Raw genomic sequence first — 144179 nt, 5'->3', positions numbered from 1 at the left:
GATGTTGTTGCATTGTCTGGAGCACCAAAGCCCGGATCAGCCCAACTGGGAGCTTCTACTCATTAGCTATTGTCTCTGTGTGTCTGACTAGGCCTTTGATGAATGCAGCAGTTAGCTGAAGATCAGACACCAGACAGAGAGAACAGAAAACAAACCATCTATCCCTCTGAAAGATGCAGTTCAAAAGATGATACCCCACTATGTGCGACATCTTCAAATGACCATCTCAGGTTTATTTCACATCCAAATTCTAGTTTTCCAACAAATTCAAACCATAGTTGAGGTGGATCTTCTTTTTGATGGTACAGTTTGCTTTTTCTACACTCAGCAAACATACTGTATCATCTTAAGCTTCGTGTTTACTATAAAGAGCATGGTCTCTAAGCTCCGGAAAATAAAAGGGCACTGTGTCTGCCACTTGGAAACTCTGCTTCCCTCTTTGCTTACTCACCCAGAGAAAGGCCATGCTATTATTTATTTAATTCCCCCTCCTTTTCTTCTACTCTTTTTCCCTCCATGCATGCACCCACCCAGTCAGCCAGCCAGCCAGCCAGCCAGCCGGGCTATGAACACATTGCGGGGCCTGAGGGCAGTACTGTGGACAACCTGCGCTGTGTTCACATGGCTGAGCAGAGAGCGAGTGAGGAAGACTGGCACGCTGAAACCAAACAGGTGTATGATTCAGAGGCGTGAGCTGTGAAGGGTGAATTTTTTATACAAGTCAATGTTGCTTTTGGAGCAAACAGCGGCTTGGAGCTGTCCCAGGAAACATTTACACGCACTGTGACTTTTTCCTCTCGTAAGCCAGAGTGCGCCTCTATTGTTTCATGGCGAGCTTATCAAAGGCTGTGAGGAATTTTGCATCCCCCGTCTTATTTTGTTATCGCACGAGGGTTAAGAGTAAATATTGACTGAAATCCCATTCATCAACATGACAAGTAAAATACAAGTACTGAGATGCTACCTAAAATGTGCATGATGCTAATAAGTGGTCAGTGCTGTGCTGTTTTAAAACGTTTTTAAATGTCTGTGGATTTACTGAATGAGTTCTCACTTTGTGTAGGTGGGCCTCTTTATTCAGTCACAGATATATCACTGCTCTTGTCACAGTTCCATTTATTTATTTCATGCTGACATAAAGTCATCACTTCCTGTATATTGGCGTATTGTTTTTTGGAAATATCTAGTCAGCACTGGATTCTGGGGAATTTCAATTTCAGAATGTCACGGATTATAAGCATAAATTGCATTATTTTTAACCTGCATATTTGTTTTTACAGTTTCGTCAAATGCTGCCAGTTGATTCTACAGAAGTTTTCGGGGGCCCTCCGCAACAACACTGTCCCTCATTTCACCCTGTAACGCAGCTTGATCCGAACATCAGGCAAACAACTTATGACACTCGATCATGGATGTATTAAGAGATCTGGATAAAGCTTTGGAGCTGAGGCCTTGTTCATTCCTATGGAAGTTGGACTTCCAGGGTTGCAGTTACCCAGATTATGTGCATCCATGGGTCCACAGAACAAGCTCACTAATGTTTCCTTTAACCCTGCCCCCCAGCTGCTCAGTCTCGGTCTGGTTTATGTGAATGACAGCAGGAAAACAACTGGATTTGGCTGTTAGTGGATTTCATAACCTTTAGGACGTGGACTGTTTGTAGTGAAAAAAAAATGCTGCTGACTAACAGACATTTCTTTCATATTGTCAAAAAAAAAAAAACAATAGAAAAAAAGTAATTTTGGGCCCAATAGCTATGACTATGTGACTACTCTGACTTTTTTTCTGTTGACAAACCATTCCATGACATTTTTCTCAACATGCAAAACTATGACTTTTTTTTCCCGACATGCTGTATGATGACTTTTTGTCAGGTTTTTTTTTGGATATACTATAGTCTGATAACAGACAGTAATAGTGAGTTAAAAGTAGGTAACAATTTGACCCAAGTTCTTGCTCTTCCAAATTGATTCCAGATTGTTAATAACCATAAAAACTAAGAAAATAAGAACCAGGTTGCATTACACTGCAGTTTTTGTTTCATGATAACTTCAGCATAATGAAGTAAGCAATACTGAAGTCCTATGTCGAGAGCAGCTGAACTGATTGTTATTGTGTTAAACATTTGTGTTTGAGTCTTTGAGTTTTTAGAAGAACTGGAGCTACATAATTGGAGTTATGGTTTTGAAAAGCAATAAAGTCATACACTTTTAATGCAGCTTTTTACCAACTTATAATCCATGGCAATCAAGGAAAGTTAGAGAGCTGTTTCATACCCTTATTCATTTATTTCCACTGCACTTCTACAAAAAGATTTGACCTGCAAACTGGGAAAGCACAGTGTTTAATAATGTGGTTTAACAAGAAATCAACAGACCTCTCCACACTTTGGAATACAGAAATGACACAATGCCCCAGAGGAGTCACTAAAGGAAGCGAACATAAATCTCGGCACAGTCAGTCCTTGAAGGCTAGACCTTGGGGTTAAGATAAGAGACCATGTTAGTGGTTATTAAGTGAAAGTTTCCAATCGATAGCCAGAGAGACGTAATCAGGGAGGGTTTAATTGCAGAGGGGAAGACATCTATTCACGTTATTGCAGCAGCTGTCCAGAAAAGCTTAATTTTTTGCCCCAGAGTCTCCCTCCCACCATCTGACTCCAGCTGACCTCCTGAAAGGCTACCGCTCGCACCGCGTAGAGGTGTCAGACATTCAGTGATATCACTCCAGTTTTGTCACATTTTTATGACTCATTTCTCTACAGTACAGCAGCATATTACTGCCATCAGTGTGTCGTGAACAAAAGAAAAAAAAGACCGTTTTTTCAGTCAAAATCATCACCCTTAACTACATACATAAATATTTATTTTAAACATGATGTATGCCATTAAACTTATACTGCATTTTCTTTATTATTATTTTTTTTCACTGACATAAAAATCAAGTGAGCATGAGGTAAAAGTTTATCAGCTTTCCAGAAGGAAAACTTATAAATGCAACTCCCTTTTTTATGACTCTGAATTCTCTAAAGCATTAACCTTTAAAAATTAGATTTACATCTGCATTTGTCAGCCTCCACCGGGTAAACCTGGCAATAAACACCTTCGAGACTCCAAACATCTCCCATGACCTCAGAAAATATTTGACTGTAGTTATATATCAACCATCAATTACCACTCACGCAAAATGAATCACCGGATACAACAGTTATGCCTCTGCTACATACTGTCCAGTACATCAGCAAAAGGAAATAAAGTATAGCACAAACTGAAATGATTTTTTAAAAACAATTTTATAACATTAATCACCTGGATATCCCTTGTATTTTTTGCTAATAGGGCTCCACTCAATAAGGTGCTTAAATATAGGGATTCAGCATAACAGACAAATTGGATTCTCACAGAGAAAATGAGGCGCATTATTCAGTGCAGTGGTTGTCTCCTTTCTTATTTAAAGAGACTCTGCTACATTATGTTGCATGATCATAATAAGCATGGAGAGCCCATTCATTTCTACACCAGTCCCATTCATTCATTTCTGGCTCCATGTGCTGCTTGATCACCAAAATCCAAAGGCGACTTATTGCGGGGAATTTCATGCCATGAAATGATGATGATGATGTGAATGGATGGCTGATGCCGCGTCAAATCCAGTAGATGTCAGTAAATTGGAACATATGTTACTTAAACTATAACATCATGATGATTCTCCTCCAAGATGGCTCATAAAAGTGGAATTTATTAGGCTAAATCTAGGGTGATGATAACATAGATAATTTTTAATGGAAGGTTAATGCGAGAATCAAAAGATAAAAATGGACCCTTTGGCCTTGTATCAGCTGGATCCTACAGTGCCGTGCTAAAATCTGAACACTTTTTTATGCACCGTGGGGTGTTCCCCTTTCATTACATTTTATAGCTCAAAGCATAAAAATATACGGAACATTTTCATGGCTAATAAAATCCCAGATCTTTACATGATAAGCACAATGGAGACACAGTGTAAAGGAAATCTAGCTTCTGCAAAATATTCCCTCTGCTATTTGTCCCAGTGCTGTCCCACCAGAATGAGGAGTGTGTTCAGCTGCTCATGAGCCATACCTCCTCCCAGCGGGGACCCGGAGAGCCTGCTCTGACACAAGCACGGAGCGCTTCCTCTATTCCCACAGACGCACTTTTAAAATAGGCCACATTGGAGAAAACATGACTTTTCACTATTCTAATAAATGGGAGCCTGCCTGTTTATTATTAATGACATCCCAGCACACTTTTCAGATTTGGTTGGTGTTACGCTGTGTGAGTAATTTATATTCATGCCAGCGTGAGAGCCTGCGTGTGTATGCTTACTGTCTTTTTACTGTCAGCTATGTGTAGTAGTTCCATGAAATTTTAATGTTTACCAGGTCAGTCCTGACCTTCTTAATCCTCCTGGTTATTAATATGGTAAAGCCAACACAGAGGAACAATTAATCAAAAACACCTCTTTTCTTCCCTTTTTCACCTTTCATACATATTAATTATATTCAGCTGCCTTGGGCTGAGGAGTGCATTAACATGTATGTACCAGCGTGGAGAAATAAGTCAAAAAGCAGAGCGACTCTGCCCCTTAAGCGCGAGGTAGTTCCCCAGGATTAGCCTTATGAGGCTGAGTGGCAGGAACTTGAACATGACAGAGCACTGATACACTTTCTTGTCCAGACAATTATCTGTGCCCTACTTTTAAAGCTAATTCTACACGGGCCCCCCAGGTTGTGTGTGAAGCATCCTGGTGGGGGGGCAGCAGTGGAGGGTGTCAGTCACAGGAGGACCAGACTGCCCCGGAGCAAAGCTGCGGGTCCCTTCTCAGAGGGAGGGATGGGGGGGGGGGGGTGGGATGATTGAAATAGAAGTTGAGATGTAGGACACATAAATAAAGCGATTTTTTTTTTCCTGGAATACACTTCCCTCTCCACCCATTTACATAATACTCTACCATGCACACCATCACTTCTATCAGCCCCCAAGGTTTATGGAGTCATGTGATGATGCATGTAGCTGCAGGATTGGCCAGGAATTCACATCAGGTTCCTAAATATTAGCAGTGCAATTCAAAACATGTTTATTGCATTGTTTTTTTTCATATATTGTACATATGTGTTGGTTTTTGTTTTTTTTTTGCTGCAGTACCTGCTCCTAATTTCTGCTGGATCTAATCATATTCAGAGGATATCAGCCTGGTTTCACTCTTGCTGCTAAGGCCATTGTACTTGCACACCGCATGACCTCCAAGGAGAGATGGAAGACAATGCAGGCGTGCTGGATGAAAGGGCATCGGAGAGCGGCCGCGTCCATGGGTGGGGGAACGGGGAGGATGGGAAGCAGATGGCAGTGGCTCCGTCCCATCAGCACAACAGAAGGGGGACTCAAGATGGCCACAGGCCCCCCTCACATTAACAGCATTCAGGGAGACGCCTTATCATCCCGCCAGCGTGATACGTTTTTAACAACATCCAAATCCCCCCTCACCCCAGCCCCCTCATCACACTACGCTGGAGATGCTGAATCAATCATCTGGGTACTTACAGTATTACATTAAAGTCAAGGGTAGAGCCTATCGCATAGAGCCTAAAAATGGGATCTAGGTGAGGAAATATATTCTTTAAAATGAGACAGAATAAAATCAGGTTTAAGATGACGGGGCACGACCTGCCTGACGTGCCTCGTGGTCGACTATGAATGAGGCTGCAGCGTCTCCGAGCAGCTTGTCTGGGAGATAACCTTCAGCAGCCTCCCATCCCTCGCCTTTCCTTGCAGTGTGAAGCGCATGTACTGAATAGGTGCTAATTAAGCTTTGTGAATATAAAGAAGATGCCATACTTTTGTGGCCACAGCAATGCACACTATCTGCATTCAAGACATCAAAGTTATCTCAGAGCATCCAGCAGCACTGGCCCCATTTATTTCAGTGCATTTCCCTAAGTTGAAAGAGAAAATTTGTTCTTGAGAAATATATATATGTATATAGCCACAGTAAATCAGAGGTTGAATCTAAATTGTTCATCTGATGACTTTTCCCCACGCAGCACAGTTCATCATACAGGCCAGCGACAGAGCAGCAAAAAACCCAAAGAATCATGCATCTTTGCGAGTAGAAATTAATAAAAACACTATGTCAAGGAGCCAGAAAAAATGGTTTCCCCTAATGGATTCTCCACAGAAAACAGCTTTTAGACAATCAATCTTTTCTTTGAAAGCCCAATTATTTAAGTAATTGTTCCTTACAATTGCCACAGGAATTTGTCCTCTGGATGCTGTAAAAGTAAGCATCTTTTGTCACTCGTAAAATGGCTCATACCATTTTTATTGTACTCATTTAATTTCTTTGGCACAGTTCTACTTAACACCCTTTGTCTACATTTATAAAACTGTTCATTCTCTATTTGTCAAAGGACACACATACACACAAGCACACACACATACACACAAGCACACACACACACCGATGCTCAGGGCTTGTGGTATTATGGGATAATCAAAGTCATACAGAGTGCAGTGTCAATCAGAGGTGGAGCTTTGTTTACAGTCTGCTATAAACACCTGTTGACTGACATGCTGTCATTTCTATAGTATATGGTAATGACTACATAGCATGACATCTTATTGGTAAACTGACAATGTTTGATTTAACTGTGCCACCATTCATTCATCCTTGATAACAGAACAAAGCATGGATACAAATTGAAATAAAAAGACCATTCACAATAAACAGAACCCCCTCCCCCCATATAATTAAATTAAAAATATAAATTAAATATAAAATTTAAATTTAAGTATAAATATAAATATAAATATAAATATATAATGTATGAATAGGGATACAGACTGCAATGCTTTATTTTGGCATTTAAGCATTAAAGCAGGGTTTCCCAAATCTCTCCTCCAGTACCGCTTGTCCTGCATGTTAGATCTCTCCCTGCTGCAACATAGCTGAATTAAATGATCAGCTCGTTATCAAGCAGCTTCAGGGGTTCATAACGAGTTGATCATTTGAATCAGCTGTTGTTGGAGCAGGGAGAGGTCGAAAACATGCAGGACTTGAGGAGAGGTTTGGGAAACACCACATTAAATCATTGCAAAGCACTTATTACCAACTGCACCGCTAAAATGTAGTGATCAACTAAAGTCTATACTGATATTCTGTTGCTGTGTATAAAATTATGTTTGAAAACTGAATTGTTTTAATTATGTTTTGCTAAAATTACCACAACCTGTTTTTTTTTTTAGAAATAGTGACATTTATACTGCTGTCTGTTCTGCCAGCATTCATTGCATCCACAAGGGACATCTGACCATGTGGTCACTGGTCATAAACTGTCCACCTCTGTGAGGGGTGGACAGGGTTAAGGAGTGGAGAGTAAAGTGAGAAGACAAGTGTCAGTCACTTGTCTGTCTTTGGCAGTGTCCAGATGTACAGCTGAAAACAGGAAACAGCAATGGTTGAGCTATTTTTGTAACACTGGGAAAATATTCACAGTATTGCTCCAGAAACATTTCATATAGATTTTGTAATTTTTGTGTTATGTTACCCTTAAAATCTAGAACATAATACAATAAAAAGAGTAGATATACTTGTTAAGTTGGCAGTAAGCAGCATATGATTTTGCTGCAGGTTGAGCTTTTCTGTAATAATGAACAATAGTGATACATTTTGAGAAGTGTTTATTATCAAAATAAAACTCCACAATAAAAATCCACATTTTATTCACCAAAGTATTGCATACTGCTGTTGTGACAACGATTTTAAAAAAGTGACCTCAATACATAGTGTGTGTTAAAAAAAAAACAACTGCAGATATATAGTCTTACACTAGACAATTTAAATTGGTTGGGGAAGTCAAGCACAAAATAAATAATAACAAGCCAAATACATGTTATGTCTCCTGGAAATATGTAGTTTAAGTCTTCTATACGGTTTTACTTGCATCATTATTATAATTTTGTTTTTGCTTGTTAGTGTCCAGGTTACTGACAGCCTGCAAAATACTGTTACAATTAGGCCTGGCAGCAGTGCCAGATGTTTCTCTGAGAGGAGAGAGGGAGATGTCAAAACACCTGTCTGATCACCATGGTGCACATGCTGGTGCAACCAGCAACAGTGCAACCAGTCCTTGTTAGTTTAGTCTTCTTTTCAAGGCCTAGTCTGTGACTACACAATGGACACCTCTGCTGACAAACACACTGCAGATTTTTTTTCTTAACATAACTGAACATGTGCAAGAGTAAACCCAAGAGGCAGAATTTCACCTGGTGTCGCATTTATATAGAGTTTATTAGATTTATCCCCTTTTCTTTTTTAGAAATGTACTTTCTGGGTGAGTTACACATTGACGATGGATATAAAATAATATTGTGACAGCGTATGTAGAATAATTTATCCTTGTCAATTTTTCATAATAAACAGATTACAGCTGCATGCATCATAGCAGCTGCACATTGACGCCAAATTAGTTGATTACTAACAACTTAATTTTAACTAAAAATATGGAAGGTAAATACAGGTAACAAGTTCTCTCACCAACATGTTGTCTCTTTCAGAGTCAGATTGGTTCAGGATGCAGTATTCGTTCTGCACATGGACTTTTATTTTCCTGCGCTCTTCTACATGAATTGACTGAAATATCTATTGAAAATAAGGTTGTGGAGATCTTAAAAAAATCCTTGCACTGCCCTTCCGTGACAATGATGTCATTTATTGAATCTGTGTGGATTTCTATGTTACATATAACCTTCATATTTCTTAGAAAATGTAATGTACAATTTAAAAAGTAGCCCATAACACCAGAGGACTGTGGGGTACAGTCACTATAGGCATATGGATATGGCAGAATGACTTTTTCATGCAAATGCATTATCTTTCGCTCTGTGTTACACCTATTTTAGCTGAGAAAAATGCACTTGTGTAATTGTAATAACAGTAACACTAAGCAGTGAGCATTATAACCGCATTAAGCCAACATTACGTCAGGCTTTTATTGGTATATGTGTTCAATAAATTCTTCTAGTAGCTTGTGGGCCAATATATACTGTAGTGTTACTCATCCTTTCAAGTGTTCAGGTCAGTTACTATGGCAACCTGCACAAACTGGGGATGAGATAAGGGCCGGAGCCGTGGCCTTGAGGGAGTCGTTAAGCATCTGTCTCCTGACTCCCCCCTTCAGTCTGTGTATGGTGGAGGCTGCCAGGGAGGCAGCACATAAACAACAAAGGTGGCTCACCCTTGCTCCCTCTCCAAGGGCTGACCATCATCACGCTGAGTTAACAGTGCCACCCATCACTGCCGAGCCTGACTGGGATGAAGGAGATAATGCTGAAGAATCAGAGAGTTTCTGCCTTAGATATTTTTCTTTACATATGATGTGGAAATTTAAGGTGCTTTTTTTTTAACACAAAAAGGATCACGTTCACTCACAAGTTTACCGTTAATGTTATTAAAATTGACTCAAATTAATTCATTTTTCCCAGTTCTAAAATAAGATCATATTTAAACCAGAAAAGCAAAAGACAGAATAAAGATTCTCTCGTTTTGATGCCATTCGTATTGAGTAAAAAAGTGTGACCCTTTGTAATTACTTTTCAAAGTGAGAGCAATTGAGAGACATCATTATGGATACCTCAGGCGGCCAGGATTGGTGGTTAACTGCTCGTGAACCCGTAACTGAGGTATACGTGCTGAAAAATGAAATATTGCTTGAAATTATTCTGACTCCATCGCTGTACAAGTGTGAAGACAAGAGAGATGTCAGAGGCTAAGTTCATCAGTGGATTCTGATGAGGTTGGTGCTGCTGCTGCAGCGAGTGAGCACGCCTCACTGAGTTTCAATGCAGCTGCGCTTTTCAAGATGTTCCAATCAAGATGTTACCGTCTCCTTTAGAAAAGTGAGTTTTGTAACAGCATACTAGACCCAGAATTTGGGCTAAAAAGTCCTAATAATGTGGCTTGGAATAAAATATTTCAGTATGTTTTTGTTTAATAAAAAGCCTATTGAAATGCAATAATAAAGTCTTTACAAATTTTTATTGGCGTCTTGCTGAAATCTTTTGTGTACTTCTGTGGAAATCCAAAGACCCAGAAACAAAAAAAAAATCAACGGTTTTATTTTTTATATTGTATGAAAGACTTTTGATGTAAAGGCAATGCATCCTTGTGCTCGCAGCCTTTTCTTTTTGCTCGTCAGCATCTGTCTGTGGACTGAATCCAGCTTTTCTCCCTACTGAATGAATTAATCATTCTCTAAACACACAAAACAGCAAGAGTCAGCTAACAAGAGGCCCCTGCTGGTTGACCACAGCGTGTCAATGTCAATAACAGCAACATTTACTGGACTCAACACCACCGCACAATGAGGACAACAATTTGGAGGCCTGATACTCCTTAAGATACTGCCACTCAGGGTCTTACAGGGGTACCTCTTATGTTAAAGTGTCATGTTGCAGCCTCGCTGCTGTTTAAACCCGGAGCACAGAGCATCAAGGCTACAGTCCTCCTGCAGCCTCACCTAGCAGCGTGGACCTGGAGCAGCCAGCCTTGCTTTAGAAACAGATGATAAATAAATCAAAGTGCACTAAGCACTGCTTCCACATGGCAATCGCCTCCTTCATAGCGTCTGCACCTCATCAATCACGCCATTGTCTGCTTGAAAGGCGAGCCTTGTAAATGTCATATCCACTCAAACCCAAGGAGAGGCGGATCAGAATGCGGCTGAGTTTTTTTTTTTTTTTTTTTAATTGGATAGTGTAATTAAACTAAAAAACCCTGCTAGGCTGCCTTTTGACAGGACAGATGAAGACCCCTTTTAATAGGGCTATGAAACATATTTGTTAAAAGGATGAGGCAATATGTACCATATGATTGGGTGCCCTTACGTGTCATACTTTTCATTTATGATTAAAAACTGCAAAAAGGTGTCTTCATGAAAAAAGAGAGATTCCTAAAAGGTCTCAGTATATAAGAATAATTAATGAAATTTGCCATCCAAATTATAAAAATTTCTCGGAACCAATTGAAAAAGAAAGCCCTCGTATATTATGCGCACCAATCAGATGCATATATCAAAGCATATGTTCAGCAGCATTTGTGAAACATTCATCTTGGGACCAAGCGATTAAGAGAGGTAGAGCTTGTTCTTGATTAAAGTAACAACCGAGAGAGGCCAAGCTATAATATTGATTACATGCACAAACGGGATACGGGTCACTTTGCTACCCACACATGCTTTCTATTTAATTTCATTAGCGGCATTCTTTCCTGATGTACTAATGTTACACAAACACCAGAGGAATACATGCACGCATATACTAAAAATGAAAAAAAAAAGCAGCCACTGGCTGTCACATGTCCGCGGTCATAAAAGCAGTGACACACACAAGTGTGTGCAAACACACACACACACATGCACATTCAATATCCCGCTGCGTTAGAGTTGATTTTGATGGTTGCCGGTGAGAACCCGGCTTGAGAGGTCTCTCCTGAGAGGCAGAGTAAGGCCTCCGTACAAAAGATCGATAGGACAGGGGTGCACAAATAAATCAGAGTGCTCTAGTGACGTCTGTCATAAAGCTCCCGCCACAGTTGCAGCTCTTAGGTTTATGGCAGCGTTGAGTGTTATTGCAATCTTTTGATAGCTTTGGTTAATTTATCTGATTACAAGAGCACCCAAAGAACAAGCTGCAGGCAACCTTTCACAAGTGTTGCATCTAAGCAGTTCTGGGGTTTTAGTGTATTCGAGGCCATCAGTGTGGGACGGTCATGGTTAGCAATGAGGTGTGCTGCTTCTCTTTTTCTCTCAGGGAAAAGGCCAACATATGCTGGCTTGGTAAATGCACCAATGTCTTTCATCAGGTAGCTATAATCAATATTCTTGCATTGCCAATGCATCAACTGTGACATGAGTCACTAGTATGATGAACCCAAAGGGGAATTATCACCCTGCTGCAGTTTCTTAGTAGCTTTTGTAGCTGTTTTAGTTTTAATGGACTGCAACTTTAATGTTTGGGTTTGATGTTAGTCTCTCATCAGGGAGCTGTTTTCAGCAAAAAAAAAAAAGAAGCTCTAAAACGCCACTGAGTGCTACATGCCCAACACCAAACACTACACAAATAACCTAATCTCCCTCAGCCCCATGTTCCCTCAGCATCAGCACCAGTCCCTCCATTGCTGGGTTCGGGGTTAGAGTTTGGGGTTAGGGTTGCCCATGTTGTTATGGGGTCAAAAACATCACCTTATTGGCAGAGGCACTGATCGTAGGGAACATAGACATTCTCCCATTAGCAGCTACCAAGTGAACATAGTGGAACATTTAATAATAATATTGCTGAAATCAACAGTAACTCCTGACAGGGGAGTTGTGTACACGAGATTAGGAGCTCTTAGCTCTCAGAAAATTTCTACGGGCACAGTAAACACGACCCCATTTAAACACAGCAATAATCCGTCCAGAGCTAGTAGAGACCAAAACAGAGGTGAAAGTTGAGTGATGATTGGACAAATTTATCACATGGCCAGAAACACAACTTCCCCTGAATGGTAATGTTTCTCTGAAGCTGCTAGATACGTAAATAAGCAACTGTCTGCTAATATGTTGGCTTAAAAGGTGATTAAATGTCAGTGTTTTGTGTACAACTTGTTTCTGCTGTCCCCAAGTGGCCAAAAAATGTTTTGTTAAAGATTATTTTTAGATTATGCAAGTCCTATTGTACATTTTGGATATCTATAATCCAGAAATTAATGCACATTTCAATAAAAAATAATAATTTGCAATGATTGATATTTTAGAGAAAAATATAATAGAAAATATCACAGACATCCAAACATAAAAGGAGAAATATAAAGATTAAGGAGTGAGTTCAGGACATTTCAACACAGGTACACACATAATAATTTCTGTATTAAACCGACTCTGCAGTAATATTGTGTTTTTGGCTTTTTTTTCCTGCTATTTTAACATTGAGGACACATTTTATGCTTTACCATCTCACTGCTCCAGATCAGCAAAGAAACCATTTCAGACAATATGAAAGTGAAGACTGCAGACCTTATCCAAAGGGGGCATTTGCCAAAAATGAATGAACACGTCAGCTACCTCATGGTTTTAAATGAAACTGCATAAAGGCTTGCCCTGCCATTCTATCTACTGGCAGCCAGTGTGAATTGTGCTGGAAAATCTATTTTGGAGAGCTGGGCCTTTCAATTCAGAGGGAAAAGACTGACTGCTGAAGCGACATCAATCAAACAGGACGCTGCGGTGGCTTTGCTTCACAAGTGGAAGGTCCAGAGTTCACGGGTTAAAACAGGCAATATAAAAAAAAGGTGTAGGAAGACGGCTGAGCTGGGGCCAGACTGTTGTTGGTCTCTGCTATCTCCTCGGTGGAAGTGTTGGAGAGGTACCCCCCTCCTGTATTAGCTGGACTTCATTAATCTTCATGCCATCTTCTTTAACTAGTCATGTAGAACGGCTCAATAGAAAGCCGTATAATGGGGAAGGCCCAGTGCCAATTACTAGGTTAACATAGTGTTCAGCCCCAGTGCAACAAAGGAATGAGATGGAGGAGGAGAGCCGGCTCACAGGGAGAGATGCACAGCATTTGAATTGACAAGAGATGCAAAATGGAAGTTCTTGTGGTGTTATTCGACCTGAACAAAAAAATAAAGGTGCCAATAAAAATATCATGCGATTGTATGTTTGTGTCACATCTTTCCAAGAAATCATATTACGAACAGAATGTCAAAATAACAGTGTAGTCTGACATCACATTGATAAACCAGAGGTGATGATAACAACATTTGCAACATAACGTGAGAATCACTGACACATTTTCGATTAAATACAATGTAGTCTCTCCTGCTTTTAAATAAACTAGCTGTTTATAAAGCTGTTAAGAGAAGTAAATGACGGCAGCTTGTAGACTTCCCAGTACAAAGGTGAGTTCAGACTGAACAATGTTTTCATGCAACACAATTACAGCCAAAGTGCAAAGATGTATAGATACAAGTTTGCACCGGACAACAGGAAAATATGCATCTGTGGCATCACACAAATTTTTCATTTAATCTCAAACTCTAGTAAAAACTTTGACTGATGCTGTGTTGTGAAAGCCTGTCAGCACAAATATTCTTCTGATGTCACTAAAAATCAGAAATGGAAGACAAACTTATTGTCATTATGTATCTGGAGCTCTACAACTCAACGTCAATACCTACTTTAAAAAGACAGAACAAAAAGGGAGAGGGCTTGGAGAAAAGTGGGCAAGCGAGTAACGTGAGTATATGTGCGAGTAACGTGAGACAAAAATTAGCTGTGCTTTGATCTAAACACAATTTGAAACATCGTACTGAAATTTTATGGAATTGAATCTTTTGTCATAAGCTTAACATAAAAAAAAAGTTTCATTAAATTTGCTAATTCAAATCAAATTGCTAGTTTTTATTATCAGGACTTATAAACATGAGTTGTTCTGGCTTTTAGACTAAATTTTTAGTGATTTGATGTTTAATAAATGTAGTGTACACTCAGCTCAGGGGGCATATAATCACTACTTTTATACTAACAATGCATCAAATCTAATTGTGAAACTATATGAGAATGTGTACGTGGTCACTTATAGTGATGAACCTACAAAGAAGTTTAACCCTGGTTATTTTCAGACGCGATAATTTACAGGTGTCACTTAAACGCCCCATAGTATGACCCAGGTGTTAGTGACGCAACAGTTTACTGATGTTCCCTGAACGCCTCACAGGCAGAGACGGAAGCTGCGCGCAGACAAATTTATCTAGGAGTTTTCCTCGTTTCCTCCTCAGTAAATGTATCATTTGGAGCACGGGCAGGTGTGTGTGGCCAAAAATTGTAATTTCACAGAAGTATAAAGTGAGTTGGTGTGTCGCCAGAGAGTAAGAGACAGAGAACTGCGAGCTGGTGGACAGAAACTTCAGCAGGACCTCTGACCGGCGTTTCCCTCCTAATTATCCCGGTGAGTTTAGCCACCCGAAGCTAGCGAGTTAGCATTAAAGAGTTGTTCAGAGGTGATTGAATTGTGTGTTATTTATTTAATAATGTTTGGTGAAAAGTCAAAACTCGTCAGGATATAATGCTTGTGTGGTTTAAAGAGAACATAGCTGGCGGTGTAATGTTTTTAGCAGCTGGCTATTGTTGGCTATAAGCTATAAGCTCGCTATCGTTAGCTGAGCTGAGTAACATACAGCAGCTGCAGCTGTAGACCTGCAGAGCACGTGAGCCATTTGTGCACATTTAAAATGCTGCTGAAAGCAAGTGTGTGTGTGTATTTTCATGTGAATGGCCCAATATATGTTTTTGTTTAAAATGTACATGCAGGAAATTAAGAGAGACAATTTAGTTCATGTTAAAGTTACAGTAAGTGTTTTATTCTGTGTAAACTGAGGTTCAGTTAATTTTGAGAAATGGACAATTAATTAAGGACAATATGCTAATTTTCTTGCACACCTATGTGCAGGATTGTTTCTTTTGAGGGATGATTCGCTCTGTGATCGGTGACATCGTGGAGCTGCTTGACCTGCCATCCGGACTGTCATCGCTGTCTGTGGATGCCTCATCTTGTTGTGAAGGGCGGTAGGAACTGAATTATATATTTTTTTTCGCATTTTTTCACTTAGATCTTGGGTATTTTTTGTTCTTGGGCCCAAGACAGACAAAAGCTGACCATAATTGGGCTCATAAGGAAACTCCAGTTAGTGACTAGTGAACAGCAGGGGATTTAACGGCTATGGAGCTAGATTTTTCCCTCAGGAGTTGGTGGAGACCAAAAACAGCTAAAAGTCAGTGAATATTAGTCTTGAGTTCACAAGGTGGCCTGAAACACGACTCTAAAAAAATGATAATTTGCTCTGTAAGTGCTGGATGTGTAAAATAAGCAACTGCTAACAAGTTCCCCATATCAACTCAAAATATGTTGCGCTAACAACTTGTTTCTGCTGCACCCAAGTTGCTAAAAATTCAGTTATTGATGGTTGAATTTGAGTTGCTAAGGGAAGAATTACAATGAAGTCCCTAGGAAAATGTAGGTTTTTTCAGTCAAACCAGCTTAAAATGTTTGACGGTGCAAGTTATAAAAATACATTTTTCTATTATGCAGTTTGGTAAATGTATATTGCAACTGTATTTATTGAGAAAAATATAAGGGAGTCACACTGCAAATTGTGATTTCTTGTTAATACATTTTTTCTTTAAGTTTAGTTCTCAGTAATAGTAAGTATCACTCCTGTCATCCTCAGCCTCCATTTACTTTGTTTTTATTCTTTATTTGACTAGAGGGGAAGTTTGCTGTGCAAACTACTTGTCATGACTGCTGTCAGAACAAGTACAGTGTTAAACTGTAGTTATTTAATTCCATGTGATTAAAATGGGACTGGGTCAGTTTGGGAAGGGCCTGTAGGCTACAGTTTTATTTAGAGGACCAAGATTAAACTCGAGTAAAATGGAAATGTCACACCGTCATGGAAGATGCTGCGGGAGTTGTGAGAAGGATAATATTATTGTGATGTGAAGTGATAATTCCGCCCTGTCCACCCTCATTATCCAGCAGCCTAGTGTATTTCTGGCTCGCAGCTGTATGTGTAAGTGTGTGTGTGTGTGTGTGTGGATGCCCTTTCCTTCCTCCACACACTCACTGCAAATTCACAAAACAGGAAACATGGGCAAAAACATTTGGCATCCTTGTGTTTTATTGTTGTCAAGGCGCCCAAATTGGGGCACAGGGAGGACGTGTGTGTTTGTGTTTGTGTGTGTGTGTGTGGCACAATGAAGGGTGTGGCCTTGCATGAGTATGCCTCGTGCGCGTTTGGATTGGTGATTATGTTGTGTTTGCATAAACTCAAGTACGCTCAGTATCAAAAGTAGTTCCCCACGCCCCCCTCGCCCTCACCGACAGCAGCAATGACACAAAACAAAGCAGAAGAGCCCGTCCTGAATTACATGCAGAGGAACAACACAACAGCAAACAGCCCCGACAAACAGCAACAACCTATCCAGATGCAACACAAAGAAATTGAACAAGAGGATGATCTGGAGAGGCTCCACATTCATGCAGACCCCAGCAGTCCGAGATAAGGTATATTTTTGTCGGGCAAGATAAGGGAGAGAAAGCAAACATATTACAGGGCTCAAAATTCTATATCTATAGCTCCTTTTCGTGAGTCCAATAATTCATTCATTCATGGCCTCTGTTTCCTCTGCCTCTTGGAACATCTGCCTCATACATACATCACTGCACTGATAAAGATCGCAGACAGAATTGGTAATACACTGTGAATGGGAGACTGCGGCGCTGATTAAATAACTTCGGTGGCACACTAAAATTGAAGCGGCCACGGGATGAAAGGGGACTTATCGGGGGCTTTATTAAAGGCGCCGGAGGATGATTTTAGGTTTAGGGTGATGTACACAATTTAAGACACAATGTCCTGCAACACTGCCAGGGGATTTAAACGAGAAAACAAAAATGGCCTTTTTGACCTATGTCAGTGTATTTCCACCCCCTACACGCGCGCACACACACACATAAAGGAGGAGAAAGTATTATCCTATATGTGCTGGGAATGAGAGGAAAAGTGAGGTTAGGGCATGTAAGGGAGAAGTTAAAAGTTTTTATAGAGAACTTTACATCATCAAAGGTATTGAATTCAGCTCTTGAGAGTCTTGTTGATGTTTTTTTTATGTTTTCTCAAAGTGAATCTTGAATTTTTATTTTTTTGTGTGGTTAGTCTTCCATGGTTTGTTTTGTGTGTCTTATAGCGTCACTTAATTCAAAAGTAAGGGGTCCTTCAATGGGTGAATCAAGTCATTTTATCTCTCCTTAGTGGCAGATTCCTTCTCAGTCTTCCTGGTGTATTATAGTTGCAGATGAGGACAGGGTTGACCAGTATCTAATCTAGTCTGGTAATGACTCTTTTAATCAGTCACATTGTTCCTTCAGAGCCTCTCTCTCTGCATGTAAAACACTAGGTAGCTGCCAGGCTTGCTGAAATCTGGCTTCAGTGTAAAAACAACAAATTCACAGATGTTTCTAAATACCCATGTGTCTTTTTTGAAATTGCCTTTACTTCCTTATTGTTTGGGGTCATAATAATTTTTTTCCCCCTTAGTATTATATTCTATTGTATTAAAACCCAGTATGTAGAAAAGTATTGAAGTGGTAACACTTCTGTGTACCACCAACTAGGCTTGCACATTTGATGAAGGTGGCAGAATATGAAAATAAAATAAACATTTGTCATTACACCAATCAAGGAAATATTTAATGTCTTATGTTCTATTTGTTTAGTGTGCCAAAAAGTCAGTCACAAAGAAAGAAATGTACAGTAGTGTCCATGTTATCGTATTTTCCTGCTGGTGACTCAAGTGAATTCACAAAGAATGGATTGTGGCCACTAATAGCAAAACGAATTTGGCATCACTTGAAAAGCTATCCGCCCTGTCTCAAGGTACGATTCACAAAAGATATTGCGCTAAGAATTTTACACCGCAAACACACCCATGGAGTTTTGTAGTTGAGTGCAGTTTCCCCTTTTTTGCGTCTGATTGCAGTTATCCATGTGACAATGTAGAAGTATTGCCTTTGTGCCAAGAACACGGTATAGTAAGAACGACTGCAGAGAGGAAATGAAGAGTGAGTTTTTTTGGTCTTGACTGGCGAGGTGCAGAAACAATCCTCAAAAATTAGTGCTGATATCTCTGAATTGGGCTGTTTTTGCATTGAGGCTCTTTTGCATAGAAAGGGGCCAATTTTGCACCAAATGTATTTCATATTAGCTCATTTAAATATATGCATATTGCACAGGAGCACTTAGATAGTATTTGCTCGGCAAGTGTAGCTAGAGGTGCATCTCACGCCCTGCGGGTGCTTTGAGAATTACACAGCTTCTTTTTATGTTATTTTTGTGGATTTAGCGACTGCAAAAGCTACAAAATCCTTTTTGAGAACTCATCCCCAAGACTCCAAACAGAAGTAATGTGTCCATTTCTGTTATGGACTTTTGTAACTTGTTATCAGTTCAATTTCTTTTACATTGCAGATATCACAAAAAAATGGAAACATTTTAAAGTATCAAGGTGATAAAACATATGTTTTTCTACGTGCTAACAAGAGATCTTCAAACACCTAACACAATGGTAAAGTTGTCATTTTCTATAGTGTATGTACTGTAAATGCTCCTGCATAAGAATGTCAAGGCAAGTCACTTCTTTTCATGTAGTACAAATCACAAATTTACCTCGAAGGGCTTTGTAGTGCGTTTAACATTTGACCCGCTCTATCTATACACTCTTTGGTTTGAATAAGGAAAAATTTGCCCCTGAATGAGCTTAATCAGGAGGCTGCATAGTACAGCTTTTAAACGAAATTGTTCAAAATGTTTTATGTTAGCTTTCAGTAAAACTTGCAGTTCGACTGTGAATAAAATAGAATTTATGTGACTTCAAAACACACTGGACCTGGATCTAAAGCACTTTAACTGGGGGTTTTAACAGGAGTTTTTCTTTCTGTTCATCTTTTTAGTGGCTTTTATATTGGACCACTTCCCTGCAGAGTTTCTGACAAACCATAAAAGTTTTCATTCTATATTCCAGTTTTTTTTTTTTTTCAACGTGTAAAGATTTCACTCAATTCAGATTCTATTTACATACGACTGAGAGAGCCCCAGTGGAATTTACCCGGCACAGTTAATCTACACTGATGGTCTAACAGGGATTGTCTCCGCAGTATCTCCACAGCCAAATCATACAGTATGAAACTGCATCAAATGAACAGATGGCAGTGACACGAATTAAAAGCACAGAACAATAGTAGAATATAAACCAGAAATGACACCCAAAGTGGCTGTTGATTTATAGCCGCAGCGAGTTTGGTACTGGGCTTCCATGTATATTAGTGCTACAAATCTGGGTCCATTTAGCAGGGAGATGCTCATACATACATCACCGACTCCTGCTCCAAGCCAAGGTCAGTCCTTATTGCATCAATCTTTTCAACAGAGGCTACTCCACACAGCAGCAGTTTTGTAACTGTCGCAGCTGTAATGGAATCTTTTTTCTCGCGCTTCATCTTTCTCTTATCACATGAAATATATATTCAACTTCTCTTCTTTCCCTCATTCTCCTGATTCTTTTTATTTTATCTGTAAAACATTCCCCAGGACCTCATCCCTTTTCTGGGTGGGGTGGGGGGGTGGGGAGGGGGACACAGTCCAAGTAGCACAGATTTTAACCCCTTCAGGCCTCGGCAGCAGCGGGTCAATTTGGAATACATAGATATAACAAAATGAAAATTTAAAATACATTACGTAAAAATAGATTTGTCTCATTCATAGGATGCTTTAAGAAAGTGACAAGGCATTTATTAAAAATACGTCCACTTTCCCTCCGCTGTATATATTATTCACAGAGTCATTTCCCAAAAGGGTTGACAGACATAAAAGCACTTAACATCTGTGCTGCACTCAAACTGGAACCGGGGTGTTTCTTTAAATAGGTTCTTTTTACAACATGAAATGTCACTTTCCCTGAATTTTCATCTTAAATGTCACAAGAAACCTCCTCAGTGTGCTGTGCCTAATGGATGTGGTCAAATCAGTCACAAAGAGACAAGTCTGAGCCGCTGAATTGTGAGGTGCCAGTTTCAGACATTCATGCTGAGTCAGTTTCTGTTGTCCTGATTACTCACGCTACAGCCTCACGTAGTACTTTAATAAATGAAGAAATAATAAAATCAATCATTTTAAATAGCACTGGACCATTTACGGCGAAGGCAGGGAAAAAAAAGAGCAGACTTTTAATTGATGAACTTGACCCGCTTTTCCCTGATAACAAATTTCATTTGTTCTATAAAAATTATGCTCAAGTGACATTATTTGACGGGATCTTTATCACCTGCAGAGTAAATAAGAGTAATTTATGCTGTTTAATTTTGAGCATGGATTATAAATCATAGCTCTATCATACATTACGGAGCTTGCATTGATGAGGGAAGTGAGAGCGGGGGCCAGCTGATTGGGTTGTTAAGGTAGCGGTACAAAGCAACAGTAACAGCCGAGACTCATTCTCCCAGCATGGTTCTTTACAGCCGGGCAGATTGATGCAGATGATAAATGATGATAAACACCCAGCACAGCCGAGCGGTGAAAGATAGACTTTTAAATAAATTATAAAGTATGCATCATTAAAAATCAGACAACAAGCTTGATGCAGAAACAGATTACAGGTATGCATATTGTCTTCCTTGCAAGTAATGTAGTTCAAGTTCATAATCATCACCGTAAATCCAGCGGTGTGTTCATGCTACATTGCTTTTGCGGTAATAACAACATGATCAAATGACACAATAAAGTGCATAATAATAATAATAATAATAAAAACAGAGATATATTGTACTCTGATATGACAAAACGTAATGTAAATTAACACGGACATAATTTCATCTGCAAAGGCTGATTACAGGCATCACTTTGCTGTAGGTGAAGCCTGGCGGCGCACTGAAGCAGTCATACAGTAAGCCGTCTCCTGCCTGAGAAGACCCTCAGATCCTCTGTCAAAGAGATGGCTTCTGACAAATATCAGTCTGCAGTGATGAAGACATGACAGCTGTCAATCATCTCCTAATAACGGGGAAGCGGAGCAGCTCGCTCGCTGTGAGTTTGACCTGCGAGGCCACATAGACACACACACATTTGATTTATCTATCTATCAGATTTTATTAGCAAATATAAAACAGCGGGGGGTGACGCATGAGTAATATCTAAAACAGCAGAGGAGCAGTTAACACTGGTGGATAATATACTGGCCGAGCATAAAAACAATCTGCAGAATATGCTTTAAAAAATAGTTTTGGAAGATATTCTGCCAAAATAGTTCAATGAGGGGTCGTATGTAGGTACACCCAGCTGCCAGTTAGCTTAGCTTAGCATAATGACTGTGAACAGGTGGAAACTACTAGCCTCGCTCTGTAACAAAATCCACCTCTGAAGCTCAATGATTAACATGTTTTATCTTGTTTGTTTAAGCGACGAAACATGTCTCCGTTTTACAAACGATTATGTGTCTGAGTTAAGCTAAGCTAACCTGCTGTGATAACTTCATAATTACTTCATATTACCATACACTGCCAACAAATACCAAACAAATTGCTGTAAAAAAAAAAAAAAAAGGTCCAGATTTTTACAGTAATGCACTGTATATCAGTAGGCTGCGATATGATTTAATGGTGTTTTGCAGTATTTTTTATTTTATCAAAAGTAGGCGTAATGGAGGGACAGCAGCCACAGGCAGGTTAGCTACAGTGTTGTACTGTAATCTTCACATTCTGCTGTTGAAAACAAATAAATTTAATGGTAATATAGCATTGTTATTATTATTATTATTATTATTATTATTACCTGGAAACAATAGGTTTAGTTTTTTCCCTGAAGAGAAAAGCTTTGTTTGCATTGTGATTTAGTTCAGATTAAAAGGCATATATTGCTCATTATATGACCATAATAAACAACATTTTACAATTGGAACTTCTTTTTTGTGACTAATGTTTCTGTAGATCCTGGAGACACAGTTCTTTGTTGCAGTGTTATAAAAGAAGTTTTTTTTTCTTGTCTGACAAAAATATATAAGCTATGCCTTTCTGAATATGCACAATTTGGATGTACTATTTGGGTTAGACAAAATTCATTGTTTTTTAACGTTTGATCAGTTTTGGAGTTAAATTCAATGTGATCAATGGTGGTGTAAATAATTCTGCATGAGTTTTTTTTCTTTTTTCTTAGACAAAGCTGTAAATTCAGCCCACATCCCTAAAATCTTTAAAAGTTTACTGTTAAAGTCCTTCTCCGTCTGACTCCTTAAGTGTCCACCATAAAGAACGCCATCTGCAATCAGTTAATGAGATGCGGCACAATACAGGTCTGGAGCCCTGATGCTGTGCAGCACGGAGCGTCGTGTATTCAGATGAAAAAAGGATTAATAATCCTCTTCCTCCTCTCGTCTCATCCTGCAGAGCTTTATGAGTTCCTTCGATCCCTGCTTTCAGAAGCCATTAGCGCTCTTCCTCTTGAGAGATAGAAGGCGAAGCCCGGAGCCGTAGTGAGAGTCCTCTTCCTGCTCTAACTAGAAATGACACAATGTCAATAAGTATACTGATTATTCTGCCCATTTGTTTTGCGCAATGCAGTTAACGAGCTTTATTATACAAAAGACATTGTGAGAACCCAATAACCATTCTTTATCATTTGTTTTGATGAGAGTAATAGAGTGGCTCATGCGAATGGCCTGCTCTGTGAAAACTTGTGTTAGTGGAGCACACAATGGATGGTTGTAGCAGGTAGGGGGGTGAGCCGAGGAGGAACCCACCGCAGTGTGTAGTGGGATAGGAAGACCGGCCTCCACTCCATCGTCTTGAAGTGTTTGTGTTCCTACATCAGCTGTCCTCCCAATTCACCATTTATCTTCCCTGAACTGTCCTAACCTTTTCAAGCTTTCACTTATGACAGATTTCAGATACACTGGGCCAAGCCTCGCTGAGAGCCAGCTACAGTATCATACACACAACTGTCAGTATAAGAGGAAGCCTACACATGGCCTGGCACACTGGATTGGCCTCCTCATATACAGCCACATAAATCTCAGCAGCATCAGACAGGTGGGAGGAGGCTCTGGCAGATGTAGCCATGAGGAATGGAGGTAGTGATGCCTCAGACAGGTCCTCCTCTCAGCCCTTTGGCCCTGTTTCTCTGCAGAAAGCAAACGGGTTATGGGAATCTGAGACAAAGGTGAAATTTCTCGTGTTCACAAAACTTTGGCAGCAGGAATCCAACTCTGCAGAAGCACCTGTCAAGAGTTTGGGCGCACAAATAATATTAATAAAAATGATTAAAAATAATAATAAAAATGCATTTGGTGGTTGCAAGAAATCAGAGTTGTAGTTGGTTATGCTAGCATGGAAGGATTACTCAATGGGCCGACCAGTAAGGGGCCCCCCACCCCACCCTGGCCCTCAACTGTCTTTAATTTTAGTTAAAACCTACTGACAACAAAGACATTCAAGATGACCACAAAGAGATACAAAGGAGCTGCATAGACACACAAATTAACTACAAACAGGAGCAAAACAACCACTAAGAGACACAAAATGACCAAAACAAGATGCAAAATTAGCGCAAAGAGATACAAAATGACCAAAAAGATGCAAAATTTGCTCAGAGACACAAAATAACTACAAAGATACAAGAACAACAAAAATATTATGACATTTTGAATATAAATAAATGTAACACAAACAGAGGCTAAACAACTATAAAATGTGTGTGTTGCTTCTCTGTAGGAGAGGTGGAGGGGCCTTTTGTCTGATAATCTGCTCCTGCACACTGATAGGAATTTTGCTAAGAGCATACAGGGGAAAAAAACAACACTTTTTTAAACAGCAGAAAGCAAATTTTTTTTAAGCTTTTTTATATTTTGAATTGTTTTAACTATAATTTAACAAGAGTAACATGAACATAGTTTTGACCTAATGCTTAAAAAATATAGAAAAAAAAACAATTCAAGCCTTCAATTTTTATAATTAATGATATTAACATAAATGATATCAACTCAACAATACAATAAAAAAAAAATAGAATGGCATGTATTATTATGAAATACATATATTAGTATTAATTTGATATGGACTTGGACAATCAAGAAATAAATCTAGATTACAGTGTTTATTTAACCTCTTCATATAAGGACTTCTTGTAATTTATTCTTTTAGTTCATTACTGCACTGAAAACGCTGACTTTAAAAACACAATAGTTCTTGTTTTTGCAAACATAAGTTTGTAGTTCCTCCTCCTTTAGAGCGCCCTCTCATTTTATTGGTTTGTGGTTGTTGTCTTCAGCTGAATTTGACAAGTCGGAGGAAACTCCCTCGTCTCATCTTCGTGTTACAACAAGCTCAAGGAAGAGATAGAAATATGAGATCTCTTCTTGGATTTGTGCTTTCCTGTGGGGATAGCTGAAAACGTCATTTCTCACCGAGAGCCTTAAATGAGCAGTTCTGAAGTGTACTTGATTGACCGAACCTTACAGCCTGTCATCTAATCAGCGAGCTAACCCAGTCTGTGCTGTACTTACCTTGCCATTCACTCTCTGTTGTTGTTAGAAAGCTGATAGACCAATTCACTTCCCTTCCTTCACGGCTACAGCAACAAAGCCGAGACACGCATGCACTCTGAGAGGTCAGGGTGATTCAGTGTGCTACATGCGTACTGACATTTTTTTTTTTTTTTTTGGTTTGTGAATACTTTATGATAGAAAAAAAAAACAAGATTAAATTGAAAAGGAGAAACGATGACCAAGATCTTAATGTGTGTGGTCATGAAATGTAGTGCAGCTCCGTGTCACTTACATTTGGATTTCACAACATGGCAACTTGTCACACAGCTCCAGTCACATGCGGAGTCTCCTCCTGTGGGCAAAACAGTGAGTGTAATGTGGGTTAGTTACAAGAGACTCTGGCTTGTTTACTTATCTGAGCGATATGACAGGCTGACTGACGATGAGCTTCTGAATTTTGTTGGCCCTCTTTTCCCGTCCGGCAAGTTTCTGACAACCTTGATTAACATTACTACAGCCAGCTATAGGCTTTATGTAAAGCACTCGTGTGACAAAGACACAGTGATGTTTGGCATGTTTATGACACAACGTTACGTGGATGTGCTATGTTGAGATGTAAAGAGACGCAGTCCATAATGCTACTTTTTGTAAATCCAAACATCGACATTTGGTTGTTTTTTATTTACTCTTGCCTCCATGACAAAATCTTGATGCTGTTACAGACTGCATCAAATTTTCATTATGTATTGTTTAGTTGAGAATGAGCTAAGGGACTGTGCAGAAAGTATTAGGTTGGGCAGGAAGGCAGATAGTTATGTTTTATATATATTAAAAAAAGATGCTATCCACAGCATTAATAAATTGTCTTTTGTAGCTGACTTAAAAAAAATGTACTGTACTCCTCCAAAACATCACAATAATATATCTATGGCAAATATAACATTATAGCAAAAATACAGCCACTATTTTTGAATAAGGAGCTGCTAACTATTAGCCTATACTATTACAGTCTGTCACCTATTTTTATACACTATAACAACCTCTGAATGAGTGAACCAGCAGCGGTGGACTTAAACACCACAATACTGTGGATGAGATGAAGTTAAAACATCCTCCTCTGCTCTCTCAAGTAGTATAGACGGCCCTTCAAATATTAAAAAAAAAAGATGACCTTCCATTTTTTCTGACACATCACAAAAAAATAATATAGTTCCTAAAATGAACACTTTGATTCATTCTGTTGATTCAGTTATGCATCATACTATTATACTTTATAGGTGATATAGCATTTTTTTTCAGAGGATAATACCATGCACATTTTTGACGCGATATAAAACAATTTTATAAAAAATACAGTTTTTCCTGATCAAAAGGAAGGTAAAGGTAAAACAAAAATGTTAGCATTGCTCACAAATACCACTTTTGCACCAAAATAAATGCACATGTGCATTTAAAAAAACACACAAAAACAAGGAGTTAAAACTCCTCTCCCATTGACACAAAATCACTAATCCTTTTCTGTCCGTTTTTCTGGTGTGTCACGTTAAATATCCCAAATGCATCAGAAGACAGCATCATGAAGGCCACTGAAAATGTTAAAACTGTGGTTACTGTATCACAAGTCCATCAAAAGCAGCTAATTAGCAAATAATGCGATGGGGCTGGCTTTAAAAATGGCACTAAGCTACACATGCAAATGAGCTTTTTGATATATGAAATGATATGAATGCAGAAAGCTGCATATGCTCCAGAAGGCACCAAAGGTAGCAGGTTAGCAGTGAGGATGTTAGCTCTGAGGCACGGTGGGGGTGGTTGGGGTGGGGGTGGGGGCTGTTTTCAGCCATCTCCTTGATGGGTTTGCATTTCAAAAGACCTTGGTCCAATCCATTAGGGGTGTAGGAAAACAAGATGCTCCTCTCCAGTTGGACTAATTAGGTTTTTTTGAGGGAACCTTCCATATCCTTAAATTGCTGTGGGGATCCAGATGTGTAACTAGGCTAATGACTGACTGGCTAACAAAGAAAAATGGGCTGTAATCCTTGAGCAGCATAATAAGTCACCTTCTGTGAGGGAGTAGCGAATAGTCATTGTCCATGTAGCTCTGCTCACTGTGCCAACCTACAGCAAACAGCCAACCTTGATCTTCTCCGGGGTCAAAGCATATGCAAGCTCCCCATTAGATACTCCAAATAGAGTGATTACCAGTCTATTTACATGTGGCAACATCCTCTGCGCGAAGACAGAGGAGATGAAAAGTGACCATGAGAGGATGGGAGTGGCCCAGGGGGTGAAGGGTGAGAAGGCGCGGCAGCGTTGTGCCGAAGCCGCGTGTCTGCTTTGAGGAGGAGTAGAGCTGACAGAGGCCACCTCAAGAGACTCTTCACTCTCCATCAAAGAGCTGAGAAGAAGAGGCAGGGTCTGTCAGGGGTTCCCAATTCCTACAGAGCACCCACATGCTGCACCTCCCACCCTAAACACCTTTAGTCAGTCTCGCAAAGCTCCTCACGCTGCCACAAGCCTCCAGACTCATTGGCAATGCATGACCAATCCCCAGCTCAACCAGCCAAACATCACCAGAGTTTAGCACTTAGAACATGACAGACACGTCCAGGGGCTTCATTTCCACACAGTCTGCAAACACCGGGATCATATGTAACTCAGCATGCATTGTGCGATACAATCTTATTATAGGGGGGGATCAGATTAAACGTACAGTATTGTTTCACATCACGATTATCAAACAATATTACATTATATCTGATAGAAATCCTAAACTATTGAGACAATGAAGATAAGAATTCTCCCAGTGGAAACAGCCTGACCATATCTGGACAACCAATTTGACTTGTTCCCCCTGCAAATTGAGATTCCTTCACCTGCACCCCCCTCCCTCACCCTTTTGAACAAGGGCTATCAGTTTTAATTTTCCAAACTTTCTCTTTTCCGTCAAAATTGGGTGGGAGGAAAAAAGGGGGGGAACACAGAGGCAGAGACCACCATTCCAAGTTTTATCTGCTCTACAAAATGCCGTTATCTTAGTGCGGTGTCAAGAACTCTATCTCTTTTTTTCCAGGTGACAGGCACAGACGAGAGATAAGATTGGAAAAGAATCCCACTCCACTGAGTAAATAAATAATCAATACTCATCTAAATGTAAATGAGAAAGTAGCCCCCTTTGATAGGAGGGTTTTTATCAACCAACCAATTTTCTACAGGCACTCACTGGGCCTCAACCAAATCACCATCATTCAGCTCCCATGTAATGGATAAGAAAGGGGAGGGTGGGGGGGTGGGGGGGGTGGGGGGGTTGTGGGGGAGAAGAGAGGACGGGTCATCTGAGATCAGCCATGTTCAGAGGGCTGCATCGATAGCACAGTCCTGCTGACTACTGTATGCACAAGCTCTTCTGTGAAGAGAACGTTAAACACATTTGGATTTTCCCGATTATTACTTGACAAATAATGCTGCACAAGCGTGGAAATAATAATTATAAAAATGGTAAGGAAAAAAGACTGAGCGCAGGTTAAAGATAGAAACAGCATGCACTACATTTCTTTTGTCAGAAGCAGGAGAAGGAAAATAAAGTTGCTTTTTCTCCCATAGATAAATAACCCTTTAGAACTTTATTGGACCTCAGGTTTCTTGCGCTGCGTTCAGATGGCTTTCACAGGCATTTAAATGTATGGAACATTGATTTCTTTTTGAAAACTTGGGGGGAAAAGGTACTGAGTAACCTGGAAAAAAATGTCCTGAAATTTGACAGAGAAAAAAAAGTAAAAGGTTACAAGAAAATTACTTGAAAAATAGCTGTTGGGAGATTATCCAAAAAAGGAATCTATATTTTTAATTTTTATAGTTATACTTTTAAAATTATGTCACAGTTATTTTATTTTTCACGTCTCATTAAAGTCATTTTCATATCTACTTTTGTTTTTTTTAACTTTTCTGCTTTTCTTGTTTTCAGCTCATTTTCTCGTAACTTTTAACTAATTTTTTGCTAATTTTTGGGCCATTTCTTGATACGTTGCTCATTGCCTTCATCCCATGTTTTCGAAATAAATTAAGCCAATTTGCTTAGGTTTCAAAGGGTTAACGCGATAACTCAATTATTTAAATGTACATCACATCAACTATCTCTCCCTGAATTATCTGTGAAAAATATTTTCCTACATTGAGCCCATCCCTCTCTCTTTGGTGAACCTAACAGATCACATTCACCACTGTCAAGTTAAATTCCAGCAGAATTTCAACTCCAAAAATAAAGAAAGACAAACCAGTAGACGCCACGATTATTTCTCACGCTCGCTCGTGTTAACATTTTTGATACCTCTGCACTTTTCTAACCTTTCTTGGCGTCGTATATACGGGAAAAGATTAGCATTTTATTGTCATCAGAATGCACTGCTCTGACTTTAAATTGATCCAATAAAAACCCTCAAATACTATTTTCCTCATCCTCATTGCATTAGGTTTTATTTCATAACTCATAGATGTCAATAATGGAAACCATTATATAGCAGTATACTCAATAACAGAATTTTCCTGCTTGAAATGCATGCAGTATTGATTTCATGTTTTTTCTGGGTCCATAAGGGCAAGTAGCGTGGCGGAGGTTGTTTTACTGTACTCAGTCAGCAATGCACAGGACGACAAGGAGCGAACACCGAGAGCAAAAAGTATGGCTTCGAGAAAACAATAAAAAGACATGATGAAAGAATACTTTTATTAATATATAAAATAGAGGGCAAATCAGATGTAGTGTCTTAAATTATAGTTTTTCTCTTTAATTTCAACCTCAGAATTACTCTGCACACACAGGAGTTGCGATCCACAGTAACATAACAATGTGACATATTCAGATGCTGTTTAAAGTACAAACTCTTTATGTTTTAGATTGCTGTGAATGCTGTGTGTGAGTTATCGCCGTGCAGGAAAATGCTTATTTTTCAATTATAGTCTGCTGTTTTATAAAGTATAAAATAAGTGTGGACAGCAGTATTTTTACAGCAGCTGCGTGGCGTCTGAGGCTGGTACTGTACTGTGCAAGGCTCCAGGTGAAGCTGTGGTCTGTGGCCAAGCTGCATTTGATTTTTATTGTGCTGAATTGGAATGACAGAGCAAAGCATTTCACAGAGTGTGTCTTCCATTTCTTCCCTGGGATCCCTCCAAGCTAGCCTCTCGCGTCCCATGGGAAACAGACCCATCCAGCTAATATGCCATAAGCTGACAGCCCTCCTCTGAAATGTGTGTTAAAGAGCCGGGTTTGAAAACATAAAGGCATTCTTCAGAAGCTGACGCAATTCCTTTAGAAAATCACACACTCTCAGTACATGCAGAACGCCCATAGCTTTGTTAACACAGGACCACACAGACTTAATACATTATATGAAATGCATGCACATTTTCTGATAATAACAACTGATATATACAGACAAAATGTTTTAGATGAACTTCTACGTTCAGCACAGGGAGGCAACAAAGTCACAGTGATGCTTTTAGGAGGAAAAAAAAATGTCATGAAAATGGACTTTACAGTATTATATGCCTCTGACTCACTGATATCTATGCAATTTAGCAAGTACATGAAATTGCCCCAAGTTTTCCAACCTCAGCTGTAATCCGCTCAAGGAGGATTTGCAGACTGTTCCTCCAAACCATTTTAAATCAGACAGAACTGCGAGGGTGAAAAATAACACTTTAAACGGAAAATCTTGACAGGATAGCGCAATGCTAATGTTACACCACAGCTGCTTTTGTTTAAATCCAGCACATTCACACCTCTTAAAAATATTGCATCACTGCCGCTTTATAATCTCTACGCAATTTCACTCTTTGATGGTCTTAAAGAATAAAAACGCTGCTTCCTGACTTATTTTCGCAAGAATTACTGAATACCTAATATGAGCATTTATCACGCCGCACAGGCCAAGCTGAATTGCAACATTTAGACTTTATCCACACCTACTCAGACTCCCCGTCGTGCCGTTATTCAATTTACACCAAAATATTAAAGCCAGAACTTTTAAGTACAAGAGGCAATATTGCTGTTTCATAGAGCAATCTTTCACAAGCACATTGTTCAACAACAGAATCACCAGCCGTTTAAAGACCAATACCAGAGACCATAACGCCTTTATAGTTGGTGTTGTCAACTCAATTTTCAAATTCCACCCCACACTCTGGCTCTTCTATTGAAGTGTCATCTGATCTGCTGAATTACTGACAAGGCCACAGTCATCACCGTATCGCTCTGCCTCTCTCTCTCCAACAACACCCATCAGCAGCTGCATTACGTTCACCTTAAACCAGGGAAATAACAGCTCCCTGGAAAAAAAAAAAAAGCTGCTTGGATCCAGTGTGCCATCAAACTCTCAGTACCGGTGTCTTTTATCAGAAGGACTGCATTTCTGCTTATTGCTGTATTACTGGGCTGTAGCTCGCAGTGTCACAGAGACAAGATTTCTTATATTATTTGGATATTGAAAGCCAGCCAGTTAGCTTTTTTCAGTGTCTGTGGGAAGTACTTTTGAATGTCTCAATTGAAAAAATTAATAATTTTTCTAATCCATTAAAGTTTTTAAGCATTTTAGTAACATTTAATATCAGATGTTGAATGTGTAGGATTTAGGGGCATCTACTGGCAGAAATGGAATACAGTATTCATAACTATGTTTTCATTAGTGTATTATCACCTGAAAATAAGAGTTGTTGAGTTTTCATTAGTGGAGCCGTATGTAGTGGATCCTCTTCTACAGTAGCCCAGAATGGACAAACCAAACACTAAGTACAATGTTAGAAAAAACTGAATTATTATGTTCGTCCAACTAAAACTGGACTTTTAAAATACATGTTAACATTTTAGTCCGACTGAAATCGTTATAAGTCACATTTTTCGAAGATGGACCAAGACTCCTAGATACTGTTATTGGGGGTCGATTTACTCTTTCATGAATACGCATTGAATACGAATACGAATTGGCCTAGGTGTTCTATGCATGTTCTATAGTTGTTCCATAGAGCAGCATAAATTTGTAGAAAAAAGCTGGGAAAAAACAATAGAAGAAGAAAAAGGGGAAAAAAAAAAAACAAGAGTATGTACGAAACGTACAGGGCCGAGAAGCTGTCCATGTTTTCACCGTTCGACGCGAAACCTGTTTGTCACTCATTGACTTGTTTGGTATGAGATGTAATAGGTTAACCAGAAGAAGGTCCAATAGCTACTAGCTGAAAGGGGGCAAATCGCCACCAACCGTGTCAGAGTAGGAAATCACTTCATCAATAAATCAAGTATCCCAATCCAATTAAACGGCCTAATCAATAACCGTAGCTCGACTAAATTGTGCACGTAAACGCACTGACTGTCTCTGTAGTTCTGAACACTTTCACAAAGGAGAAGTTTCAGTTCTGCGACCTCACTGCTAGATGCCACAAAATCCTACGCACTAGACCTTTAAGCGTTCTTAAAATTTCTCCCTCTTTTTAAACTGTCTCTTTCCTAGCTGCCAAGAAAACAGCTCAAATCAACTCTACTTCTGCCTGTTTTATGCCTTATTTATATAATGGCACATTTTTAGGGCATGTATTTATGATGCAGCTGTATTGGACCGCATCATATTGACAGAAGCTGTGGAATTATACTGCTCTGTATTTTATAGGAGAAACTAACTAATGAAGTATCAGTTCATAGCAAGTTTGAGAATTTTGACTTCTGTGGTGCACATTAAGCAGAAAGAACAACATTGCGCGAGTGTAAGCAGTGGCAGTATATAACCATCACTATCACTGTAAAAAGAGTCATTTTCCTTTACCTGGGTCAGCGGGAATGAGCTCACTTTTGCAGTAGTAAGACCAAGATGACCCACAGCTCATCATCTCACGTCGAAAAATTCGGCACCCTCACCTGAGACTCTAGTCCCAGGGGCAGCACAACGAGCTGAGGGAGGTCCCCTAGGGAAAATATCCAGCTTGCTACCAAACAAAACTCAAGGACACAGAGCGCGGCATGGAAAGGTTGCCGATATGACCACTGGGGTGGAGGAGTGACAGACTGTCAAAGAGAAGAGGTGCCACGAGCTGGCAGCACTCACACATTCAGCCTCTTATCATGCTGCCATATTCACATATTCAAAGCTGCACTACTGGGTACTACTCGAAACCTTTGCACCGCTGAAGGACTGAACGGGAGCTTGAATTTACCTACCTGCTGTTCTGTGATTGCTTTGTTTTATATGACTAAAATGACATAAAAGTTTTACATGATGTAGCACCTGCTTGTTACTGTCAAGGAGGCCATTTGCATTTTATTCTTTTTTTTTTTTTTTTTAAATCTTTTAGCTTTTTCCACTTCGAGTTGGCAAAGAAGCATCCTGAGCTGCAATCACAGTTTCCGTTTTGGAAAACAGGTTTTACTAATTGAGTCTCAATAAGGGTGAAAGGAACTTTGCAACAAATCCTTCAGACCAACATTTTTTTGTGTTGCTTAAAATAAAACAACATAGGAATCCTTTTTAAATTTCCCCCTTTTTTTTGCTTGTTATAATCTGAATAAAACTTCTAAACATGTTCTCTCAGAGATTAGGAATCCCCTCTGAGCTTGTTTTTTCTTCAAGTAATTGCACTTTCTGCCTCAGGCACCATCACATGGCAGGTCATGAGAGACCCATGTAACTGCTTTATAGACATAAACCCTTTAAAGACTTTTAGCTCCTCTATTATTCATTTTCAAGTGGCCAAGCTGAATTTTGATGCACTCATGCTGAGAAAGAGTAAAGAAGACTTATTGACCTGCGATATGGAGGATCAGAATAAATGTCCTAATGGTAATGAACAGACAGACAAGCCTCATAAAGTTTCTGAATACTTTTCTTTGTCTTATTTTTTATTCTAGGATTATTTAAACGCACTGCAAGAAACCGGGGTAACTATTACTAATGTCAGATATATGTACGTGGCATTTTTCTGAGAAATCAATTAAAGTTTAATTTAAGTTAATTAAATTATAGTATTATAGTATTTTTTTTAAATAACAGAAATGGCGCTTAATAATTTTTGACAATAGTGACAGGTAAAGCCCTCGTTAGTACACCATTAAAGGTACCCTGTGGACTTATGACCAGTAGTAGTGCCATGGAGCAGTGTTTTTATGAATGGGCCCTTGCTCTGTCTGTATCACATGTACACAGTGCAGTACACACTCCTGCAGACAGTCAGTTAACAATGTTCCAACAAAAGTAGGGAAAATGGAAACTGCAAAGTAGAAAACCTGGACGCAAACAATGCAGGATTTAAAAGACTAAAATTTATGTTTTCAAATGTTTTATGATTAAGGAAATGCATTCAGTGGGCATGCTAGGCCTAAATACAAACTGCTTTTGATTATTTCTGATTTTTCTGTCTTCACTGACTGCCTACATGTGTATGACCCCTGATCACTTTAGTAAAGATTAGATTTTGATAAACTGTTTTGTGTTTGGTGTTTTTCTTTGCATCAAGAAAAACTAATTCATTACTGTTGCATTTTCATGGGTATACATAAGACCAGTAAATGAGAACAGCAGGCACACATGCACCATGTATGCCGTATTCCTTCAATTTAGAGAGCCAGTTTGCCCATCTAATCATGCTGAAACCGAAATTTCAAGATGTTAGTAAGGTAATGTTGGCAGCCGGCCATGTCTCTTAACTTAATGAGGAACTGTCGCCCCAGTTCTGACCTTTTTTAAGGAGGTACTTCACCTGCAGGTTGAGTTTTTGTATATCTATTGCTCACCACATGTTGCCTTGAATTTTGTGAGGAGGATGGTTTTGGTTGTACTTTTTGAGGTTTACCCAACACTGAGACTTCAGATGTTCCCAACACATCTATTGTCTGAATCAATTTTAACTCTAATTTTAATTCTAACTTATTTCATTTTATACAGAGTATAAAAAAAGACAGTTAACAGTGAGGTCTGTGGATAACGGGGCATTTCTAGAAAGAGTCATTTCTGTTGTGTTTATCAGTTTGAGCCCCACAATGATATTCCATTCACTTCCTCTGAATTAATGCGCTGGAAGAAGTCTCTGTGGCAGTTATCTCCCAACCTCAGCTAATGCAACTGACACTATCTACATCACTACATACCACGAAGGGTAATTGAAATATGTGATTTTTGAGTGAACTGACCCTTTAAGTCGTGTATGTACATACAGAGCTGGTTTTACAAGCCGGTCCTCCTCCTCACATCTGCTCCTGGTAATGCCGTCTCCTAGCAGCGCTCCTGATGCTCAGGTGAGTGTTCTCCTGGTGTGAATTGCAGACCTTGTGCTGAACATTGATGCACTGCCTCCATTACCGCCCTGCCTCCTTCCGAGGAGTCGACGCTATTGTTTATGACACTGACACATGCAGTAATGGGTATTTCACTTCTGCACCTATACTGAGCGCGTGTTGAAACTGGAAACACAGATAAATATGGTGCGTATCCACAACATCAGTAAATTTCTATTTCATCAACTGAAGCATTAGACTGATCACTAGGAAACCACAGCGTAGTGGTCGCATTGCTCACTGGGTGTGCTGCTATTAGAAATTATAACATCTTAAAAGAGCAGAAATAATCCCATGGGTAAAATAGTTGCAGCTACAAATTTCACTCTGCGTTTGGTCCCTCTGTTATTTCGAGGACTTAAACGTTCGGGGAATTCAAGGCGCAAAACTTCTGAAAAGATTTAACTGGAACCTCTTCAGGAAAAATCATCAAACATGTAAAGATGTGTCTCGGGGGGATTTGAGGAACTTCAGACATACTGTACAAGTCAGATGAATGCTCCACTACAGTACGTCCCTGCAGACTGGGGAACATGGCAGCTGTCACTAACAAGGAAAGTCACATGCCACTCTTCTCCTTTATGTTCAAATACAAACACAGACTCTGGTGTATTAGTGCCAGATATTTTCAATTATCTTGTGTCAACCTTTATCTCTTCACATTTACCGCCATGCAGCTGGATTGATGCCTTCCCTCTTTTCATATTTCAAGCAGTGTTGTACTTCAGAGGAGGAGGAGGAGAAGATCACAACAGTTTCATCCAACTTTTATGTAGGTGTTTTAGATTCGGGTAGCCTCGGGGTATATGGTGCACACTGTTAAATTCTTTAACAATGCTCGTAGCGGCACAGTGATTGTAAATAAAAACGAAGGCTCCCTGGAAATGTTTGTCTTGAAAAAAAAATCTTGTTCTCAAAAGCAGCTCATTCATTTCAAACAGAAGAATTATCAGTTCAGATAAAAGACTGATCAAGTTTTGCAGATGCAGGAAATATCCTGTGCAGTCACTGTTGATGGTATACATTTGTGTAACAGTGTAGCTGTAGAGCACAGCATGGTTTTTACATCTCCTCAGTAGTTTTCTATTACAGTACAACAAAAAGCCTTTTTCTGTTTACATAGCGCGCTTGCATCAAGTGGAAGATTGTGCACATATAATTACCATAATAGGCGGCCACCGAGTTTGCTAATGTGCTTCTCTGGATGATAGCACATGCAGAGACTTGCTGAGGAGCAGACAATGTGGCAAAAACAGACAAACCCTCAGTATATCCTCATTTTTCCCAGCCCTGTTTAGTACATGGGTGTGCAGCCACCCCAGGAGCAGAGAGGTTACCCCACATCTGGAGAAATGAGTTTGACCCTCTCAAAGGGCACAGGAAGTTGCCCCTGAAAGCTGCAAACAAAAGCAGCAGTGGCGAGCAGGAGCCCAGAGCGCCATTCATCGCGGCTAATGACTTGTTCATTAAGAGTGATGATGGATAAAGACTTCTCACGCTGAGATGAAATCAAGATTTATATGCGTTGTTTCCTCACCCAACTTGTGGGAAGATCATCATCATTTAATTCTATCTCTGCGGCCGGTGATGGGCATCCAGAGAGCGGGCTATCAAACGGTGCAGTCAGCTGGCAAAATCCAAAACGTGCCGTTGGCACATCTGGAGCTTGCCGTCGCAGCTGAGGGTGAGCAATGGCTGCTGGCGGGTGGCCAAATTACAGGCAGAGACGCTTCAGGACTCCACAGCCTCCACCCTGGCTTCTCCTCGTTTAGATCATCATCATTATTTATTTGCTTATTTATTATTTTTTCCATTATGTGTGCTGTGTTGCATTTCAACAGCACTTTTTATTTTTTCCCCAGCATCAGCGTATTATCACACTGCGCAGGACCCTCGACCCACCTCTCTCTGTAGGTTCTTATCTCTAGCTGGAAATAGGCCCCAAGACACTTCATCAGTGTCCTTCACCCTGCTATCTGCTGCTCCCAACTTTTATTAAAACTTCAGCCTTTATCAGCTCCTGGGTAATTCAGGCATGACAAATTGGGCACCAGATGCCACCTCCATTTGAGGCCGCTGTACATCTCTTGCTCCCCTATCAAGACAATGGGAGGTGGCGGGCTGCAGCATTGTGGGATATCCACCTTCAGCCCACCACATCAGGTTACTTCAGCAAACTTCCTGCATCCATCTGACTGCCGAAAACAGCGTGTGCCATTGTAAAAGTTCTGCACTGCGCACCTCTTCTACATCAGCGCAGTGCCACTCACTGCATGCTTTTTTCTAATCTGTTATCTCCTACAGGAAAATGAAAAAGCACGTAAAATGTTGTTTCTGACTTTTTTTTTTTATCTGATTTGAGTCAGAAATTGGAAAAAAAAGAACTGTAAAAATAGTTGTCTCGAGTATTTTAAGTGTGAAATCTTTTTCCACAATTTCCACAATTAAAGGTTTTGTAAAACATCAGAATTTATGTGTCATGTATTACATACAATAGTGTATGTATACTTTCAAAAGAATTCCTAAAATATACATAATTGTGACGCTACAACGTGGTGGCCCAACATAATGTCATCACAATGTATTAGGTGGATCTTTCTATCGGCGTGGATAGCTGCCTTGGGCACCATTTTTTGATATAAAAAAAAAATCATAATGGACAATATGGACATAACAAAATGGGAAAGGTGAATTAGGACATATGTCGAGTGCATTAGAGAAGGAGAAAATGAAAATGAAAAGCCATTTGGACAGTTAAGTAAAAAGTTAAATAAATAAATAAAATTAAAACCCATAAGACTATTCAACACTCATTCAATAAAAAATGTGAGAAAATCATAAAATTTAAAGATCAAAACAGGCTGCTGCTAGTTATAGGCTATGTTTTTTTTTTTTTAAAAAAAAAAAGTTTTGAATTGTCATTTCAAACTGTCCACAGAGCCAGAAAGTCTAATTTTTTCTTACTTGTCTGTTGGTTGGTGTGTAGTAGAAGAAAGAAGCAGAAGAACAATTGTTTTTTTATTGTTTGTTATTTATTTATTATTGTTTGCTAACTAAGTTGTTTATTTGTGTTGATTTCTCAGTGGCTCTTAATCTTAATACATATTGATTAAGTAGTAATAACCACATTATAACAATAATAATGATTATTATATATATTACTTGTTTGTGGGGGGGTTACAGGAATCTTGCTGTGGGCCTCAAATGTGCCTTTTTGTAGAATAATATGTCTACATTTATGGCTTCTGCTACAGTGTCGTAGAGAAAAATCCACAGCAGTTTTTATGGTGAGGGGTGACAAGTGACTTATTTAGCCACGTCAGAATCATTATTTCGTGTTTGAGTGCCTTCGCACAAACTTCTAAGCATTCATCTATCTTTGTCCTGAGAACATGAGCTGTACAATCCTTAAAAACAATAAATAAATTTTAAAATTATTTATGGTGTCCTGCGTTTCTGGGTGAGAAATCCACAATTAGCTTTCCCATGGTGCTTTTGAATGCACTCATCTTGATGACATGGACAAGAGGAGCACCGGACAGCTCATATTTACTGTCTCCTCCTCCTGCACATTTCATTTTGGGCAGGTTTAAAGATAGGACATAATTTATGATGCATTTAAAACGAGGGAATGTGGAGCAGAGTTGTACGCTCTGTTAAATAAAACCACAGCGGCTCCAGGATATAGAAAACGAATCGGTCAATGCCATTAGTTCATTTATATCACAGAGATTAATAATCTGCAGGGTTCTCACTGACTGTGGTTCCTGAAACTGGCAATAGACATCTACTCATGTGAGATAACCTCATTCTGGAGTTAAAGGGTTTTCAGGTTGACAGCATTCATTGCCCTGCATGTATAAAGCTAGTTGTATCAGTTACTGGAACTCTTGAATAGTATTCATAGTGATAGGGACAGTATTCATGGGATACGGTCTCTACCTGGACCTGCACATCATCTGCTCCTCAGGGGATTCGGCGAGGGTCCTGCCTGTAAATAAGAATCCATGATAGAGGGGCAGCAGGCGTGAAGCATGAGATTGGAAACCAAAGGCATCACACTGGGCTGTTGGATCTTAGTGATGTTTAGCAACACATAACTCTACACATAGACCCTGAATTTGGCATGAGCCCGTGCACACAGGGGCAGCCATGCATGTGAGCACCCTCTCACGCACTGCATTACAGTGAACTCCCTCTTTCACGAATGTATAATGTCTTCCAAATTAGTTTGCAATAATCAAAGCCTGCTCTTGCAAAGAGTTGTTAGTTCAGCACAGGGGATGTGTTGGGAATGAGAAGCGTGCAAACACCGCGGCATAGATCCACTCTCATTATTCCAACTGGGTTCCATTTTAATTTCGCTCCAACATCCACGTTTGGTCCTTCCCATGCCCAACACAGCAGTGCTGGCCAAGATGCCAGCTGTGTTTCAGGACTAAAATGTGTTTTAAGAGCTGCTGCAGGATGGTAATGTGTTGTGCAACCTGCCAGCCTATGAGCATCCTGAGGCAAATGGGAGAAGCAGTGGTTAAAAAGCAGGCTTTTTTTGGGCTACAGCCAAGGAGTAATCTACCACATAAAGGCATGGCATAACCGGGGGCTATCATATGGGATATGCTTCCCAAAAGACGCAATTTTTTTTTTAGGAGACCTCCCATTAGCTGGTGCCAATGGAATTTGGCACTGAAAGCCTCTTTTAGTCGATTAACATTCAAAATTAAAAAGCACTTTACACAGGCATGTTAAGTAAATTAGTAAACAATAGATTCATTTGTCAGTGATGTTGCAACCATCATATAACCACAGCAGAGAAAAGGCTCACACTGAACCGAAAATAGAGACTGACCTGGAAGGGAGGACTGGGACGCGTTCTTCATTCACACATTTACCTTTTGGTTTGACAAATATACCAATTCCCTGGCTCCTTCATTTTGGCAATTTGTTACGTCAAATAAGTTTGCTGGGTAAACTGGACTTGGGTACAGAAGCCTGTGATGAATAGTATCCATTAAGCTGGAATCTTACAAACCTTAAAGTGAAAACATACCTAAAACAAGAGCATCATTAGGAAAATGAGCAAAGACCTGAACCTGGAGTGTTTCTGAGCAGAGATGAATGATGGCATCACACCTCGGTCCATTATAGACTCTATTTATACACAGAGACACAGAGGAGCAACACTAGTTAGAGGCTCCTCTCCAATTAGGTTATTACTGGTCTGGGAGCTTTTCTACTCAAGGAAATTTCACATTAGAAATAGTGTCTTTAATCAAGCATGAGGAAATCTGTCATGGAATTGTTCGCTTTTAATACTCTTTCTTTCTTTTATATGGAAGAACTTCCTTATGCTAACTGATAAACTTACATCCAGTATAGTATATCAAATATTAAACTAAATATTTTACTGATTAATATTACTTCCATGCATTGACTGATTCGTCTGGCGTCGCAAGATGAAACAGTTTTTAAGCTGAAAAGAAAAAGGATCCCATTTGTGTCATAAGAGAAACAAACGCCTAATCGATCAGTGCCACAGTGAAACTAACACCGTTGTCAAGCCATGTGCCAGAAATAATAAGGGGTAGGTGCAACAACGGCGACAGCCCCAAACAAGATAGACATGTCTTCTCAATATCGCCCAACATTGTGGTTCATTTTTATATTGCTCCACTCCACTCTTAAAACCCTGAACAAAAAAAACAACAAAAAACAGTATGCTGGTATTGCTACACACCAGTGTCGACTTAAAATGTCAGGCGGATGAATTGGTTTCTAGAGACTGGTTTGGGAAAATTGACAATCTCCCCAAGGAAACCAGTTAGAGTGGACTCAAAGTCAGACTTAAGCTGACAATTCTGTCTGATATGAGGCCAGTTCTTGGGAGAATACAATACAAAATAAAGACAGAGAGAGAGAAAGATTACTTGTCATTGCTCGGCAGTTTTTGCATTGCAGTTTCAAGAGATCACCAGACAACGAAACTATACTTCCAACGCGGTGATGCGTTTACCAGCCCAGGATCCCTAAGAATTATTGCACATATATAACAGATCATTTTGCATCTCACATTTTATGTTTAACATTAATGCCTTTGCAGTAAGAAGTGCCCTTCATGTAATGAGACAAAAATACTGCAAAACTCTTTTTCATTGGGTGACCAAGAAAAGTCAAAATTCTTAACTCTGTGCTTCAAAGGCTGGCGTTATACTTTTATTTTTGGTATTGTCAACAAATCCCATGAAAAATTGAAAAGCAGCAATGTCTCAGTCTGTCTTTCATGCTTTCAATCTGTGGCTCTCAGGGCCCTGACACACCAAGCTGTCGGTTGGCTGTCGGTCAGTGTTGGGCAAAGGTGAACATCTGTCACCCTGCTTTTTTTGTGTGTCCCGCACTGTTGACCCTTGTTGACTCTGTTGGCTTTTTCTGCCAATTCAGCATGTACCATTTAAGATCAGCTAAGTGAATGAGAAGAGAAATGTATGTAAGGAAAGCAAACAAACGGCTAAAGTTACAAAGGAATGAGGTCAAAATAAACTAATATATTCGGTAAGATTTTTTTTTTTCTTTATCCATTGACCCCTTTAGATGAAACAGTTCTTGACTATTTGCGCTATCGTTCACTTCAGTATTGGGTTGTTTTGTTAATGTGCTAACTGGCTAACTAGCATCTTGAATCTGCTCTTTGGGTATTTTGGTTTCCCTTTCTTGATCAGGAATACAGACAATTGCTGCCTGCTGTTATGGAAAGTTATTTCCTTTCACACAGGTGCAGAACAAAAGTGCTGGTTGACTGTTGGCTGTCATCTTTGCATTGTGTTCATGTGCAACCTTTTGGCCGAGACACAGGCGACGTGAGACGGCGCAACAGTCAGGCTTCGTCGCCACAAATTCTTTGATGTCAGTGTGGTGTATCTTGGCGTTTAGTCCCAAGTCCATTGTTTCCTACTGAAGATGCAAATCTTCATAAAACAAATGGTCACAAATATATGCTTTCATTTTGGAAAAACGGTGCAGTAATTTCCTAAAACAGCTGGGTGTTGTAGTTTTTAATAAACGTTACTCAAACATGATGAATGGTGTATTTGTTGGGGACTATTTTCAGTCGTGGATTAATACGCAGTAGCGGGTTTTTATGACATTTAGATGGAATTGTTTCAAAATAAACTAGTGTGTGCGTGTGTGTGTGTGTGTGTGTGTGTGTGGTAATAAAGGAACATCAGTGCAATGGTGTGGTTCGTTGATGTGTTTTTAATAGTGTTTGGACAACAGTGGAGCTCCCGTGGCACAGAGGAATAAGCTATATTAGGCTTTGGATACACAGACAACAAATTCATTATTAGTTTGGGTCTTTTCGTGGCATTTGTTGACAATAAGCAAAATACAGAGATCTTTTGAGGCCGTAGCCTATCCGTGCCCTTGTTCTAAAGGCCTAGGATAAGGGTTAAGAGCCTCAATGTCTTGCCAATAAAACACGGGGCCGATGTGAAGTATAGTGCGGCCCCTCGCACATAGCCTGAGTGACAGGTCAGCGTACAGCCCTGGAATTCCCCTGCGCTCCTCCTCATCACAGGACATGGTGGCCTCACTTGAAGTCGAGCGAGGAATAAAGGATTGCCTTCTGTATTTTTTCATTAGACTTTTCTTTTGTTACTGAATACATAAATCCATTGTGGCAAGATGCAATATGTATCATGGCGCTCCACCTGCGGACGTCTCATAATGGCTGCCATGTCCCTCCAGTCAGGGATGATAAGTGAACCCCCCGTGAATGTTAATGATAGTGATCATTCTGAACCAGCCCGCCTCTTCGTCTTCGCTCACTGCCCGTGTGTCACACACAGGGTGGCAAGGTTCAAGGGACGAAAATGAAAACAAACACTCAGGGAGATATATAAATAAATAAAGACGGAAATGAATGAATGAGGGGCTGAATGAATGCATGTGCATAGCCGCGCCTGAGAAAAAAAAGCTTTTAGGAAGTGGATGTATAGTGTGGATACAAAAAATTTCCTTTTAATGTTACATTCATAATGCTGATTAATTATTGTGTCATTTAATGCAAAGTCCATGCTGCTGCAATGTTTTTCATGCAGTAATACACTGGACTTATTTCATTATTTACAGGGCCAGTAAGCACCGGGGAGCAGGTGGGTTCAAACAGATGTGGCTGTTTACATGACCGCAATAGTCTGGGCTTCATATCTGGTCATTGCTCGTAAACAGCTTTGACAACATGCACACTTGCAGGGCCAGACAAAGGCTTGACTCAGCTAATCAAAACTGACAATACTGAAATCACAACGAGCCTTTTTATATCAAGCACTATGAGTCAAATGGGAAATGAGCGTAAGTATCCCAATAATCTTGAACAGCACCCCGCACAACAGAGATAACCTGGGAAGTGGTGCTGCTTGTTAACAAAATTAAACGTACAGTCCCAGTGTAATGTGTAACCGGAGCTTCTTTTAATCCCGTTTTCACCCTCCTCTCTGCAACTTTCTCTGTGTCTCCTTCGGCGGATTGTTTTGACCAACACAGCAGCCTCTCCAAGCAACACACCCAGCTCAAGTAACAGGCAGGGGAGAAAGCAAACACAGAGTCCATGCCAGCTCATCCCCCTCTCTACATCTCACCGCTTCCTCCTTGTCTAACTTTGCCAAAGTCCTTGGAACTTGCCAAATCCGGTCATGCCTGCTTAGCTTGCTGGACTGATTGTGCCAGAAAAGAAAATAAGACACAGATGTATACAAACTCTTGGTGGTGCCAGTGGAGAGACAGCTAATGGCTTCATCTCGACCCTCCCATTGTAGCCGGGCACAGGTGGGGATAATTAGAGATCGCTCTCTCCGCTCAAAGTCGATTCTTTTCCAGTTGTGAAAGGAGGTTTAGATCCTACGCCCCTCCCCTCATCAGCCTCCTTACCCCCATCGCAGCCTTAGTAAGAACAACAAAACATCCCCCATTGCGTTTCTCTTTTATAGCCGGTGACACCACTGGACCCTGCCTACCAATGGTTTGTGTTGGCAACAATGGAGGAAACTCAAGAGTTTTCCAAGTAGACATCAAGACACATCCCATTGGGATAAAAAAAAAAAAAAAAAAAAGCTCCTTAGCAGACCTTCCCCTGTCAGGCCAGACTGTGTCATAGCGGTAGAAGAAGCACAGCAAAACCACAAGCTGAGGGATTCATAGCCAAGACTAATCTACTGTTCACAACAGCTCAAGCTTGGTAGACATAAAAAGCTGAAAAAAAAAAAAAGAAAATGTGTTTTTCAGCCTTTAGAAATCGAATACCTCCAAGTGCACCATGAAAAACAGTTAGGTGTCTCAATCCAGATTGCTGCCTCATTTAATAATTTATGTTCCTGAACTCCAGATGTTTGAATGAGCTCCAGAGTGTGACCTCTGTCCTCTCTCAGGGAGACTCCGTAATGAAATAATCCCGCATGAGCAGTTCCTGATGCAAAGCGGGAGTGCTATCATATAGCGCGTGTGCTTCAAAAGGCTCGAAAAAGCCCCCTTTTCCCTGCCTTAGCCTGAGTGACAGCAGAGAGACATGTGTCTTCAGATGAGAGGAGGCGAGTCTCATTACGCCGTATTTGGTTGACACTGAGTGATTCAAGTGTTCCTGGACAATTCAGACACACTGATATAAAACACATTAAATGTCTTTCACAGCACTTTACCTGACACTGTTCATCTGCGCTCATCTGTTATCCCTGACGAGCCGGATTTTGTCGCTGCTTCAAGTCTGGGATCAGGACTGTGGTGAGTAAAAAGGAGCTGTGATGAAATAGAAAAGAAGTAAAACACGAGATCTTAAGATGTGAAGTATCAAATCTCCCTTTGAATTTGGGTTTTTAAAGACAATTTGCAGCTTTTACATTCCTCGTAAGTACAGCATGATTTAGCTCACAGGCATAATATCTTGTAATGCTGAAATATAAACCAGTGGATGTACATTTTTGTCAAATTTGATAGCCCTTATACTGATAAAATCAAACACATACTGTACTCTTAGCTGATTCATATGGGCGTCTGACAAGGTAAACCTTCCTAAAAATTATATTCCATGTTGCACAGTAATCATACATGACACCCCATAATATTTTTTTTGACATGCTGTATTGAAAAGAAGAAAACAGTAACACAGGCAGGCGGGAATATGATGAACAGCTCCTCTTAGAGTGACAAGATGACATAGTGAACCTGAAAGACAACCACTGTGACTGAATGAGTGTTTGCAGCTCAGTGAGGAGGCTCCATTTACAAGACTCGATGAATGAAAGTTTTCTGGCTACTTCACAAGTACTAACACTATTTCACACTATATAGCTATATTGCAGTGCATGCACAAAAAAACCCCAAACAAACTGTACTTTTAGAAAAAAACTACATCCTCTGTGAACTAAAGGAAACACACCTGATTAGTCACTTACGTTTAAAGTGAAGGTTTGTCACTTTGTCAGACTGGGAGTATTATCAAACACCAACAAACAGGAGTCAGCACCCGGAACCGATACTTGTAAGTCCGCAGTCAGAAATTGTTAGCCCACATCCCTCCTCTTTGACACCGAGGCGTTGATCCTCATTCTCGCCGCAAAGACTTTGAGGTGAGAGTGAGGCGAGGAATAGAGATATGGCGGAGGCGGTGATACGGCAGGTGAGTGGAGAGGATGCCAAGCCCAGTGGTCAGCGGGTAACAGAGAGAGGGCGGCTGTCACATCCTGCTGACTTAGCCAAGACAGATGAGACAATCAGCAACCCAAGGCCCGGACAGTTCTTCAACCCTGTGTTTGAGGGCAGCTTTCCACAACATCTCAAAGCTGAACTCACCTTCCCCTCTCTGCTGCAGTGTAAAGGTGAGGCTGCTGCTCGGGAATGTTCTCCAAGTATATAGATATGTGATGTTGTTAATTCTTACAGCTGCATTTTAAAAAAAAGTGAAATGAAAAATGTTTCACTTATAGTGACTCATCTCATTTCTACATCTTTATACGTACTTTAGCTTATTGTTTTGGTTTTCTGGTTTGCATCATAACTATTTTGGTTGAGTCTTTTAGCTCTCATTGATCCTGTTTGCGGCTGCGGCAGACACAAATCTGACAAAACTCAAATGTTACCTGTCTAGCATCAAACAATGATGTTGAAAGCGATGAAACATTTAGCAGGTAAAGGGCCTTTAAATACTGGGGGCGTTTTTTTCGTGCAATTTATTTCCACATTAGTAAGGTTTTTGAGAGTGTCTGTTTGCACCCAGATTGGCATAGTCACACTGCAGCTATTTGGCTATGCACCCTTATCCGTTTGGTGTGTTACTACGGACTGGTTGTGTTTGACTTGTACCCATCATGTTGATGCATTAAGGTCACAAGCAGTTAGGGTTAGGGCACAGATGTCAAAGTGAGGGTTGGTCCTGGCAAAAATCGTTTATTTTCTCAACTTTCAATGGTAAATTTGCAAGAAAAACTCACAAAATGTTCTGCTAGAAAGTCAGCACAGTCCGCAAAGGTAGTAGGATGTGGTGGGTGAATGGGGTTAGCACAGCACTTCCACTCAGGAGACTGGATCAAGTCAAGGTTGACTTACTATTTCTAGACTAAGTTGACTTTTTAGCTTCAGTTGTCAGGATGTATAAAGCTGCTGACTGCTTACTGTGTACCTGAACAGAACAGCTGAATAGACCTGTTCATTTTGTTAACATCATATTTCGATGTTGCTAGAACCCCAATGAAAATACAACCAGGTGCAAAAGCATCGTTGGCTTCTGACATCTGGGTGCAAGTACTATCAAGAGTCAGAACTGGCCAGACACGCTCGCAGCCTTCTAAAATATGTGGGTTATGCACAAATTACAGGCTCATCTTCATGTGTGAAATGAATATGGGTGCATTACTTTCTGTTGGAAAACATATGAAGTGCACGAGAACAGCCTGAGTATGTCAACGATGAGTTCTCAGCTTGTTCTAATGTTCAAAATTTACCAAATAAATAAAACTTTTTTTAAAAAAAGTCATTGCTCTTTTAATAGAGCATGTCATTTTAAACATAAACAATTTGTTTTTGTTTTGTCCCGCTTATATTATGAACCCCATATGTCGCTTCAGCCCTTAAACTCTCTGTGAACTATACAAACGGTAGTCTCTTTAATACACAATATGAAATAAATAAAAAGTCTTTGACAGAAAATCCTAAGTGTTTTGCTCAGTAGCCTTTGTAGCACTAAACACAAAAGAGGTCCCGTGTTCCTCCCTCCACAGACAGAGGTAAAGCTTCCTCTTGAAAACAGACACTAAGCAGAGTGAAAAGCTGATAGAAACATGTAAAGAGTGGACCACAGCAGACGTATCTCCAGCAAAGGGGTTTATGGTGAATGTGGTCTTAATTTTGATAAGCACTAACATCAATAAAGGAGGTGTGAGACAGGGGCAACCAATCATCTGGACCGTTGTCTCATTTGTTTGTGGTAATTATACCAAGGTGTCACAATTAATTTGACAATGACATATTGATGTTTAAAAATGCAACACGCTGCACCTTTCAGCGGTGCTTCAGATATTTTGCTGAGTGCTTAGTGGCTATTCAGTATTACCGCTGCTAATGACGACCTTAGCATGTCCCAAATATAAAATAAAGTTTTCAAGTGCGCGTGTCTGTGTGTGTGTGTGTGTGTGTGTGTGTGTGTGTCAAAAAATGTCCTAAAGACCATGCTGGACCCCAGGCCAGCTTCCAGCCTCTCTCCTAATTGCATTGATTTTTAGCACAGTAAATCTCGCTGTGTCACAATCTGCACTCCCCAGCCATGATGTACTGCTCCAACGCCAGCCTGCACGTCTGCTCCCAAATTCGCTGGCTTAAAATTTGAACTGTAATGGCGTGATTAATGGATAAATTAATTAATTGCTAAATGTATGCTAATTGTTTAATTGGTTGCCTGATCTATATAAGATCATTTATAAATTAAATGAGTTGATTTACAAAGTTTATTGATTAAATGTGACAATGAGTTATACGGCTGACTACCTGATTTGCAATTTTCCCAATTAAATTCACAAAGTGTGGTTTTGCAAAGTGTGCCCTATCCAAAGTGATCTATACCGGACCTGACACTGCTGTACTTATTTATGAAATCAGACAGCTGATAATGATGCATTAATATTAATGCAAACTGTAAATTTTCATATTGCTCTACGGTAACCAATCCAAGAACATTTGTCACTGTAAATCCGTCTATATTTCACATTTTTAATGCAAATTAAAGTGGAAGTCCTCGGTAAGGTCAAGTATCTGGGAGGAATCTGATTTTTTGGTTCAATGAGCTACAGGTGAATTATCATGGGAAGACACGTGAAGGGCAATTTTAAGGAAGCGTTCATGAATAAGCAGCTATTTCTCTTTTGTAGTAAAAAAAAAAAAGTTACACTGAGTAAATACATTTTGCCTAATATTTCATACATTTCTGTAACACAATCTTAAAGATCTTAAAGGAATGCTGCTGCATCTCCAGTACGTCATAATGATGTTTCCCAGACATCCTTCAAAAAAAAAAAAAAAAAAACTTATGAAACACTGATAATATTTTCAACAGTTTTTTCTTTTTTATTAATAAAATAAATTTCCACACAAACAATCACCTGTAGCTCAGTATTATGCCATTATGCTACACTCAACTTCCCGAGAGTGAATTAACATTTTTGTTGTTTCTCCCTCGGGGAATGCAGGACATGCAGGGATGTTGGGGAAATGGCATTAAGGCAACCAATAAAACTGCTCCTTTAGGAATGATGATGGATGATTGTTTATGTGTAGTGACGATCTCAACAGTGGATTTTGTAGACGGTGTAACAGTGTTTGAAGGCACAAAAGGACATTTCTAAATGTTCATTAATGTTGCTATATTTCACTTTTTTTTTATGAATTAATGAATTAACTGTGTATAATTATTGCAATAAGTTATCAGTTGGATTTAAAAGTTACATTTATAAATTACAATATTAAAAGTCCAGTTTGTGGGATTTAATGGCATTAGCGTGAGGTTATAGAACCGAACTATGGCCAACGTGAAAATGAAAGAAAGCAAATAGCCCTTTCTAGGGCCAGTGTTTGTCCATTTTACAGAAGAACAGGACTTTGTGGAAGAGGACCTGTTCTGTATGTAAATAAATACAGCTCATTCTAAGGTAACGAAAACACAACGATTCTTGTTTTGAGATGATTATACACTGATGAAAATATAGTTATGAATATTATAGATCATATTTGCCAATAGAATCCTACACACTGGACCTTTGCGTGTTTGTAACCCTGGTTATTTTCAGACGCTATAATTTACAGGTGTCACTTAAACGCCCCATAGTATGACCCAGGTGTTAGTGACGCAACAGTTTACTGATGTTCCCTGAACGCCTCACAGGCAGAGACGGAAGCTGCGCGCAGACAAATTTATCTAGGAGTTTTCCTCGTTTCCTCCTCAGTAAATGTATCATTTGGAGCACGGGCAGGTGTGTGTGGCCAAAAATTGTATTTTCACAGAAGTATAAAGTGAGTTGGTGTGTCGCCAGAGAGTAAGAGACGGAGAACTGCGAGCTGGTGGACAGAAACTTCAGCAGGACCTCTGACCGGCGTTTCCCTCCTAATTATCCCGGTGAGTTTAGCCACCCGAAGCTAGCGAGTTAGCATTAAAGAGTTGTTCAGAGGTGATTGAATTGTGTGTCATTTATTTAATAATGTTTGGTGAAAAGTCAAAACTCGTCAGGATATAATGCTTGTGTGGTTTAAAGAGAACATAGCTGGCGGTGTAATGTTTTTAGCAGCTGGCTATTGTTGGCTATAAGCTATAAGCTCGCTATCGTTAGCTGAGCTGAGTAACATACAGCAGCTGCAGCTGTAGACCTGCAGAGCACGTGAGCCATTTGTGCACATTTAAAATGCTGCTGAAAGCAAGTGTGTGTGCGTATTTTCATGTGAATGGCCCAATGTATGTATTTGTTTAAAATGTAGAGAGACAATTTAGTTCATGTTAAAGTTACAGTAAGTGTTTAAGTGTCGTTAATTCTGAGAAATGGACAATTAAATGACATTCAGACAATATGATAATTATTCTGCACACTTGTGTGCAGGTTGGTTTCTTTTGAGGGACGACTCTATCTGTGACATTGTGGAGCTGCTTGACCTGCTATCCGGACTGTCATTGCTGCCTGTGGATGCCTTATCTTGTCGTGGAGAGCGGTAGGAACTGAATTAAAGGAAACCCAATCAAGGAGGATTTGGATCTTTTTCTGCATTTTTTTTAACAAGATGTCAGGTATATATTGTTAATGGGCACAAGACGAACAAAAAGCGACAATAACTGAGTTCATTAGGAAACTAAGAGCTGACAAAAACTAAACATTAAAGGAACATTCAGGAGAAGAAACTCAAAACTAAAGGAGACTGATAACCTCAAGTAAACTTACGTGTGTGTTAAGGGAAAGCAGACTGTAAAGAAATAAACTGATTACTGCAGTTATAACCACCTTATTTCCCTCACCTGAACTTCTCCGCCCTTTTTCTACACCTGCACTTCATCCCCTCCTCAGTCTAGTTTGTATTGTATGGTGCATTCATTTGGCGTTGTGTTTACAGTGTTCAGGACATAAATCCATATGAATGACCCTCATGTGGTATTAAGGAAACTTTCTGGAAGCTCTGAGTTCCCGAGTTGTGACACATTTTCTTACGTTTTCAGGCCATGGATGGCTTCTTGTTCTGCAATTTTAGTTGTTTAGAGTTGTTCTTTGTAATTTACAATATATCTAGAAAATGTTGATATCCCACGGCTTCTCATGTCGTAACTACGAGCTCACGAGTTCCATTTGAGCGAAGCGTTAGTTCTGGTTTTCAGTTCAGTCTGTGTTGGGTTTGCATTTCAGTCCACCTGCTCTGCATTACATGACACCAAAATGTCCATTTGTGCTTACAATTACGTTATGGTGTGTGATTAGCCAAGTTTTGAGTATTTATGTATGTTTGCTGTTTAAATGCTAAATATTGCTGGAAGGCTGATGGGGAGCCGCCGTAAGGATAAAACAAATCAAGCGTCTTAATAAATGCATCAGAGAACCTCAAAATGAAATCATCATATCATTTTTTAAACTTGTTCTTAGGTAATATAAAAAAAGGTGTGATAAGATGAAGAGTAGCTGTCACTCTTTTGTTAATGAGCCTTCCTGCTCGAAGTTCGGATTAGCCATCAATACATGACAGATCATACTTTTTGCTAATGTGCACTGATGTAAATATTTTAAATAAATACTGCAGGTAATAAATAAAGCGGTGGTCCAATCTGGCTTGCTAAGCTCAGCACTAGATTGATAGCGAGGGTAATTTACAGTATTGAGCTACAGGGAAACACTTTTAAATAAATACATGGTGCATGGGGCAGCCACTGTCTGCTGCCGAGAATCTGGATGGGATGGCGGTGTGTGGCAATGGGATGCAGAGAAGGAGAGACGGAGGCCAAAACTGAAAGCAGCGAGGAAATCTAATTCTATTTCTGCACTTTTTTCTTTAACCAATGAGTTAATTGTACATGTTGAAACGTTCTTATGTGGAAAAATCCTCTAATCAGAATTATTCTATCCAAAACAATTTTTCCAACTGTACAATCACTACTGTAGTTTGATAAAAAGGTTTTTTTTCACCCTCTGTATTCATGGTGGGCAGAGCTGTGTAACACTGAAGCTGGCAGGAGAATCAAAGCTGATAAACAAAAACACATGCTCAAAGAGAGAGACGGGGAGACTTGTTCTGTCCATGACCAGTTTGGCTAATTTGCTGCGGTCTTTGGCCAACACTCCTGTGTATAAAGCAGGTGAAAGTGCCCGTTTTGTCTGGACAAACACTGCAAGTCTTTTTCATGCAAACGGCTGAATTCCAAAAAATGAAATCCAGGTTTTTCCGCTGAATTCAGAACTGCCAAGAATCCTACCTTTCAGACACATTCATCTTCGTCTTTGTCTTGTCTCCCACCGTCTGTTTATTCTGGCATTCATCAGCGCCATTACTGCCATGCCCGTCAGATCCCTTCGAGGGAAATGAAAAAGCAGTCATTTTACGGTGCAGGCTAAAGGTTAGTTCATGTAGAGGGAGTCTGGCTCATCATTTCTTGCGTGCATCTCTCCCATGCTGCTATATTCTGTATTGCACTGTGCATACCAGAGCAAAAAGTACAATGGAAGTTCATAAATAGCCTTTGACTTTGGTGTCTGGGTTTTAGAAAAGGTTATTGGGGGGGTGGGGTGGAGAAAATACAGAAAACTGTTCTGAAACTAACAGATGCTTTTTGGATTTTATAGGCTGTCAGGATGAGTTCATGAAGTTAAAAAGACCCAAAAAAGTGTCCTCAACTTCACACTTGACACTTAAGAAGAGATTTGCTGTTTGAAAAATCTTTTCATCGGAGAAAGTCATATTTTCCGTCTCAAATACCTCATTAGATTATATCCATCCCTGCGAGTAAATGAAGAGCAATTAGCTCTGGTAAATTCTCCGAAAGGCCACATGGACAATAAAAAGGAGTGATTGCACAGGTGGCAAGCATTGCCTTGTCTTTGGGAGAGGAATGCACTTTTGCTAATGTTGGTGGTGTTGGTCCAGAGGTTACATGGGTAGCTCATGGTGAATTTCTTTTTTAGCTTTTTTTTTTTTTTTTTTTTTTTTTTTTTTTTTTTGTTTTTTGTAGTTCCTCGGAGGTGATGAATGGCAATGGGTATAGTGCCAGTAGCGATGTCTCTAGAAGTAGCTTATTCTGTGCTGCCAAGCATGATTTATGACAAGAAAGGGAGGGGGGAATCTCTGACTTCACCATTTGCCCTCCTGCACTTTTCCATATTGTCCAAGAGGAGTTTGGGGGTATTGGATTGACACAGCAACTGCACACATCTGGTTTGGAGATATAGCCAGGCCGTTTTCAAGCCAACAAGCATTTAAAGGAAATAGGTGGAAATCGGAAAATGAAAATATGATGTGGCAAAAGAGGAAAGAGAGAGAAAGAGAGAGCTTTTAAAGATCCCACATTGTTGGATTTCAGGAGTTTTTCTTCTCTGTAACTCAGACTGACAATAATGTGCTTATGGGCTTTTTCGAGTAAATGTAGATTATGGTGAGGATCTATCTTTTAAGCATGTGTTCTCACACGCAGAAATATTGGATGCTGACTTGTGATTCAAATAACACTGCTGACTGCAGGTTTTCTGTAGGGTGTGTCAGTTGAAATATAGCTGCGACCTGACTGATTGGAAGATTTAAGTCTTTTTTTTTTTTTCTGAGATGGAAATCATGTCAAAATGTGATGCATTTATGGTAGTAGGAGCTAAGCTACATTAACAGTATTTTCCTTAAAAAAAAGGCAGTAACATGGCTTTTTTTGCAATATGTTTTATTTAAGGGAGTCAAATACACAAAGCACAACTCTATAATGTTCTTTTTGTCTTTCATTTTCCTCTAATGTTGTCTCCCTTCCACTCTGAACACACACACAAATAAGAAATAAATAAGAAATAAGCTAATATATCCAATATTTTCTGATTTTTTATTAATTTATTTTTACCAAATGGATGTCAGTTAATCGAGAAATTAATTGGCAGGTCTCAGTCGCAATTAATTTTTGTACTTATTTATTTTTTAATTGTTCTTTAATATAGAGGTTGTGAGTACATTAATCTTTTTAGCATTTGTGAATTGCATGCGTTGGATATTGCAATAAAAAGTTAACTCCAGTATTGCACTAATTATATGGTAAATAATATTAAAATATTATTTGATAGCTGTAGTTCTTTGCAGATTCAGATTTAATAAACAAAACCCATCAGTGTTAAATTTTAAGCATGAACTTGTTGAAGTCGAAAGTATTCAGAGCAGTTTCAGTCATTTTTACCAGCTGCAACTTTAAAATGCTGCTTACATGATGACGCAATAATAATAGCAATAATAATAATAATAATAATAATAATAATAATAATAACAACAATACATAACCCATGACACTTTAGGTAATGTATGACTTTTACTTATAATGGAGTATTTTTACATTGTGGTATTGTTTTTTTGTTTAGTTTTCCTGCCACTGATAAAATTGTTATGAATATTTGCCATTTTGAAAAGACAGGACAAAACTAAATGTACAACAACAATGAAATGTTATTTTTTCCAATTAAATTTTGATTTTAGGATGAATTGATTTGACTGTAAAGACGAAAAACAGATAACGATGATACAGATGTTTACACTGGGTCAAGTGCTGCACTAAAACTCATAAAGACATGGTAAATATTATAACCTGTGATGCCAAAGAGCTCCTTATCTGCCCCATAAACTTTGCACTTAAACAGATTTGTAGCATTGAAGAGGAATCCAGGGTCCCTGTAACCTCAGGCCATTAGTCCATTCAAACAGGGGTTCAAAATTTACTTTGGTTTGTTTTTCCCATCAACCATAAAGCTCAGGCATCTACTGACCAAGTTCCAAACAATCCACTCTAATATACACAGCAGCTATGATAAATGTAATGCTAATGATGCAACTTGAGTCTCAAGTAATTCTGGTTGAGCATTTTATTGTTCAGACACGCTTTTAAGGACCTCTGTCTTCCTAAATAATATTCATATAAAATCAATGCGGTTAAAATGTTCAAGGAGGATTTTAGCGCCATAAGGATGAATTAGACATTCAGAAACTCTATTAATTTCAGCAGTACGTGGCGTCATATTTAGATTTAATAGAAAGTTTTTAATGAAGCAGATTGGAAAAGGGATCCTTGCCTCCATTACCGGATGATGGATAACGTAGAAAGGTTAGCACCAACTCATTAACACTCTCTTAAATTACGAAAGTACTTGCCGCTCTTTTTTTTCTCCACCTTTCATTTTTTCCCTTAAATGAGATAAAATAATATTGAGAGGATGAGCGTTGAATCAAGTCCAACCATAATTAAATACACTGATGGGGTTAAAGTGTTCTCTGGTGCTGCTGCTGTTTGAAAATGTTGCTGTGAGTTAAGATCATGCGAGGCACTTAATGTTTCAATCCGCACGGCTGTCTGCGGGAGTGTGATGGATAAGTGCAGTGTATAGATGCATGTGTTTGAAAAGAAATACGGTCAAAAGTAGACACTTGCGTTGTTAACCATTTGATGGTCCCATGCAGAAAAGAAAAAAAAAAGATTTGTTTTGCCCATGGGCACTACAGTAAGATTAAAAAAAAAAACATAAAATATTTTATTTTTTTCTGACTGCCTTTTTTCTTTAACATTTTATTTAATTATTTTTATGAGCCTCTACCAAAAAGGCCAGAAATTGTGTTTTGAGTTACATTATGTTTCTCATTAGCTTCAGCAATGGATTAAGTTTTTTTTGTGAAACTGGAAGGAACTGTGGGCCTTTAACAGTCAAGAGGTACAAAATTTACAGCAAGTATAACAGCAAAAACAAAACAAAAAAAAAATCAGTCAAAGTAACTTTTACACAATTGCTACTCAAAAACCATGGCATTAAGAATTCTTCATCCACGACTAGAATCTGAATTATTTTCAAAAGCAACATAACTAGTAGATAACTAGTAGAGTGCATTATTTTCAACCTCATTAAGCAGAATAAAACACAACCAAACTTTAATGCTCACATATTGATTGGATAGTCATAATAAAACCCAAGCATGGGTTACAAACAAGCACTATAACACATTCTGGCTATAAAGACCAAAGCTTGAACTGACCAATTAACTGAAATTTTATGTTAAAAAAAAAACCAATAAAGCCTACTCCAAATTTCAAATCACAGGAGGTGCAACATATGTTAGAGGAAAACGTTTGTCGAAATGCTATTTAAATTAAACATTGTCGCAGATCAGGGATGTTCTTGCCTACACGTCACATTTTACAGACTAAAATATCCTTGCTTGGTACAAATCCCTGCAAAAATCACAACATAATCATTTTAATATTTTTCAGTGACAGTGAGAAGAAGAATTATCATTCCTTCTCATTTTGCAATTGCAGTATCAGTCAGAATAATAATAATTAGATTTAGATTTATTTATTTATTTATTTATTACTAATCAGTGAGGTGGGCCAACACCAAAAAAGTGCTTTGAGTGATGGATCGTCTTTTTGTGATTGACTGACTTGTTCTCCTGTAAGTATTTCCTATACATTTCAGTCAAGACACTCTCTTTGAACAGGAGTTGCCCGGCTCCCAGTGATCAGAGTGAAATTTGTAAACACCCACAACTGTTATTGTGATCTTTTGTTGAAGTATTATCAGCCATATTATCAATGTCCACCTGGCTTTACCTGACTAGTGACTGTATATGTATTTAAAATGTCCAAACAAAAGAAAGAGAAAGTCATACTGTTGTAAAAATGTCTACTGCTATACAGTAAAATAGTATTACATTCATCACAATACCAGTTTATAATCAGAAAAGTTTGTATTCCATGGCGACATTCAGCTTTTGTAAATGTGCTCTGCCAAACGATTGAGAATACCATTAAAGGGAAATTAATTGAGTCAGCAAATGGAGTCATCTGCTCTAAATTAATACAATGTCCTGAAAAAAAAGGATGAGGCTTTAATGTTTTCCATTTGTAAATGTTCCTGAATATACACATTGCAAACATTGTAACCGGTAAGACTTATTCTCGTGGCAGGTTATGAACTACAGAAGATACAGAAAAGGGAGACAGGGGTAACAGAGCATCTGATAAAAATAGAGGTCATAAGGTATTCTTCATTTCGCTGAGTGCTACAGAATTGGAACCACTTGGGATGTTGGTATATAGGACACCCGCTGCTAAAACACCGGCATGCAGCACCATGATTACGACTTGATCCTTCCTCCACTGAAAGCTCATGCTGGCGGAAATCAAGTACCCTGAGGCTTACAGCTCGCAGCCCAAGGCCTAAAAGGTAATAGCATGAAATATAGATACGGAGGTGACAGATGTTTACAGTGCGTCGCGAGATGGCATTGAGACACAACACAGTGGCTCCCTCCATTGGAGAGGAACCTGATGAGTGGTATATAGTAAAGAGATGGAGTGATATAGGAGGCGCTCCGGCAGTGTTTGCAGGCAGATCATTAGGGCCCCTCTTTAACTCAACCCCCAGTGACAATCTATTGCTCTCCTCCCCTGTCAGCGAATCATTATGGTCTGATCATTAGTGACATCGCCACATGCCCATCACTCAGGCTGGTGCCATATTGGCAGATGAACAGCCTCTGCCCCAGGCCCACTAATCTAGAGACTTCAGACACGGAGGATGAAGGAATGTTCGCCGAGCATCAAAAACACCGGACTCACTCTTTTCATTTAGCTCAAATGGGACTTCTCAGCATAAACGTACGTAGAGTAGAGCGATGATGTGTGTAATAGTTACAGTTAAAATGAAGTGAACATCATTATTATCTTCATTTTTTTTTTTTTTTTTTTGTTATTTTGCTTGAATCGTATTTTCTTCAGGAATTTGTGAAGCTTTTGTAGAAATCCCATTAAATCCAATATATGCAGAATTACTTGTGGCTAATTAGTTTGTTAACCATCACATCCTAAAACTTTATTTTAAATTCTAGCTGAGATTCAAACATTTCCAATGACACCAAATATGTCAAATCTTTCAAAATGATGCACAAGACCTCTGAGAATATTTCCATTTGATGGGACACTGAAGCCATAAAACACATGAAGTCTTTTATTAGATTTCACTCAGTGTAAACATCATATAGCTTCAGCGAGGAGTTGATACAGAATATACTGTTTATGTGATGTTGTCAAACATTGTGGACTAAGATGAGTTTTCCAATATAGAAAAGGTGTTAGTTGTTTCAATCACTCTTCACTTTTTCTGATTTATCACTTGCAACAGTTTGAGTGTTTATCTTTTGTACTTGCACCTCCTCTGTTTTTAAGTAGCACACAACTGTTCAGAAATGTTTTTAGTATGTACTCTTCTAATTATTCAGTATCAACATCCATGTGGCAATACATGTAGCAATTAATGGAAGGAGAGTAAACAATTTTATTGGTGTAATTGCTACATAAATTGTCTTCTTATATGTGGATGGTGGAATTTCATGTCATAGCTATAGAGGGCTACATCTTGGTCTGGGACATGTAGGCTTACCTGCGAAATGTCATTAGCCAGAATTTGTAAATAACATACATAATCATGAGCCAGTTATTTTTGGATAGGCCACATAATCAGGAAGGCTGCGATCTTGTGACCAATATGCTGACAAGTGTAAAGAGGGAAGTAACATAAAGAGCGAAAGACAAGGAGCCAGGTGGGGGTGCTGACTGGGTCGAACAAACACAGGACTGTCCCCATGAGACCTGTGTTTTTGCCCCCTGTGAAGCCAAGTGAACTTTGAGTTATTTTAAGATACGTCACCACCATGTCTCTTTTCCTAAAGCTAACCTACGCAGTGTTACTTGCCTAATCCTAACCTGCGTAACTTTATTTGCGTAAACTTAGCCTGCGTAACTTTATGTAAAGTCAACTTTTGTTTAAGTACATAATGTGACAACGCCCAAGCATGTTTCTGGAACTACACCTAACCTACATAATTTATGTTTACGTGTAATGTGATGGTGACATTTGTGAGGGGTGAATTCATCAGATCATACAAGCCATGAAATGTGCATTTTTGTAAAATGTTATAAAAACCACTGTATGAAAATACATTGACATCTCACAATGCTGTCATGCAGACAACTCAGTGTTATACAATGTTACTCTTGTTGCTATTAATTCAAGTCCACTTTAGGTTTTAATGTCTAATGTCATCAAATCAAAAGAAACAATAGATTTTTGATATTTCATACTTTTACTATATTTGTTTTAAAATGTAATGCACATATAAACACAGTTAATATTACATAGTTACACTATGAATTTCACGTTTATTTATGCATTTATTTTTGTGTGATTCTTTCTGTCATCAGTTTACATTTATAGGTACACGAGTAATAAACCAAACCATGCATCCCATTTCAACATGTATACTAATACCGGCACAAAAAAGTCATTAGTTTTGAACATAATATGCATGTTATGATTGATTTCATGTAGAGAAATTCCAGAGATGCTCTCAGCTCTGCGCTGTATGTTTTGAGGTGATGATGCAATGAGAGCAGAAATGCATGGCCTCTGCTCTGTGACCTGTAAATAATTGATAAATCAATTTTCTTGACTAGAACACCAAATAATGAAGCAATGCAATTCTTATCAATTACATTTTCGTCTTAATTGTTGACTTCACTTAGCACAAAGCAGCACAGCGAAACACCACGCCATTTTTCAATTAAAAGGTCCAGATGTTTTTGGAGGCTTCAGTAGACACAGGCAGTTGTGAGAAATGCTTTATCTGCATTGTAATAATCACTAGAACATCAGCTCCAGGCTGCATTTACATACTCATGTTTTATTCCAGCCCTCTTTCTAATGCACCGCTTAATTATACTGAGCGCAGACAATGTCAGACCCCCATAGCCCCAAATTTATTATTGCACTGTGTGAAGCAGCAACCATCAAACCTAGTGCCCCTCATCACAACATACCACACTCATCACCGCTCTCACGCTATGAAATACAGTACATAGCTCTCAGCGTTTAACACACATCAAAATCTCTGATTTTCTGACCATACTTTATTCCCTTTTTCCTTCCCTTTGATGGGAGTAAAATGTCTACAGTTCTTATTCAGTTATTTTACACTGGAAAAACATGTTTACAGTATAAAAAATGTAATAAAATGTTTTTAAGTCTCTAGTTAAAAGGTAGGAGGTAGATTTATTTTTTTTAAACTTTGTTTAGGATAACTCATCTTAATATACCTGCAAAATCGCATGCTTTTTTCATCTTTGGCAGTCAGTATTGACCCAAACATGCAAAATAGAGAGATGTTTCATGATGCACAGCGCAGCAACAAGATCTCCGTCTAATGGCTAACTGCATGCTCATTAATGTCTATAGGGTGTCTAAATAATTGCTATCGAGAGTTGGTATTGTTAACTGCACGTGTTGTTTTTCATGAGAAAGATTACATTGTTATGAGAATCGGAATATAAATTGGATTCAAGATGAATAATCATGAGATCTAATTACTTTCAAAGGCCATGTAGCAGTCTATCACAGGGAACGCCTGCCTCAAAACTATTGTCCTGTTTATTTCCATCATTATTTCCTTTAATGGAGGCATTTCAGTTGTAGCCTTCATTCATGAAGCTGTCACGTGTCATGTGCAGAGGGAGAAGAAAGCATCCAGAGCCTCTTCTATAGTATCACTGTAAAAATGCTCAATTACAATCAAAATACATGTATTTAAAATGTTGAGTAAAGGTCCGTATGTGTAGCTAAATACATTAGTGTGCAAGTGATAATACGCAAAAATGGTCCCTATGATTGTTGAATGATTTTATATCACATTATTAGATTATTATTATTACATTCATTTTAAAGGTGTAGATGTTCAAGATGGAGCAATTTTAAATACTTTATATACCGCTGTTACTCTGTAACTATTGGCCATATAACATATGTTTCATAATATGCTAAGTAACTCATAACTAAAGACTTTAAATAAGTTGTTGTGCATGGTGCACCTCTGAATTTTTGTAACAGGGCACAAACTAGCTGCGCTGGCTGGGAGGGCTTGCCTCAACAGGCATCTCGAAAGCTCTTCATTGAGAAATCACAGGGACAAATTTCCTTAGAGTCTTTAAAGACATAGCCACCACTCTCAGGAAAGAAGAGGCGTTTTGGTGTGGAAGAACACAAGAGATTGCTGTAAAACAGTATCACGGAAAGAGTGTTGAGCCGGGTGAAAGCAAAGCAGTGTGAAATAATTCAGGCTGCATTATTTGTACCTTTTCCTACGAAAAATAATTCACCAAAATTTGTACAAAGTATGATTTGATATAATTTGTGCATAATCCAAATATTTTGGAAGGCTGTGATCACATGCCCATTGTCCTGATAGTAGTAATGAAGAAAGCTTTACATAAGGGATGTAACATCATTTGTGGGGGTGGTAATAAGTAGAATATCATACGAGTTGTTGTGTGTGCATTTTGGTATGATATCATACAAACTGCTATAAGGATACTTTGAATCACTGCAGCTTAGAGGTAGGCGACAATAATTACTACAGTACACAAATGCAATGTTTTGCCGTATGTCTGAGTTTACTGTTGCTGCCAGGTTGCCAAAATTTCTGGTGAACATTCTTTTAGTAACACCCTTGGCCTATTGCTATCCACAAAATATTTAGTTTGAACGCTCCTTGGCATTTTGGAACAAACTGCAGCAGACAGCGCGTTGAGTAAAACGCCTCATGCATGCTTTGTGTAGAGACCCGCCTTTTGAGAAGCCCGAGCAACTAAATTATCTCAAAATTACACTTGAGGTCCGTGCTCAAGTGAATGTCCATGGTTATATTCAAGCACTGATTATTTTTTACTCATTTGACATCTTGCAAGAATCAAGTATAATCTTTAAAATGTAACATTTTTTCAATAAGCAATTTTGTGTGGTCAGTTGAGGACATCAGCAGATTTTAATTTTACCTGGATTCACCTTCAGAAAAACAAATCCGACAGAAAACTAAAAATACACCTGTCATCCAGCTATAAGTTCAGTCAATATATATAAAAGGTTGATCTTTGGTTTGGTTTTCATACAGGGTAGCATATGTTAGAATAAAACAGACATCCTAAGTGCACAGTACATAGAAAAACCACATCTTATAGCAATACAAGCCGACATCTCCAGTCTGGTAAGGTCACATGTTCCGTTACAGTGAGCAGAGAGTGGATCCCCCCCAACCGCCGCCGTATATATCCAACACCCCAGCCCTGCTGCACAGCAATCCTTCTGAGGACAGCCAAGCATGGAAGAAATATTCTTATTTAGATGAGGGCTCTGCGAGGGGCATAGTATGGCATAACAGAAGAAGAATACAATGTACTGTGGCATGCATTGAGAGTGACTCCAATACAGCCCCCTTTACAGAAGGCAATCAAATCTGGCAGTCATGTGTAAAGATACTTATCTGCCTGGAGAGGATTTCAACACCATATTTCTGTGAGAAATGGAAATCAATGCTGACAGCAGCTTGTCAGTGTTATATATTCAGAACATCTGATCTCAATAGAGAAACTTCCTGGAGAAAAGGCGAATAATGAAGAGATATTTCGTAGTGAAAGGTCAATCCTACATTGTGAATAAAGTTAAAACAGAGCAGGAGAAATTTGCTTGCACTGTAAGTGTTTAGTATCCCAATGAGGATGAATATTTTTAAAAAAACAACAACAATAACACTGATTTTACGCATTTTTACACACTTTGCATTTAATATTGCCTCTTGCTTTTGTTTGAAATTTGGCACTGTTTCACAAATAAGATTTATCATATCTCTGAATTCATAAACAACCTCTTTTCAGATATGTTGCTGTACAGAAGTCTCTTGACATATCTATAAATTTAGTGTCAAAACTAACCACAGTGGGAGCTCATGAAATATGACAATACTCCAGTAAAGAGAGACTTTGGCATGGACAAAGGCACTTTATGAGCTGGTTTTCCTGCAAATGTGGAATTATCGCCCAACGAGCGAAACGACTTCACAATCCCAGCAAGCGGCGTTAATCAGATTTTCCCACCAGAGCTGTAGTTCATTGTCATTGCTAATGGAGCCTCCTCTGCAGGTTGTTGCTCTTCACTAAATTAGTGTGAAGTCTTATCCCAAAAACATTGACTAATACCGCACTTAATCTTAGAAACTCTCAACTCCCGTGAAAAATCTCATCTGGAATGACACTGATGCATCGGAGCGTCGCCCCACATTGCATTCATCATGTTCCTGACAAAATTAATCTTGATAGACTGAAACCAAATTACACCTGAGTTCACACCCATTGCTCACAACAACTGCTGAATAAATATTTATTGATGATATGTGTAATTTTCTCCTGCATGTGGTTGAGTTGTTTTAGAAAATAAAGATGAAATAAGAAACTTTCAAAAGAAAATGCGGGATGTTTTTATCGCTGGTTGAACTCAGAGAAAGAAGAGGCTCTCAGGCAAAATGCAGAAAAGAGCCAAGGGCATTTCCTCAAGGTGGAAATACTTGAAAGGCTTATCTGAAGGCAAGTTGAAACTGAAACAATTAAAAACTCAAACACTGCACTGTGCCCTGACCAAACTGGATGTCGAAGTTCTGAATTATTTTAATATGAACTGTCCTCTTAAGACAGTCTTTTATCTTTAACTTTTATCTTGATGCTGCTTTGTGGAAACAAAATACTCCAAAAAACTTGCTACTTTTATGTGCTTGTACTGACATCTCTTAGATTAACTCAACAGAAGTTAGCAAAAAGATGACTGTTTGTCACTACGCACAGCCATTAACTAATATTTGCTAACATTAATCAAGCAGCATTGGGCATGATTACAGTGCACATATGGCAATATCTTGAAAATGTTTTCCAATAAATCCCCTCAACAAACACCACTATTTTATGTGCAGGCTACTCTATAATTTTATATTATTTTAACGGATTATGAAACCATCAGCATCCCTTTTTAAGTAGCTTCGTAAGCTATGCAAATTGTGTCTCTCCTCTCAGAGACTGGGGTGAAAAACACCCATCTTTAGCCCTGCCAACCAAAAACAGACATGCACAGCTCATGTTATTTATCTTCCAAATGAACTCATTTTTCACGACTAATTAAAACATGTTGAGATGAGGAGGAACATGGAAGAAGGGAAGCATTTGTTTGGGAACTGCACAGTCACTCATTTAGACACGTGTGTTTGGCTTCTGTTTAAAGAAAGCAAAGTGATGTACGAACACGGAGCAAGTTGTTGTCACTAATAGCGAGAGGGAGTCGTTTGTATTGTTGCCGTGACGCTGACACGCCGAACGGGATTGACAGGCTTTAAAAATATTGGGAGGTTTGCCAACCTTTTTCGGGCGCCATGCTTTAAAATAGATCATCCCGTCACTTCTTTAATGTACCTTAATCTATTAGGGACAGAGCAAACCAACAAGAATATTTTTAGATGATGGGTTTTTATGGCTTTGTGTTGGTGATTAATTGAATAAAAAGATGGCGTTTCACAAATCATCCCTTTAATTAGTCTGCGAGCGTCAGGGTGACGACGCTGCCTGTGTCTGAAAACACGGAGACAGGGCTGGAGGTACCAGCCAGAGCTCCAGCAGGGGCCGGGGGCCGTAAGGGGGCTTTGGAGGGGGGGGGGGGGTTGCATTGGGGAGTGGTGGTGGGGGGGTTGAAGCGTGCGCAGCCCCCGGCAGCCTGTGCTGCACACCCAGGTGCTGTTGTCAGCTGGAGTCCTGCTCCAGCTGCTCGCCAAAGATTGATTTAATTATTTCCATTCCCTCTGTCCCTGTATTTCTTTAATTCTTTGTCTTCTCTACCTTGTTGCCTTTTGGCTTCCCTCTCAGTCTTGACTCCATGATGATATGAAAACCTAAAGGTCTACTGTTATCAAAACAATGGATGATATATAACTCAAATCTACAGGTTTGATCTCATGCAAATACAACGCTTCCCTCTTGCCGTTCTTCACATTTCAAAGCCGCACTCAGAACATTTTAAATTGAAAAACACTTGATAGCTCCCATTTTCTAAGCCAAATTTTGACTCTCATATCACTTAATCTACTTCCTTTCATTCGGTTCATTTTCACACATAATGAGACAGATTCATTTTATAATTACGGATGTACTGTATTGTTACAGTCCATAAGTGCTGAAGGAGATTTCGGCTCCGCTTGCTGACTTTGAGGTCGTAGGACTTGTGTTATCAATTCTCAATGATTTAAATTACTAAAGTTCTTTTTCTCTTATCTGATCTTTTAAAGGGCAATGAAAAGGCCCATCTTTTCACTGAAACCCATCCTCAATCACTGTTAATGTTAACTCCATGTACACATAAGAGGGCTGATAAAGAATCATTAGTCTCGTTAATGGAATCACAGGTCCAATCCCTCTATCCTTTTCTATTGAAAAGCACTCTTCATTTCAAAGTTGTTCTGCTTTATTAAAGCTCATTACCATTTCTCTTTTAATAAGCACTCTTTAAAGTCATTACCTGCAGTGGAGTTAAAGGCTCAGCTATTAAAAGGTTACTTTAATGTGAATAATGGCCTCCCGATATACTCAAGTTAATTACTATTGGATACTGGATCTGGTTTAATCTAATGCTTAAACCTTAATGAAAGATATGTCACAGTACAATGAAATAGCAAAAAAATTGTTCCTGATCAACACAACTATTTGTGCTTTCTCTCCTCACATGGGCAACATTCCTCTGTCTTCAGCTCCAAAGCAGCCCTCCGATACATTGAGTTGCAATGTGCACCATTTTCTCAGAATATCAATAGACACATGGTTAGCATGGTTAATTGCAATTGAAGTCAATCTTATTAACGTTGTCTTCATCAATCACTTTTTCTAACATTATGTTGCAATCAGTTAGGCAACAGCTTTTTCTTTTATTCCTCCGGCAAAGATGTTTTCATTTTTCCTTTTAAAAGAAAACAAATGTGGCAAATGTACAATGTGAGTTTTTCAACCATTTCAAAAGTTGTTTTGAACTGGATTGATGATCCTGTCTCCTAAAGTAATAGTATAACATTTATATATTACAAATTTAAATAAGTCCCCCAACCCATATGACCACAAAAGAGTATTTCCTAAAATAGGGCCCCTACCAGTGTCATGCCTAAATGACAGAAATTGGTTATATATGATTGTTCACAGTAACATATTTAAACACATAGTTGACATTATAGGCTTAGGCAACAAAATCACTTTTTAATGACTGTATCAGCCAAGTTGCAAAATGCTGCCACCGAGCAAAATGTTCTATTATGTGTTTTTTGTTGTTTTTTTTCTTGCATTATACCACCAAATCTGCTCAAAAGCATGATACTTGTTTTTGAGTGTAGATATTATTATGCATTGCTCTTTGTTAAAGAGGATTTAATCAATATTTTTATATTAACAATGGATCACATGACCTCTTGCATGTGAGGGGGGTCCCATATGGTGATGAAACCACAGAGGGAACCTGTTGTTGGCAAAACGGTTCTAAAAATGCATTATGCCGCAGTCCTACCTTATCTGGCTGACATCATATTGTACGTGGGCAAGGTTAGCGACTAGATGTCGCATTTTAAAAGGAGAGTGAGTAATGGACTAACAATCACCAAGCTGCTTGAAACATAACTAAAAAAAAACTGTTATTGCTGTTTTAATGTCAACAAAAGACTGTGGTCTTGCTCAGACAAGTCCTGCGCTCTGTGTGCCCAACGTCCACCACCTCCCAGTGAACTCTGGACAGGAACGTATTTTCTTCAGTGGATAAAAAATGTCCCCAATGACCACAATCCTGACAGTAATTATGTTTAGTAGTATATATGTAATTTCTAGGGGCCAGGGTTGCATTCAAGGTAACAAATTAGTGCAGACTGAAAGGCCCGTAGAGCACACCAAATATGTGCGCATATTTGCAAGAAAAACAGTCAAAACCCAGAGGGTGCACGTCAAATTATTCACCGCTCAGAATTCACTATAATCCTAGCCCTGTAATGTGACACCTTTGAACTCTGTGTTATCTTCCTTTCTGAGGGCACACGGTCAGATGATGAAAGCTGACCTCTTCGTTTCAAACCGTTTTAATTCACAAGTGAAAAGCCTAATTGCGGTGATCTGCACAGAAGGCCAGAGGTAAAGGCTCCTGAGAAGCATTAACCTTGAGATCTTGGTGCAGTAACACTTTCCAGAGAAATCAGCGCTGCAACTCGATGAGAAAATTGAGATCAAATGTGCAACAAATTTTACCAGACACATTACATCAGGTGCGGTTGATGCAAATCTACAACATATACATATGCTATACATTTAACAATGCTATTAAAATAAAACCTGAATACCTTTCTTTTAGCACACTTTCCACCTTCCTTCCAGGAGACTGACACACAATTTAAGATGCTGACAAACTAAAAAACCCCCAAATCAGCAATTTTCCCTAATTCACACTATCTCACAAGAAAAATAATTATAGCGCTGATGATATCACCAGTTAACAAATCACATGTAGCCCTAATTGCTAAAGAGCAGATTCCCTTAATGTTTAAGAGAAAAGATCACATCACTCTGAAGCTCCATTTTTATTTTCCCTGAAGTGAAATATGTGTCGTATTCATGCAGAGAATTAATGTGCACCAAATGCACCACATTAGCATTTTCTAGTGATACGTTTCCCTCTCTCTTAAGGTCATGTGGCTTTAACGGGAGGCTTAAGTAAGACTCATGTGCATGCGTATGACCCATTTCATAAATCCTATCGCCTCCTCAGTGAGATAGTGGATACTAAATGTCACAAACCAGTGGGTCATCTAATCCCTTTTCCTCAACAAACTGCATTAAAACAATGATAAGGAATAAGCAGCGGTTGTGTTGGAGGGTCTTCACCGTGCTAAAATACTCTGATGACAACAAGCATTTTCCATCATGTCAACAACAAAAGGCGCATTCATGAATAGGTTTGTTGAGATGTGGTGGACAGATGTTGTTATAGTCATCGGTCTCCATGCTTGACAGATTATTTGCAGAACTTCAATGTATCTTTGAAGCCCAGGGGTCGCCCACTGCCAGCCAAACAGAAATGGCACTGTCAGAGAAAGGATGGACAAGCGACTTCCAGCAAAGAACGGCATGATGAAAAGACACAACTGTGTTTCTTGATCAAGAGCATGAGGCTTCTATTGAGCATTGGCTTTTAAGATCAAATATTTCAACTGAAAATTGGCTGCAGCACAGGCTGTACGGTGGTGTGCTTCATAAATATTGTACTGTATGTTTCACATGAATGCCTTGCTAACAAGACGAACGGGACACAGACAGACATATTCACCTGGAGATGTTTGAAGAAAGCTGACAATAAAAAGTGTAATCTTGAGACTTCATAAGAGACTAAAAATAAAGAATTTTGCTTTTAGCATTTATTAAAATTCTCCTGATTACACATACCAGGCTGACTGCTGAGATGCACCTGATCTTTCTCTTGCTTTCTTTTTGTTTTCATTTTTCTTGTCTTTGAGCTCTCCATTCAGGACACTTAAGAGAAAAAAAAGACAGCTATTGGTGAGTACGGTCACATTCGCACCACTGCTTGTCAGCACTCCAACATTAATGAACTCACCATTGAGTTGTTATGTACAATAGGATTATTTTCTATCTGCCGTGTTTTCATGAGAAATAAAGGATGACAAATGTTTGGAAAGGGGAAAAAACAACTGTCTTGACTACTGCCTGACATTTGTGTCATCATGTCAAAATGAAATATTAACAAGTAAACCTTCTTTTTACTGAAAGAGGAAGATGCTTATTAAAAGCTTATTATAGGAGTTTCTACATAAGAATTGGGAACAAGTTGCAAACAAGGCTGTTTATTTGAGTCTGGTTCTCAATCAGTGGATTGTAAATAAATAGCTTGACATTTTTTGAAATACATTTATTTACCTTCTTGCCATCAGATGAATGGGAAGAATAATACCACAAAATTTGTGTGGTAAAAATAACTCGAGCCAGCAGCCACTAGCTTAGCCGAGCACAAAAGCCGTAAGCAGGGAAAAAGCTTGCTTGGCTGTGTCCAAGGGTAACAAAATTTACCAGCATCTTTAAGTTCAGGTTATATCTAGTTTGTCTTATTCTTACAAAAGCCAAAGGGTAAAACCATCATGTTTCACCCTCTTTACAGTGTTTGTGGTAAGCTACTGTGAATTTACCATCTGTTGGCGGTATCTTTATGTTTATTGTACAAACGTGAGATTGGTATCAAACCTCTCTGCTAATTCTTGGCTATAAAGCATCCTTCATTAATAAAATTCAGAAAATTAGACGAGCTGTTAGTAAGTAACCTCCATATTAAGTTTCAGTGTTGTATCCACTTAAAAGTGATTAAATTAGTTTGACACAATTTGGCCCTAATGTGCAGCATCGAAAATCTTGCCTTGATATTCCTTATAGGTGTTTTCAAAAGTGTTTTTAATAGCAAGGTATCAGTTCTTCTGCAAATAGTCAAAGCTTCTCTACTCTTATCCTACTGGAAGGACAGGGACTACTTTGTTCATCGGTGGGTAAGAACACATCTGAGCAAAAATGACATTTGGAGTTCCTCAAGGCTCTGTTTTTGGGGCTCTTCTGTTCAACATATATATGTATGATTTCACTACCGTAGATTATGAAGAACAAAAAAATATTTTACATAGCTACATAGACAGTTATGGACTAAATTTTAACTTCCACATTAAAACAATTACAAAATCAGCCTGATATCAAAATAAGAATATATCGAAAGAATTAGAGTGTTTTAGCAGGATTAAAAAAACAACAACAAAAAAAAAAATTTTAAATAAAAAACTAAAAAAAAACAAAAAAAACTTGTACATTCCTTATCCTGTTCTCAGATATGTATACTGGCTTCCTATGTGACAAAAAAAATGTCTTTTTTCAGTTTTTCTGATGAATCTCATCTTAATGCTTTTTATATGAAGCACTTTGATTGCCTTGTTGTTGAAGGGTACAATAAACTTGCCCAACTCCCAGCAAAAACGCAAAATGTCAAACTTTAACTTTGTCACTGAGGAAAACATTGTCAAATTTTACATGAAAAATTAGCATTGTGCCCTATTTTGCTATTGTTTTATTGCATTTTTATCTAGATAAAAAAAAAATGTGTTTGGAACCCACTATTCCTTCATGCACCAAAGGTTTTCAATACCATGACAGTTTAAGATACGTAAGACAAACTATTTCTGAACAAGGCACAATATACTGCTCATACACTCTTTCCCTCAATGAGAAAAAAGATAGTAATACTGCACCTCCATAAGAGCCTCATAAAAATAATGAAACTCTGATACTAGTTGCTCTCTCTGCTTCCAGCAACACTACATTTGAACTGTATGTCGACAAAGCAACAAAGTCATCACTATCTGCAGCGAGCGCTTGCATTTTGCTGATGAATGGAGAGCCCTGCCAGATTACTTGATTTGATAAGCAGTACAACCCATCGGTAACATAATACATCACAAATTGTTTTGTCAACAATTTATGATACCATTTATCAAATGACCATCGCAGTGGGCTGAGTTATGGTGTCATAGCTGGCATAATGTCAATACTCAAGCTGAGTTGAGGGCAGTCTGGCCGCAGTGATTTAGACACGCTACACTCTGACCTCTTCAGAGATTTTCTCTTCATTACCAGACAAATTGATGATGAAGGGAGGAAAAAAGTTGTAAAATTTAATGTTTAAATCTTTACAATTAAATATATGAAGGAGATCAAGTAAGTGAGATAAGTCAGTGCTGTGCAGGCCTGCTGCAGTTCGACTTCAGATTCACAAAATGGAAACACATTTACTTAAAATTTAAATTTAACTTTGAAAAATTAAGCGTTTTATGCTTAAATGAAATTAATATGAAAAGACTTGCTTGAATAGGAGTTGATATGTATACTTTGAATGACAATTGAGTTTCATCTGAAGATTTTTACATTATTTTCTACTTATCCCTTTCCCTAGCAACTACCTCCAGCTTTTTGTCACATAAAAAGTCTTAAAAATCTGCCAGGTGATTGTGAATTTTGCAAACCAAAGCACTGCAATCAAGGTCGAATTTTATTCTGCGCTTGAGAATCAATTTGAGCTGCAGCCTGGATGTCAATTAAAATGTAAGGCCTTAAAATGCCTCCTCAAGTCAATCCGTGTCTCTGGTATTGACCACAATATATGGCCCGTGTCCAAGCCGCCACAACTCGCTGGCCAGTCTTAAAGGTTACTGCAACCACTACATGGACCCACATTAGCAGGACACTCACCTCTCTGGGTTTATGGCCTGTGTAATAATTTTAAGCAAAGAGAGAAGTGCATTCAGTGGAGACAGTAACAGCCAGAGAGTCGAGGGAGGACAAGTATAGTATGATTGATCGTGTTGAGCAGTGTAGCTGTGTACCTCTCACCTTCCCCCCCTGATTACTGCCTGCGCCTGATCTTTCACATCTGTCTTGACTTCCCAGAGAAACGGATTCTTTAGATATGATACTTTCCACCCTTGGGATTAAAACTTTGTCAAAAGGTCAATTTTTTTAAGGAACATCCTGTTTTACATTTGTGCAGTTATGCACATGGATGAAGTGTGTGTAGTGTGTGTAGTATACTGATGAAGGGCATTTAGTAGTTAGTAGTTTAGGAAACTAAGATTTCTCCTTTTGGATTTTCATCATCCCACATTTTTCCAGCTGGTCCTGACCAACAAACTGCAAAGTCACAGGCTACATTTACACGTGTCCCACAGATACGTTGGAGATGTATCAACTCTCTAATTGTGCATTTAACATTCTTAACAGTTTATTAGTTTACCTCCCACACTAACACTTGAAATGATTTAATAACCACAGGGGGAGTTAACTACACTCATTAACAGATGCAATATTTCCTACATAGTTATCTACCTTTCAAGCACATTACTGTACATGCAGGGATCTAACAATGTACATTTACATTTAGTACAATGTACTATGCTTAACTACAATTTAAAGGTACTTGTACTGCTGCTTTATACTTTTTCTCCACTAAAAGTCAGTGGAAAGTGCTCTGCTTTTCACTCTGTTAAATGTATTTGATAGCTACAATTACTTATCACTTTGCATTATGATTAATATTATACATACAAAACATATGATCGGCTCTTATATAAATATGACATATAGGAGTAGATCTAACTATTCAGCAGTATATAAAACTGTTGTATATAACTATTCTCGACCCGCAACAACATTAATAATTTTCTATAACTAATAATTCTGATACTTTAAGTACATTTTTACATTTTGGTAATACTCCTGAATGTAAGACTTTTTTTGGAATGTATTTTTTTTACACTGTGGTATTGTTACTTTTTCTTCAGGGTGGAGCGAGTGATTCTGGAGAAATATTGTTGGTATTTGATCTCAACACCCCTACCGAGAAAGACAAATTTACAGTACTAGCCCTCTCACTCCCACTGCCTTTCTCTTTATAGACCGTTTCAAACTTGACAACATAAACATTAAAAATGGGTCCCTTTGTATTTCCTGTTGGAATGTCTTGCAGTGTATTTGAGTCACTTTAGCTATCAAAAACATGGACCCAAACTGTTGCCTATCAATGCAATTAGACAACTGGCAAATGATTTCAGTTGCAGAGATAGGTCAACATTGAATTAGCTTGATAGTGTTGTCTTTTTCAGCTGTAACTGTAACATAGGTATAGTTAATCACGGTGGTACGACCTATCTGAGGTTTCTAATGTGCTTATTTTATGTACTGTGTTGCTTTGCTAGCATCTTTGATAAATCAAACCTATCGGCATGGAAGCTAATCAATGTACTGCTGTGGATGGGGCCACAGCAAAATGTATTTTAGCCATCCAAAAAAATCAGTTTAAGTGTAGACTATATTCAAAATATCTTTTACACGTTCCTTTACCTTGTAACTAATCGAGACAGCACTGGATCAGCAACACCCGTGTTCTGCGAAGTAAAATGATTGTTTTTGTCAGTGGAGTCCAGTGGCTATCAGATGAAAGCTTAATATTAAGTACACTTAAAGTATTACTGATTTTTGTTTTTAAGTTGACCTGTTTTGGTGGCTAAAATCTAACTAAACAAACACTGTGATTCGGTCCATAAATGCATGACCTTTCCTCTTTCCTGTGCTTTAGTGCAAACGTTCCCTGTTGCTGATTGGCTGGAATCGTGTTGTGTGGCTTGGCCCATGCTGCTTTGTTTGTTTTCAAAAATCATTTTTTCAATGCACACACAATGAACAGCAAGGACTGCAAGGATTTATTTGCTTAATTTCTACAAACAGTGTATTGGATTAAAATCACTGACTGTACCTTTAAGTTAAGGACGAGAATGCTTTGAACACCACAGTATGCCGAACACAACAAGTAATATTTTGAGCTCCAACATATACAACAGTATTTTTAGAGACAAAATTCCTTGGATATTAGTTTACCACACGAAACCTAGGAGCAGATTCAACAAATATTCATGCCCTCTCTCTCTCTGATTCCTCATGTGCAACCGTAATGAAGACAAAGTGCATGCACACCAGCGACAAATACCAGGAAATAAATAAGAATAAAGTATCCAAACCAAATGAAAGACTGTTCATAATTGGGTTAGTAATGTCTCTGGCACCGTCTGCTCGGTCATTTCCTCCAATCTCCCGGAGCAACAGGGGATCGTACAGGCAACACTCAAACCAGGAGGTATCTTGCTGCCGTGTGACAGGCTGCCATCACCGGGCTCCAGCATTCTTCCACCGTCCCCGACTCCAACTTTAATACGAGGAAGCTCAGAGAAGAGATGAACACCACCTTCAGATGTTAAACACGCAGCCATTTCACAAATCTTTGAATGATTTGTGACCCCTTTGCGGACAGCGAAATTGTGAAATCATGCACCCATAACTTCTCACTTAATCTGTATTACTCTCATCACAACAGAGCAAGCCAGTCTATCAGTAAATGCTAATCTCCTAATTAACAAGCTAATTAGGCAATTACAGCTTTGCAGAAGGATGCCTAAATGAAATATGACAACACAGTCACTTTCTACAGCACCTGTGGGTCTTTTCAGATGTCACAATGAGAAGCATGATGACAAAGTGTTGTCTCTGCACTCATAGGTGCTAATTCCTATGCCTCGCTTAGCACATTTGTAAAAATATTGTCATTTTATTTAACCTAATGTACAGTGGATATAGACACAACTTGTCAAATTACATGTTATTTATTCCTCTTCAAAGAAACTGACCGGAAGTATTTTGATTTCAATTTGATTTTAAGAAATGAAGTGTACAGGAAATAGTGCAGAGCACAACCTTTTGGTTATGTAAACAAGGTTTTGTGAACTGGTAGCGCCACAGTGTCTTACTGTAGGGAGCTGTCACATACGGAAATGAATTATGTTGACATATGGCTGAAAACAACGGTGAATAGGCCTGCTATGCAATGCAATGAAGAATCATGCACTGCAACAGAGGAGAGGAGCCCGAGCTGTACCTTTGAGCCCTCTCTGACAGGTATGTAGTGTGACTTGACAGCTCAGTATTTCAATGATAAATGCAGTAGTCCTGGGACTCCCATTCACTAAACTCAAGCGTGTGTTGTTCTGATACTTCAAGGTCAAATGAGTGAGCAGAACCACACAGACTGTGAAAGACGATCTGGATTATTATTATTTATTTATTTTTGGTCACATGTTGAAATCTTGTGTTTTCTGACTTTGCAATTTAGCAGATATGGTCATGTTTACTTCATCTGAATACATGATGCTGAGGATTTTCACACATAAAACAATATGTAGTCATTTATTTTTTATTCTATATAGCCTATCTCACTAAGTTTATCAAATTTACTAGGCTATGCCTTATTTATCAATTATTTAGGACATCTTTGACTCATCATCTGCTTCCTGGACTGTGAACTGAGCAGCAAAGTCATGTTCTCTTCCTTGTTAACTGAGAATACTGATTTATTTTAAGTAATGACTCACCGTGTCTTAAGTTTTAATAAAAGTTTCTCCCGTTTCTAAAAAAAAATTTAATTCACTCACTTAGCTCTGACTCATTTAGATGAATCATTTCCTCAGACCAGGTGGTCCAGGATTCTGTGATTTTGTACTCGAGGCCTTATTGTCTCTCACTCATGTACTGATGGCTTAGATTGATGTTTGATGAAGTCAGAGTCAGAAGTTGGATAAAGACTCAGGTGAGGTTTATGTTTAACCCTTTGAAACGTGCAAATTGGCTTGATTTCTTCCAGAAAAAAAAGAAGATTAAGAAATGACACAAAAAATAGTAAAAAGTAGACCTATAGAAAATTACCTGAACATTTTTAATGTAGCAGGATCGAGGACAAATCTCAATTTCATTTTTTTTTAACTATAAAAAGTTATAATGAATAATAATAAATCTACCCTGTACCCTGTACCTAGTACCTTGTAAAAGAAAGACAGAATAAAGGCAATGACCTGGAAAAAGTACTTCAAATGTAATAACATACATAATTTTAAATATGTAATTATGATATGATTATAATAAGTAATCAATAGTTTTTGTGGCTTTTTTCTTTTTCCCCGAGACATTTTCTCCTAGTTTTAATTTTTTTTTTAATCCACTAATTTCTTGCAATTTGTGGAACATTTCTTTCCAAAATGCTCATTGCGTTTTCCTTTGTTTTTAAAAGAAATCACTCCAATTAGCTCAGGGTTCAAAAGTTTAAATACTGGGGAAAGGCGTCTGGAAACAGCACAAGTGATGCGACAAAGGGTTAATATGCCTTTAAATGTGGTACACGGCAGTGGCAGGGCGTGTCTGTACGCCTCCACCTGCACGCGACTTTCTGTTGCGCGCACCCCTCGCTACATCTGTTCTCAATTGAGAGACCCGCTCTCGTGCATGTGGCTTTTATGTCCAATTCGGTTCGCTAAATGTTTCTTTTTTTGCAAACGCACAGTTGAGGAGTCAACTGAGGTGTCACACTTCGACAGACAGCTGTCACTGTTACACCCGGAAAAGTAAGTGAAGTACTTTCGTTAGCTAGCTAGCTAAAGCTAACGTTAGCCGCTAAAGAGCCCGACCATAAATACAGGAGGTCAAGCTAAGATAGCAAGAAAGCACATGGATACCTGATATTCAGAGTGGCGTCTTGCTGCATGTAGTTGTTAAGTAGCAATGTGCTTTTTTTGTTATTGGACTTTCTGGACTGGATGGAGGGAGAAGGATGAATGTCAGACCTTGCTGCTGGATATTGTTTTATTGCGCTGTGTTGGTGTTACAACTTCATATGTTGTGTGATGTTTTTGTGTCACATTTAGAGTCATTGTGCTGTTGCCATTAGTGTCATTAACAGGCAGGTTTCTTCATATGGCTCATTATTATGATTTTGTATCTGTCTAATATAGCATGGTGTTGTCAGTGTTACTTTTGACATTGTTTCTCAGGCCTGAAACTCAAACATTTGTCTTATGGTGCAAAAATGTATTTAAACAATTGAACTTATGTCATAAAGTACCATGACTAGTCGGAAATGGTTTGAATTAAGGACAACTAATAAGGACAGTTCTCCTTATGTCCGTACACATTCATAGCTATAAGAAAACTTGTTTGAAACAAAACAACATCTGATCAAAAAATACACATATTTACTACAATCAGTTGTCCAAAAATAGACCCTGGAAGGCCCCCAAGGTCCTTTAGGATTTTTAACTATTTTGTTGTTATGATTTTTTTTATATAATTGAAGGTGGTATAGAGCACAAGAGTGTAACTTTAATCTCCCTTTGGAAGGGTGACGACTCGACTCGGACTCTTCTTTGGTGACTTGGAATTGGACTCGATCATTGGTCACTCGAGACTCATCTCAGACTCGACTACAACACTGGTAAGAACTCTATATATATATTTCACTACCAAGAACAAACAGTATTTTAGTGGATTGCAGACTAACACCATCCAGTATTACAATGGGTACACATAAGTCACTATTCTTAATAAATACAATGTTTGTAATAAGGAAAAGGATTTGATTTAAAACAAAATTGTATTTGATTATCAATCAAAATTGGAGAGTTTGTTAAAGTCTCACATATGGGTTATGCCATGTGTGGCATAGTAAGAGTAAGAGTTTTTGCATCAGAGATACTTTTCTAAAAAGAAAAAGAAAAAACAACAGTTTTCTATTATAAAAATGATGCTCTGCTTGCACTTAATCTCACCTTGCAAGTGTTTTCTTTTCACTTAATTTTAGTTAAGATGAGAAACATACATTTTCAAATATTTTTGACTAATGTCACAATCCTGTGAATATTTTTTGTTTTTTGTGTTTTCCCTTTACTTTGTACTGAAGAGTATTCTGTCTTCTTGCTGTAAAGCTGTGGAGTAGATTCCCAGCCAAATCTGATCTGAAGGCAGCCATTGTAAAATACAACACAGAGACAGTTACAGACTGCGAGTGATGCCCAATGATGGTCTGTCTGTTGATGGTATTTTTAAATAAAATCCACCAAAACTGATAACAAAAAATGAGCTGTTAAAAGTGAAAACATTGCACCCTTGCATTTAAAGAACATTTAAATGCACATCAACAGGCTTGCATAAAACTACTGCTGTGAACAAGACCTCTCAAACATGGAGGGGTTTTTTTTTTTTTAATTTCCACAGAAAGTGCCCACCACTGGTGACTGCAAAAACACTGAGGTTATTTCTTCCCCAGCAGATCAGGTTCCTCAGAATAAACTGCAGTCTGTGAGGATGAAGTTTGTCAGGGCGGACTTCTGTTTGGCTCGTCAGCGTATATACGACTTCAAAAAGAGACTGAAGAAAGACAGAATGAGACTGAAATGAAAAAAAACGTGGAAAAGTGTTGCAGACAGTTAACTGTTAGATTTTCCAGCGATGTCGATCATTGCATATTTCTCAAAGGGAAATTTTAGGCAGTTTAACACAAATTAATTGATTCTCTGATGCCTAGTTTGGAGGGAAATGACAGCCACTGTGGTTATTTTGGCTGCTGGAGAATATAAAATCATATCTGAGCAAACAGCAGCTGAATTGTACTTAAAATTGTGTTTATGTTGACTTTGTGACTTTATGGTCAGGGGCATAGCACCAAATTCTGGGCCCCATACATGAGCAGTCTCTGTGGACAAGCCATTTTTAGTTTTGTGGGTCAGAAATGGAAAATACGGCATAGAAATGCAACAAATGTATTTTTCTGCTATCAACAAAAACCAAACAAAAAAACACCACAACAAAGACAAAAAAAAGTTTCTTTTCATTTTCTTACACTGTAATTTTTCCTGGGTAAAAAAAAAAAAATTCAATGCATGGGTGCCAAAATAAAATTAGTATAGTTAGTGAGAGAAGTGAAGAGTGAAGTCTGAACTTATTTTTATAACTAGCACTGTAATGTAATCTTGCCCTCCCAAAGATATTCACTTAACTCACTCTTCACTTCTCTTGCTAACTATACTTATTTGATTTGGCATATATCCCTTGAACAATGTCTTTTTATTTTTTTTAATTTGTTGTTGTTGTTGTTTGTTTCAGTCACGACATCTTCCAGTTTCAGAAAATAAAAAAACCCCTGTATTTTGGCTTGTTTTCTTGGTATTTTATGTTATTTTTGATAGAAGAAAAGTGCCACTTCTATTCTACACTTTCCACCTCTGACCCCAAAAACTAAAAATTGCTTTTCTTTTCAATTTTGGAATGAAAATCAAATAACTATTTTTTTTTTTTCAATTTCTCTCTCTCTGAAAGGAAGAAGCCAAAAAGTACACTGGCACAACAAGTTCAGCATTAAGACCTCAAATTGCACAAGCCCTCTCTTGAAAGACATGTTGTCTTGTAAAAGTCAAACCTGCCCATAACTCAACATTTTTCATGTTTATCACGAAAAAAAGTCAAAGCAAACCTTTATTTTCCTTTTATCTTTTTAAATTCACTCTCGATGCTCATTGTAGAGGTACACAGTATATTTGCTGCCTTGCATCCAGCTCAACAACTTGTCTGCTGCCATAGCAACTGCGGAGGAGCACCGAGCAGCGCCGCCTGCTCGTGCAATGGATGTCACTCGTAGCAACGACCAATCAGAAGTTCCCATCCTTTTGTACGAGCGGTGCGAAGATGGAGGGATGGAGTGGGTGGGCTCTGAGCATCATGCATCTGCCAGTAATAGGACACGCGGATCGTCAGTCTCCGTCACTCCAGCCTGCGATTGGTCGACGAGCTTTACTTTCCAATAATATAAACATGTCTACTGCTCGCCTGGCTTGAACCAAGGCTTACAAGGGACTATGCAGTTCTTCATCAAACTGTATAAAAACTCTCATTATGCATTTGCCTGTGTTGTTGCAGGGCTAAATCTTTATTATTGGTAGAGAATATGCACATAGCTGCACGTGCACGCGTGAGGAAACGAGGATACCCTGCTGCCGCTGCTGCAAGAAAGAGAGAGGGGGACTCTGCCGTGCTTTCATCAATATAATCACCATCCTAAGTACTAGCTCTTAACATTCTGTTTTTCGGTGTTCAGGCGAGAAGTGACAAGAATATAGACCCCTCCTCTGCAGGGCGGAGCGTGCATTTTCATTTCGTATTTTGTATATTTTTTTATTTTTTTCTACCCCTGTTCCCTGCTCTGACACGTCTGCACTGAGTGAGTGGCATTGGCACACTGTCAATCGCTCACTACCGCTGCCATCAAACAACATAAAACACACACAGGCAGAGGCTGGAGCTCATAAATTTCAGCAGGGCAAGATATTTTTTTGCGCATCGCCTTTATACAGCGTTGTATCCTAATTAATTTCTTCTCGCTTTTTTTTCTAAAACAAGAAACCTCCCAACTTTTTGTACATTTCATATTTTTTATAGTCACATTTGGACACCTTATGCCGCTGTATTTTTTTTAACAGTGTCAGTTGTCGCGGGAATCATTTGTGCACATTTATAGTTGGTAACACCTGCGAGATTTTTTTTTTAAATTTGTTTACACGTTTCCACATTGGATATTTTTTTTTTTTTTTTTTTTTGACGGTGCTTCATTCACTAGGAGGATTTGGACATTTTGGAAGAGGAATGCGCCGGGAATCCCATGAAGAGCGCTAATAAATGAGAGATCACCAAGGAGCGTTTCTGTCTATACCAGCCGTCAAATCCCAGAGAAAAGACAGATTGGCATGAGGAGCCGAGCGGGATACGATGGACCGTCAATTTTGACAAAGAAGTGTTAAGAAGAAGAAAGAAGATTTATGCATTTTTCTACAAACACATACGCGCGTTTTGGCACTTTGGACCGCGCGTAAAAAAAAAAGCGAGAGGACAGCGAGAACTTGGACACAAGATTTACGCTAAAACATCACCGCTATAGGCTTTTTTTTTTTTAATACGTGCTCTGTTATCGCTGAAGACCCACAGCCGTGCACCCTTCTTGTCTACGGCATATGTTATAACCGATTTCGTATATGAGTTTTTCAATTTGTGTGGCTCAGTGCACAGACTCTTTAGCGGCTACGATGGACGATCAAGCCCGGATCATGCAGTCGATCGGCGGTGTCAGTCTGGCTGGCCACTCGGTACAAGGAGGCATGGCACTGCCGCCTCCACATGGACACGATGGGACAGACGGAGACGGAAGAAAACAAGACATTGGTGACATTCTCCATCAAATAATGACCATAACTGATCAAAGTCTGGACGAGGCGCAAGCAAAGTTGGTTGATTTATATGTTTTATTAACTTCGCCCCTCCACCCCCCCTTCCCCCAAAACGCTGAACGCATCATTATTGAGATGTGGCCCGCTTAACTTAACTCCCCCATGCATAACAATAGGCTGGAGTGGCTTTAATGATAATCATGCACTGAGGTGTATTTACCGCCTTGCAAAGATTTAACAAAGGAAAAAGTTGTCACTGAGGGAACAGCAGCATTTTATTTAAACTGCTTGTGTGCCAACCTGAGTGAGCTTGTGTTGTTCAAAAAAGTTTGTGTGCACACATGTCCTGTAGTAAATGTTCATACAGTGCTGAAAATTGAAATTTATGTCAGTTGGCTTATTATATAAATTAGTCGTAATTTGGTGTTATATTTATTAAGGAACATTATATCAGTCAAATTAAACTAATGCTTTTACTTTGGTATTTTTAAACTCACATAGTAGCAAATTATAACTTTCGGGAGACGTGTGGGTTGGGACATTTGCAAGTCATGACAGTGAAAACTAATCTACTTAAATAATCTATTTACTTGTTAATATCTACCATGTGATTTATCAGTGAATTTATTTCAGTATTTTATTTTGTCTTATACTGAAACAGGAAACATGGACTGAACTGTCACAGAATGAAACCAGCACTCTTCAGCGTTCTCTGTGAAATCAAAGAAAAGACAGGTAAGATCCTTTTGTCAAAAATGTATATATTGTGACAAATATGAACTCAAAGAAAAACAATAGTGGAGCCTCGATACAAACGCACACAAACATTCTTACCTCCCAGTGATCCGGTGGCAGCCTGCATCCAGGTTACAGGGGGACCTCTGCCCAAATTCATCAATCACTTTTTTAAAAGAAATATGTCATTGTGCCACACAGAAACAGTCCTGTTGTCATAGCAATGGTAGATTATTTTTTCTCCCACTGTTTCTAAAGGAGCATCTTTTTCCAGCACTGGTTGCTTGGATTTAAACAGAAAGTGCGCTCCAGCTTTCACCCTCACTACCCTGGCACTGAACAGGATGGGGAAATCCCGTAGCATATGCTCTACATAGCTGAGATCACAATGAATTCATGCTTTATAAGCTGACAACAATTGCCATGTTTTTATTGTATGGAGACAGCCACCCTCTCAATCAATAATTGTATTCCAATTACATACAGACTCTTGTCTCACAAATGTGGGCAGATAATTGTGGCAAAATGCAAATAATAGAATCAACTTGTGGAAAATTATTGAAACATTTTATTGAAAGAAAAAATAATTTTGTTGTATATTGCACAGTTTTTTTTAATAAGCATCAAGTCTGATGTATGACCAGCATTGAAAACTTTCGCTGTGTGCGCACATAAGCACATATATGAGAGACAGCTGAAATTACAGCTTATGTTTTTGTGTTGCATTACTTTTCTTATAGCTCCAAGTGTGCTGTAGTGTAAAAAAAATTAAAAGTCCCCTTTGCACAGACAGATTTCTGTTTCTACACTTTTCCCACATTTTTTTGTGGGACATACCAAAACCAACATCCCTTTAAATTCTTAAATGAAATTGATGTAATTGATTTTTTAGAGATAGCAGCTTTTCACAGAGCTTGTTTATTTAGCTTCATATTTATGTGATTGTCCTGTTCTTGCAACTAGAAACAAAATGCTGTCAAACAGATGCTTCGTATATTTATAAACAGATGCTCATCACTTTTTATTTTCAATATGAGATATATATTTCTCAGTCAAAGAAAATATGAGAATATGAGGAAAACAATGCTGCAGGTTTGGTGTAATTTAGCAAACCTTGTTAGATTTGTGACCTTTGTGCAGTTTATGAGCAAATTGGCTTGGGAGAGATCATAAAAGTTTATGAACTTCCCCAACACAGGTGGCGTCCACAGGGGCAGGCAGAGGGTCCACAGTCTAGCCGAGGTGCTCTGCTCTGTGTGTGTGTGTGTGTGTGTGTGTGTGTGTGTGTGTGTGTGTGTGTGTGTGTATGTGTGTGTGTGTGTGTGTGTGTGTGTGTGTGTGCGCGCCTGTTCAGTTTAGACAATGAAAGAGACAGAGCGAGAAGAAGCATAGGATGTAGATCGCACATCACACAATATATGCTGGTTTTATTTGGCATGCAGTCATTGATTTGATGTGGAAGTGTTTTCTAGTACAGAAGCATTGCTGCATCAGTAGAATGTACTGTAGATATCGGTGGGGAAAAATATTAAAGTGGTGATTTTGTTTTAAAACTTACGTTTTATTTCATAAAATCACGTCCAGTTTCAGAGGTTTTTGCTTTACCAGTTTGTTTATCAAAACTTGTATGACGGCTCCGGTTTGAACGTTTCCAAACTAAGCTTTCAAGTTTAAATGGCTCAAAATCGTATGAGAAAAAATACCCCCAAATTTAAAAAAGTATATATATATATATATATATATATTATCATATACTGTGTGTGTGTGTGTGTATGCATGCACATGTTCTTGGGAATGAGCGTATGTGTGAGAAAGAGATGAGACAGAGGAGAAGAGGGAGAACAAGCGTGTGTGTGTGTGTGTGTGTGTGTGTGTGTGTGTGCGTGTGCATGGTTAACCTGTGGTTTAGAGTCACAGCCTCCCCCTCTTAGCCATTGACAGAGCTCAGCTGGTCTGGTGGCCTTGTTGACCGGCCTGTTTTTCCAGCACACAGTGAGCCTTTCACTGGCTCCTGTGGCACCGTTCACAGGGGCTTCCTTGGCCCTTTCATGTCCGTTCAGATGGCACAGGGGGCCGCTGTCTTTTTAGCCATGGGATCCCACCAGTTGGCTGAAAGTGACTTTTAATAATAAATTTGAAAGCGGTCCAACAATCATGGGTGTAATTACCGCGCGCATGTATCATGTTATCGAGACGTATTGTCTGGCGTGCGCATGAATGGCGAGTTCAGGCTTCATCTTCAAAGCTTGTAGTGTTTATGTTGAAAGTGTTGTTTTGTGATCAGCAGTGAGACAAAATCAAAGCAATGAGAAAACTTGATTTTCTTGTCGAGGTAAAGAAGTGCACTTTTTTTGGGGGGGTGTTTGGAAGTTTCTGGCACTCTACTAACTTGTTTTTGTAGAGCTGCAACATATTTCTGCATTGCTAATGCCCTAGAAGTATTAATTCACTTTGATATGCTAATTAGAGAGCATTATGCAAGAAATGAGATTAAGTGGCAGCATGAAGTCATTTGCCTGTCACTAAATTGAGTGTTTTTAGCAGGAGGGTTTTTTCCCCCCTCCAAAATTTTCTTGGTTTTGCATTTAGATAAGCTAAACGTTGAGATTCAGTTGGCGAGTTCTTTGTCCTTCAGTGTGTTTTTCTTTTGGAACATACTAAAGAAATGGCAATTAAAATGTTTTAGTCTCACGTTTCTAACAGTTCCAGGACAATGGATACATTCATGTACCTTTTTTCCCTGCAGGCTGCATGAGGAGACAATGAATGCATTGAGTGAAAATTGCCTGCGATTCAGATGAGTTTTGCAGTTATTCCTCTGCGCTGGGGTTTGTTTTATCCTGCTGGCTACTCCCTTGTCTTGCTCTCATGCTTGGAAGAGAGGCTCACAGCAGCAGCAGCAGCGGGAGCGGCAAGAATAACAAAGGTGAAAGATTACCTCCATATGGTATTTCTGACCAGGAAAAGAGAGGTTCTGTAGCAAGACTCCTCTTTGATGTGAGGTTTAATCAATAGAAAGAGATTACAGAAAACTATTACAGGCTAAATCACGGAGTGCCACAGAGAGGCTTAGCCCTCTCCACAGCTCTCTCAGCTGCATGGCGCTTCTTTTGGCTGCGTATTGACTTGTTGTTTTCCTGACCTTTGACTCATCAGGTTCAGAAACAGGGGGTCTGGAGAGGTAGGGGAGGGAGCGAGAGAGAGAGTGTGTGTGGCAGATTCAGCCTGATAAATGCTCCGATCCAGTGTTTAAAGCAGTGGATTAGGGAGGGACTACACTCACAGTCCGAGCCAATGTCGGCGTTTTGTTGCACACGTTTGATTTGGCTTCTGAGAGCGGCTGCTTTCATGTATGTTTATGGCTCTGTCCGCGTTATATGTAATGTTCAGCTAGGAAAGACTGTGTTAATTAAATACAGTTCAGGATGGGACTGTAATTAACCACATGCAAGGCCGACTAAAAGCATTACCTGGAGTAAATAGAGTTAGGACTGAGGAGGTAAGCATTTCTGAAATCTACAGGAAACATTAATTTCAATGTTCCCTGACAAAGTTAATGACCCCACTCATTCCAATTGGGTTGTTATTATTAATACAAATTTATTGTTATTATTATTAGAATTATTGCTATTGTTATTATTATTAGAATTATTTTTTTTAATTTTTTTATTATAGGAGCTGCAGATAAAATATTTTACAGTTACAAGCTTGGGAACATAAAAACACATTCTGTGTTATTTTTATATTTTTACCTTTTGGATTTTCTTCTCAGTGCTGAAAAAGCTCCAGTAAATGCATGACAGAGAACAGAAAGCTATTCAGCACGAGAGACAATTGACTTTGGCTGCTTTTTGTCTCAGAGAGCCCCAGTGATGCGGCTGCATTGACTAGATAGTGTTGTGCCGAATGGCTCGCGCACAGCTGGGTTCCTGACTGGCTCAATGGCAGGGCCACTAGTGCTTCCTCCTCTAAAGCACAAGGGGGACTGGGGAAGATGTGGCTATTATCTAAGTAGCTCCCAAATACCCTCCATTTCCCCATCAGCAAAGATGAAAAGAAGGAGAGCCAGACAAAGAGGAAAGGGAAGAAAAAAAAAAAAAAAACAAGAGTGTACACATCAGTTTCATTTGGAAGGGTAAATGCCTTTGTGCTGTGGAGATAGATGCCTCTGCACCGGTGCTGCCTGGTGTCTGCACGCACGGCTCCTCAAATCTGGTTTTTTGCACGATGATTCAGTGCTGTCCCTCCATCTGCACACACGAGCACCCATCTTGCAAACGTCTCCCTCGCTTCCCCCTCCATCGCTCGGAGCGCTTTCTGCGGGCTCCTGCGCGATCAACAGCTCATAATTGTTTTTTGCACATACGTTATGCAAATGAGTCTTTATGGCAACTGGCATAACAATTAGCATCCTCCAACAATATTTTAGTAGGTTAATTGCGAAATTTCTGAATTGTACATCTGAGTTGTTAATTAGGCATGACAGAGGTGGTGAAATAGTTATCTTCAGGCGGTGGCAGCCAGCAGAGGCTGCTTGGGATGCAAAAAGGAAGGATTGATTGAAATGAGTTTACAGCAGTAGGAGCGTGGCTTGTGGAGAGACTTTGCGTGGCCCTTTTTTCTGCTTTTTGAAAGCGTCTGTCTGTCGCTGAATGTAGGAATGTAAACCTGAAGCAGACAGGGAGAATCCAGTTCAAACTATGACCCCCTGTAGAAATAGATTAAACGTGAACGATACAACTTGTTGTCTTGTCGGCACAAGTTAGCGGGGATTTTTTTTTTTCATGCATCACTGAGGCTGCACTCTCTGTCAAAACAGTAAAAGACCTTTGACCTGCCAGGCGTAGTTAAACCAAATGTTCCTTTTTTTTAGGAGGTGCAATATGGGATTTCCATTGCTTTGAATTAAGTTATTGCCCAAAACTCACACTTTTAATGTTCTGAGTAAAATTGACAAAAAATAAATAGAATAATTAATTAAAAATTAAATTAGAAAAAATAATGATAAAATAATTTTAAAAAGTTGCTTCCCTAGTCATTTTTGGCACTAGAAAGAAAAATAAATAAAATGAACTCTTAATAGATAATAGAATAATGATAATTAGAAACAAATGTATTATTATTATGTTTTGGGGTTTTTTCATAGGGTAAATGTTAGGTTGCATATCAGCTTTGAGCTATAAGCTGTATTTATTAGAAGTTTTTTTTTTTTTTTTTAAAGATTTTTTTTTAACATGAACTTTTCCATGAGTCTCCTGTGTTATGATGTTCATTACTATGTCAACTGATGGCCGAGTGTATGTAATGCCACGGAGCTGGTTATTAGTGTAAAAAGGGTTAGAGTGAAAGACTGGTGCAAAGCAAGTCCTCTCTCAGTAATGACTCTGCTATTTATAGGTCCCTATTTCATTAGCTCTAGTGTTTCAGGGAAGAGTTTTCCTCATGGGACAGTAGACACCACCATGTTCATTTACTCTGTACACATTACATGTGGACAACTAAATGACCTATCATTTGTGAGTGCAAGAGCAGCGAAAACAATCCTGTCTTTGTCACTATTTCCCGCTTTTGCTCCAGTAACCTTTCCTCTATTTAATCTTTCTGACACATATACTGTTCTGTTTTTTGTAGGCAGTTAAATGCTTGTTTTTTGGACTTTTGTGTGTGTGGAGCTGTTACTCCAACAGGTGACGGATCTCTGTAGATGAAGTGATGAAGGAATAAGAGGCAGTAAATGTACACATTTTAAATCTCATTCGTAATATTTTGACACGGCGGCAGTCTGCAGTTTGTTACTCGACGAAAAACAGAATGACACATTGTTGTCACCTTTGCTTTTCTTTACACAAGATTGTTTTTTTTCTCCAAAAACAGGAGAAAAAAGGAGTCTTTTTCCTCATTTGCAAGCTTGAAAATGAAGCCCCTCTTCCCATTGTTCCATATGCCATTGTTCCACATGTTTCATACATTACAATGATATATTGAAGGCAGAAATGGGAAAAAGACTGCAATGCAATGAAATTTTAATCAGCGTCTTCTGCTGCTTTAATAAGGCAAATAATTCTTATTGGCTGCTGTGTTAAGATTTCTAATATTTAATTCATAACAAACCTTGCATTATTCTGCTTTAGCCCTAAGACAAGCTCCACTCTGCTGCCTGCCAAAAGGCAACTGTGAGGAAAAGAAGGATATAAAGGGAACTGCACACTGAGCGTTTTTATTATCAGTCGTGGCAAAATACTATCATGCTTTTTTTGATATTGTTTGTGCATTTAAATAGTATAATTTTGAATAATGGCCTTACTGATGACAGAGAGGCTTGACTGCTGCTGGAGATGAGTGCAAAACACCTGAAAAATTCCTGGCTTTGTAACTTTGGCAGCGGTCAGTAAAATATGACCATTTGCTCCCATTTTTTAAAAAAAATTTCTGAAGTCCTTGAAGTATATTCTTGTGTCTGAAGTAATGGAAAGATGGCGAGGGGCCAGCAGCTAGGTGCTGGCTCATGTTACAGTGAAACGGCGGGCCCTGTTTTCGTCTCTCGGTGAAATGGCTTAATTGGTGTCAGAGCCCCAGGGATAAAGGCCTCTTGCTCTGAAACACAGCCACACAGGCCCTGTCTTCCCTCAAACCAGGAGGAACGGGCCGGGCGTCTGCTGGTGAATGAGGACTAAGCCGTGGCATAACAATACCAAATGATGTTTGGGATGACAGAAATTAATATGCGCTTGCTCCCAGAAAGCTATGATTAATGACGGCGAGCAGGGGAATGCTGTCTCTCCTTTTTTTGCTCCTCTTTGATGGGGATTGAAAAGCAAAAAAAAAAAAAAAAAAAAAGGTTTCTCCTCTCTTTAGAAAGTGGAGGTCATCCAGAGTACATTACTGCTATTCTTCTCTTGCCTTTTCCTCAAGCAGGAGGCAGGAAGAGGGCCGAGCGGTTGTAATGAATTTTGGAATGATTCACTAACATTGGCAATCGGTGTATTGTCCACACATACCTGTGAGTTATTCCCAAATTACTCATAATTCAAACTGTAAGAATTAATAGCCTGAATATCACACTGACAACTACAGATACGTTTTTCATCCAGGATCACTTGAAGTGATACTAAAAAAGACGCAGCTCTAATTCTTTAAAAATCTGACATTGTCTTCTCTTCATATGGAATTTTACGTGCACGCATTGATTCGGAGCCAAACGTGTGAACAAAATGGTGGTGTGCTGTTGCCATGATAATGATCTGTATCTGTTGTGTCCTAGGAGGAGACACATGAATATTTAATTGTGTCTGCACGAGAGATCCCCAGACCCTTCTGTTCATTTCTTACTTTCTCTAATGTGTTTCCACCCTCCCAGGTACTTCCTCTCTTAGTAATGGAGAATTAAAGCGCACATTAAAATGATATAAATTGCAATGTGAGGGATTTCTAAGGACATTTGTCTCCGCACAATGCGCTCGGAAAATTCAAATGGCAAGTTTTGACAACGGACATTCTGCTGACACGGCGTATTTGCCTCACGTTGGCTCTTCAAATAAGCATTTCGTCTGTCAGAGTGATTGATATGTATTAAGCATGCCCTTTTTTTTTTTACATCTGGAAGATGATGTGGGTTGCAGGGATATGAGTTTTAAACAGTGAGTGAGTTCCCCCCTCATATTGATCTATTTGTGTTGCCGGAGTGGCAGGTGCTATACGAAGACTGTGTCAGCTTTGATTGTTTGTGTCAGTGATCCGAGCCGACACTGAGCTCTCTTACTGTTCGTCACTGCACTTGCTTCCTCTTGATGAATGGCAGCACTCTGCGCAGATCCTGGAAAAAACTCATGTCTACGCTGTCTCGCCGACCCCGTGAATCAGCATTGGTCTTCAGAGATTAGATTTCTTCGTGCCAAACTGTGGGACACACCTGCATTCTTTGCAGGAAATATCCCGAAGGTTGTTTTTGTTTTTGTTCTTTTAATGCAATTATGTAAAAAGCTTTCCACATGAATGTGAGCATCAGTTGTTGAGAGACAGGAGGTGTGGTTTCTCTCCTTCTCTAAATATTCAAGATAAGTTCTTAACCTGTGTGTATGTGTGTGTGTGTGTGTGTGTGTATGTGTGTATGTGTGATGGCAGGCCTACTAGGTTGTGGTGTGAAGGTGAGGTGCGTGATGCTCGGAGCCTCTGTAAGTATGCAGAGCACGGCGGGCCTCTCGTGGGTGCTGAAGGAGAGCATGGAGTGGCAGAGTTAATTTATTTAATGACTGAGCGTCTTATATCTCCCCAGCCCTGATTAGAATCCATGCTTGATGAGGGAAGCGATAGAGGGGTGTGCACTGCCCCTAGGCCCTAGCACGTACCTTCATGGTTTTCTTTCTCCAGTGCCTTTTTTCACCCTACCCCCAATCCACTGGGTTTAAAAAAAAAAGAAAAAGGGAAAAATGCACCAGCAAGTAGGATAATTTCCACTTCTGTCTGTTGCGAAATTTTGTGATCACGTCTGTACGTGTGATCATTTTGTTGCACATTGACAGGAAATGCAGCTCTGAGGCTGATTAAATGTGTGTGTTTTTGTGTGTGTGTGTGTGTGTGTGTGTGTGTGTGTGTGTGTGTGTGTGTGTGTGTGTGTGTGTGTGTGTGTGTGGCGTGCTCCGTGATAAAGACGAAGTGCTGTGGAGCTCTATGAACGTGGGAAAGCCAAACAGTGTGTCACTTTGGCAGCACGGGCTGTCAGCATTGGGGAGCTGCAGTTGTAAAAACCATGACCTTCCTCTTTGCCAGCATGTCTCTCGCAGAGCCAAAGCGCTGCCCTGTAGATCTGGGCTGGCTGTGGGAGGGAATACAAACACAGAGAAAGGACAGACAGTGGAAAAAACCAGTAAGAGCCATAATTGTGAAGAAGAAGGGGGGGGGGGCAGTGAGGGTGGTGGTGGTGGGGGGGCTGAAGTAATGAAATACTTCTTGGAGCTATCATGACTGAGAAGGTGAGGGAGGGAAAGCGAGAGGACCGACGAAGAGGGAGAAAATACTCCTCGGCTTCTAACATTTCCATGAGCCATCATCAGTAATGCCGCAGCAGCCTCACAAACCAGAAATTATTTCTTCAGGCGTCGCTGTCAAGTGTTATTCAAATAACACCAGCCTCACATTTGAATAACAGCCGACATTTTGAATTAATTAATCAGACAAGATAGTCTGGGCCTTTTCTCATTAGTCTACAGGTCAGGCTGGGGAAGATATATGCGCTGGTGATGATATACTTGTCTTTAATAGTGATTTATGGAGATTTTGGATTGTACTCGATTTGTCAAAGGGCCCGGTAGCAGAAAAATAGGACAGTGCATATTTCATTACCTAATCTCTGATACGTTCCACGATGCTAAAAGATACAATCCCCGTTGTTTAGATGCACAGGAAGCTCTTTTACGCTCACTCTTCTTGAGTGAAGAGGCGCACGCACACACACACTCGCTCTTGCACGCACGTACACACACATGTACACATTTAATCTCCTCTCATAGACCTCTCCCATTTTACTTTTCCTATGCAATTAAGCGAGGGCTGTAAATTATAACTGTGTCGTACTTTAATTATCATGGTGTAAAAATAGAGTTCCTGTCTTTGAGAGGATTTCATTAACTTACTCAATATTCCATGTCAGCTCAGAGAATCACAAGACTGCAGTGAGGTTTGTGCTCAACATCCTTTGATACAAGTCTGTTATTTATTTTGACCTTATATAAAAAAGTTTAAAAAAATAGTAAAGTAGGCATGTAATTATGTACTATATTTTTTCATGTTGCACCTCAGTATTGTATGTTTATTGGCTGGTGTGACATTTTATTTTGGGTTCATATAGGGTGGTGTGTGTGGTCATGGAGGTGTAAATGAAAATATGTATTTTTAAAAGTGTGCTAACAATGTAGTGTCACCTGGGTGTTATATATTAATGAACACATTCGGTTTACCAACACTCTTTTTTTATTTATTTTTTTTACATACACAGGTTTTAATTATCCAGTGTAGATATGCAGCACATGCATCTGTGAATTTGTGCAGGTAGTCCACAAATAGTCCAGGTGTGTGTGTGTGTGTGTGTGTGTGTGTGTGTGTGTGTGTGTGTGTGTGTGTGTGTGTGTGTGTGTGTGTGTGTGTGTGTGTGTGTGTGTTAACGTATGTGTGAGTGTGTGCACAAGTGTCAGGAAGCTACGAGCTGTTGCCATTCCGGTGAGCAGCCCACACAAAATGCACCAACACCAGTGTGACAAAACATTCAAATAAATTGCTGTCAGGCTGCCGAAACACCAAGTGCAGCGATTTTTATCTGACATGTGGAAGACCCAGACATGCAGTCCTGACAAGTAACGCCGGAGCACCTGTGAGAGACAGGCGATAAAAATCAGGATATGCCTGATCCTCGGCATAACAATACCTATCATTACTTGATATTATTACTCTTCTTTAAGAGAGAGCTCAAGATGGAAAGATAGTGCGCACGTGTTCTTTAAGTCTTGGATAATAAATGATCTCAGGTCGTCATTTGCATAGGTGCACCTAAAATGTACACTGAAATTGAATTATGCAGTCTGATGGCACATCAACAAGTACTGAATGGGCTTTTCTAGAATTGTTTATTACTCAAACTGCCATGTTTATTTTTTTCAAACTCATTGCTAACAAATTCCAAGGTTAGGACATTTATTTATTCTAGTCCAGCATCATTGTTCGCACGTGTATTATTTGGAGAACACGATCAGATTCATGTGAACAATAACTGTAGGATTTTTTTTTTATTAAATGGCATAACTTTTATTTTTTATTTTTTTACACCATTAAAAAAGCTGCAAATTTTAAATGATAAATCCCACTTTGTAGTCCTCTGCAGTTTAAGTAGAATTTAGTCCAAATTTGATACAACTGATGACACTGACTTTGTTTTACTTCTAAAAGCAGCACGGAGGCACGAATAAATACTAAGGGAGCCTGAGTTGCTTCACTTGTTTTCATTGAGTCTACAAAATTGACTCAGTAATTCTTAAATCCAATTGAGAAGCGTAAAAAAAAAAAAATGCTTTTCAGAACCTCGTAGACAAAGGACTCACTGTGGAATGCGCCATCCATTCTCTACTGTATTGTTATTTTCTCCCTTATAGGTTACTAATGAGGAATCGGCCCTCATTATGATTTTAAGGATGAGAGAGGAAAGCTTTTAATTAATGATATGTAAATGGTTCTGAATTGATTATGTTAGAATATCAAGAGAGATGGGTAGAAGCTGTGGTGTAATATATTTTAATTAAGAATTAATTAAAAATGATGGCAATTTTATAGAGGCTCACAGAAAATAGAAGAATTTATTCTCTGTCACAAGTAAATCAGCCCTTGATTAAATAAACAGACACATGCTGTATTCATTGAAGAGTTATGCTTATACTTTGCCAGGAAGAATTATCCAGATTATTTATAAAAAAATTTTTTTTAAAAAAAAAAAGATCAGTGCGGTATGTCAGTGGTCGACCACAAGCTGGGTTCTCTGGGGTTAATGGTGATTTATCTCATTCCTAATTCATGAGATCCTCCTGGTCTGTGTTAGGTGGATCAATAAAGCTGTGTTTCCTTTTTGAATTCAGTGTCTACAATTAGATTTGCAACGTGGAACACAATTATAAGTAAGACATGAATGCGTGTTTTTATCACTTGTGGCAAGTGAATGTGCCCCCCCCACCCCACCCCCAAACGATATCAATCTGCTTATGAGGTAAAAAGATTTGTGTGAAAAAGATGAGTTGTGACTCGACGTGGACCCTAGTTAACCTTTTTAATTGCTATCTGCTTTCTTTCATTCATTCTTCAGGGCGGAGGAAAACACAAGACGTTAGCTGCATTAACGGCGCGCGCCACTATTAAAGGGAAAGAGGTCTTTGTTTTCTGCTAACGGTGGCATGCATGCTCTGTGCTAAACTCTGGGATCAATGGCAGAGAGGCTGCTATCACAGCACTCGGAGCAGGCGTAGCTCAGGGGGGAGGGAAGGGGGGGGGGGGTCCCTGGTGGTTCATTTTGATTGGAGCGCGGAGTTTTGTGTTGAAAGGCGAGGGAGAGACAGGCTGTTGGAAGCAAATCCCCCTGGATCAGTTAGAGCTTTGCAACAAAAACACCTTGATATTCCTGGGAACATTTGCTTAGGAAAAAGAATGAATTTAAATAAACGGGCAACGAGAGAATGAAATGATCTAAAGCATTTCTGAAGGTTTGTGTGTTCAGAGAGAGCATGTGTATCTCCAGCTTAGAATTAATTTAGAAACTACATTTCAAATCAGAGGAAATCGCTGCAGTGTTGTAAAAAGGGAATATCTGTATTTTGTCAATATGTTGTTCCACATTCCTAAAGAGCTTTTTAAATGAATAAAGATATATGTTAGAGGACGGTGTGATTATACTATAGAGTGAGGAGCAGACAGAGGCAGTCTGGAGCTTTTATGAGCTAACCAATCTGTTATGGGCGGCAGGGAGGATGTGCTGCTTGAGATGGAGGGTGTGTTGAATGGATTATTAGTCCGAGTCCCCCCATCTCAGGTCACATGTAAAGCCTTAAAGGCATCATAAACAGTCACACGTGCACACACACATCAAATGTCTGTGAGCGCACACACCCACATGCACGATGTGCAGAGGGACGCACGTTCAGGAAAAAACACGCAGGGGCACAGACGTGTGCATGCATGCATATATACAGTGCATGCACGCCAATGGCTGGCAGAGCATCTTGTTTTTGACACCTGCAACTAGTTGCAATACATCACTGTCAGGATCGCTTTCTCCACCTATCCGCATTTGTGCGTTAGTTATCCGCGGAGGCCTTCGTCAAAAAGTTGAGCAGTCTTGACACCAGCTCCCTAGTGAGAACAGAAAAGGTGAAGTTGTGCTGGGAGGTGCCACGGCGGGTGTCATCGCCAGGCTGTACTCTCTCCACCCAACAGCATCCTAACGACAACTGAAGAGAGAAATGACGCTTTAACGTACAAATATCATGCCATAATTAATTCTGGTATTGACACGTGAAGAGAAATTCTGAAAAGGAAAATATCTTGTTGCTTGTATTTATCATGAGTCAGAATCTGTGCGTGTGCCATGTTTATGAAGTGAAGGCTGAGGGATGACGTAATAAAAAGCCAGGTTGAGGTTTATTTTGGATCGGGCCTCTTGCAGCGAGTGTACGTGCTCGTGTAATTGACAGTGAGTGTAGCTTCTGAGAGGGAAGTGAGGGCACGGCGCCTCCTGTGTGAGCTCACTGTGGAGACGAGGAGAGTCTGCCAGTGGCACTACTAGTGGTGAGCACCAACAGCTCCGGCCACGACAGAGAGGAGGTGGGGAGTAAAGCGGGGGTTGAGGGGGAGGAGGGGGGGTCAGCGTCTGAACTGGCTGATGGGAGCCAGAACATGAAACAATGCCGGGGGAACGTCTGGTGGGTTCGCTGCACAGAATTACAAGCGAGGGAGCAGGCCTGCTGAGGCAATTACAGCTTAATGGGGTCATTTGGAAGGCAATTGCCAGGGGTTAATGTAGTATGGAGAGATGAGGTGAGATTGAAGTGAAATTTTTGGCTAGAAAATGTGTTCAAATGAAAAGGGAGCAGGCAGACAAGTTGTGCACTGATGGGGTGGGAGGTTGATTGGGGGAACTGGAATGCAGGCTTTCGCTGCCACACAGATAGACGCGAGGCCTGGTCGCTCTCTCGTGTGGACTCCGGTGCAGGCAAACGCACATGAGCATGTCCACACAGGTGCTTTCCATTTCTTAAGCCTAGCCTGTGCTCACTTTTCTGGCCTCTACTTGCTACCTAAACCATGAGCAAGAGCTCCACTGTTCTACTTCTACTCACAGACATACCTAGCGGTAGATTTTTCTTTGTCTTGAATTACCTGTGATATCATTTCCTGTGTTGGGAACGCTATCCAGCAGGACACAAAATAGAATGCAAAACTGTTTCGAAGCAATACAGAGAAAGATATGTCGGAGACACTGCAAGAGGCACCTTAGAGAACGAGGATAAAAAGGATCATTATGCGCTGTTACGTTAGCCAGTTCATTACCTTAATTGCCCAACATAATCCGGTGTTGGAAGGGTGCACTGGAGCTTTGGGAAGGAGTCTTTGCCAGGACCTCCTAGCCCAGGTCTCATCTCCCTGATCCCCTGATCTGTTGCAAGCAAGGCCGATCGCGCTAAACTTTGATCAAAGCCAAACTTATTTAAGGTCAGCCATGTGAAATCCCCTGGGAGCCGCCGTGTTCGCCGAAGCGGACTGCAGTATAGGAAGTAGTACAGCACTGTGCCTTGCTGCTGCTGCCTGTGACCGTGCTGGATCACTGGACAGCAATAGCATTATCATCAGCCCTTTCAAGTCTTCAGCATTTTTTCGCGATTATGCCCAACAGTGGAACTTAACATCATCCATGGGTGGAGATTCCTTGAGAGTTTGCTCTCTCTCTCTCTCTCTCTCTCTCTCTCGTACCCTTCTCTGTCTGTCTCCCTCTCTCACTTTCTGTCATCTCTGTGAAGTCTATGCTTCCCCCCTCCTCCGTCTCCCCTTCCCCTCTACACAGGGTTTTGGCCAAGAGCCGGCCACTTCACTGAGGCAGATTTTCCCAGGCTCCCCAAAGGCTATTTTACCAGGATTCCCATTAGGTTTTTACCCATTACCAATGTTCCAAATCATTTACAGAAGAATCTATTTACTTTATGTGGTAATGGATTCATTTGACATGGCTTGCTCCGAAGAAACTCAGCATTTAACATGCACTCTCCCCCAATTGAATCTTTTACTGTATTTTCTACGTTTGGTTTATTTTTATCTGTTACAGCAGCGATTGTCTCGTATATGCCTTTGAATCCTCCCCCACACTATGCTTTCCATCACAGGGCAATATTGCACAATGTAGAGGTGGTGGAGCATTGTGTCAGCGCTGCAGGAAAAACAAGTATGATGCAACTCTGTTGTCATTTAAGAGTGACAAATAGACAGTGGCAGACCATCAGAAAGGGGGAGAGAGTGGAATGGTGTCGCTGACAAACTGTTATGACCTTTGGGTCCTTTGGCCTCCAGAGTGCACGGCACATACAGTGTTTACCTCAGGTCAGCAGTGGCATGAACATGCTGGCTCCACGTGGAGAGAAACCCGCACTTTTGCACTCATCACATTTGAATCATCAAAATCAATAATCAGTCCGATAACCTTCACTTAAATTGGAAGCATGTCTCTGGATAACAAAAAAACAGGGGGAATGCACCGTCTGGTGTATTTAAACATCTAAAAATGCTATTAGTCGGTCATTCTAAATCATACTTAATTCACAAACGGTCCATAAAGCAAAGCAACAGCAAAAGAGAGGCATAGCGCCTAAAGCTACTGCGCACTTCCCCTGCCTCTATTCCATGTCACCAAAGCATCCCATCAAAGCCTGCCTCCTTCCTGTTGTAAGGTAGGAAAAAAAAATCAATGCCGCAATCTTTTCTTTTTGCCTCCTCCAATCCGTAATTGAAATGGAAAATCAAATGAACGGCAAGCAGATAATTGTTTTATCAATATTCCCTGCCTGCCCTACAAGGGTCAGTGCAGAATGATCATGAGTCGGGGATATGACGAGGACAAAATGTGAAATTGAACAGCTAGGAGGCAATAAATCAGCCCTGACAACTAAGAGTGACCAGCATGTAGCTGCAGCAGGCAGCTCTCCCTTCAGAATTTGTCCTAAAGCTGTCTACACTAAATGGGGAATATTCATCTCATTATTGCTGCACTTAATATTGCTATCAAATATTATTCTTAGAGTCCAGACGGGAAGTCAAGGTCACTGGTGCTATTATTGTTGTCATTGTTAGTGTGTGATATTGGGAGTATAATAGAGGGCAAAGCCATATGGTCTGCAAAGCTTATGAAGACGCAAAGAATAAATTTAGTCATTTGTGAGAGTTTAGGAAAGAAGTGGTTTGCTGTGTGGTTTCCTTTTGACATGTCCATTACTATCACTGCAGCTTATGAATAGGAATGAGATTTTGAAAACCAACAGAAATGTTACAAAAACACACAGCACCAGTTGCAACATTGCTTTCATTATCAATAATACCATTACCTGATAGTTAAACTGCCATGTTCTGATGTTTGCTAGTTTATGCAATTATCAGGTTTCACTGTCAAACTAGAGCTGGGCAATACGGAGAAAATCATTTATTGCAATATTTTTGACCAAATACGTCAGTATTGATATTGTAACGGCATTAGAGGGTTGACAGTTGATGCATTCACAAAGCATTTCCGCAAGGTTTTTGATATATAATCATTAGATATGTAGATATAATGAATACATGGGTAAAGGTAAATAGTAGAACATCCTGAACAGTCTGGTGAGTTCAGAAATTCACATCATTTTACTGTAATGCAGCCTTTAAAACCAGAAAAAAACAACACTTATGATTGTGTCACATCACATTATCGATAAAATATTCATATATTGCCCAGCCCCATGTCAAACTGTCAATAATTGCAGTATTGTGTGTAAACTTGAGGCAGAAAATAAGAATGAATAGACTTAGATATAATAGATAAATAAATGACTGATAATATGTATGCTTACTGTAAACAAATAACATTTGATAATCAACAAATGTTCCTCTGAGCTCTGTAATCTAAATTCCTACAGATATTGAGACAATGATGTGGTGCAGCAACTACTGATTTTTTTTCATTATCTGTTAATGTCAGAAATAGTGGTAACTGTCTAAATATATTAATTTACTGGGGTATGGGACAAAGAAAGGCATCAAATCATCATAGTTTACAAGCTGAAGTGAGGTTTGTTTGGCAGTTATGCATAAAAAATGAGCAAAATGATTAATTAGCTATAAAAATATTTGCCTTTTTTTGTCAGTCAATTTTTCAATGAATAACTATTTGTTTCCACTCTGCAATAATGCACTCCAGCTTATTTGCCTTATATGTCTTTAAATAAACCCATCGTGCCAGCTTTCTAAGTCTTGCAAAAACTGCAGATAAAACTGTTGCCAGAAAATCGACATCCTAAATCATGTGACGTCCCTTCCCATCTGGCTCATCCAGTTGCAAGGCATTGACAAAAATATGAAATTGATTTGGTTGAAGGGTGTTAAAGAGCCGACAGGAGAATGTCACAAACAATGAATGGTCACAGCTTGGAGGAAAATCAATGACAGAGGTTGAAGCCAGTCTAGAGTGCTACTTGGCAGCGTTGCACTCTTCCTGGAAAAGAGCTGTCTTCTGGCCTTGGTTGTCTGATCAAAAGGAGGACTTGATAGGTTTAATGAAGGAGGGTACAACTGACAACTGAAATACAGACATTGCAGCAAAGATTGTTTGACTTCTGCGTAGGTGGCAGCTACATGCGCTCATTTTTAATTTGTTGCTGTGACTTTCTATGTCCATATTTCATATGCATGCAGGACTGTAATGCACAATCACTGACTAAGTGTACATACACAAAATATTTCAGTTTTTGCCCTCGTAACGAAACACACAATATTCTTACTAAGCAGTTCCACATGGCTAATGAAAATTAATATTCCCCTGATATTTTGGCTGTGAATTCTCCGATAAACATGCCCTAACATGTTGTCTGTGAAGTCAAAATATGAACAGTGTAGCAGATGTTGCTTGTGCCAGAAGTTTCCCGCCTTGTTCAACTGTGGGAACACAACCTCTGTCTGTAATTCCCTCAACCGCCCTCTTGAAAAGGTCAGCATTATGATATCCAAAAACATGTCAATGTCCAGATCTTTCATAATGTTTAAAAGTAGTTTTGTTTCCACTTTTGACCAGAAATGTAGGCTTTTCTTGTGGACATGCATGTCTACCCCAGCTTTGCAAACTGTTGGTGAGTTGGTCTGTGCACAGTGTATCCATGACAACGCACAGAGCTGCCCGTAAACAGAAAAGACACCATATATTGCAAACTGCAGTAAAAACCCTATTTGAGACAAGTATTGTGAATACGCTGAATATATAATAAAATAAAAAGTAAATAAATAAAATAACAACAAATAATACTGCTAACTTGACTAATACGGGCATATCCACATGTCTTCATCGGGGAATTCCAAAATAAGGATATGGCTTAATTTGGAATATCTAAACAGAAAATGTTGTTTACATGAAACCAATTCAGAATATTGTCATGTTATGAATAGGCTGGTGAAATATTAATGTGCATGTAAACGTAGTCACAGTGACTCCCTGGTAGCTCAGAGGACAATACATGTCACCCCTTAAATCCTATATGTACTGTAATGTGTACACATAATTATAGTGTTTGCAGTACACTTTTACATTGTGGAGCTCCATAAATTATACTGAGCTAGAGTCAACGGGTGAGAAAAATGTCTGTATTTTACACAAGTTATGTTAATTTTAGTGTGTAGATTATGATCCTTGGAAGGAGAGAAAAAATGAATTGGCAGAGTGTCTTTCAAGTGGACAAAGTGATGAAAATCCCCCCTACTTTGTTGGGATTGCAGTTGTAAGCTTTGCACCATATGCTACTTTCCTCTTTAGCTGGGATTATGCCATCATTATTGCTGATAAAAGCTGTTTACTGCCTTGGCTCCAAATCGATGCTCGGGGCGCTCTGAAACTGGCATTCCCTCTCCAGAAGAGTTCATTCCATGCCAGCTGCTCAGGATTCAACCCCCTTTGTTTAAGATTTCACAGTTTTTGTAATGTTTATTTTCTGTTTAGTTTCTACCCCCCTTTCCCCTCACACACGAGGTTTTTCTTGCATTAGCATATGTTTGCAACAATTTGACATTTACATTTGATTTGCTTACAGCAGACTGAAGGTGTCTGAGGCATGACTATACAATACTCTTGGAGCTACAGTGCTAGTTAACACAGCACAGACTGTAAAATACAAAAAAAATGAGGCCTGTTTTGAGGGGATGTTTTCTGTACCAAAATGCAATCATGGCATTGAAAAGGCTCTGACTTCAGAGCAGTAACCTAAAGACTCCCTACTCACACTGTTACCAATCAATGGCATAATCAGTCAATGCAGATTCAGCCCGACAGCTGTGTTAAGATAACAACTGGTTCTCATGACTATAGCGGCCCCAATGACCTTGTGTGCCTCAAATTAATAATGTAAAATCAACACAAGACAACCACCCCCCTGGTTCCCACGCAGACAATGATGAACTACCTTTTCGCCTTACCATCAAAGGCCACTCAGACTAAGTCATGTTTCAAGGCATGGACCATAATGTCACGTCTTTTTTTTTTTTTTTTTCCCTTTTCCCTTTTTTTTTTTTTCAACTTAGGCTCCATGTCCCTTAAATAATGTCCCTCACTCTTCCTCTACAGCTCCCTAGTACCCAGGGAAATCATACTGATCAATATTTCCCATTTTAGAGGAACTGCAGCAAACATTCACACAGGATTTACTGTAGCCCTCTGTTAGACTTTAATCAAGCTATAATTTAGATCCAACAAACAAAAGGTTGTGTTGAAAATACATGGAAAGTCTATTTGCAATTTTGTGGTTTTTGTCCTTTATCAGTTTTATTACCTTGATCCTTCTTAGCCTCATATATATATATATATATATATATATATATATATATATTTTAATTCTATCTATCTATCTATCTATCTCGATTTACTTATTTTTCAGCGACTTGGTTGGTGTTCATGCATGTGCTTGCATGCATTCATAATGTCTTCACAGGGCATAAATCAGAACATGCTATCTCAGTACTTCTTTATATTGGTCAAGGGCCATTGAGCAAAACAGCTTAATGCGCCCTTAACCATTTCAGTCGTGGCAGGAAGTGGAAAGACTGCTGACTGGCTGGCACTAGGGCCGACACCCTCTGCAGTCTGTTTATTGTTTAATAAAGGGAGTCAGATTTTCTGAAAAAAAAAAATAATGTTCAGTTGTTGAGGAGTTTAAAACAGAGTGGATGGAAATGAGATGACTGCTATTTTTGTAAGCAAGCTGTTAGAAAAAGCAAACCATTTTAGTAGCCTAAGCTATTGTTAGCTGTTTTAGTAAGCTAGTTGTTTTCATAAAAAGCAAACCGTTGTAGTAAGCTGATGATAGCTGTTCTACCATTAACAAGTTCGATGTTTTAGAAAGCTAGCAGTCATTATAATTATGATGGTTTGCTAATTATTAGCTAATTTTAACTGTTTTAGTAAGCTAGTTGTTATAATAAGCAAACCGTTTAAGTAGCCTAAGCTATCATTAGCTGTTATCCTAAAAAGCAAACCATTTTTGTAAGCTAATGATAGCTGCCATTAATAGATGTTTTAGAAAGCTAGCAGTCATAATAATTATGCCGCTTTGCTAATCATTAGCTAATGTTAACTGTTTTAGTAAGCTAGCTGTTATAGTTTGCCAGAATACACGAACAGTGACTTCAGCCCAGAATTTGAGTAGAAACAAAATCTGAAGCAATATTTTAAAATATATTGAATAGCTCATTACCACAGCCTCAGCATGTGAATAAGTTCGCTCATGGAAGCAGAGATGTAGTGTATATATAGACTTTTATTGTGAAAGATAAGGAAGGAAAAAGTGTGCCAGTGTGATTTAAAGCTTCAGAAATGTACCTGCATTTGGCGCTTGGTGATGTTAACTTCAGAAGCTGTCTAGAAGACCAGCCTTTTACTCACTAACCGTCAAATCAGTGTGAAATGTCAATACATTTTGTCTTGACCTGTTAAAAAAATGAAAGAAGCTAAAAAAAAAAAAAAAAAAAAAAAAAAAGAGAGAACACAATGATAAATGAAGTGTTTATCTGGTCCTCTAATGCCGAGGTTTTGGCAGTTGATACTCCTTTCATACCTCTTGGGTATTGTGTAGCAGCTCCTCGTTCATGCATGACTGTCGGCACACAAACTCAAGCTTAACCCTATCGAGCGAGCACTCCCAGAGCTCCCAAAGGTTTGGCAAGCTCAGACAGGATGTGGAGCTGAGGCAAATCCATAATGAACACAGTCACAATTACATGGGACATATACTGTCCATATGCATATATAAGGAGGAAATTGGACATTTGCATTTGCAACTTTTCTGTGAGTCAAGAGTTGTTGCTGTGTGCACTTGTATGATGAACTTGTGAAATCTCTACAGACAAGTATCACCACTGTGCCTGTTGTTTAAAGGGTTTTATTACTGCAGCAGAAGACATTTTTCAATCCTATGATATCTGCTTGAACTTGATGATAACTAGATGACCAGAGTGCAGGCTGTTGTTGACTCTTCTCCATGGCAGGTGGTGACAGAGCATGTGTGGTCCCCATCACAGGTGTGTGCAATTAGCCTGACAGCTAGTCCTGGATTGCCGTGAAATAAGACCCTCGACTGTTTATGTGTGACCGCGCGTGCATTCAGGGTTCTGCCTTTTGTGCGAGAATGTGTGCATAGTTACCAGCAAATATAAACCGCTGTGCCTTCACAAGAGAGTGTTTCACAAGGCACTGTGGCATGATGTTATACAGTGCACGGTGTAGATCCAAACTGTCTGAGTCTTGTTGCGAGGTAGGAAAATCTGTGTGTCATTTATTCAGCCTGCTGTAATGGGGAAAGGACTTGGAAGAGAAGAGAGGGTAATGTATTGGAAAATATCCCTTTCAGCACCTCAGCATTACTTGTCATAGGTCAGGCTTAAAACGTAGCTTGATACAGTTATTAACTCTAATCCGGGCATAAACACAAATCCTCAAGCACCAGCCCAATTAATAATTTGCATAATTAACATGCATTTTAAATAGAGGCTGGTCTTGTCGTTGCCAAAGCAGGGATGGGGGTAATTAGGGCTAACGGAGCAGTGCCTAGGGCCCTTACCCGCGGACGTGCTGCAGTCGTTTCCAGGGAAGGGATTGACAACTGCAAGACAAGCTCTCTCGGCTTAGAGCGAAACCCCCTTTGACAGAATTAATAGTTGACAAACTGCTCCTAAAGCCCTGGCATTGTTTCTGTCAGTTGTTTGGTTTGATGTCACTGTTAGACATTATAAATCAATAGTGTCAGGATTTAGTAATGTTTATCGCCATCCATGGTTTATTATTTCATGTGACTGTCATGGACAAATAGTATTTATCATAGCTGTCTATAAATTACTGCAGACAGACTGTTGGTTTACCCAAACCCACTCTGCTCTTACAGGGCCCATTCCAACGTCCACTTACATATTTAGAGTAATTTATTTTCTCAGCCGTAGGCCCACATTAACCCTCTGCTTTCTCACACTCCTCTGAGACTTATTGTGGCTTGATTGCTGCGCCTCAGCTGACACATTAACACATCAAAAAAGCTGATCAAAGCTTGTTCAAAACTGCTTGTCGCATCTATTTCGAGGCTGAACATATTTTATCTGCGAAATTTGTTTTCAGAGGGTATTAAATTCTGATAAACAAACCTGACAGCAAGTTCTTTTCATGTTTTTGCCGTATATATTGTCATCGAGTCCTCAATCTTAGTCTGAAAATGGCCATTATGTAGTTAGTTTATTCAGAAATAAGTCATTCTTTAAGTGTTGCGGTGGGAAAGTCCAGTCGCGCTTCATCAGTGTCACACTTTTATGTGACAAATTTATAACGCATTCAGTCGGCTTTCAATGGAACAAAATGGTCTTAACCTTTGCATCAGTGCCACACTCATCAAAAACAATTAGAATCATCAGTTTTAATGAGGTGATTGATTAGTCAGCTCTCGCAACACTTTGTCAAGGCAGAGCAAGAACACAATTGCTGTATTCAGTGATTGATGCTATCAGGTAGCATTACTTACATTAACACATGGATTTGCCTTGTTTACATTCTCCATCACAATGAGTACGTAACAATGAGACGTTATTGACCGATGCGCTTTGTGTTTAGCAGTGGCCATCCAAGTGTATTGATGACTTTGAAGCTTTTTTTATTTAACAAATGTGGCTCCTGTGACAATTTTTTAAAATTTCTTTATTATCTTTTTTTCAGCTGTGAAAGGATTTCAGTGAAACTAAAAGAGGAAAAAAAGAGGGTAAGCTGAGCTGAAGCGGGGGTATTGATCAGCTGTGCCATGGACTATAAGGTCCACTTTCAGCAGGGAGGTCATTAGTTACTCCTGTGTGCTAATTCATCCCTGGGTTGAGGCGTATCCGTTAGAATGCTAATTCACTACTATGATCTGACAGCTGGGGTAAAGAAAGGGGCAAGCAGGCTGCCGCAGAGAGAGGAGGGGAGGGGGCTGCAGCGGCCTACTGGTCTGGTCTTGTGTTTGGGTAAAGAGGAGGACTTCAGTACATGGGATGTGGCAGAGTGTGCACAGAAAAAGGGGTGCAGAACTGACCCCTGCTGTCTTTGCCCCCCAGCAGTAATGATGTAAAAGAAAGATGACATTTGGTGTCCACATTTAACTTGCATTTGCAGTCCACTTGAGAGGTCCAGTATGCGTGACCTACCTTGATTAAGCCTGGGGCTGCCTAGGACTGTACCCTTTAGACTGAAACAAAAAGTGGAAGCTCACAGGAGAAAGCTGAGCCTGTATAATTGGGCCAAGTAGAGCTGCGGGAGGCAGCCAGTCTCCGCTTTGCCTTTTGTATATTCATGACCCCCTCGACTTGATTGATGGAAGGATAGCATTTGGTGACACTGTCATTTGCAAGTTGAAAAGGTAGTGCAGTGGCTGGAGCGGCGCTGTGGCTGTGCCTTAGAAGGGGCATCGAGAGGAGGCTCATTTCTATGCTGATGATATCCAGCCCCCTCTCATTTTCTTTGTCTCCGTTAGAAGGACATCTGCTGACAACACGGAGTTTAAAAAGAACCAAGTTGGAAATGAAAAGGGGGGAAAAGGAACATACATCTGCGTGTTTGCATGTGAAAAGCGCACGGTTCAAGCGCGATTTTAATCAGCGCAAAAGTTTGCTTTTTGATATCTGCATAATTGTGTCTTACAATTCTGTGAAATGGAGAATTTTGAGGCAGATGGCTTAAGAAACATATTATATAGTAATGGGGAGACTCACACAGACTGTGGTTTTTTTTTTTTTTTTTGGTCTCTGGGCTTTGAACTCATGTTATTTTAGCTGTCACAAGGATCTAGTCACAAAACATTAAATCTCACTGGTATTTTTTCCTAAGAAGCCACTGTACTATCTTTAAAGTTCCATGTATTGCACTGTTGTCAAGCCTGATATACTTTTAAGATAATGAATGGACTGTTGACTTGATCTTCTCTTTACACTTACACGTTGCACTTTGTTCCATTTTGAACTAAACAGATATACCAGATATCTGGCATTGTAACCACCACTATAGACTTAGCCAACAACATTAAAGACACTTTTTCTCACTATTCATGATTACAATTTTCATGATCATGCACGATTTAATTAGCATTTTCATGCTATAAAGATTTATTATTATTATTATTATTATTATTATTATTATTATTATCATTATTATTATTATTATTATTGTTATTGTTGTTGTTGTTGTTGTACAGTCACAGAAAATGCATCATCATGGCATAATCTGAAGATACCCAAAACAAAAGCATCATCCATTTGTTGTTATCTTTAATTCAGGTTTTCCTCTCAGCAATGCTTCTGTAAATTTGCATTTCATTGCACCAGGTGGGCGCTATAGAGACTGGAATTAAGTGTAAAATAACTGTACAGCAGCTAAAATGTTATAACAATAAAGATTTTCATATCAGACAATATCAAAAATGATCAGGCTGAAAAAGTAAAGTGATTGCTTCTTTAAAATTTAAAGGCTGGTATTTGTGCCTGACTAAAAATTAAAGAAATCCTACAGTTAAGTGTGTGTTAAAGTGTCAGAACATCAAACATTTGCGACAACAGCAGAACATTTCAGTAATTTGTTTCTTAGATTCAATTTGTTTACAATGAAAAATAATGTCAATGCATAAAACATTTTGTAAGTGTTTTAGCGAACACAGTAAATAGACAAACAAAAATCTCAACTGTGCTCAGTATTTTCTTTACAAGGTTTTCATGCGCAGTATGTTATTTCTGTCATTTCTCAATCAAAACAATAACAAAAGACGGACTTTGATGACCTTGTGAGGTAATGTGGGGTCATTTATTACTCAAGTCTTTCAAATGTGACTCAGAGAGAGATCATGCTTACGGACGAGGAGATGTATCAAAGTTTTATTCACCTTCCCTTCGGTCATGTCATGTCAATCTAATGAACTAGTCGGTTAGTCAGTCACGTTAACTTGCTAATTTACCATTAGCATTAGATGAGTCCACTATACAGCTACTTTGGCTAATGTTATGTGGCAAATTTAATCATGGGGTATCCCCACGCTCTCATGTGTGGTCAAAACAATCATACAAAAAATAACTTTCAGTCAGCCTTGTTTTCTTCTTCCACTGCTACCACTTCTCCTTTTCTTTTGGTTAATTATGGGTGGCAACTGACATTTAAGGTGCCTTACTGCACTACCACATAATGGTGGTTTAATTATATCAAGGATTTATCAAATATTTATGCGAGAACAATCCTATTGAGATAATTATTATCATTTTATCACCCAGCCCTATTGTAAAAGACAAATAAAAAGGCTAATCATCATGCTCCTTGTCCGAAGACATTAAAAAGTAACTTAAAGGTTGCAAAACAATATCAGAAAGTAAGCTGGCATGTTTCTGGTGTTGAGATTGAAAGTAATTGTATGCTGTGAATTTCTTAATATACATCTTGTGTTTGATTTGCTTTGTAGTTGCAGAACTAATCGAAATTCAAAACTATATATCATTTAAGCCATAATGGAAACACTTTTTCTTGATAGTTGGGGAATCCAAAGGTAAATGAGACCTACAAAACCCGACCGTGCTAAAATGTCTTCAGCTGTCCAAATATTTTTCAAGCTGTACTGTGCTTTAAATGTGTAAAGAAGGATGAGGGCTGGTGACAGAAATATCAGTTTCCTAGAGACACTTCTATCCCCTCAGCACTGCAACCCACACTTATCAGAGCCACAATTTATAGCTGCGGTGTGAAGTGTTCGCCTGCAACTCCCATCTTTGTATTTACACCAATTAGCACATAAACTCTAATTACCGAGATCAAGGCAGCCGGGAGTCCATAAATGCAAAGCGACACGGAGAACCGAGTCAGCTGACAGAGAGGGAAGGTGACAATAAATAGGGAAGTATCAATTAGGCATCAATGACGCGATGATGCATGTGCGTGCCGGGAGGTGTCACACGGAGGGAGGTGGGAGTGTGAAATGCGTGGGGGCAGCAGGGTCCACAGAAAGTTGCACAGGCTGTGGGGTCTTGTAACTCACACAGCGCGCTGACACGTTGACTGTACAACACGTTTCCATATTAACACCACGGCACAATCAGGCACTTCTCTTGTGTCTCGGTGAAAAGTAGTATTTATCACAGCACTGCTCTGCATTTAAGGTAACAATTAACACATGCTAATTCAAGGGGCACGGCGCAAAGTCGAAAGGTATAAAAGTTGGCTCAAAATAAGGAGAAATTAATATGCTACAGCAGAAGGTCATTAAAGAATCATCATAATTGGAGGACAGATTTGACAGTTAAAAGTTGTGTTTAATTATAAGGACCGGACACTCAATCACAGCGGGAGAAAATAGAGGCTTCTTATAATGACTTGAAATGGATCAGAGACCACGTTTGAACTTCAGGTTAATCCCAATAAATTGAACTTGATCAAAGCAGAAAAAAGTATGACTGCACATTAATCTAACAAATGCATAAAACAGGACTGGCTCAGCTCTATAAATTAGACTCTGGCTGCAATAATGCTGATCAGGGGAAATTCTGCCAGCATTGGCTCAAGCCGCCTCTGTATGTCTGAAGTCTTGTTATCCCCTTGTCTTGATGTGGAATGGTGTTATCTGTTCCCCTCTCCTTGTGCAGCTTGGATTTTTTTTTTTTTCATTGCAGGATGGCCCAATGATGGATTTGCAAAGAGGCTGTTTACAAGAGAGTGTAGAGCATTAAAGAGCTGCCAGAAGGTCCATTAACATAAATGTTTAAATCAGACACACAAACTTATGCGCCAAAAATGAAGATGTTTCCTGCATTAATCTGCCGCATGTGCCTTTGGTCCGACAATTAGTCCCCTCTCGTCCCATCAGCCTCTCACACAGTGACCAGTGTTTATAGAGAAAAAGACATGGAGGAGCAGATATGTGGTGCGCAATGTGGCTGCTGAGGCAGCAGCTTGCAGAGACCCCACCAGGATTCAGAAAATAATTGTCAGTCTTGTATATTATAATGGAGTTTGTGGCGTTGCTGTGAGGTCTTGCAGACCTGGGGTGAAGCACCAGACAGTTTACTTCTTCTTTTTTTCTCTCTCTATCAACACATGGCTCCACTGCTGATTTAAAGCCTTGTAAAAATGTCTCATTTTTAAATACTGTTTGCATGTGGGCCCCTGGAAGACATTTCATACTCAGCAGATTTACATTATGGCCATTATTATGATTTTATGATGCTGAAGTCTTAACAACTATTTCCCTAAAAATGCTTGGGAATCATCAGAGTATTTGGTCAGTGTAAATATTTGCCTGCAATATGTCTGAGTTTTCTCCCACCAAAAGCCAGAAGGTCCCAGACTCAGACATCACCGGTCACTTTTTTTTATTTTTCAGAGAGATCAAAGCGTCTCCCAGTGCGGGTTATCAACATGTTTCTTCTCAACCCAAAATCATTCTCTCAGGTTTTATTGGACTTCACAGAATTTAGAGAAACAATGAGAAAAATAGTATCACATGAATAGATCCCCTGCCAGTTTTAGAGGTTAACCTTACTTGTGTTTTATGCCCCCACACTTTTTTTACCATCATAAACTACATTAATTAATATTCATATGTGTGTTACTGTTGTTATATGTCATGTTGTTATTATTGTTGCTGTGCATCTCTCCCCATCTCTATCTCTTTTTCCTTTGTATCATTTTATCATATACTGCTGTTATTTGATTGTTCTTTGTGACATATATTGTACATCCGTCTGTCCTGGAAGAGGGATCCCTCCTCGGTCGCTCTCCCTTAGCTTTCTACCATTTTTTTATCCCCCTCTTAAGGTTTTTTTGGGGGGGGGGGTGTTTTTCCTTAGATGCTGTAAGGGACCAAGGACAGAGGGATGTCATATGCTGTGAAGCCTTCTGAGGCAAATTGTGATTTGGGATAATGGTCTTTATAAATAAAACCGACTTGACTTTTTCATTAAGAAAAAAATCCAATATAAGGGAAATTTCATACAAAGATCTAATGCTAATAGAGTATCTCTATGAACAAGTCCTCAAACCCGAAAATGAATAAGTAATGGGTTTTTGGTTAGATGTCTGAAATAAGATCTTTGCATGCATGCTTGAGAGACTTTCACGTTTTGTTCTGTGACATAAAATATGTCAGTAAATACCCCATTCATGAACTTCAGTGTGTCTTAAAAAAGGTAGTTTCTAAAAATGAGACTACAGAACATAATCACATTGAACCTTGCCGAACAAAGTCTTGTGGCGCCAACATTAAATTAGGCGATTGTAGTGTAGTTTGTTAATAGCCTAACATTAGCTTTTTACTTCTGGTTTCATTTAGGCTTCAAAAATCCTTAAAGTGGTGTTAATTTGTGGAAACTGTCATGCTGAATTAAATGTGTAAGTATCATAAACATTTGTTAAGACTGAGATTTCTTTTCTGCAATAATCCAAAAGTCAGTGGAAAAATCCCATTGGCTTTTTTGACGAGGGAACCAGGGGGGTGCCGAGGGCACCAAATGAGCTAGGTCCGGCACTGCTCACCTCTTTGCTGTGATAGCAGATTGAGCAGATTCTTATGCTGCTAACAGCAAGGATAAGATGACAGGAGTAGATTAAAGTAAAATTAGCCTTCACTTATCCTTATCCCTTCTGTTATCTTATGTTTCGGAACATCAGACCCTGTTTTAGCCAAACTTTACAGCATATTCCATAGACATTTCTCTCAGTCTGCTTCATGTCTTGGAGATCCTGGAAGCACTATTGGAGGCAACTGAATGTATCTGAGACAAATAAAGCATGTGAATTGATTCCTCCATCACCTGGATAGGCTGTTGATTTTGGGGAGAGTTATCGCTGTTTTCCTAAGTGTGGCGTGGAGATTTGCTGGAGGGCTGAGTGATCGATTCAGCAGCCTGGAGCATCCTAGTGTGTTTATACATGGCTTGTATGGCAGCTTTCATAAGACATTTACCCCATGATTTGCGATGAGCTTATGTGTGAATAATTAATGGCAATTAATCCTTAATTACAGTAATTAGGCAAGTCACAGGAAATTAGGCTGCAGCTGGAGAAGCCCGTGCCTAGGAAAGGGAGGACTGGGGCTGAGAGAACGTGCCATTTAGTGACAGTGGAGCGGCGGTGCAGTGATTGTGTGGCAGGTCTGCACCAATGTGCTCGCTTGCCAGCAGAGATAAGAGTATAGGAAGACACAGATGCTGCTGGCCAGTGAACCTTTCAGCAGTAAGCCAGGCCTGGAAAGCAGTTGCAGGCACAGAGCACCAACACACCCAATAAAACCCAACTATAAATGTCCCAGCAAGGTGACCTCTGACCCTCAACACGGCTTATATTTCCTAGTTTGCTCAAAATTACATGCTAAGAGGTAGTGAACCACTTCAACAGCTTGTGACTGATGAGCTAACAGTAATTGGTTAATGCTACACATCGAGCTCCTTTTTTCTCACTTTTATAAAGCTAGATTTACCACTTATTGGGGCCCCCGAGGCTGCAGACTTTAGCACCCAATGTGCTGTTAACACCAAGTTTATGAATCTGCCGTGGCTGGAAGGAGAGACAAGTCCAAGAAATATCTGTTTGTACCTCTAATAAAACAATTAGCCTGCTTAGAATTATTAAAGGAAACTACAGCGGGCAGAGTTGTTTCGGTTACCGTTTTCATTGTTTGGTAATGACGGCAGAGATTAGGTGGGTCTGTTCTGGGCAAAAGACGGAGCAGAAGAATAGGGACGAGGCTCTCTCCGTGTCTCGCTCGGAACTCATTTGTGCTTTTCCATGCTTGCCTTGATGAATTTCCGCTTCTTTCTGCTCCTGTTGCTTTCAATTACACTCTTATTCACAATCCTAATTGATATGCCAGTCTCAGTAGATGAACCATGGACTTTTTACAGTCCATTTTTCTATTCTTAGACTAACGTTTCCCCATGACAAAATGGGACTGTGGATATCACAGATGTGAATTTTTTAGCCTTTTGTTTTCCTGTGACATTTATTTTACAACTTTGTAATAATTGATTGCAAACATTTGATGTGATTTTAATCTGTCACACCGATTCTCTTATGGGTCCCAGTGAAAGATTATTTTTTTTGTGGGCCCTTGGCCGTTACGGGCTCCCACAATCGTCACCTCCTTTCATGCATTGCATACTTTTTCTTTCTCTTTTTTTTCTCACGGAAGGACTTTTAAGCTAACAGGGAATGTAAGTGAGTTGAGGAGGCATCCAACTGTGATATTACATTAACCCATAGTGCTTGGCCATGTCTGTCAGTGACTGCAGAATAAAGAGAACATGCTCTGCTCTACTCTTTAGCCTTCAGAAGTGCTATTAGAAATAATGAGGATTTATAGTAAGATAAAAGACGCTCTACTTGCTCCTGAATTCTGAATAGCCGCTCATATCCCAACACCAAAAGCTAAATAAAGCTTATTGGTGATGCACACACAACCATAGTAATGTAATTAGTGTTTGCATTATATAATGTATTGCAGTGCATTTCTCTTGTATTCATACACAAGCAGATATTGCCTTTTGCTATGATATGCATATGCACTCACCCTGTATATGTAATGAAATCTTTTAATCAGAGCTCAATGGGCATGTGATGTTCCTCAGCCGTTCAATAAGCTCTGCTGTCACACTCAGAGGCCCGTAGCTTCTCCTTTGTGTATAACACAAGCAGGAAGCCACTGAGCGGTAACAGTACCTGAACACCAGCGAGGCTCCTCACTAGCACGAGGGGAGATGCTGCTAACGGTGACAAGGTCAGCATGTTCTACAGGCCGCGCACATACATTCTTCACTATAAGTAATATAAATGAGGTTGTGTTAGCCGTAAACTCACAGCATGTTGCCTGTAAGCTAAAGGGTAACTGCGCAACAGCAACGCCTCCTGAGCAGGTCTGACTACATGGGAGTCTGCAGGGTGAAAGATAGAGCCACCTGCTTGAATCTCCTCTATGAAGGCTTTTACAGAATTGAGCAAGTTTCTCCAAGTATTTTCTGCCAAGAATGGTTAAATTGCAAAGTTGAATATATACACAGAAGCTGTTTTTTTTTTTTCCCCATGATAAATGTGACAGAATGCAGTTTATGTGCAACATTAGCATGTATTCGGAGGCTCATCCAAATTTGTCAAGCGCACAGCTTTAAGTGGGAGCAGCCGAGTTTGTGTTGTTAGGGGCATTCTTGTATCTACAGTGGTGTTTACTCACATTGGCAATTAATTATTAATGCAGAAGCACTGAGAGGTTACAGTGATACGGCGCTCAGGCTTTCCAAGCACTGTCTATATATGAACAGTCAACACAGTGAGAGCTTCAAAGGAGGCCTCTGAAATGTTTCAGACTCTCATGGAGAAAGCTTATTACAGTTGAAATGTTTTTCTAGGAGCCCCAGATATTCTTTGTGAATGCTGGGGAAAATATATATATATATATATATATATATATATTTTGTTTGTCTATATCAAGAGACATGTGAACAAAGAGACAGTCAGCATTTGCAGCTTTACTTGGCGTGAGGATTGCAGTTCACAAGCGAGAACTTGTTTGTGCGAAAAAAAAATTGTTTTGCGAAAAAAAACTGTGAAGATTCGACGTAGAGGAAAGATGCAGGATTCCATTTAGCTGTCCCAAGTTTTTTTTTTTTTTTTTTTTTTTTTCTTTCTTTCAAATGCAACTCAAATGCATCACACGTGACACGTGCATGGTGCAATCAATGTTTCCCATTAATTTCAGAGATGTAATGTCCGAGTAGAAACGGGCTGTGAGTGTTTTAATAATGAGTCCAGAGATAAACATCAATTGGCAATCTGCTCTTTTTGAGGAGTCTTTGTTGCCTGCAGAGCCCTCACGATGACACCTCTGTGGATCTGCTAATGGAGGAGGACCTGTAAGGCTATCCCCTGGCCTTTGTGTGACCCCTTTGTGGAGCTGAATTCTTCAGATGTTTGCAGGATCAAGTCACTTAATCTGTAGCACAGACTAGGGCCAGAAAAAAAGAAAGAGGACAGGGGAGAGCATGGGAGAGGGAGGAGGAGAGAGGGGAGGGTAGCAGACAAGCGCCTCACTCTGTCTGAGGGCAGAGCATTCAGCACGCAGGGTAAAGAACTGCAAATGTCTGCCTGTTCTGTTATGCACCATTGTTTCATACAGAGCTCGAAATAGACAGAAACAGTGTAGCAGGCGAGCTCTGGCAGGCGGTGCGTTTTATTACCGCGAGACCGTAGACTTAGACATTAGTGAATATGGCTCATTAAATGGCATGGAATGTTACCATTTTACATAATTCCTCCTGTATCGTTGTTGTAAATGAAATCCTGTTTCTGTCTCTCACTGCACTCCAGTCACTCTACAGCCATTACAGCTTTCCCATCAGACCCTAGCACTCCTTGAAAGCAGCTATCTATAATTTCAGGTCTGTGTCACACACACACACAAAAAAAGCTCTACAAGCCTAATGGTTTGGTGTGGTTGATGTGGAAAGGATGTAGCGCAAATAGGAGGAAATCTGAAGAAATATTTGAGAATTAGGCAATGATGTATTCCGGTGGCTAGAGAGACTATGGGTGGGCAACAAATATAAATAATGTATGTGGCAGGCCTCCTGAACATAAGCCGGAATTTACCGCCGCACTTTTTTGTTCTCAATCACCTTGATGAAACAATCCCGAAGCAATGGCTGCGTGAATGAGACCACTGACAAGCTGATTTTCCACCCCTGGCATGAGGCTGCTTTCTCCACTTAATGTTCTCCGATAAAGTGTAGCACAGAAGTAAACTAGAAGAGCCTCCACTCCTGACACATGTGACAGTATTTGCATCAATTATGCAGTCTGCGGCAGGAGGGAGCTGGGGGAGAGAGAGAGAGAGAGAGGGGAGGAGATAGGAGAGAAAAGGGTTTGTGACAAGATGCAGAGGCAGAAATGAGAATTTCTCTTTAAAATGCATTCTTTAGAAAATAACATTCAAGATCATTTACATGAAAGGGGCTGCAGCGGTGAACTCGACAAAGCAGTAACAAAGTCTGCGGAGCGTTTTGACACTAAAGACTTTGGCAAACAGAGTACAGTATAATGGAGAGTTCTTTGTCTCCTCTGTATTCACTGTACGCTGAATATCTCCCCTGAAGAGGAGTGGAGGAGACAGTGAAATGAGGAGAGAGACTGGGTTGAAGCTGAGAGTGAGGCTTGAGTTCCTTATTGCCGGATTCAAGCGAAGGAGTTGCAAGGCCAAATAAACAGTGCTCTGCTGAAGAAGAGCTGGACTGAGAGAACACACACACTCTGTCTAATGAGCTCCTCTAAATTAAGAATCCAAAAATAAGATGTTTTTCAGCAGACAGAATCCAAATGCAGCAGGAAAAGAAAAACAAGTTTGTTAAAATAATGTGCCGCATTTGAAGATTTCATATTGTGCCGGCTGACAATTTCCAGAAATGTGCGCGACGAACAATATTAGCAAATCCATGAGGCTGTGATTTCCTTAAACCCACAGCAGCAGAGGGAGATGCCTGCTTATTGGCAGAGGGAATAACTTTTAAAACCGTGTCCCAGTTTCCAACAGACTCCAGCACAACATTTTATTTCACTGTGTCCAACCCTATTTCACATCCTAGTTAAGTACACTTACAAATCTGCTGTGCCATGGTTTCTAACCTCTCATACGCATGTGGATACACACACACACACACACACACACACACACACACACACACACACACAGAGTCACATCACCAGGCCTGTCACTGCCTTTTATCCATCGTCAACCTTCAGTTGTATGGTTTATCCGTAGTGACACTATAGCAAAGTGCTTGACTGCTTTTTGCCAACAGACTGCAACACTTTAACTGTACTTAGTCATGCATCATTATGGCAGACTCAAAGCGGTGTGTCTGGGAACGCCTGCAGATGGTGGAGGCTGAACCATTTGGAAAGGAAGCCTCTGTGACAATGATGCTTATTGCATGAGTAAGTGTGTGTGGACACAGGAGTGTATCTGAGCTGAATAGGACGGGGAAAAAATAGTGTTAATAAAAAAGGGTCACTGCTGCTAATTCAACAGGCTTGAGAAAACATCCTCTGTTTGTGATATATGAAATCTACATGCAAGTCTTTGTTAGAGGGATCCTTTTATGTGTGTATTGATCCGTCATTGTTTACTCCAATCGATGCTGACTTTGTGAAATGCACCCTCCTCTCTGTTCTTCATAGAGATTTAACCCTCTTCGCGTCGCATTTTTTGCCGCTTTGTTCTCCCCTTCAAGCCTTCCTTCAGCTGAAAATGTGATAGCATTACTGTCACTTGTCACTTTCTCTTTATTTCAACAGATGACAAAGCTTTTTACGCTCGGTATTCCGCTCCACGCGTGGATCTCTCCCCTGCTATTGAAAGATAAATGTTAACTTCATTCAATAGAAACCTCATTCAAGGTTCATTCAAAGCTTGACTTCTTTATTCTTTAAGGAAATGAAGAAACCATTAACGAAATATTCACTCACGGAGAAAAGAGAATCTTATCTTTATTCCGCATGACCATGCAGAGCCATATTCCTTTTGACATCATTATGTAAAACCAATTTCTCTTTCATATCATTTCCGCTGTGCTGCATTACCACATCTATACACTCGCTGTTCTTTATTACAAAGTAGGTGGCCTAGAGGAAAATATATGCATTCGTTCCCTATGGCATAAAATATGCATATAGGTGCCTCATTTCATCTCCAATCTGTGTTATTCCTTTAAAAATTCACCGCCGCCTGCAGTCCCTCTTTAATATTTAATTTGACAACTTTTTAATCTGTCTTTATGCGATGATGAAGTAATAGTCAGCTGTCACAAAAATGATTGAATTATACAATGGGATTGAAGTGACTCATAGGTTGTAGGCTTCATTATTTGTTTTGCTTCAGCCCTAACATGTGCTGGAGGGAAAGAATATCCTTCCACGCGCTAATTTATCTTCCATTTTTATTCATCTTTTCTCCCAGGCCCCCCACACCAAGCAGAGCTATGTATAACATTCATACATCATTCATACTTTGTTTACTAGATTTTGGTGCAGATCAAAATACTAGAGCCTGCTGTTGGTGGAGTATTTAAAAGACAGAACATTTAATTGTGCATCCATGCTACTTGCTGCTTTTTTTTCCCAAAGCCCTTCACTTATAAATGGGAGCCACAGAGCAATGATAATTACTCCCAATCCTTTCTTAGCTCTTCTGATCTTTAATGATCACAGATTATCCATCACGCTACCTAAATAATTAGCAGGGAACGTCTCGTGAACGAGCCAGCGACAGATGCTCCAACACCCGCAAGGTGAAGCGACCTTTTTCCTCAGCGAGGTGACCACAAAAGAATCGTTCTGGAAAACAAAACAAATAGATAATGGAGCAAGTTAAATGAATGTTGCGGTGGATGAATGATCGGCTCCTGCTAACTCCTGTAGCACCACCTCTGCCGGCCTCTCTGGCAATCTGGCCATGTTGGGCCCCCACTGTGGAGCAGCATGGCACTGGGAGTTGTGGTAGCCAGTCCCCCCCCCCCATAGCCCCAGGCTGCCTCTACCTTTGGTATGCTACTCAAGGTTAAAGTCATCCCAGTTGGGTGTTTAACAGTGTTGTGCAGGAATGGCTTTTTTTTTTTTTTTTTATTTTTTTTTACACTATCTGCACTGTGGAGAGTGGAGAACTATACAGAACTGTTCATCTTTGGAGCATTTTCACATCTACAATGTAGATCTGAGTTCACCATGTAATAATTCTATAGCGGACCTTTAAATCCCTACACCACTGTAATACTCTTATAAAGTAGCAGGGGTAAGTGATTTGAACCGTTTTACTGTGAGGATCTGCTGTTCGCCATACACGTGCAGCTTTTGCTGACATTCATTTTGAAACCACTCGGAGCACTTGCGACTCAGAGTAACAATGCTGAGGGAAAAGTGCCTGCTGAGCTCTACAGTGAATATACCTCTGACCCAGACCGAGGAAAGGGAGATTTATGAAATCCACATGTTTAATACATTTCATTTTGTCCAAGGGATTTGTATTGCTTACCACAGTATTTTAGGGGTTGAAACACTCTGTATAGTCACAGCTTGTATTGTCTGAGGAGAATAAACCCTGTCTGGTTCTGGCTGCTGAAGATTTGTTTTATAGCACCTCCTTTTGCCTTACACACATCAGCCATGCGCTGTCTGAGGTATTGCATTTTATTGTGCTGAGGTGTTAGGTATACACACCCTTAATCTTTAATGCATAATCCCTCGAAAATCCGCTACATAAATGAAAAAGATAACCCTCATATCAGTGTGGTGACAGAAAATAAGATAGCTAGGTAATTTAATAAAGGATTGACGCTGGCCCCGGTGTGATACGGTGTGTGACCTCTGTGTATTCATTGTGTAGCGCGGAGCAGGTGAGCCACTATGAGAGTAGTTCTTCCCCATTCTGAAAAACCCATCCCGGGAGTTTGCGGTGACAAACAGAATGCACCATATGGATTAAAGCGCAGGGAGGGTAGTCACTGAAATATTTGCTTTCCCAAAGTGTTGACACAGTATGAAAAAAAGGAGAACCACGGCTGTGCTTTCCCCGCTGTAATCAGGTAGCAGTTATCGCGGCGAATTGTTTGCCTACCTAATGGCGTTTCCATTTTCTGTGAGTCTGTGTCATCGGCTTCCCATTTGGAAGCACAGGCAGGAAAGGATACAGTAAGTGCCGGAGCCCACGGAGGCTTAGTGTTTGTTCTGTCTGTGAGTATCAACAAACAGACAAACTGAGCGAGAAAAGTCTTTTCAGAAGCATCATAATGTGGTCAGCTGCTGCCGCAGGAGTTCATTTAGCAGCTGACCACATCAAGTCATAAATACCCCTCCCGGCAAGCGCTTGTTTTACATCAAAAATGCACTTGAGTGTAATGTTGACAGATATAGCTTGTGACGAGTGATAGTCAGAATGTATGAGCGCCCATTATGCCGCTGTCAACCTCTGGTGCCAGACTGAAAATAAGCAGTTCACCTCTGTTTTCATTCAGGAGAGTGCAGCAGACAGCACCGGCTTCTCCGCTGTATTTATTGACTTGTTTTACTAGCCTGAAACAGGGTGCTTTTATACGGGCCTCAGTCTTAAGACTCTCCAGACATTTACATTATTCCTGACTGAGTTACACACACGTATAAAGGAGCACGTCCGCAGGCTAGGTTAGATATATGCTCTCTTTCCACTTCTCTTACATTCATACACACATGCACCATTTTATTACCCCACCATTTTAGATATTGTTACACTGTACTTTTCCTCTATTACTGCTCCATATTTCCAACATTGAATCATCTTTGTTTCTATTTCAGCTAATTAAATGGCTTTTTCTGTTTTAAAAGTGCATAAAAACTAGCAAATGTGTTTGAATACTGCGGTTTTTTTTTCCTGTTTATGCTGAAGCTGATCCAGTTGTATAACAGCGTAGATTTCAGGAGGCACTAAAAATCATCTTTCGCTGACTAATCTGCACAACTGCAGCGGAAGATAATGAATGCCAGCACCAGAGTCACAGCCAACACTATGATCCCCCCCACCCCCCTCTCCACCAAGTCCTAAACCTCCAGCAGTATTTAGATGATATTTCATTTTAGAATAAACCTCTTTTCTCTCCCACTGTGAAGATATTGAACTCTTTCACACAGATGTCATCTTAACCAAAGCTTATTAAAAAGATGGACATCAAAGTTGTGGGTGCCCATTTATCTTATAGCACTCTAATTGGCCACCACAGGCAAGAGAACAACTAACTCCAAAATAGGAGGCGTCGAGTGGTTGGGCTAAAGAAGAGGATGTCTAAAGACCTCTCAGTGGATTCATTGCCAATAAATCCTCTGGAATGAAAGCAGGGGCTTTTCTTGGGGGGGGGTGTGGAATTTCGCAAATACATTATGAAATGTGATACGCTGAATTAACTGAACACTTATGGCCACGGGGTTTGGTTTCTTTGTTCGTGTGTAGGTTTTTGTTGGGTTTTTTTGCATTGTCCTGCGTCTGACCTGCAACTTCAATGTTTGCTTGACATGAGGCATTACGCTCTGAAAAGGTCACACCGCGCACTAGCCATGACTGAACTCAGATTTCATTTTGCAAACTCTGTATAGTTTTGAGTAACCCGCAATGAATGAAATTCTTTAGCCAGAGTCACTGCTACTCCATCAAACGGCACACACACAGGCCTGAGGTGAATAATGTATTATGTTTTCCACTCAAGTGGGCAATAAAAACACAAAAACAAAGTCATTAATTGCCCACATACAGTAACCAAATGCCATCAAGAGCCTGTGCTCTCATTAACCTGGCACCTAATTATCTGCCTCCAGTCTGAGTCCTGACAAGCCCCACCGTCTGAACCCTCGGCTCGGTTGTGTTGTGTTGTGTTGTGTCAGCACTCGCCAACCGCAGCCAAGGCACCATTAGGTACAGAGAAGACAAAAGCTTCTTGCAGCAAAGGTTCCCTCTGCACGCACCGCCACAATGTTCCTCCTGTTAATGCCTTCCCTTCCAATTAAATCTGCAACTGTTAATTATTGTAATTATGAGAGCGAGCTCTAGCTACCCCCCCTCCCCCCTCTTTCTCCAACCCCTCCCTTGCCGGTGTGCGGAGACGCTACGGGAGCTGTTGTGTTGCTTCAGTGGCGCCTCGTCTCTGCTCCAGTGAAGCCCTAGTAGGGAATTGGATGCAGACGGGGACTTGGTACACATGACAGGGGTGACGTGAGGGAGATTGCACGGTTCATCTTGGATAACTGGGCGAGCAAGTCACAGCCGATGGCCACGCCTCCAGTCTAACTCATTAAATGGTGTGTAAAGTACATGCTGGGAATAATTAGCACCAAATAACCTTTTTTTGCTACATTGTTCGCGGGGTATCGTGGGGAAAAAAAAAAGGTGGAGTATCATCTGTAGGTGTGCAATAAAAGGATTCAGCTGGTCAAATGAAATGAGAGCGATGATATTCTCCCAGCGATTATTCATTTGCTTTGAAAACCTCACAGTTATTTCAGTCTTTTCTTATGGTAATATGAGACTCTCTTCTTTCCATGTTTCTTTGAGAGACTTGCGATGGATCTGAAGTGATGTGTTGAGTATAAGGAGAGCTGATAAAGAGTGGATGGCAGGCCGGCTGCCTGTTAAGTCTCTGCGTGTCTCAACATCCTCTTTGGCCTGCTTCTGTCACAAGCTGTTGTTTGGCCCCGGACCTGATCTGCACAGCCACTCCTTGCACTGCGCTCTGCAGACCTAACCTGCAACATCCGGCTCAGGATGCTTGCAGAAAGAGCGCTCTTGTTTTTTCGGGTGCATGCAACCCTAAGACACTGGATGAGGATGTGTTTTTGTGAGCTTTAGCAGTCCAAGAGACGCTCAGAGAATCAGCATGTCAAGCGCAGCCTTATTCCGATATAACCTCAGTTTGCCTCGTAGCAGAGTCCTTACACGCTAGCACAGCCTAGCAAAGGATTCTGGCTTTACAATTTGGAGCTGAATTCTCTTCTATAAAAGACACTGAAGGAAAGAGCAGCTCCTTCTGCTTCAGGCAATGCAGCCTTTTCGTGGATACACTGCAAAATCTAAATGATGGACTGTCAACTCTCTTGCAGAAATGCCACTGCAAAGAATAATCTCTCTGGCAGTGGATCATGGTTGGCTGTATGCTACCAATGCCGTTTCTTTGTTTATGCAAGCATGTAGCCTTCACACGCACACATGCAGACACAGATACACACACATATGCACACAGGGAAACACACAGAGCACATACACAAAATGCTTCAAGCCTAAATCCTTTCTTTGGGAGCATACAGTGAAATATATGGGATTAATAACGTGAATAGCATTATTTTTTCACCTCTAGCCTTTAAAATAATGCATGCTTGGCTTGGCGTCTGGATGAAGTTTTTGCCTGCGTATTTGCCTGGTTATCGGTGTGTACAAGACCTGCTGTGTGACCTGGTTTCATGCAATCTCCATCTTCTAATTAGGAGGCTGCAGAAAGGCTGGAACGAGAGGAGGAGTGATTAGTTGCCTTTGGGTATTTCATAAGTGGCTTTCAGTGCCACATTTGCATTATTTGCTTGGGGTCTGAATAACAAATCAGCCTACCTTTGCAGCAAATTGAGGCTAGCAGCTAAAGACCATCAGTACATGAAATATAAAATGAAACTGAGGAAAAGAAATAAGCAAAACATGCTAACACAATATAGGTGGTAAAATGAAATATTGAAACACGAGACACAATAACTGTCTCAGACGGTCCAACTCTACCTGCAGCACAGATATTAAAATATCCTCTGAGTATATTTTCCTGTATTTTCATCTTAGATTTCTGCCTGAATAACACGCAAGCGTCCCAGCGATTTGCGGCTCATTCTGTGACTAGCAGACCATGTGAACCATGTGAGCCCTATGTTGGAGCCCCCATGCTGTATGTGTCCTGTAGGGTCAGTCAGTGTGCTGATCTGTAGCGGAGGTCCTGTCCACTCATTTGGCCAGTCTCCCCAACCGCTGCGTGCGGCCGCCACCGCCAGGCCTGGTCAGCCATCACTACACCACTTGGCCGTTTGCCCACATCGAGTCTTAGAGGGCAGTCAAACAAAGCGGGGGCACTCACACGTCCACGTATAAACACACACATCGCACACACATGCACGCATGATCACAGCGAGTGACAGTGGCTCTTGTTTACCCAGCCCTCCCACCCTCCCTCACTCTCCTTTCATCCTCTCCCTCTAGTCTGTCATGTTGTGTGTCACTTCCCACAAATGTCAGTGCCACCGTGGGACAGTGATTAATTTTGGTGTGCTTGGCAAAATGTCTTCAAGATGTTTGTTTGGGTTGTCTTTTCCCACCCCCTTCGCCCACCCCCGCTTCCCCGCATGTCTTGGAGTCGTGGGTCGAGAGTGGCAAGCCACCCCCCTTTCCCCTTCTTTTCCCCTCACGCCCCTCGCCCCCGCTGTCACAGCCTCCTCTTATGGAGGGGGTAGGGGTGTGGGCTCATCATCATCGAGGGACAAAGGCTACCTGAACTGACAGAGATCTTCTTTTCTGACCAGAGCCACTCCCCACCACCACCACCTCCATGCGCTGTCTGTTTAGTGTGTGCTGGTGGTGTATGATGGGAGAAGTCTTGACCTAGCACTGAGGGGCTGTAACACTTCACTGTCAGCGCGGCTGATTAGCTTATCACTCACCGCACTGGGAGGAAATACATCATCATTGTAGACAGGGATTCCCCAGTTTAGGGCCCATTCCCTGCCTCCTTTTGCTCCACATTTAATCACCAGACGCTCTGTCCCCTCCAGTATTTCAGCCTCACCTCTAAAACCACTCCTTAGTTGCTTTCAATGCGAACTTCCTTCTTTTTAGGTGCGTCTTTAGTTAAATCTGAACAGCCATGTTCTGCCTAACGCATGCGTTGGACGCTGATATTTTCAGAGGAGAGAAGGATGAGCCATCTTCCCAAATGATTCTTTTCAGCTCGTCAACAAAGAAAAGTGAAACACAAAGTGGCAAATGTGCTTTGGCTTCCCCACAGTGCGGTATCAGGTATGGTAATTACTCTGCCATTAACATTGGGAATAGTTAATGTGTATTAATGTGTTAATGGCATGTTAATTACTGTACATGCTAGAGAGAGCCCGCAGGCATTCTCTCAGATTCTTTGTGCCATGTGGATGTAGGCCAAGCTTAAAAAAGCCTTTAAGAACGTCGATGAAAGAGGATCCTTATGTTTCATTTGTCAGAACAAAAGATTTTCAATGGTAATTTGATCCAGCTCCCTGCTTCTAGAGCTGAAAGTCACTGATCCAGGCGCCACGACAAAGGAGATGATATGAAGTCAAAGGAGACGTGGAACGCGGCTGTAGTGACACTGGCCTCTTTGTGAAATGGATACTCTAAGCCCTCTGTAGTCTCTAGTGTGTTGCTTTGGCAGCGGGTTTTAATAACACGGTGGATTAGAAGCCTTGGATCCTGAGTGCCAAGCCAGAGTTAAAGCTCACCTTGGACGAGCCTCAGTAACAGGCTAGATGCCACGGTCCTCCCCTCCTCCTCCTCCTCCTCCTCCTCCTGCTCCTGCTCCGAGCCGCCTCTCTGCTCACACCGTCTACTCCACGGCTTTAAGAGAGATGACCTTTGCAAATATTGACAGAAAATAAATTCTGTTTCGATTAGTTAGCTTTGGGAGACCTTTGCGGATCAATGCAATTAGATGAACAGAGTGTCGATTTGTGGCCAGAGCTCACTGGAGGCACTGGGTAGGAGAGGAGCTGCAGGAGGTCAGGGTTACTTGTAATGAACAGGATGTTTTGGAAACAGTGGTGGAAGTAACGGAGAAACGGTGAATCGTCAAACACAGTTAAACAAACACACCAACATTTTATTGTCTCAAAAAAGCATTGGAAAGAAACAAACAAAATCTCTGGCTTTATCTGCGCTCTGCTCTTCTAGTGTATTGTCTGGCATCTGACAGTGCATTCAGTGCAGCAGAATGAGGTGCAGAAGCCCAGAGCCACCCCTTCCCTCTTCAGCAGGCCACATTAACCCAGCAGGGCTCTGCCTTTATGGCTCTCCTGCTCACACTTCAGTGATGAGAGTAAACAAGCAGCAGGCCAAAGGTCAGCTAAGCCCACGGAATAAAAGAGGGCACAGGGGGGAAAAAGAGGTGGGAGGAAAAGGAGAGCGGCCCGAGGCAGTGCTCAGATCACTGTCAGGGCTTCAAGCAGGGAATGATGTACGAGACAACAGCCCAGAACCGGAAATGATTATAAACAGAGAACAGGGGAGAGTATATGAGAGAAAAGGGCTGCATTGTCTTTATCTGTCAAATTTGTTACTTCCTCGGATCTGATACGGACGGTGAAACCTGTAAAAAATGAAAAGGAGAACCACCCCTGACTGATAGGGATGGATTAATCACAGTGTCTCCTTTTGTCTCCGCCACAGAGGAGAAATGAGGAACAATCATATAGGCAAGTGCTTTTTCCCCAGCTACTTCACCTGAATTGTTGAATGACAAACGAGGCAGATTAAGGACATGTTATAACAATTTCAGATTTTTTTTTTTTTCTTCTCTCTTTTACATCATTAAATTCGCTCTGGTAATTAAGTGAGCCGGCATCATCATGTGAAATAACCAGACCATATATGGATTTTTCATTCTTAAGTTCCAATTGCTCTCAGGCTTCACCAAGGTGACACGACTCCCGCACTTTCCCTTTGCACTGAGATTAATCCCACTTTGACTGTGGAGGTGGATTAGAGCTAAACTCGGGTGCCCAAACTTGTTTTAATACCCATATCGTCAGACAAAAACAGGATAAAGATTTGAGCAGGCAAGCAGCATTTGCAGTGCTAGAATGTGACTGTGGCTTTGCAAGTTACTATACAGATTTGTCAACCGCACAGCAAATTAAAGATATTATCTCGCCGGAGCCTATTTTGTGCAAGTCGTGTGATGATGCTGAGCTTAGACAGTGAAGCTCCTCCAACAAAGGTGCACAGCAAGATACCCGTTTTAAAATTTTTTGTCTGTAGGCTATGTTTTTATATTTTTTTCTAATTTTTTTTGTGTTGAGACAGACACATCGTGCCTCTAAACATGTGTGTTATGAATGGCCAGCCGTAACTGCTGTGGCACAAATACACCCTGGTGGACTCCTGCAGGGGCCGTCTGCTTCTCAGGGCAGCGCGGTAATCATTTTTATCCCGCTGATTTCCCAAATAGAAATGGACACGTATGATAAAAATGTCACGGCCACTCCGCATGTCAGTAGACTAACAGGATTACATGTCACTTTCTAATGTCTCGCTCTGTTTTCCTTTGAATGGCCACATTATTGCACACAGGAACTTTGTGGTAATATATGGTAAGAGACTAGTTGCTCTTTATGGTCTGTGATTATTTAGTTTGAATGAAACTGGTGATTTATGCCCATTTAGCTGAAAAGCCCTGTAAATTCCCTCAGCTGCATTTCCCCTGGATATAGAGTGAGTGGAGTGAAAGTGACAACTGGGTTTGGTGTGGAAATGTACGCTGCGTCCCAGAGTTATATTTAATATACCTGACATGAAAAACATGCCTACCTACTTACCACCACCCGCAGCACAAAGGCAAGCGCAGCCCGCTGAGCTCAAGTTGAGAGAGAGTGGGAGTAAATACTGAATTAGGAAAATATGAGCTGTAGTGGCAGACAAACCACCAGCTATTAGAGCATGTTGAGATATGTAGCCAGGCGTCTGGTCAGTCAACATTTGAATCATGCGGCATTTTGTTTTCGCGCTGCACAAAAAACTGGAATAGAAACAGTTGAGGCCGTCCAGAACGAGAGCTTTGGGGTGGAGTTGCGCAGATGCAGTGTGATGTGGATGAGGGTTAGTGGAGCAGCGGCATATTGTCCACATGGATGGCTTGGCTCTGCGAAGCCTGATGGAGCCTTGTCCAGCATCTCAATGTCTCCAACACAAATAGCCACATTCATCCACTCCTCTCACACCATTACACCTAAAAGACTCAAAGCCAGCCGATCCATAAATAGAGGCAAATTTGTTTTTCAGTGGAGCTGCAGTCGAACAAAAACACAGATGAAAACATCAGAGGTTACAAAATGATGCCTAATATTTTTTATTATTTTTTTTAAATCAGTTTTTTAGAAAGACGGACAGAAGAAAAGGAGTGCTTTCTCTCTAGTATTTCCTCCTGTGGATGGTTTGCAGGGTCAGTCGGTCAAAGCGTGGTAAAAGGGCTTCTCTGATTGCATGCCTACTGGCTGACACAATAGAGCCACTAATCTTCTTATTTAGCATCCACTGGCTGGCCATATCTTAATGAAGCTGTAATGAGCTGTTGAAAATCCCTGAATTGCGGGAGGGATTATTGAATTGAAACAACTCTGGTAATCATAACGTTCGAGTAGCCACTCAGTATTTACTGCCCATTGAGCCACATTTTTATCCACTTATTAGAGTGGATTGCTCCAGCTTGTTTTTGTTTTAATTCTGACCTGCAGTGTTCTGTTGTTTGTTTATTCTCTGTAAAGCCCTGGCATTGTGGCTGCATTGCCAATGCATCAAGGTGTGCATGTACGCTATCTGCTGGGTGATTACGACTCGCTGACAGACCGGCGAGACAGAAAACTGGAGGAAATGAACAGCGGGGTCTGAGAGCAAATTCATGAATGAGCAGTTTACATAAAATTGACTCGGCGCTCATTTCGCTGTATGTAGATTTTGACTTCACCAGCACATTTTTATTACTTCTTAGAATATTGCAAAATCCGGATGGTAAAATAATGCGAGATTCAAAACCTCATAAGCAAATAGAAACGAGGTTACTTTTTTTTGGAGTTCCCAGCATTCACTGTGTCAAAGACAGAGACACTCACTGGAGGTATAGTTTTCTGTTTAGCATCCTTTCGCAGAGTAGAAGTGCCACTTCACCATTGAGCATTTGTCAGTTTATGGATGTTGCTGTCATGTCAGCCTTCCCGTACACACAGTGTGCAGCGCAGTGTGTAAATAAAAGCGAACAGGCATAGACATGGGCGACAGGAACACAGCACATACACAGGAGGCACCCAGTTCATACCTGCAGGGGAAACATCACACTATAGCAGACTACACAGACATAATGCTTTTAATTGCTCTTAACTATTCAGTCCAAGCCTATTTCATGTGTTTTATTTTTCACTATAAGTAGTATTTTGTCCCTGGATGGCATTAGTTAACCTGCTGTCCCTGCTTTATGTGTCCCTTCAGGTCTCAGCATCCGTGGTGCCCAGGAGGAAGACCCCCCAGACCCCCAGCTCATGCGTTTAGACAACATGCTGCTGGCAGAGGGTGTGGCGGGACCAGAGAAAGGCGGCGGATCTGCTGCCGCTGCAGCTGCAGCCGCGGCCTCCGGCGGGGCAGCCGACAACTCCATCGAACATTCCGACTACAGAGCCAAACTCACCCAGATCAGACAGATCTACCACACGGAGCTGGAGAAATACGAGCAGGTGAGAGGGCGTATTTGCAATCTTAAGATCGAGGTTAAGATCATTCCGAAAATGGCTCTAGGATTCTGTTTTTTTCTTTATGTTTTATATACCCAGCGGCGCCTCTAAGGGAAGGCGAGGGGTGGTCATGGCCCGCATGATAAAATTGCTGGATCCCTCAATTACTCCCCAACAAAAAAAAAATTAGAGGCTGTCATTACTGTCTCCTTTAAATTAAAACTGTATATTTGTCTTATTAAGGAAAAAGACATCCAGCCAGATGTGTGGACTTGAGTCACATGACTTGACTCAAAGTCTCAAAGAACTTGCAATGACTTGGACTTAACCACCAGTGACTCTTGATTTCAAAACTCTCGATGTTAACATGGTTTTCGAATTCCTGAAATTCAGTTGTGGTTTTTGATTTTGCTGTGCACCCCAAGATCTTTATAAATGGGGCTACATTTATTTGGCCACCCCTGTTAAAAACTTCTAGAGGCATTGCTGGAAATACCTCTCCTTGCACCACTTCAAAGAAAAGTCAAATACATCAATTTTGTATTTCTCTCACAGTCAAAAGGTTTAAATAACTATGTTACTACCAGCTATTTGGAATTCCAGTTTGCGTTCAAATGGGCCCATTGAGTTGTACTTTACATCACTTCAGAACACGCAGAACAGCTTATTCCCTGCATTAGCAAGAAAATTGCAGAGAATATGCATGATGGGGGAGAATGTGTCATCAGCTTTGGGAGAAAAAAATTGCGGTATTATTCACTGCGTTGTAGCTGATTATAGAGATCGAAAGGAGAGCCTTAGTCATCTGTGTTAAATGAAAGTATGATCAGCTCCTTCACCTAGCACTTTGAGCTCGCCATTAAACACACGCATTATGGGGCGAAAATAGAAGGTGTAACAGTGATGCTTCAGCAAGCCGGTGAGGTAAATTAGACTAATTTACTCTGTGCTCTCTGAGAGAGAAGGTGGGTACGCGGGGGCACACAACACTTCGCCCGGAGTAAATGCATCTTTCTTAAGGGTGTTTCCAGGTTTTAATTATCTAAATGTAAATACTTAACGAATTTTACTCAGAGTAATGAGCTAAAGTGTGCACTACGTAAATGAGTTATTCTAATTAATCATGTATGAACTACTGATTTAACGAAAAGCTGTTTAAATTCGCCTCGCATTAGGGCCAAGCCAAATTGCAAATCTGCATTTATATTCAAAGATGACTTCACCTATTATGTCATCAGTGTAATATATAAACAGCGCGGTCTGTTGAAGCTTTTAGCAAAAAGAGTTCGCATGTAATGAACTTCTTGTATGAAAAATGTGCACAACGTTAAGAATATCAGTCAAAGAGCTTTTGTAAGTTCACTGCTGTGACTTGGGACGTTTACAGAACTCACTTTGGCTGCACTTTGTGTCTCTCTGTCACTTGGCAGGCATGTAACGAATTCACTACCCATGTGATGAACCTGCTGAGGGAACAGTCTCGCACGCGGCCCATCTCACCCAAAGAGATTGAGCGCATGGTGGGAATCATCCACCGTAAATTCAGCTCCATCCAGATGCAACTGAAACAGAGCACCTGTGAGGCTGTCATGATCCTGCGCTCCAGATTCCTTGATGCCAGGTCAGTGGATCGTGTAGCGTATAGAAATTTGTGTGTGTGTGTGTTGGTATCTAGAAACTTCTGTTGCTTATATATGACCTATATAAGCAAATCCAGTGGGCGAGGTCATTTTTAGACTGTGTGCAGGTCAAAAAGTTTGTTTCTTTCTCCCACTTTTCTGGCACAGCACACAGTATGAGCACTGCAGAGATGCATGATTTTAATTATGTCCATGCTCCATGCATTATCCATTTCCAAGACTATCATGGCCCCACACCTGAGAACAGTTAAGACCAAAATGAAACGGGGGCCGAGTCATGTGTAATGGATGGAGGGGAGGTCATCAGCAGGTGTTGTGGATTACTCTAATCGCTAACAGTGTGGGCACTCGGTGGAGAGCGGCACAAGTTTGGGGCCAAACAAGCCGAGTGGAAGCACATTTGCTTGCCCACTGCCTGCGTGAAGCGCAGTAAACAAGGCAAAAATAAGCAAATGCTCAACAACATGATAAGTAGTGCCCTTGGGAGGGACGGGGACCCAGATCTAGTTAGAGTTTGCTTGTTTCTGCTGGAGATCCCTGGGGCTGTGGCACTTCAGGAACAATGCTCAACTGTGCATGCCGTGATTTCTATAATGTACCGAGATGCACTCCGACTGGGCTTTGCGCTCCATCACAAAGCCCACCCATCCGCTGCACTAAACTCCACACATTACACGCTTGGACTGGAGATTGGAGACCAACAGACCAAATTAAACATTGTATGTGTTTTGTGTGTGTGTTTGTGCACTTGTCACTTTATTGGTCGGAGTCTGCTCTTCTGTGTGTTGACGAGACTCTTGGAGCAGGACACGATATTCTGCTCCTGAGGGCCCTTAGAGCCCCATTCCTCATTATTTTCACCATTTATGTGTGAGATTGATTGTGCAATTTGTGCGATCCAAATGGATGAGTTAATGCTGGTCCCCACTAATAGGCTCGCTCGGCCCTTTTTTCTCTCGTTGTGCTCCCCACTCAGGCGGAAAAGGAGAAACTTCAGCAAGCAGGCGACGGAAATCTTGAACGAATACTTCTACTCGCACCTCAGCAACCCATACCCGAGCGAGGAGGCTAAAGAGGAGTTGGCCAAGAAGTGCAGCATCACAGTTTCCCAGGTGGGTAGTGCTCATCTAACAGTAGCTGGTGGGTAATCAGGGTGGGGAAAAGCCTAGAGGGATAGTTACCGTAGGTCACACCACCAAGACACAATGTCCTTAGCTAACCTTGACATTGTGGCTGCCTAATGATGCTTCAGTCAAGGCTGGTCCCAGTCAGTCAGAGCAGGGCCACAGGGAGGGGAGGCCTATATCATCTCGGCCTCAATCAAAGCACTATGCTGTCCTTCCTTAGCCACCCCCCCCTTGCCTAACGCTGGGTCCCCTGCCATTTTCCCCTCTCATTCCCATCCACCATGTGTGCTCTCTCTGTTGCCTGGTCAGTCGCTCAGGTCATAAGCTGGGAAGAAAAATGGCATCATCCATTACTTTAAGAAAAGCAGTTAAGTCTGGTGCTTGAAAACACTAGATGATACCGGCTATTTATTTGTATGTTTGCTGCTCAAGTGACCTTGCAGGACTCTCTCTCTCTGCTAATTCACAGTAACATTTTCCCACTTCATATATATATATATTTATATATATATAGCATAGCCTGCTTGTTGGGTAAACCTGAAGGCAATATCTCTCACACCTAACCCCCACATCCACAGTATTATTATCCTGTGCTCTCTTTTTCTTGCTATGATTGTGACTACTATCTAGATTTTTTTTGATACTCTATTGTTCTATGGCTGTCCTCATGAGACACTATATCACAGAATCTATACAATAATCTGCCGTGTTTTTTTCTGTGTGGGGAGGGGGTATTGAGTGTAGTCATGAAGAGTCAGATACTGTAAAAGCCCATTCTTTTTTGCCTTCAGGGGGTGGGAAGCACCATCACAGTATCACAGGTATGTCATAACTTCTCCTGATCCACTGTTTTTCATTTTTTGTACCTCCTATGTTTATGTATGTACAGTAACAGCCTCACAAATTTTCCACTGCACAGAACCTCCCTCCCTCACACTTCTGGAGTAATGCTAATGTACTGAATTTTAGTGTTTTAAAGAGAAAGTTTGGATCTTTTGAAGTGGGGTTGTATAGGGTACTTAACCTTAATCAGTGTGTTACCTACAGTGGATGTTTGTCAGCACACCCCCAGTTTGGAGAAGCAGGCTGCATTCAGACATGGACGCTAAGTAATATACTGCTGTAGATAGGGATCTGAAACGAAACGTATTTTTTATCCCCCTAAAACAAAGTCCTACCTAAAAAGTCCGTATCAGTTTACGTGTACGCTATACTGAGAGTATTTCCACTGCTTCACCTTAATGCCAGTCAGTCTGTTTGGACGTGGAAGCAATCAAAAGCTTAAGATCCCCATCTATGCTCTTGTCAAAGCTACCGGACTCCATTAAGAAAAAACTGTATTTTTAGCTCACTCAACACAGGAGCTGCTAGTCTGCTGCTGCTGCTTTAATCAGTTAGTTAGTTTGTGTTATTGTGTGACTTCGGTGAATCCGAACAAACCCTTTTAAACAAACACACAATAACACAAAAATGCCCCTGTTCAAAGCAGCGGTAAACCATCAGCTCCAGTATTCAGCGATGTTAAATCACAGTTTTTTCTCAGTGGAGTCTGGCTTTGAAGAGAGCAATCTTTTTAATTCATTTTCTTAATGGAAAATTGTTATCTTACATTAAGGTAAAGCAGTAAAAATACTCTCATTATAGTGTACATTTAAACTGATATTGATTTTTTTTATTTTGATTTTGACTTTTTTTTTAGGTGGGTAAAAACTGTTTTGTTGCTGACCCCTCCACAGCAGTAGATCGCTTAGCTTCCATGTTAGACTCCTGTATGCTTCTCCAAACTGGGGAAACGCCGACCACCATCTACTGTGTGTCATACATCGACCATTGATAAGTGCTTCATACAACCCCACTTTAAAAAAAATCTGAACTATCCCTTTAATGTGAATTTACATTTAAAAAAAAGAATGGATAATCAGCATTTACATCCCACCTGTAAATCACACAAGAACACATATTTTTTAAACTACACCCATGTTATCACCATATTATGTGTGTACAAATGTGTCACATGAAGTTTTACTTTTTGGCTATTGTTCACCACATTATTTATTTTATTGTTTGTTGTAGAGCGTCAACTGATTGTGTGGTCTTTTTTAAATCTTCAAACTGAGATTATTTACCTCTCCTACCCGCCCCATGATTGCTATTATAGCCCTTAAAGAAATGGCCACCCGACCCTCACAAATGGAGCTCCACTCTGTTTTCTGAGTGCTTTGCAAAAAAAAAAAAACAACAACAAGCCACCGTTCAGTTCCCATGAGAACAAATCAGTCTATGCAGAAATTAGAGGGCTTTTAAAAATTCACTTCAGCTCATCTCAGGCCCCATTAGTGGCATACTCCTCGACCGGCGGAGGGCCACGCAGACATTCTTATTGACTTATTCTTAGTGCTTTGGCTCATTTTAAGTGAGTAACAAAGTCGGAGGCTCGACATGATGCCGTAAGTGTGTTATCCCTCACCGTGGCCCCGGCCCTCTCAGAGTCGCACGCCGCTCGCTGAGGCCACTCTCAAGTCCTGGGCTAAGTAATTTTTCAAACACCCACAGAATACTTTTATTTGTGGGGCTTTGCTAAATGCACGAGCGGTTCATTAAGTAAAAACCATCCGTCGTGAATGGTATGCCAATAGCAGTCTGCAGCTTTGCTCGATACATCATCGCTGACGAAACACCCTGCATCATTTCAGCAGGGATCGTTGAAAATGCAAGTGATGCAGAGTCGTTTTCCCTGAGCATGAAGCCTTTTTACCTCAAGAGATTCCTGCAGCTCAAATCTAGAGTTTTATCGAAATGCTGCACTGAAACCACTACCTAAGTTGTAATACTGAATCATGAGAGTGCGATGAGCTATTGACAGTGGCTCTCTAAATGCAGGATGTCGTCTCATTCCCTTTGTCACTCTGCATGCGCTGTGCTGGGCTCCTGAATGAAGGCATAGGATTGGATGGTTGTTGTTTGGGTTTACGGAGTCCACATTTGATATAAATGTTCCACATTTAAGGCAGATTCCTGCGCAGAGGCTCATTTACATTGCTTACATTTTTCTTCTGAGCGACACTTTTCAATATTTCAGATCATAGTGAATTTAGAGAAGCCAAGACTTGAGCTCTTATTCATTTTTAATGCTGCCTGTATAATTGATGGTACCACAGCTAGTGAGCCCACCTTTTGTATTTGTATTTAAGGCTTAGGGCTTTGTAATCTCAGATACATTGAGATCGTAGACAGATCATGCATTGCCTTACATCAACTAGCAAGGACGTATTGACCTGAAATAGGGTGAAATAGTTTGAATTATTAACCACAGCTCCGCGGCTTCTCTAGTGGGCAGCGAAGGAGGAAACGGTATTGTGTTCTTGCAAGGAGTCTGCGTGGTCATTATACAATCGCTGCCTTTGAGGCTGCTGATGTCAGGTAATTCAATCTCACAACCTGGCTCTCACCACACATAGGAGTCAATTGAATGCATGGCCTGCCACAAGATAAAAGGGAATTAGTTCTGTAGATTGGGTTGTGCTCCACACCTTACAGTGCCATGCATTTTGTTCAATATTTAGCTGAACCCAGGAATCACTAAAGCAGGAGTTCAGTGGGCAGGAGAGAAGAGGTGCGTCGCGGAGTGCAGAAGGGTGGTGTAACATCTGGAGGGTTTGATGCCAACGCTGCTGAGTCTGTCCAGGCTTGTAACACCATATAGTGGCAGAATACAGTCATGACACACTTCATCATAAAGGACAAGAGCAGATTAAAGTTTGTTTCAGCTGTTCCTAACTTCTGAAATAATCACATTTTAATATAAATGCTAGAATTAGCATGCATCACTGCCTTATTTAGGACAAAAAAAACTAGTGTCTATCTGCCGCTGTCAGCTTTCAGACTTAATGATACAAATATGTCTTCATGTGCAAACACCCCAACTGACATTTTAATAAATGTACTTCTGTGTAATACACTGTTTGCATGGACGTTTCTGTTAAATTAAACAGACTGATGAGCTTTAGAAAAACATTTCCTATGATTTCCGGGGGTTTGTGGGCACTTTGTGGGCTGTCGAAAAGAGCGAGAATATTGCATCGTCTTTGGCTCCACAATCCACCATAAGCAGGTTAAGTAAAAAGGATGATGGCCAGGGCTTTCATTGCTTCCAATTAAACCTTGCTTGTTAGTTTAACCTCTAGGTAAACCCATCAAACAATTGATGTCAAGGAAACCCTGCCAACAGTGGGCCTCGCCTGAATGGTCATTAATTTTAATTGCCTAGATATTAAAGATTTAGAGCACAGAGACGTGCAGGATAGAAATGATCTGATGTCCTGCAAATCCAGTCAGTTTTTTACGCCACAGCATTGGCGGGCTGCTGGGGATATTAAAATTTAAGCACATGGGTGGAAATTAAATAAAGCGTCATTAGGGGCAGCTGCTCTTTGGCTGGTCCAGCCGTGGGCTGTAGGGGCCTGAGAGGGGGGCAGCGGCAGCGACAAGACACTCTAATTTATAGAACCATTAAAAACAAGCATCATCTCATTATTATCCCACTGTTATTGCAGAGCCAGCACTCACACATAAGGTTCACCCCAACTTTTCAGCCGCTGACTGATGTCGCATGTCATCGTTTAAGTTCAACAAAATTAGCGTTACAAAGAGCCCTAAATCTAAACACACGCACACACTTTCAGACATTAATTTGAACTTCCTTGTGCCTTTAGAGTTCCATCTTACTTTGGTCAAATATTTGTTTTTGTCTTTAAACACATCAATTAACACTGACTGCCTCGATAAACTGTGTTTACTGCTTCACATGTCTGCAGTTCTTTACCCTCTAACTCTTGTTTTTGATAATTACAAACAAAAGTTGCTTCCCGAATGACTGAGCAGGCACACACAGACATACACACACACGCACACACATTAACACTCTCTGCTGTATTAATGTTTTGTCATTTATTAAAGCTCTCATGTGCTAGCCAAGCCAGCCTTTAATTAAGGCTGACTGTTTATGAGGTTATTATAAGAATTTTAGTCCAATATTGAACACAAATATATGGTGTGTTTGCCGTGCTTTTGTTTACGTCAGATTTATGACATACTGCCTTACATATAACAAACTATTTGTGGATGCATTTGCTCACTTGTCTTACAAATTAAATCATTTACATTAACGTTTTATAACTGCATTTACATAAGGTGTCAATCACCTAGACTCACTGATCTGGAATCACTGATGTTTTTTAGAGGGTAGAACATTTTTATATTTCACTAGGGGAAATATTAAGTTTTGAATCATATCAGCCCTGATATGAGAAATATCTATAATACATTGACTTAAGTGTCTGTGCAATAGGAGCCCCTTGTGTTTTAGTTTTGTCAGGAGACAGATCCGAGAGCATGTCATGCTCCCATCCATGAGAAGACACAAGTGGCTCCTGATTATGGCTTAATTAGCTTGTGTACCCGGCGGACATTACTGCAGGGGCTGGGAATTGGGTACTTGATGGACCCAAACATGACATCTTGAAACAATCACACTGCTCAGTGCACGGTGCTGTGGCTGCTTGACGTCTGACTCCTCTGCTCCTCCTCCTTCTGCTCTACCACACAGGTATCCAACTGGTTTGGCAACAAAAGGATCCGGTACAAGAAAAATATCGGCAAGTTTCAGGAAGAAGCCAACCTGTATGCCGCCAAGACTGCTGTAAATGCAGCACACGCTGCAGCCGCTGCAGTGCAGAACAGCCAGGCCAACTCCCCTACCACACCTAACTCCGGTAGGCACTCCTGCATATAGTCAAAAAAAAAAAACAGATCTGCCCTCTACCTCAGCCCTTAACCCGCTGCCTACCTGCCTCACTCTCTCATGCACCATTCACACAGCCAAGAGTGACAGGCTCTGCTCCCAGCTTGGGGATCACAGTGTCTCCTGTCTATAAGACAGTTGATGCCAAGCAAACTCATGCATAAAGAGAGCGTTCCTGACTTGTGAACCGAGAACACATGTATTTTTGGCAAAATAATGAAAAAAAAAAAAAAAATTGAGAAGGATGCCAGTGGGATTTGTTTTCCCTTGACTTTCTGTCAACTTCCTGTCATTTGTAATGTAATGGTATGTAGTCCCGCTGAATGGAAGTGCATTTATTTTATTTTTTTTGCTAAATAAGATCACACATAATTGCTGGGAGCATTTTACCTACAGTAATAGTATTATATGCAGTTCATGTCGAATAAGAGTCAAAAACAGGAAGCCTGTTTAGTGCGCTTTAATGAGTGATGTAATGCTGAGTTTGGACTTGGTTGACCTGCGTCGGGGTGTGGTAAGCTTATGAAGTGGTCCCTTTTTCTTGCACCCAGGATTCCAGATGAAAGATGAAGAGTTTCAGCTGGATTCTGCAGAGAGCAAAAACACTCTTTTAACCAACATGTTTACTGGTACTGGTCTTTTCATAAGCTTCTTATTGTCCTTGTCATTTACCATGTGATACCTCCCTGCCAACGTTAGATTGGAAGTAGGTGATGTGGAACAATTGGGAGCTTAAGCGACCAACCACAATATAGAACTGCCCCCCCTCCAACCCCTCCCCCTTGTGTCGTGTGAATTTCATTTCATTTGTGTCTACTGCATTTGTAAAAGAAAAAAAAAAAGATCCCCTTCAGTCCCTCTGCATATCGTCCCTTTCTGTTTCTTTCTTTGCTTCTTTCCCTCACCCTTGTAGTTGCCTGCTTTATGGGAGTCTTTCTTCAGTGTATTTGTCTGCTTGAGTTGGGTCTGTGTATGCAGACACGTGTGTGGTGTGTGTGTGTGTGTGTGTGTGTGTGTGTATTTGTGTGTGTGTGCTCTCCCTTTATAGCCTTCTCATGTATTCAGCTACTTACATCCTCCCTTTCCAGGTTCTTCAGGTTCTTTTAACCTCCCAAACTCTGGGGACATGTTCTTGAGCATGCAGAGTCTGAATGGGGATTCTTACCAAGGGGCACAAGTCGGAGCCAATGTACAGTCACAGGTAGGATCAACAAACGGGGACAGTTCCTGACTACCAGCGCAGAAAGCTGTCCTTGTCTTGCCTGTGTACTGAGCCATCCACAGTGCAGTCTGAAGCACGCTCAAATAGAAAGTACAAAAAAAACAAAAACAAACACGCTGCTCGTGCGAGAAGGGCAGTTCAAATTACCACAGCGAGGCCTCCCATAACCTCTGATTGACTAAAGTGTTTACTGACTATTTCGCTTTGGATGGAATATTTTGGCAGCCAAAATATAATCCCACCCCACTGCTATCATGCCGCAAAGCAATCTCCTGATTCCAAACATCTTAACATTTTTGTGAATGCATTTGGCTTTGACTTGAACTCTTGGGTTGGTATTGGGTTTTTGGTACTGTGTTCTCCCCCTTTTTTCTGTATTTTTCTGTATATTGCTATCTTCCTGTCTCATCCTGTTATTGTTTGTTGTTGATGTCTTCCATTTTGTAAGTTTAATGCAGCTGCACAACACAATCGCTACCATGCAGAAAAAAAAATGCTTATTTATTATTTAAGTAAAAATAAAAGCTAATTGAAAGCATACTTTTTTCTTTTTTTTGACTTTTGTTTATTATTCCATAGCCCTTATAGAAGATGTAATAGATTTGAGCATGCTAGTAACATCAGTATGCCTTTGTTGTTTCATTAGAGAATCTATTAGCTGTGTTACAAATGTGCCGTCTCAGGAGTCCCTTTGTGATTTCACACTAGTCAGTATCTGTTGCTTCACTGAGCATGTTTACAGTTAGTGCTGACCTGCTTGGAGACACTGAGTTGACCAGCTTGTCCACCTTGTCTGTCCCCTTCAGGTGGATACCCTGCGCCATGTTATCAGTCAGACGGCAGGATACAATGATGCTCTCGGGGGGAACACGATGTATAGTCCACATGGGTTAAATGTAAGTAGAGGTATTGTGAAGTCAGTTTTTCTGAAAATACGCTTCATTGTAATTATATGTAATTACAATAATTAACATGCAGTAATGATACAATGCGTTATACTCTTGGTACGTACAGATAGACAGGTTTAGAGGATCCTCCACCAGGAAATTTGTGTGTCAGACACTTCATTTCCTGCTTTCTGGTTAACTTTTTCAAACCTAAGCAAATTGGCTTGAATTCTTTCAAAAACAATGGAAGAAGCCAAGTGTGCAAGTTAACACGAAATGCCCCCCCACAAAAAAAAAAATAGCAAGAAAAGTTACACCAAAAAAAATCATGAAAATAAGCAAAAAAACCAAACAAACATACAAAAAAACACTGAAAAACCAAAAAGAAAAAAAATAACATGATTTTAAAAATATAATTATAAAAATGATGAATGTGGTTTCCTTTACATTTTTTTCCTTTTTTGGGATGATATTTAATAATCTGCCCACTGTCATTTTCTCGTCACCTTTTTTTTTTTTTCAGTTTCTTAGCAAGTTGCTCAATAAATTTTTTCCTGTCTTCAAAAGAAATGAAACCAATTTTCTTAAGTTCCCGAGGTTTAAATGCCCGTGAAAGATGTCTGAACGCAGCAAAACAAAACTGGTTAATTGTTATGCATCTTTTTTTTTCTTTTCCTCATCAGTTTGTGGTTGAAATGTGTTTAATTTCTTAAAATAAAAGTCCTTTTCCGCTTTAATTTTTGTAATTGTCTGGGGGGGGGGCAAACACATATTAGAAATATTATAAATACTGAGGGGGTAGTGTCCCCTGCTCCCCCCTGAAATCTACGGCCATGTTTGCACGTGCTCCAGCTTCCCAAAACAGCATCTTGCATTTAATAAAACACATTACACAGCAGGGGAATAAAATCTCCAGCTTTACTTTAATAAACACCTTTTAATACTTTTTTGACTCGTACCAAAATGAGATGATTTTTTTTTTTTTTTTTTTTTTTCCCCACGATATCTGTTGCATTTAGCTGTTTTGAAATGCTTCACAGAAATTTCCATAGCCTTATCTTCATGATAAAATATGAACATGTGATCGCCTGCAGCCCTTTTCCCGACATGAATTCCATCTTCCTTGATGAGGTTTGATATGGCTCCTTTTTTTTGTAAAGCAGCGCGAGCTATCAGCTATCAGAGCAAAGATTAATTTCGTTGATGAGAGAGGATGAAGAGAGAGAGAGAGAAATAGTGTCAGACAGCTCTCTCTCTCTCTCTCTCTCTCTCTGCACTATATCACAACCTCTGTATTTGCTCTCTTCATATTGTTATGCCTGTTGGGTAAAATGCGCACATATTCACAGTCTAATATTATTTAAAGCTTAAGCATCAAAAAATAAGGTATTAGATTCACAGCTGTGTTACTTGAAATTAAAAAAATATATATATATATTTGTGTGAAAAAGAATTAGCACATTTTGTGTAAACAAATGGTGGGGGCTGTTGCCAGCGTTCGATGCTTTTGGTGTCATTTTGGCTTTGCTGAAGCCTTATTGCTATAAGCTCTTTAGACATGTCAGCTCCTACCAGGATCAAGCGTTATTTCACTTTCTCACAAGGTTTCTCACTTCCATGTGCAGTGTAGACCTGTGCCTACTGGCTCACCACAGCTCAGCGTGATCCGCACTAAAACAGCCGCTGACGGCGCTGAGTAACCGTGACAGGAGAGGAAATAATAGCAATAAAATATTTCAAATAAGTCAAACTGCGGCTCCTTTTTTTTGTAGCGAGAAACCTGAAAGTTCCTCATAGATATATTAGCATAGACTAACCTTTAGCTTTGTTGTTGGTGACGTAGAAGGATCCAGTAAAGGCTAGGTCACGCCTGGAGCAAAGCAAAGTCAGGCTGGCTAAGACTGGCTCTCTCAGAGAGGCCCCTGCCCTGTCACTTCCACTCAGCTCCCCCCACCTCACCCGGCCCGAGCCCTCCCTCTTCCTGACTGACAGGAGAATATGTAGCGACAAGCTGTCGGCCGCTGCCGAAATCTGCTTAGACACTGATTTCAGGGAGCGCTCCCATTGGTCGGGACACGAGACAAATTTGTTTCCAAGAGCCTCTTTGCTGATGCTACTGTAATGCGAAGACTAATCACACACACGCACATCGTCTGTATGTAAAACATTTTGAAGTCAGCCGCCGCACGAGCGCAACCAGAAGTCACGTTTCCATTTTTGGAGTGTTGTGTTACATTTTGGGGATTAAAAATGTACCAAGCTCATGTTGCAGAGTGTGTGATTGTAATCTCAACCCTTTTTTTTTTTTTCCCCATTTTTTGTCCCAGGCTAATGGGGGATGGCAAGATGCAACGACTCCGTCTTCTGTAATATCTCCGACAGAAGGACCCGGAAGTGTGCACTCCGATACCTCGAATTGATCCGCTATTAATGCATCTTTGCCTCAAGCTGGGCATGGACTTTTTTCACTGGCAACTGCAGAGGATAATACACACACAGACACAGACACACACACACACAAAAAAAAAAAAAATCACAACAGATTGGTTTTTCCTATACCTTCAAATTTCCCACCAACCACGCCACACACATCCTCCATCATTAACACTCAAGTGTTTCCTGATTGTTCAGTGTTTTCTTTCCGTCTTCATAAATCTGATGTATTCTCTTATTTGTTTGTTGTAGGGGTAAGCGCACACACACACACACACACGTACAATACTCAGTAAACTTTCAGGATAATTAGCTCCTCTGAACTTAAAATACCGGATGACACTCGCGCGTTTAATGTGACATTTTAAACGGCTATTTGTTTGATTCTTGATTTAATTACCACTTCCCATTTTGATAATTGGGTTCTCTTTCAGTTCGTACAATACATAGATTAAAGCAGCTGTTTCTTTGACTGTAATGTGCTCGCAATCTTGTCCAGCAACTCGACAATGCTACCGTTGACAGCTCAATGGCAGCTTTGTAGTTACTTTCAAGATTTATTTTTGCCTTACAGCTGTATACATTAGTAGAAGGAAATGGCTATTCAAACTCTGGAACATAAAGAAGCGTAATTGATTGCTTGACTATAACATGACACCACTCCATATTTTATAATTTGATGTTTAGTATGTACATATGTAAACATTTTTTTTTTGTACTGCTTATCAACAAATCCCCCCTCGACAATAGATCATTCCCTCATGACACACAGGAACAAGGCCCCGTTACACAGGGAAAAGTTGTACATAATATAGCTTAAGAGTAATTATACATCCCACCAATCAATACACAGCTTTATTACCTCATCCAAATTCATAAAAAACAATCATTTCCATCATTTCTGTAGCTTAGAGTGCTCACTTACTACCTCTAAACAATATCACCGCCATAGTTTCTTTTGCCCTTATTTAATGTTTTTATGTAGTTCTTTTGATTACATCTCGTAACACTGTAAACTCTTCATCCTCTATGTAATCTAATGTATATTTTAATCTTTTAATAAAATGCTGTTGCTGTACCGCAACTTAAAATGACAAAAAATAAAAAAATTAAAATGATAACAATATTAATACCGTGAAAAAAGAGATGGGGAGGTGGGGAGGGGGTGAAGAAGAAGAAGAAGAAGAAGTTTGTGGTGTGTTACTTTTACGACGGGGGCGCGATGAACATTGTTGATAAATTAACACCAAACAGTGAAACTGTTGTAAATACTGAAGAAGAAAAAAAAACATTTTGAATGTTGCTCATCTTGTTACTAAATCATGCGGGGGAAAAAAAGAGAAAAAAAATCATTCTAAAAAAATAATGTAATGCATAGAGGTTTCAGTATTCAGAACTGTACATTTCCAGCTCTGTTCAACAGGGTTCAAAACTTCTTTTCTCTTTTTTCTATTGTATGTGATTCTGAAACTGAAAAAGTCATGACAAATGATTTGTGGCAGTGATTCTAATGTATTAAAGATGTTTAGTGTTACTTTCTAACCAGACTACACCCTGGACTGAAAAGTCTTCCTTGTGGTAGTTGTGTAATTTCAAACATGAATAAACCTTTTGCTTTCATGACAGCACGTTGTGCTTTCTTTTGTTGGGTCAGGAAGAGACGCTAAGCACAATTCCCCATCACAGACTTCAAATATATTGAAGCTATGATGTTTCTGTCCCCCATCCAAGGCTGGACCTAGCACATTCAGCACCCTGGGCAAGCTCCCCCTGGTGGCCCCCCACCCTATAAAAAATAAATATTATTATTATTATAATTATTATTACTATTATTACTATTACCATTATTTATATACTAGTTATTATAATTGTTATTATTATTTATATTGTCATATTTATTGTAATAAGTACAATAATACTAACCACAACAAGCACTAATGAGAAATCAATAGCAATAAACTACTTAGCTAACAACGCTTTTTTTTTAATATGTGCAAATTTTGTCTTCACTTTGTTTTTGTACTGCACCCCAGATGGATTTTGCCTTTTAATTTCTATTACCCTAATGTCCTTCTCCATCATTTCCCTTATGTTCTTTTTTTATCTTTAAAAAAAAAAATTGTGAGGAGTAATTTTGGCAGCTGCCTATGTCACTTACAAGATCCTCCACTGCCCTTTTCAATGATAAAACTAAACATATTTTCAGGTTTAAGGCTATTTTAAAGTGCTTATTTACATTTGCTTTAGTCACTCGATTATCAAATCTAAAGTCACTCTATAGCGGTAATTTATTCATCATTTGCATGCAGTGATCCCTGCATATATAAGCTCAGCACGATGCCTCTGCTGCTGTTTCATAAGCTGAAAAAAGGTGAAGACTTAACCTGGTTTGCAGCTACTGTGCAGCTGACATGGTTAGCGCAATTAACTGAAATGTCAGGCACTTCTAATTCAGGCTATTTTGTCTGTCTGTTGTGGAAAGGCTGCCTTAATGGATCATTGGTTACCAATTCCACATGGAGATTGACATCCATTTATTCTCATTTTCTCTGCAGAGTTCTTCATTCGCGTCTTCCTCCCGTGTCCGTGTCCAGCGTTTGTGTCTCTCAGTCATGGACACTAGATATTTGACAGTGTAAATACCACTGAAACACAGTTTGTTTGTTTGGCAAAAAGAGAATATCAGCGCTCACGATGTGCTGCTAATTTGAAATATTTGTGAATGCACGTTTACGTTTGTTTTGATTTAAACATGTAGGCGTGGACAGACAGTGAAAATGAGAAAAGAGATGTAACAGCAAAGCACGAGTTTAATTCAAGCGCAAAAGCACAGACGGTTTCCCGGGAGAGCATATTTGTCCACTCAACCAGTGCAGAACTTCATTGAACACCTTTCTCTGGAAATCATATCTTTATCCTGATATCACACACCCATGCCACACACGTCCAAATGCACGGAGAGAGTTTTCTCCACAGCCATTTAAATTAAAAGAGCAGTGTTGCCTTTGAAGTAAATCAAAAAAGAAACTTTAAACCACTTTGCATACAATCGTTTTGTGTTACAATTATTAATAATGATTGAATTCTGCTTGAGGGAGATTTTGCAACAGCCCGCTGTTGTTTTATTTAACATTTAGTGCATCTGCACCAGCTCGTTTGCTCCATTTTAATGCCGTTTAAGGCCATTCTTTTCTAATAAAATGAAGTGTGCAT

At 40.0% G+C, this 144179-nt stretch overlaps 1 protein-coding gene across 6 annotated transcripts; it reads left to right on the top strand.

Annotated features, from left to right (window-relative positions):
- Positions 1–80162: 80162 nt before the first annotated feature.
- pbx3b (pre-B-cell leukemia homeobox 3b) lies at positions 80163–142518 on the top strand. Of its 6 annotated transcripts, XM_042488715.1 has the most exons (11): positions 80163–80854; positions 81460–81533; positions 127619–127860; positions 129288–129478; positions 130474–130609; positions 131416–131445; positions 136230–136395; positions 136976–137053; positions 137513–137625; positions 138453–138542; positions 140861–142518. In XM_042488715.1, exons 1-11 carry the CDS (start codon positions 80607–80609, stop codon positions 140951–140953), a joined length of 1461 nt encoding a protein of 486 aa, XP_042344649.1. In that variant the 5' UTR covers positions 80163–80606; the 3' UTR covers positions 140954–142518. The 6 variants fall into 6 exon arrangements, with proteins under 6 accessions (XP_042344649.1, XP_042344645.1, XP_042344647.1 ...); XM_042488711.1 differs by lacking the exon at positions 137513–137625 and having other exon boundaries at positions 140861–140943; XM_042488713.1 differs by lacking the exons at positions 131416–131445; positions 137513–137625 and having other exon boundaries at positions 140861–140943.
- The last annotated feature ends 1661 nt before the right edge of the window (positions 142519–144179 follow it).

This window comes from Plectropomus leopardus, chromosome 6, assembly GCF_008729295.1.
Source record: "Plectropomus leopardus isolate mb chromosome 6, YSFRI_Pleo_2.0, whole genome shotgun sequence".
NCBI classification, from domain to species: Eukaryota; Metazoa; Chordata; class Actinopteri; order Perciformes; family Serranidae; genus Plectropomus; species Plectropomus leopardus.
Note: the sequence above shows the minus strand (reverse complement) of the source record. Positions and strands in the feature narration are given on the sequence as shown.

What these genes read in the sequence shown, in the direction of transcription:
- pbx3b (XM_042488715.1), top strand. Translation starts at nt 80,607, where the DNA reads ATGAGTTTTTCAATTTGTGTGGCTCAGTGCACAGACTCTTTAGCGGCT. An exon ending in GCACCATCACAGTATCACAG is followed by an intron (nt 131,446 to 136,229) that starts GTATGTCATAAC and finishes TCTACCACACAG; the next exon opens with GTATCCAACTGGTTTGGCAA. An exon ending in CCCTACCACACCTAACTCCG is followed by an intron (nt 136,396 to 136,975) that starts GTAGGCACTCCT and finishes TCTTGCACCCAG; the next exon opens with GATTCCAGATGAAAGATGAA.